We start from the raw sequence: 144,179 nt of genomic DNA on the forward strand, positions 1-144,179 counted from the left end.
AAAGAACATAAAAATCATTAGTCATAAAAGAAAGAAAAGGTGATAGATTGGACTTCAAAAAAATTAAACACTTTTATTCTTCAAAAGAAACTGTCTTTTAAAGGGGTGATGGAAATGTTCATTATCTTAATTGTGATTATCGTTTCAGGGTGATGGATATGTTCATTACCTTAATTGTGATTGTGGTTTCAGGGTGATGGAAATATTCATTATCTTAATTGTGATTGTGGTTTCAGTAGTGTACATATATCAAAACTCATCAAATTGGACACTTTAAATATATGCAGTTTATTTTATGTAATTGATACCTCAATAAAGTTGTAGTGAAAAAGAACTGGAAATAAAGGTACTATGTCACTAAATAAAACTTTAAAAAATATAAACAAAACAATACAAGGCAAAGAAAATAAAAAGACGGGCCATATATCAGAAGAAGTTTTTTTGAATAAATGTATCTCACAAAGGACTTTTACCTAAAATATAAAAAGAACCCCTAATACTCAATAATCAGACAAACAACACAATTTAAAAAGTGGATTAGAAACTAAAAAAAAATCAAAACAGAAATTTCCCCCAAAAAGACATACCAATGACCAATAATAACATAAAAAGATGTTCAACACATCATCAATCCTCAGGGAAATGAAAATTAAAACCACAAAGAAATAACACACACACCACTAGAAAAGCTAAAAAATTCTTCTATACTGTTGGTGGGAGGATAACATGATACAAACACTTTGGAAAAGAGTTTGTCACCTTCTTACAAAGTTAAGCACACATTTAACAAATGACCTAGCAAATCTTCTCCTAGATTTTTATAAAGGAGAAATGAAAACACGTGTCCACAAAAATTGTACATGAATATTCATAGTAGTGTTATTCATAACACCCCAAAAGTAGAAACAGCTCAAACATCTATCAATGAGCAAACGGATAAACAAATTGTGGTCTGTTCACATATTAAAATGTACTCAACAATAAAAAGGAATTTACTAATGATGCATACAACCACATACAACCTCAAAAACATGAGGTTGAGCAAAAGAAACCAGATTAAAAAGATTACCTTTATGTAATTAAGATTCTACCTATGGGAAGTTATAGTTCATGGAAATCAGATCTAAAGATAAAAGTTAAAAAAAAATCAGATTGCTGGTTGCTTTTGGTTGGGGAAAGGGGAGACGAGTTGCAAAGGGGCAGTGTTCTGGATTAATGAAAATATTCTGTACCTTGATTGTGTTATAGTGTTATGTGGATTTATACGTTTGTCAACAGTCCTCAAACTGTTAAATGCATGCATTTCATGCAGGGCTATTCCAGGTAAATATTTAAGGAAGTCTTCATAAAAATAGGCTGTCACATAACTAGGGTAGAGTTTTCAGGTTTGGAGTTGAATCTTCCGTTGACTTTCTAACTTCCTCTGTTGGTTTTTACTAAGTAGAGCCATCAGGTTAGCAGGAGCTGGAGAGGGAAATACCTGAGAAGAATCTCAGCTTATCCTTCAGAAACACTAGTGAGGAAGGTCTATTAATTTGTTTCTTTCCACTTCCATATTTCTGAGTGAAGAGTGAGATGCCTAGATATATTCTTACCAGGCTGTACAAAGTGACGCCCCCAGTGTCGCGTGGAAGGATTGTGGCAGTGAGAGGGGGCAAGGGCAAAGAATAGGAAACCAGAATGAGTTTCCAAATCTGCTCGATACAAGTACACACAAAAAGTATTTTAGAATCTATTACAAAGTGATTTGGATTAAAAGCATCATTGTCCTGATGCATCAAAATAGACAACTAGAAACTGATGTAGGCTTTATTGCAAATGAGTTGCAACTAAGGAATATAACACAAGTTTATCTTTAAGCCAGAATATTATTTGGCTTGAAACCCTTTAAAAATAGCTCCTTATAAGATTTCTGAAAAAGTTACCTTTGGTGCTGAAATTTCTCATATTTGGTCTCAGTCCAAAAGTGATTTCCCCCCGCGTGCCTTAATAATAAGGCATTCAGTCATCTAGGGGCTGCCTGCCTGTGGAAAAGCACCTCCTTTCTGCAGGGTGCTCTCTGCCCCCCGACATTCTTCACATTGCACTGTCACAGCCCTGTCTGTACTAATCCCCGAGGAGCTCGCCCCACCAGCACTGCTGGACGGAGAGTGCCTGGAGGAGGGCCGGTGGCTGACTTAGCCTTGTGTGCCATGAAAAAAGAGACTCGCTTACTACCCTAAATAAACAGAAGGAAGGTTTATTTATGGAGAGAAAGAGAGAGAGAGAGGGTGGGACCGGGGAGGGAGGAGGGGAGGAAAGGGGAGTCGAGATGAGACTGAGCCATGAAATCTAAGGGAGCAGAAGCCGAGAGGTTCGTTCATGAGCTCCTGCTTTAGTAGGAAAACAACATGACCTTCCGAGGCCCTTTTGGGGGACACAAAGGAAGTCTTACAGGAGGATGCAATCTCCAAATCCCATGTTCTCAAACATCACTGACCCCTGGCCTCCTTGAAGTATGACCCTAGAATTCTCTTTTCCACTCCCCTTTATTTGGGGACACAATGGGGGAAAGGGCTACACAAAGACTCCAGAGAGAAAGAGGTGAAACCTCTGGCTGTCTTTGGGACCCAGGGCAGGAGAGGGAAGACTGAAATCATCCAGGTTTAGGCTCAAAGGCTACCTCTTTAGAACGGCTTTCTCTGAACATCCAATCTAAGCTACACACCACCTCTCTCTCATCCTGGCCTATTTTAATGTTGTTTTCATAGCACATGGAGGAATCTGAAGTTATCTTGTATATTTATTTACTTACTTCTTGCCACTGCCAGTAGGCTGGGATCTCTCAGAGGGTAGGGCCATGTTTTGTTAAATACTATTCTATACTGAAGCTAATAGTCTGGCCTAGAGGAGGTATTCAGTAGATACTTGGTGAATGAATAAATGAATGATCAAATGAATGAATGGATGCACTAAAGACATGGGTCAGGACATTTTATTGTGGGCATAGAATAGAACAGGAAGGGAAAGGAAAAAAAAAGAAAAGGAGATCACCTCCTTGCCAGCCCCACACTGCACCATCCTCTGATCGGGTTTAAATCCAAAAATCTGTTTTGTAAGATATTAAGGGGTAGTTTGTTCAAGGGCACAGGGAGTCAGTGGTTTGCTTATACCAAATGATGATTTTTTTTTTATTCAGAAGGGCTGAGGATGACTACATTCAGACTTTGGGATCCAATTGTAAAGTGGACCAGAAATTCTGGGAGGAAAGACAAGTGAAGCAGGGTGCAGAGTTTAACATGGCCCAGATTTTGTTTTATTTGTCTCTGGATTTTTAACTGTTATTATCAGAGGTTTAGGTTCCAAGAGGCTGAAAGGTGATCTAAACAATGTGATCAGACAAGATTTACAGGAAATCTTAATAAGAGGGGAGAGTCTAAGATGAATCTAAGACTTGGAGCGTTAATACACAGGAATGCAGTGGTTTTTACGAACCATTGTGGGGAACAGAGGACAAGGGAATTTGGGGGAATGAAGTTATATATAATTTTGAGCTTGCTGAGCTTCAGATGACAGCAAGATACCCTGCAGAAGGACAACACAAACAGCCTGCGAACATACCTCTGGAGCTCAGAGGAAAGGTGTAAAAGTTGGAGACACACACACACTTATACAAAATATGAATTAGCCACCTTGTCTGTAGTGAGCGCATGTACATCACTCAAAGTTGCTAAAATTCTTAGATTTGGCAGCGGGGGGGTGGTGGAGGTTGAGTTTTAGAAACCCAGCTCCAAATGGAAAGATTGAATTTTGCATTTTATGTTATTTCTTACTATTCTAAGCAATTAGCTGACAATAGTGAAGGGATTCTGAATGTCAGAGTAAGTAATGAATTTGCTTAAATTTTGTCCACGAATCGTCATGTAGAATGACCAACCTCCTATGCAACACTGCTTTAAAGATAATCACCCTAACTGAAGAGGAAAAAACAATATAGGAAATGACTGGCTCTGAGAAGATTTAGGAAAATGACATCTCTGCTCAATTCTTGACTTCATTACCTTAACTCTAAGATGCCACTGATTGTTTAAGATGATGAGTTAATAGACTTTTTTGGAGGGGGAAGGAAAGTAACACCCCCACATTAAATGTAGATTATCTATCATGAAGCACCACCTCATTTCAGAAATAACACGTAAAAAAAATAAAACGCATCTTACATTTGAGGACCTATGGTAATTAAGTAGGAATTAAGACCATCTTTGCTTTCCTTCATCTTTCCAATGACTTGCCCTAAACATGGTGAATGTAATCACCACAGTGTATTTAGATAGTACAAGGGCCTATTTAATGCCACAGTAAGCATTCTAAAAATAATAATTAAAAAAAGCTTAACTTTCGATGGTAAGTGAAATTTGGGAGAGAATGTTTCACTAACCACACATTAATATATTATATACTGGCAGAAACCACACATATGGAGGAAATGCCGAAGAACAAGATGCTATCATCCAAGTGATGAGTTTTTTTTTTTCTTAATGGACATGGAAATAGGGGACAAAAAGTGGGTACTGCCAACGGTTCTAGAATACACATAGAGCATTTCACACAGAGTCTGGTGGCAGGGTAGAATAGAAACAGACCCATTCTGGGGAGCAAGATCATGGAATGGGAGCTGCCCTATTCCCAAAGCAACAAGGGGATGGATAGTGGGTCTTGTCAGTAGCTGCCTGCTATATTGGGGTGCTGGATGACTATATAATTTCCTATCTGCCCTCCTGATGGCAGGCCCAAGGGAGGCAGTAGCTACAGAATCCATATTTTTCCTCTCTGTGAATTTTAAATGCCCTCCTTACAAGTAAGTCAATTTTATGCCTTTCAGATATTCAAATTTCCTTGAGTGATCTAGAGGAAATTAGTGAACTGCTCAATGCTACTGTTAAGAGTAGATTGCTAATCCCAATTTTCATAGAGACCAAGATACAATTGACAAAAATGCTACAACCAAATCATGCAGTCCTTAGTCAAATGTAAGCAGTCCATAGCTAAGTGGTACCTTAACATGGCTTTTACTGAGGCAAGATTCACACTCCAAAGAAGTCCACCTGTTCACATATTAAGAAACAAACCTGTCCACATATTAAGAAAGGGGAGTGATGTAAAATTATGCCTTGTTTTAGGTGACCCAGCTCTGTACCACAATAAATGCCTTATAAATCCTTCTGGAAATCAGAACACGAGTAGGTGTCAAGTGAAGGGGCTGAATATATTTATATACTGTGTAATCAAATCTGGTTAATACTGGCAATGGACGTTCCCTGTTAGACTCTTAAGTCACTATGTAAATATTAATTGTCCATCAAAATTCTAGTAACTCAGCAGGCTACGTTTGCTTTGAGTCATTGTTGAAGAACAAGCTTTGGGACTGAAAAGTGGTAAAACAGAACTCAGGTTACTCAGTCTCATCTGTTCTCAAATTAATAACCATTAATAAAACGAGCATGCTGTACAGGATTTATATTGCACTTCTATTTTAGGTGATCTACAGTATAGTTTGGAAATTGTTACTAAAACAATCATTCCCTTATTACTCTTTCAGCTATTTCTCTGAAACATTCTAGGAGACAATAAATGTAACTTCTGTCACAAATTTGTAACAGGAACTGTCAAGGTGATGCCTAATTCTGTGTATCCAATGACTTAAATTGAAGAAGCCTGCAAAGCAATGTATATCACTTTGATGATTAAAAGCCAAGTTTGGTGAGTGGAACAGTTCCACTCACCTGTTAGCACCCATCTTCAGATACTTTTCTGGAAAGCTCAAGACAAGCAGGTCCATTCAATGAGCTCTTCTCAACTGCCTCTCCAGATTACCAAACCAATCCTTTGATAATCAAGGATGTGCCGACTATTTTAGGGGATGATTTATATGGCAAGCAAGGCTTCGTCTAGTCTCATAATAGTGTGTTTGTTTTTCTTCCAAGAGAAAATGCAAAGATGAACAAACTCCCTCTTCAAGATGAGCTGCTTGCATTAAGAAAAAAAGAGAAAAAAGAAACCCCACATATATGGCAGTTCTTTCCTGCAGCATAAACAGTAAATATTTTCTATGTGACACAGGGATGAATTAAATCCTTCTGACTACCTTAAGAGCTTTCGACTGTGTTGACAGCAGGGACTGGACGACCAGGAAACCATGTGCTTGCTAATTGGCTGCCTCATCCCCTTTTCCTTTTCTGTGTCTGCCAGGTGGAACCCTGACTTCCAGAGTGAGCTGGCTCTTGGTTGCATCCTGCCCGTTATCTCTGTCTGGCCAACAATCACTCTGGGCTTCCAGAACTTCAGAGCCTTTGAGAGCACTGATAAGTTATTCTCAGTCTGCCCTGCCAAAAAGGGTTTTGGGCCAAGAGACTGAGGAAGACTATTGTTGTCGCTTGCTGTTATCTCTCGCTCCGAGTCCACTTGGCAGATGTGCAAGTCCATCTCGCGGGTATAGAAACAAGGCACTGGATCCTAGATGAGTCAACATGGTAATAAACAAGAGCCACGGAGGAAATAGCAGCCAGTCTTGAAAACAAAAAAAGAAATATTTTGAAGTTTATTGGATGCCGAGATGTTTGTCCTCCGTAGCAAAAACTGCTTTATCTCACTCCACAGCCTTCCTAGCAAAGAAATGGGGAAGTTAATAGCTTATCAAACGTTAATCGGCTGTAATGTTTATGTATTACTTACATAGCATGGAAAGTATTTTTTGGTGCTGGGGGTACTGCTTCCTTTAACTGCAAATTTATATCTTCATCATTCGTCTTCCTTTTTGACAGACTCCATATTCGAGGAAGGCCCCAGTCTGCCAAGACATTTATTGTCTCCTGAACTCACCCCCGTGCTATCAGGGAAACCACCCTGTGTGGCCTCGGCAATGCCTGCAAGAAGATGAAAAGTGCAGGCTTTCTCCGAAAGTAGCCAGGGAAGCATTCTAGAGACCTTGCCTGGAGAAGGTTCTCTGCCTGCAGCAGAAGCAGAGGCAGTGTGAGAGTGGGTTGGAGCATCACAGAGAGCCCAGCAGGATGGAGCAACAGCCCCAGCATTTCAGCATCTGCACGGGTCTCTCTGATGCCCACATGTGGGTCAAACCCTGGGCTTTCTGATACAGCAGGAACCTAGGAGGCCCAGGTGAGATGAGATCAGAAATGCTGAGACTGCAATGGCACAGTTAGGATTCCTGGGGAGATGCAGGATGAGGACACCTGCTGCAGGCCCAGCCCCAACCTTCCTCCCAGAGATCTAGAATAGACAAGAGTAGCACTATGTGATTTGATCAGTGAGTGGAAAAGTATCTGCAAAGCCCCCTTCAGGGAGTGGTGAGAACAGGGAGAAATTCAACTTCCCCAAGTTGAATTCTTGATATTTTCAAGAGCAGTGTGGACAACCAAAGCTATAGGCTGAGCCCCCAGTCTTGGGGTTTGTTCATATGAAACTTAACCCCACAAAGGATAGGTCAAGTCTACTTAAAATTTAGGCCTAAGAGTCACCCCCAAGAGAGCCTCTTTTGTTGCTCAGATGTGGCCTCTCTCTCCAGCCAACACAACGAGCAGTCTCACTACCCTACCCCTGTCTACGTGGGACATGACTCCCAGGGGTGTGGACCTTCTGGCAATGTGGGACAGAGATCTTGGAATGAATGGAGACTCAGCATCAAGGGATTGAGAAAAACCCTAGAATGAGCTGAGACTTAGCATCAAGTGATTGAGAAAACCTTCTCGACCAAAAGGGGGAAGAGTGAAATGAGACAAAGTGTCAATGGCTGAGAGATTCCAAACAGAGTCGAGAGGTTATCCTGGAGGTTATTCTTATGCATCAAGTAGATATCATCTTGTTATTCAAGATGTAATGGAGAGGCTGGAGGGAACTGCCTGAAAATGGAGTTGTGTTCCAGTAGCCATGTTTCTTGAGGATGATTGAATAATGATACAGCTGTCACAATGTGACTGTGTGATTGTGAAAAACTTGTGTCTGATGCTTCTTTTATCTACCTTGTCAACAAAGGAGTAGAACATATGGAATAAAAATAAATAATAGGGGGAACAGATGCTAAAATAAATTTAGTTTGAAATGCTAGTGATCAATGAAAGCGAGGGGTAAGGGGTATGGTAGGTATAATCTTTTTTTTCTTTCTTGTGTTCGTTTTATTTCTTTTTCTGAATTAATGAAATGTTCTAAGAAATGATGAATATGCAACTAAGTGATGATATTGTGAATTAATGATTATGTATGTTGTTTTATTTTGTTTATTTTTTAATTAATAAATAAATTTTAAAAAAAAGAGTAGCACTGTGTATGCTAGACTCCTGAAGGACACTTAGGATTGGGATCCCAGGAGAGGTGGGACTTTCGAGGGTGACTCAGCAACATCTTATAATAATCCTCTGGTGACAGAATAATAATCAGAGGGTGGCTGTGCCAGTTTGTAACTATGATGCACCACAGTAAAGCCATGTTTTAATCTTGATCCAGTCTTGTGGAGGCAGCTGTTTCTTTTAATCCTGATTCAACACTGTAGAGTGGTAACTTTTGATTAGATTATCTCTACATAGATGTGGTGTGCTGATTGTGGGGGTGTGACCTTTTGATTGGATGAAGATGTGACTCCACCCATTCAAGGTGGGTCTTGATTAGTTTACTAGACTCCTTTAAAAGGGGAAACATTTTGAAGGAACCTCAGATACAGATGCTTGAAGAAAACTTGCTTCAGAGCTGGTAGAGATGCTTGGAGATGCTTGGAGAGTCCCCTAGAGAGAGCAGATGCATAGACAGGGACATTTGGAGCCCAGCAGACATTGCCACGCGCCTTCCCATGAGATACTAAGCAAGCCAGAACTCAGAGTTGTGTCCCAGAGGAGCTAAGTGAAGGCCCACAGACACTTAGAGAGGAAACCATTGGCATTAGAACCTGGAAGCCATAGAACTGGGAACGGGGACTAACAGATGCCAGCCATGTGCCTTCCCAGCTGACAGAGGTGTTCCAGATGGCATCAGCCTTTATAGAGTGAAAGTAACCTCTTGTTGGTGCCTTAATTGGGACATTTTCATGGCCTTACCACTGTAAACCTGCGATGTAATGAATTCTATTTTTAGAGGGCATTCCATTTCTGGATGCTGCATTCTGGCAGCTTTAGCTAACTAATACAGTGGCCATATCTCTCAGCTTTCTCCAGAAAATCCTGGCTTTGTCATGGCCTTTATGTTAATAGTTCTCTTTCATGTTCCAAAGCGTCTCTGCCTGGTTGATGCATTAAATGGCCCCTCTCATTCATCCAAACCTTAACGGACTTGAAGGTAATGTTGGGGAATGTCAGAACTGTGCTATTAGTGCCACTCACTACCTGGGCTTTTTATTTAACTTGATTCCAGAAAACAGCTGTTAAGCACCTGTGGCATATCAGCTACTGTGCTGGCCAAAGGGGACAAAGCATGGATACAATGGCTCCTATCTTAGTTTCCTGTGACTGCTATAACAAAGTACAGCAAGCCAGGTGGCTGATAATAACAGAAATATATTTTCTCTCAGTCTGGAGGCTTGAACTCTGAGATAAAGATGTTGGCAGGGCATGCTTCCTTTAAAGTCTGTAGCAAAAAATCTGTTCCATGCCTCTCCTAGTGTCTGGCATCCCTTGGCTTGTGGCAGCATTACTGCCTCCCTGACTCTGTCACATGGCTGCCTTTGTTCTGTGCCTCTCGCTGACTGCACCCAAACTTCCTCTACTTATAAGGACACCAGTCATAATGAATTAGGACACACCTTAGTCTAATCCAGTTTGGCCTTGTCTTAATTAATCACATCTTCAAAGACCGTATTTCCAAATAAGGTTACAGTTCTGAGAATGGGAGTTAAGATTTGAACATCTTTTTTTTGGGGGGTGGGGGACACAATTCAACCCACAGCAGGGCCTCATCACAGGATTCTCTGTCCAGTCAGGCAGACAGACACATGCACAGACATCTACATGGCCCTATGTGGCATGTGATGGCAGAGGTGTGCACAAAATAGGACCTCAGCACTTCCTCTTAACGTCAGGTCAGTGAAAGAACTGCCCACTCAGAGAATTATCTAGGGCATGTTCTAGCTTGTAGGTGAGGGTAGCAGCGGTGTCATCAGCAGTGTGTGGAGACAGAGAACCATAAAACATGGAGGACGCAAGTTTCCTGCTTTCTTCAGGAAGCGTTATCAGAGTCTGGATGGCAGAGCGTAAACGCTGAGCTAAGGAGCACATGCTTTTCCCTAAAGATATGTACAATTAAAAAAAAAACTATTTCTATTAGTGCCTGGCTATTACTGAATATATAAAACAAATCCACTCTAGAGAAGCTACGATCAAAGCCTACAGTGTAGGATTAACAGGAAAAATGTCTCTCCAGATTCTATTTTACTTATGCCTTCTGGTTGCAGACCATTCTACCTTTAGTCTTTTTAGCGGCTTTCATTTTCAGTACTATCTCAAAGAAAATTTAATAGGCTTTGGGGTTTTTTTGTTGTTTTTTTTTTGTCATGGGCAGGCTCTAGGAATCAAACCTGGATCTCCGGCATGGCAGGTGAGAATTCTGCCACTGAGCCACCATTGCACCCCCCTAAACATTGGTTTTTGTGACAGTGTGACTCTGTTGTGTACCCCAGAAAAGCCATGTCTTTTAATCCTTATTCAATACTGCTGAGTGGGAGCTTTTTGATTGTTTCCATGGAGCTGTGACCCACCCAACTGTGGGTGGTAACTTTTGATTAGATGGTTTCCATGGATATGTATCTCCATCCATTCAAGGTGGGGTTCCTTACTGGAGCCCATTAAGAGGGAACCATTTTGGAAAAAGCGTTAGAGCCAAGACAGCCACCAGAATCAACAGAGCCCACACAGCCAGAGACCTTTGGAGATGAAGAAGGAAAATGCCCCCGGGTGGCAGGGAGAGGCTTCATGAAACAAGAAGCCAGGAGGGAAAGCTAGCAGACTTCACCATTTGCCCTTCCAGTTGAGAAACCTCAAATTTCATCAGATTTTCTTGAGTGAAGGTAACCTCCTGTTGGTACTTTAATTTGGACATTTTCATGGCCTTAGAACTGTAAACTTGCAACTTAATGAATTCCCCTTTTAAAAAGTCATTCTGTTTCTGGTACATCATATTCTGGCAGCTTACTAACTAAAACAGTTTTCCTCCTTATTATCCATTCAGTGACTTAGTGAACATGTCCATGCTTTTAAAATTCCATGTCTTTGTTCTTGTACTTTCTGCCTAGAACATCCCTGCTCCTCCTTTTCCTTTGTTGAAACCCTGATCATACCTTAAAATCCAGTGTTGCAACTTCTTAAGAGAAACTATTCCTGACCCTAGGAGGCAGGACTGTTCCTAATCTTATTCTGTATATTGATCCTTATAGACACTTAGCACATTATGTTATAGCAATTTGCCTATAAGTCCTTGTCTACTGCTAGACTCTGAATTCCTAGAAGCCAGACCCTGTTGCTGATTCACCTTTCCAATTCAACAATTAGCACAGAGCTGAGTGAATGTCAGCAAATACTTGTTTGAATAAATGTAAACAAAGGCTACCTTTTTTAAAAAAGTGTACTATCAATAAATTATCAATATTTTATGCAGAGATTACATCTGTATAACCATGAGCTACCAAAATCCCCATCTTGAGCCCCCTTCCAATTACTGTCTTCTTCTACCTTTCACCAGATACTAGTTTTAATTGTTTTGAACATTATATGAATGGAGCCATGTAATATATATAATTTTTTTATCTAGATTCTTTTTCAATATTATGTTTCTGAGATACATCTATGGTATTGTAAGTAGTTGAATTAGTTCTTTTCTTGGCTGTATAATATTCCATTATGTGAATATAATATACTATATCCATTCTATGGCTGATGGATATTTGGGTTATTTCCATTTGGGGGTTCTTACAAATTATGCTTTCTATATAAAGATTCTTGCATGAGTCCTGAGGTTGCATATGGGCACACATTTCTGTAGGGACTGCACTTGTTGGGTCTTTGGGTAGACTTCTACATTCAGCTTTAGTAGATAATGCCAAACTTTTCCAAAAAAGTTGTGCAGTTTATATTCCCACACGCACTACATGAGTTTCCATTGCCTCACATCTGGAAAAACACATGGTCTTTTTAACCTTATTGTGGGTATAAACATGGTGAGGGGGAGTATTACATTGTGGTTTTTTAATCTGCATTTCTCTGTGACTAATGAGAATGAGCATCCTTTCATATATTTACTGACCACTTGGCTGTTTTCTTTTATGAGCTGTCATTTCAATTATGTTGATCATCTTTTCTACTGGGCTACATGAGCTTTTCTTATTAATTCAATTGGCCACACACCCTTCTTTAGTTATAGATATGTTCTCCCACATATGGCTTGCCTTTTCCCTTTCTTAGTGGTGATGCTTGATAACAAACAATCCCAAATTTTAAGGAAGACCAATTTATCAGTCTTTTCATTTATGGCTAAAGCTTTTAGTGTCTTGGTAAGACATTATCTCCTTTTCAAAGCTCATGAAATACTCTCCTGAATTATCTTCTAGAAGTTTTATTATTTTACCTCTTATATTAAATCTACAGTCCACAAAGAATTAATTCTGTGATAGAAGGAAAGGGAAAATTTATTTATTTTTTTCAATACAGATAGTCAATTCACTCAGAACCAATTATTTAAAGACTACCTTGCCCTCTGCTCTGTGATCACCCTGTTCATTAATCAATTGCCCATATACATATGGGTCTATTTCTGCTATCCCTATTCTGTTAGAGTAATCTATTTGTCTAGTTTTGTAAAAATACCACACTGTCTTAACTGTTATACCTTTATAATGGATCATGATAGCTGAAGAGTCAGTCGTTTCTCTTTGTTCTTTTCAAGATTGACTTGGTTCTTCTTGGCCCTTTGCATTTCCATGTAAACAATCAATGTGTCAGTTTCTATGAAAAATACAGAGATTATGACTGGGATTGCCTTGAAAACATAGGTCAACTGAAGAAAACATGTTTATTGAAAATTATATAGTTCTCCATTTATTTAGGGTCTTCTTTAATTTATTTCAACAATGTTTTAAAGAGTTTTGTGCAGTAGTCCTGCACATTTTTTTAAATCAATTTATTCCTGGGTGTTTGATATTTCTGATGCTATTTATATGGCATCTTTGTTTTTTCATTCTGCAAAATTTATTAAAATAAGAACAAGTATCAGTTTTACATAGAAATAATCATTTGCACTATGTTGTACTAGAGCAGAAGAGCAATTTAAAATATATTTTTAAAATCACAGACTATACTGGTGAAGGCACTAAATCCGCCTCCTGTTTTCAATAAATACACTGTTTTGGAGTTGTATGACAGTGGCTCAATGGCAGAGTTCTCGCCTGCTATGCTGGAGACCCGGGTTCGATTCCTGGTGACTGCCCATGTTAAAAAAATACACTGTTTTGTGAAAAGATGGCAGTGAGTGCCCTGATTAAGTGGTATTACACTAATAAAGACAAACACTTTGCTGTCGCCATTGTATGTAATTTATTCTCAAAAGAATTTTCATTATCTAATATTAGCTTTTTTTTAAAGCTGAAAATATGAAAAAAATCAGTTTTCTTTTCCCTGTTTAGGTCTCTTCCAGAGTGACCTATGGATGAAAGGTGCTGTAATATAATATATTCCATGGCAGCAATGAACTATGTATAAGATACAAAAGACTGCCTCTCAGGAAATAAAGCCATCAGAGGTGGAATGTCTCAGAGCAGATTTGGAGAAGTATTTTTTTTTCCAATTTTTATTCATAAAATTATTCATCAAAACTACAAAAGAAGATTTCTGCAGGCACATATTAATAACAAAACAAGATGGAAATGAAACGTTCCAGAGACATCTTGAAAGTTCCAAAGGAACACAATGCTAGGCTACAATATTCAGTTAAACCATGGTTGTACAATAGGATACATTCATTCCTGCATTTTCCCAATAAGTTCTTCCTCATATTTACCTCTCTCTTTTCCAACCTGTCAAGACTGGGCTTTACATTCAATAATTTTTTTCCAATCCTTGTCCAGTTTTAGCCTAGTAATAGCCACTTTGCTTGGGTGAATGCCCACGTGGACAGTTTTGTCATTAGGCTTCTCATGTTGCACCCTCTTGATGTAGATGACATACTTCTTTTTGTACACCTGAACTTACTTGCCGATTTGCTGACATTTAGTGTCCTTGAATCTACCCAGGCTCATCATCCTTGCAGATGGGCATTGAGCAGATATTGTATTTCTGCCACAGCTCCTTGGAGAGTGGGGACGACATGATCGTCCTATACACTTCCTACGCATTGAAGTGGTTTTGCGGTTCTTGCCATGGTCCAGGGTCACAAAGGGGTTGAACTTCATAGCGATGGTCTACCTGGTGCCAGGCGAGCTCTGGAAAAGTATTTTTTTTAACCGCAATAAAATCAGCTGGGTTTAGAAAACTCTGAACCTTTGATATCCAAGAAGGCTGCTTTGTTATATGGAATCTTTTTGATACCATATGATCAGAGTTTACAATATGAATTATTGTGTTATCAAAAGCTAATATGAATAATTTAATTTCTAAATGCAAGGGGCCTCCGGATACTTTAATTCCATTTACATCCCACCTGATTGTTAAGATAAAAGAAAATCTTTCTATATATTTTTAAACCCCAAAAGACAACATTATCATCATTTTATTAAAAACACCATTCATTTGGATTTATTCATTTATCTACTTCATTTCTAAGTTTTTCATTTCTTTTTTTGCACCTCTGAACAACTGGGATTATTTTTCTTTTGCTTGAAGAACATCCTTTAGAGTTTCCTTGATTTCAGATCTTTCTGTGATTAATTCTCTCTATTGCTATTTGTCTGAAAATGTCTTTATTTCATAATCATTTTTGAAGGTTATTTTTTTGCTGGGGATAGAAATCTGAATTTTAAATATTCCACTCTTCACTATTATACTATTTGTGTAAGAAAATCAGCTATTAGTGTCATTATAGGTCATTTTTTAGGATAATCTGGTTTTTTCCTCTCTAGCTGTTCTAAAGACTTTTCTCTTTGCCTTTCTTTCCCTTTTAGAAAATTACTATAATTTTTGTTTTCTTTATGTTTATTTTTCTTGAGGTTCATAAGGATTCTTGACTCTATGGTGTTTTTGTTCCTTAATGCTGCCAGAAATGCAATATACCAGAATGAGTTGGCTTTTATAAAGTGAATTTATTAAGTTACAAGTTTATAGTTCTAAGAGCATAAAAAATGTCTAAACTAAGGCATCCAGACAAAGATTCCTTGATTTTGGAAAGGGCCAATGATGTTAGGAGTCTGTCAGCTGGGAAAACACATGGCAATGTCTGCTAGCTTTTATCTCCTGGCTTCTCATTTCAAATGGTTTCCCCAGAGGCATTTTCTTTCTGCATCCCTGAGTTCCTCTGTCTGTTTCAGCTCTGAAGCTTTTTCCAAAATGGTTCCCTCTTCAAGGACTCCAATAAGAGGCCCACCTTGAATTGGTGAAGGTGCATCTCCATGGAGACTACCTTATCAAAAAATCCCATGCAACAATATTGAATCAGGATTAAAGAACATGGCTTTCTGGGGTACACAACAGTTTCAAACTGGCACATACAGCTTTATGCCATTCATCAGTTTTTAAATGTTCTTAGCCATTATCTTCTCAAATATTGCTTCTTTCTCATTTTCTGTCTGCTTTCCTTCCAGGACTCCAAGTACATATATGTTACATTTTTCTCACTGCATCTCCTATCTTTTCTGCATTTTCTAAACTTTTATTTCTCTATGCTTCATTCTGGATATTTTCTTAAGACTTTTCATTCACACCACCAGTTCTCTCTTCAGCTGTATCTAATATGCTATAAACCCTATTCACTAAGTTCTTAATTTTAGTTATTGCATTTTTTAGTTATAGAATTTTCATCTTTTGCTTTCATAAAGTTTCCAATTTTTGCTTAAATCTTCAATCTTATCTTTTTCAATCTTATCTTAAATGTATTTATCAGCGTCATTTTAAAGTTTGTGTAAGATAATGAAGGCCATTATTTGGATGCATTCTGAGTCCATTTCTATTATTTATTCTTTCCCTTAGTGGTCTTAACCCTTCATGTGCCTGATTATGTTTGACTGGTTCTGTACATTGTATATGAAAAAAATTGTAGAGAGAACTGAAGGCCAGGGATGGTGTTATATTCCTCCAAAGAGGAATATAAGTTTGCTCTCAATAGAAATATAGGTACACTAGCAATCGCAATTATTTTAATCTAAGCAGGGATCAAGGTGATTTACAGTTAAACTGCAGTGTGTGTGAGGGATAGTCTATTTCATAAAAGTACACTTACTTTTATGGTATAGTTTTCAATGTTCCGATCCAAAGTTTTGGAGGTTTACCTACCTGCAGCCTATGTTAGGCTCAAATTTTGGTTCCCTAGTCCTGTGAGTTTGTCAGAAACTCTGCTCAGCTCAGTCTCTCAGTAATCTCGTACAGGACAGGCAGAGGCCTCTAGGGAAAAAGTGAGCCCAAATGTTCACCTTCAGATCTGGGAACTATTATTCACAAACTTGTTAGCACTCCAGTATATCCAACCAATATTTTTAAAGCCGTTCTCTGAGGAGAGTTGGTCTGAATTAACTAGTCTTCTATTAACAGAAGCAAAAATCTCACTTGTTTTATTACCATCATATATTGAATACCCATCTGTTCTAGTTTGTGAGCTGCCAGAATGCAACATACCATTAACAGAATGGCTTTTAAAAAGGGAAATTTAATAAGTTGCTACTTTACAGTTCTAAGGCTGAGAAAATGTTCCAATTAAAACAAGTCTATAGAAATGTCCAATCTAAGGCATCCAGGGAAAGATACCTTGGTTCAAGAAGACCAGTGAAGTTCAGGGTTTCTCTCTCAAGTGGTAGGGCACATAGTGAACACAGTCAGGGCTTCTCTCTCAGCTGGAAGGGCACATGGTGAACATGGCGTCATCTGCTAGCTTTCTCTCCTGGCTTCCAGTTTCTTGAAGTTCCCCAGGAGGCATTTTCCTTCTTCATCTCCAAAGGTCATTGGCTGGTGGACTCTCTGCTTCTCATGGTTTTGTCGTTGCGCTCTGCTCTCTCTGAATCTCTTTCATTTTCCAAAATGTTTCCTCTTTTATAGGACAGAACATGAGGAAAAGTTGAAGTTAGCATGTCAAAACATCTTCAAGCATAAAGTGATGGTCTTCGTTTTATTATCTACAAAAGGAAAGACCTCACCCTTCAGCTTACAGAGGAATGTCATGCACCTGCCCCTAATAGTGGTAAACCTGAGCAGGAGTATCAGAAGGCAGGCAACTGACTGTGCCATGCCTCTGTCAGTACAGTGGTAAAAAATGACAACAACAACAACAAGAAAAAAACAAGGCAAGGTGAGAAGGAATGGCTAAGAAAGGATGACAGCAATCAGAATAAGTGCAAATAAAAGTAAAGATCTTGTGAAAAATGGGGGTTATATTTTGGACCATAGACTATATACTGTAAGCACAAAATATCATTCATTTTGTGGAAATCTCAAACTAGTCAAAGGTGAGATTGCAGTGTTTTATATTAATTGGGGCATACATTCAAAACATTAATACTTGTATTGTGTTTCCCAACAACATATCTGTTAATATACATACCTGTGAGGGTGCTAGGTGCCTTAATGACAGACTTCTTCAATATCACATTATGAGTACCACTTCTGAACCACATTAATTTCTCCATTCACATACTGAATCACTCATTCCAGAAGGATTTATTAAAATTTATGCTGGGAACTAAGGGAACACATAAAAAACACAGTCCCTGCTGTGAAGAAGACGCTTGGCTTTCTGGTGGAATTTCCCAGTATTTCAATCTGCTCTTGGCCATGCAAATATTAGATTTAAAAATTTTTATTCAAGGTTATACCAGTTAAGAGAAAGAGGTCTCACTAATGTTGCTCACTAAGTTTGCTACTGGGGTATCAGAAATAGCAAGATCTGAATAGCAACTCTAGCCTTTGCATACTGAAAAGGCTGTATAACTCTTCATAAAACTGTGTGAAAACAGCAAAAAGTATGGCTTTTAGGGATCTGAATGACAACAAAGAGAGCCAACATTGCATCCAGGAAGGAAGAAAATGGCCATGTCACTGATGAATGTCTGCTGGGGTGCATCTCCTGCTGCTAAAGTCAAAACTGGTCAGGGACGTAAGAAATGCCAACTCTAATGGCATTTTTTAAAAAAAGTTAATTAAAATTAAGTAAATTACATCCCAGAGTAATTTGGGCAGAGAATAAAAAAGCATTCTCAAAGTCCTCTTGGGGGACTGGGGAGAAAGGAGGAAATATTAAACTTTCCCATCTGGGGAATTTCTGATATTCTCACAAGCAGTGGGGATAACCAATTCAACAGGCTGAGCCCTCAGTCTTGGGGTTTGCCCCAAGAAACTTCTTCCTGCAAAGGAGAAGATCAACTTACTTATCATTGTACCTAAGAGTGACCCCAGAGAACCTCTTTTGTTGCTCAGATGTGGCCTCTCTCTCTATGCCAATTCTGCAGGTGAACTCACTGCCTTCCTACTTTTTTAAATCAAATGTTATTAAAATGCAGAACTTTGTTTTACCTTTTTTTTTTTTCTTAAGCTATGCTGTTAGCATACAGAACACTTCATTGCTGTTTTGAGGGGAAGGTACCAATGTCATGAGTAGAGTATCTCTGAAGCTGGATTGATAAGGGAGAGCAGCAAGTCCTTGCTTAGACTGTGGATCTTCAAACTGGCAATTCTGCCATTTTCATTTCCTGAAAGTCAGGGTTGGTTTGTGAACAATTGTCAAAAAAACACACTGCATGTGAAATGTCAACCCTCACTCTAAGCCTTCCCTGTTCAGAGCATCAAATGAAGATTCCATTGGATTTTAGAGTGGCATTCTGATTTTGGTAGTCCATTGATGAAGGGAGTTTGAGGGTTGTTAAATACTGCCCATGTCCTGCCTGGAATACCATGACTGTTTATGAAAAGATTTTTCTATTAAAGATTTAATAGAGCTGGATACAGTTTGGCTTGGAAAAAAAATCTAACAGGAGATCCCTATCTGAGCTACTTGATGCATTATTTCTTGGGTCACATGGAGTACCCAGGTCTATAACAAAGTCCAAACTATAACTGGGATACATGAGATGGGTAAGTGCTAGTTTCTTTTCTGTCTTCTGTCTACCCACTGGCAGGGGAAGTCATTACTAGCTGGAGCCAAAGAAGGAAAGATAAAGAGGAAAAAAGAATGAATTATTTCCTGAATATCTATTTAGTCTCTCAATAATCTAGGATGTGTTGTTTATATGAGATTGCCAGCTCAACAGGAGAAGAACTGAAGCCCATGGCTTCCCTTGGAATGTTCTTTTCTGGGAATGGCAGAGGTAGAACAGCAGCAGGAGGGCTGATCTGCCAAAACACTTAGCTCTGAACTAAAGTGGCCACCATTCTGGGTGCAAAAAAGAAGAGTTATGAGCACTGCTGCACTGGTAAGTCTGGAATCCTTCTCTTGGCCTTGGGTAATACAAATGATTCAGAGGAAGTACTGTCAATTCTTCAAAGCAGCCCTAGCTAATTGTGTAATGTTATTCTGAGGCACTAGGGGAAGCCAAAAAAAGAGGGGAGGATGGGGAGACATTCCTTCCTTTGCAGATCGGCTTACATCCTGCACCATCAGATTTAACTGTCCTTATCTTTTCTTGCATAACTACAAATGTTATGACTGGCCATGAGTGACCAGACTTTCAAAAAAAATCCAGCCACACTGTTTGACTCTCTGACTGCCTGTGGTGGTAAATTCCTCAGACTAGCCACATGCTGCGTGAAAAGCTATTTCATTTAATTTATTCCTTCACCAGTTCTTAATGCCATCAAGTGTCCCCTTGTTCTGACGTTAGAGAATGAGGCAAAAAGAAGAGTCTGTACATTTTACAACTTCCCCTTTTACTTATGCAATTTAATCTAAATATCCTCTAACCTCATTTTCCCATGTTGCATAGTAATTTTAAAAAATTAACTAGCTTAAAAAAAACTGAATTAGCAATACAAGGACCTGATTTAAAATATCCAGATACTATAATAATAGTAAAAGTAAGTATCCCCTCCACTGGAGACTCTTGGCTCCCCAGTGAATAGCACTGACCCAATCATTATTACCAGCTGCTGGTTGGCGTATACTTCAGAAATAACTAAAAACACCTGTGTGTATACATGTCTCCTTTTAAAATGCATCTTGCTTTTTTTCACATAACAATATATCTTGGAGATCAATCCACATTGTTATCTGAAGAGCTACTTCATCCTTTTTCGTAGCTGCATGGTCTTTCAGTTTACATACACCACAATTTATTTAACCAGTTCCATATTGACAGACATTTAGGTAGTTTCCAAAATTTTGCTCATACATGAAAATCTCCAGTAAAGATCTTTGTACAGATGTCTCTACATACAAATGCAAGTATGCACATTTTAAGTGATGGTAGATATTTCTGAATAGCCCTTTAAAGAGGTTACATTGGTTTAAACTCCTGCCAGCAATATATGAATCCTTATTCCCCACTTCTCTGAACACAGGATATTATAATACTATTTTGCAATCTTCCATTATATGCCAGTTCTGCTTGAAGAACCACAAGTCTCATGGACCTCCAAATAAACACTGGGTCTTGTCACTGAGCCTCCACCCAGTCTCTTGTGAGACTAACTATCTATATAAGCCATAAAACCAGATAGAGCAAAACAAACAATGAAAAAACCAAACAGCTTATGTGAACAAACCAACCAGAGCCACCTAAAAGTCCATGGACTTTGGTACTACCAAATTTGTGAACTACCCACTTTGCACCCATGGTTGTATGTATATGTGCTTTTTATGGGGTGGGGGAGAGAAATCCATAGTTTCTCATAATGGTCTGTGACTTCTCCTGCAGAAAAAGCTACAACTCTAGATGATAACAATAATGATGATAATAATAATAAACAAAATTGGAACTGTGTAAAAATCCAATACCTTGTTTTATGGCTCAATGGAATTATACTAAATAACACTACAAATTGAACTATTAATAAGTAAAATGAAATCACACTCAAGCAATGATTTGCAGATTTTGGACTAGGAAAATACCTAAAACAAAATGTGTGGTTTTGCCAAAGTTTGATTGTATTAAGTAGTGATCTTAACAAAAACCACAACTATCATGGTGGTTCTATCACCATCATTTCATAAGAACCAAAAAAGCAGGAAAGATACAATCTTAGAGTAAAAGGGAGACTTTAGGTTGGAGAAATTTAACTCTACTTAAAACTGACACCACCAATCCTCACTTTTTCATTTCACAGTCTTGCCAGAGAAATTTGAATGATTCAAGCAACAAAACAATGTCATGTACCTGTTGTCTGTGGACTGGCATTTGGAAACTACTGCTATTTGGAATAATTCTCTTGAATTCATAAAATTCAGGGTTCCTTGCTGTCATCTGGTTTTTTGATGCCTACAGTTGGGAAATCTAGAGAACAGAGCACCAGACCTTGAGTCATGGATTTGCCATTAATAAACTTTAGTGAAGTTATTTAACCCCCCATTTGAACTTGAGTTTTTTTAATGTCAGATCAGAACATTAATAGATTCCCTGCCTATGTCACAGACTGACAGGATCAAAACAAGTAGGGGACAAAGTGTTTTGTGAATATAGTGAGTAATATAACTATTAAGAACTGACTAACATTTACTGAGAATTTCTAAAGTACCAGATTCTGTTCTAAGTACATTCACGATACTGTGTCACCCAACCCTCTTAGCAACCAAATGAGGAAACTGAGCTTGAAAGGGGCTAAAGTAACTTGCCAAGTTTATAGTTCTGGTAAGGAAGAGGGTAAGGACTAGAATACAGGACTGCTGATTCCAGAGTTCATATTCTTACCCCTTATTATTTACTGCTTCCTAATTAATGCTATAACTGTTACTATAATTTTGCACTTCTTGTATTGCATTCAAACTGGACAGATGTTACTTAGCAAAGATGTATTAAAAGTGAAAAGAAATTGGATATAAACTTAGAAATATCAAATCTTTTGAGAAGTATCATCATTTCACTAAATCTTTGGTAAGTTATATTTATGACATGGAACAGCAATGAGGCTCACTGAAGCCAAAAATTATACTTCAAGAGGCTCTAATGAGATACTATATCTTTCTCATATATTTTGTTTTGTGATTCAGTTAGAATAACACATTTGTGACTTAAAGAAAAATAAAGACAATCATTTTTAGTTACTCTAAAAGTTGGCTGCAGTGTTAATATGTTTAAGGGCTACAGTGGAGAAATGATTTCTGGCATGGGTGGTATGAGTGAGAGTCTGGCATTAGTAACGGGGGTGGGTATCCTGGCAGGGAGGGCAGCACCCAGGGTCCAGCAGGTAGAGGCAGGGGATTTCAACAAGGATTGGCCACTTGCTGCCCATGGTTCTTGTTCCTCCTTTCCTATATATATCCCATACAGGAATATATAGGATATATCCTATATTCCCAAACTATCTGGAATATAGCTATCAATATATCCTATATTCTGATTTTTATTGCTTAAAAATCACATTTTGCAGAGGGCAGAACACACTTGTAACTTCATAATGGAAAAATTGGGAATATTCACTTAGTGTAAACCAACTTTACAGAAAATGTCGCCGAGGTGCATTTTTGTTTTTTTAATATTTGTTCTCTTCATCTTTCTTACTAACAGAACCCACCTTTCTAGTAAGAGACAATGTGCTCTGCTGTATTAGCTATCTTCTACTGTGTAACAAACTGCCCTAAAATTTAACAGCTTAAAATAACCTACATTTATTATCTCATTGTTTCTTTGGGTCAGAAACCCAGGCACAGCTTAGATTCAACTGGGTTCTCAGCTTCAGAGCTTCTAATAGGGCTGCAATCAAAGTATTGGCTAGAGCTGGGATCTCATCTATCTTATCTGGGGAAGGACCCACTTCTAAGCTCACTTTCATGGTTGTTGGCAGGATTAGTCTCTCAAGGACCGTGGACTGAGGGCCTCAGTTCCCCCTTGGCTGTGGATCCCTCACTTCCTTGCCACGTGGGCTTCTCTAACATGACAGTTTGCTTCATTGTTGTATAAAATGAGAAGGCAACAGAGTCTGCTAGCAATACAGAGACACAATCATTTGTAATGTCCCTCAACATTGCCATAGTCTGTTGGTTTAAAAGCAAGTTACACCATACAGCATACAAAAAAAAAAAAAAGCAAATTACAAGTCATAAGGGAGGTGAAGATCACCAGTGGCTTAGAAGCTGACCACCCATACCTGCTAAAATAATTTTTCTAACCTCTCTTGCTTCTGCCCATCCCCTTCTTCGCACCTGAAAGCTATCTCAAAATTGAGCATGCACAAAAGTCAAGAAAATCATATAGCCCTGAACCATACAGAAAACATGAATGCTGTCTTCCAACAGCCTCTCTGCAGAAAACCACCTTCCCCTGTGAGTCCTTGGGGTGTCATCACCTCAACAAAGATGAACAATGATATATCAGAGCCAGCTGCCAGTCAGCCTAAATGTTAATTTGGATATCTTATCTCAATTGAAGCTCATGTGACTAAATGAGAGTTTCATCATCCCATCCCCCTTCAAACTGTCTTATCTGTTCAACCACCCCATTTTCCCAGCCCTTTAGGTCAGAAGACTTGATTTCATCCTTCACTATTTTCTGTTTGTTTTTTGTTTTTCTTGCATGGGCAGGCACCAGGAATCCAATCCAGGTCTCCGACATGGAAGGCGAGAGAACTCTGCCTGCTAAGCCACTGTGGTCCACCCATCCTTCACTACTTTTTTATCTTCTATTCTATGGTCTAGTTTGTGAATAATCTTGTTTTTTTTTATAATTACTCCAATGCGTGTCCTTTGCTTTGATTTTCCAATATTATCCCAAGTGCAGGAACAAATTACCTCATACTTCAAATACCACAGCAACTTCCCAAATGGGCCTGCAGCATGTCCCCACCTTTATCTCATAGACTGCTTTCATCATGTCACCCCCTTACTCATGGACCAGCAGCCATTCCCAGTCCCTATGACATCTAGTCTGAGGTCCGCTGCCTAACTTCTGTGGCCCTGAATAGCTTGCTTCCATCTGATTAACCAATCATCTTGCTGTTATTTCACCAACTCTACTTCAGACATGAAGGCGACTTAACTTTTCTTTAGCAGGTAAAATGCTCACTCTTATTCACCTGCTGGGAATTTTCTGCCTGCTTCATCTGCAGGATCATAATAAAAAAGAATGTAGACTTGGAATCAGACTTAGGTGGGTGTGGCTCTCAGTCAAATTCGATATATAATTTTTTAAAACATGATTGAGTAGTTCTACTATGTCACTGGTAAATTCTTTGTCTCATTAAGTAGTTATTCATCATTCTAGGCTTAAGAGGTAGCTACTCTTTATTTTCTCCATTTTACAGATAAAAAAAAAACTTGAACCACAAAGAAATTAAGCAAAGCCAGTTATTAGAGAAGCAGGGATTCAAACCCACAACTGCTTGGAATTCAGAGCCAACAGTATTAACCATTAGGTATTAGCAACTTGATTGTTATATAAACTTGAGCAATCTATTTAACCTCTCCAATCTTTAATATCTGCATATGTAAACAGGGATATAAATGCATACTCTGCAAGGTTAGTGAGTGTATATATATATATATATATAAAGCTCCTATCAAGAAGCTTGGCATCCAAAGGAAGATCCATGCATGTTTATAACTCTTTCTTTTTCCGTCCAGTTACATTAGATTCTTCTATTACATCCTGTCTCTTCCATGAAGACTGTTTGAAAGATATATGGAACTATTTCAACCTAGAATGCTTGCTTCCTCCCTCTAAAATCTAAGAGTTCTAAAATTTAGTTTAAAGTGTTTTTGAACAATTTAAATCAGCCTTTGCTTCCTCAACCAAAGATTTTTTTTAGGGTAGTAATCACAGAACCAGCCCCAAAGACTAATTTAACCAATACTTTAACCCAAAACTGCACATGGTCTACCTTCGATCTATCAGTGGTACAGGCCCTAGTTTTGCTTTTAGCTTTTGTCACTGACTCTTCTTAGATGTCCTTAATTTCACCTATTTCCTTTAAGCTGAAACAAATTGACCATTTCCATGACACACTTTCTCCACGTGGGTCTCTTGGCTAGAAAAGGGTCTGTGGGAGTCAAAGGGAGACCATGCAAAAAGGGAAGGAGCTGTCCTATCTGGACACTTCGCCATGAAGACCCAGACTGGGTCCGTCAACCAGGCAAGAGTCAGACAGAATGAAAAGATATCTTATAGGGAGAAAATCTCAATCTACCTACTTCCATTATTTCAGAGAAACCAGTCAATTTCTGATACAATCAGAAATAAGCCATTTAAAATGCAATCTTCCCACCACACTTCCACAAGTTATGCATTTCATTAGAGAAAATATTAAACAAGTTGATTCTGACATATCAGAACGAATAGATATTCAATCAGTGCCTAAGCTTCCAGACAGGGAGAGGATTTAGGAATACCCAAACAGGCCAAACTGAGAAAAGTCTAGCTTCCTGAGAGAAACTCCCAGAGACAGTCTATATAACCTCCCCGAGTAATGTGTTACAGTATCTCAAGTTTCTCTTCATTCTGGTACATTTCACTCCCTGTGACACTTAGACACAACCCATTAAACCTTTTATTCAGTGGGGAGGATGGGTCAACACAAAGTCAAACATTCAGATGATGCTTGTAACAGGCAATCTTCTGGAAGTTTCCAAATATTTTTATATTTGGTATTGCATTGGCTCAATCCAGATGACTGTCACCAATTTTTCTCGAAACATTAAGAAGAAAACTTGCATGTGCACCCCTGATGAAACAACTTACTATACCAGTTTCCTTTCAGATGAAAATTCCAAAAAGCAATGTCTAAACTTTCGGAATCTTCGTTGTTACTTTTTTTGCCTTGACATCATAAGAGCACCTTGGTGGTGCTCACATTGTCAGGGAGCACAAAGAACACAGTTCTTATTAAGAATACGCACCTAGCCCACATTCAAGGTAAAGGAATCACGAGGTGCAAAAGCTCTCACACATACCACTACAAGACACACTGTGCTAAAATAGAAAAAAATGCTTTCTTTCTAGAAAGGGCATTATTTTTCACCTGGAAAGGCTGAAGGAGAAAACTCGTATTCTCCTTAAGAGTAAAAGGAAAACATAATATCATAAAACAAGTACAACTCAAGAAACTGTAGGTAATCACTAGGATGGTACCCAAAAGTTGATAAAAAGGAGCCTGAGGTAAATATCTCAAAAGAGGCTATAATGGCAGTACACAGTCCACAGACTAAAGAGAAGCAGCTCCCCACAGCCAGGTTCCGTTTCAATAAAGACGGCTGGTCAGCAGTGCATTACCTCTGGTTACTGGAGTCCAGTGAAGGAAATTGAAATGTCATACCTTCATTCACAACACCGTCTCACGGAATTATTTTTTCCGGATTCCTTGGGAAGTTAAAGTATTTGAGAAGAATATCAGGAACTGTTGTTTCAGCCTGTTTTGTGAGTAGATAATTGCCGTCCAACTCCATTATTTCAGGAAATGATGTGTGCAGCATTGTTCCTAGATGGGGACAGCAATTTGTTTTAGTAAGAGCCACACATGCATATTAAAGAAGAAAAAAAAAAAAGCAAGAAGTCTCAGTTCGCTGAAATCAGACTTTTTGAATCTGGTCATTAGATAAGAGACTGGCCCCAGACAACCTGCCTACATACCAACGGCATTCTTTTGAAAGGGTGTAAGCAAAACTTGTTTCGAGAAATGAGAAATTTCACCAAAATTACTCAGATGTGGCAATAATTAGCACTTCAGTACACTGAGTGCTATCAAAATGGGTTCAGCAAAGACCTAACTGAAAGGCTAGACTTTTCTCTAATTTGGGACTGAATCAAAGGCCAGCCTGAAAACTAGAAGTAAAGCACATTTCATACTGAGAAGTACCTTTGATTCCATGGAATATATTAGCTGATCTTCCTGAAATGTGACATCATTTGTGGTACCAGCTGTATGGGTGTGCCATGTACGGATTTACAAAACTAGTATTTCTTTGGCTTTAATATGTACTTTAAGACCACAGACATCAGTGTAATCCAACTAAGTGCTCTAAGGGAACTGCTATGGACTTCACTTACGAAGCTTAAACCACTTACAATCTTGACATCATCAACTTTTTATGGATGGATTAACAGAGAGTAAATTCCCAAATAAACACCTACAAACAAAGATGATGATAGCTATAATAATAATAATAATAATAATAATATTATAGATAGCAAACATTAAATATAGCACTTAAATGTTAGCACTTATTTATATATAGACAGTAACTCTTTTAATCCTCAAAAAAGAACCTATGAGGTAAATACCAGTACTGTTATTATTCCTGTTGTACAGATGAGGAGACTGATGCACATGGAAGTTAAGTAAGAAGCAGAACTGGAATTAGAATTCATAGCGAACTTTTACCCCTTCTGCTACTCTGTGGTTCTCAGACATCTTTGTCTGATTCAGATGTGAAACAATGGCCATAGCTTCTCTTAACAGAAGGAACAGTTTAGATATTTGTCAATGAAAGGAGAAAACCGAAGATATTCTAGGTAGAGCCTAAATATTTTTTTAAAAAAACATCATAGGTCTATCATGTTCACATTAATTTCCAATAATTGCTACAGACAGGTTATATTTTTCCCTTGAGCATTCTCTGTTATATAATATCTTTATTGATATTACTTCAATAAAGAAGAAACTGTTCTTATGGAGTATCTGTGCCTACCTCTGTCCTTCAATAATTTAAGGATATATTATTTTTCCATTAACAAATGTAGAGTCAGGCTATTGAGAAATGCCTTAGTTATTTTATACTACACTTTTAAAACTCAGGTATGAAGAAGTCCAGGTGAAAAGAAAAGAATGTTAGCCTACAGCATATTCATTCATTCACCCCTTCCCCGCCCCCTCCCCCATCAATTGATCCACTCATCTATCTAATCAGTATGTTCCATATGCCAGGCATTCAGAATGCAGAATGTATAAGGGAATTGAGGTTCCTGCCCTCATGGTGCTCATATTCTAGAGGGGCAGATATTAAATAAAAAATGTTGGGGGTACTATTTTAGACAGAGTGGTCAAAGAAGGCATCTCAGAGGTTGAGTAGAGCCAAATGAAATGAGAAGAGAATCTTAATAGGATGTGGGAGAAGAACATGCAAGCAGAAGCTCCTAGGTAGAAACGAGCTTGGGTATGTTTGAATATAAGCAAGAAAGCCAGTGTGGTTGGATGAAAAAAGGAAGGTACACAGTGGGGGCAGATGAGATATAGGAAATAGCAGGACCACACAGGCCATGGCAGGGAGCTTGGATTTTATTCTGGATAGGATAGGAAGTTATTAGGGGGCATTACATCAGGACATCATATGGTCTGGTTCATGTTTTTTAAAAGACACATGGCTGCTGCATGGAAAACTGGCTGGGGGTGGCAAGCAGAAGCAAGACAGAAAGTAAAGTGGCTTTGCCTAGAGTTAATTGTAGCAGTAGAGTTGGTATAAATTGGTGGTTAGACTTGGAATGTATTAGGAAGGCAGAGCTATGGATTGGATGTTGGGTGTGAAGGAAAAAAGAATTAAGCAAGAAGCCTGGATTTTTGATCCAAGCAACTGGATAAATGGTGGTGATATGTACTGAGATGGGAAAGATTGGGAGAGGAGTAGGTTTGGGAGGAAGGGGCTTCAAGAGCTGTGCTCAGACCATGGCATCTGAGATGCCTATAGCTGCTGATCAGCAGCTGGTTGTGGGAGGGGAATGTCATGGCTGGAGACATAAATTGAGGCTTGGACAGTTAAAGCTATGGGACTAGCAAGTGCCTGTAGGGAAGAGAATAGTTGAGAAGTCTGACCCTGAGACATATCACTCATTAGAGGATGGAGAGAACAGGAACACCAGAAAGGTACATGCTGACCTGGAATACAGGGCACTCAGAAAGCCAATGAAGGCAGTGTTTGTAGGAGAGAATGATCAATTGGGTCAACTGCTAAGGTAGAATAACATGAAAACTGAGGACCAGTCATTGGATGTGGCTTGCTGGAAGTCACTGGTGACAATGACAAGGGGGTGGGGTGTCAGCAGAGGAGTGGTACTGAAAGCCAGGCTAACGAGGGTTCAGGAGAGAACATGAGGTGTGGTGAGCGGAGACAGCAAATATCAGCAACTCTTTCCAGGCATTTTGCTATAAAGGTGTGCAAATAAATGGAACAATAGCAGGTGAATGAGGAGAGAAGGCAGCGCTTTTTGGGTGAATGATTAGGCATAATCTCTAGATTTTCATCTTCTGAAAAAAATGGAAATAAATAAAATTGACTATAACTTGAATGTTTATAATTTTAGTGGTTTTTTTTTTCAGCTTTGAAGATACAAGTTAGCATACAAATGGTCAACTAGACTGACCCAGCCCATCGGTCAGCCACAGCAACTACGAATATTGCCTCTTACTTTCTAGTTGCCGCAGCTTTGAGTTTTCCTTTCTCTAACACTTAAAAAGGGGACTTGACCTCTTCTCTACTAAAATCACATCTGGACGCTTGTAGGTGGGTAGAAGGGATGAACTCTGCTGGTGGAGAGCGATAACCAGACCTCACAGCCTCAACATCCCCCCTGGCCTCCGAGGCCACTGCCTGCTCTTATTTCCACACACACTCAGCGTTCCTTAATTCTTGCTTCATAGCTGAGATCACACTGCAACATTTAAACAAGCCTTCGCTAAAGACTCGTGGCTTAAAAAAAAATGGAAATAACCTCACAATAAGAGATAACTAGATACGCTGCTTTGCAAAGCATAACTCACTGCTCTTTGGCCCAGGCGCCCGACAAAGGTGACTGACCCCCTGACTAACTCGGCCTGCCTCCATGTGGCAGAGGTGATCTGTCACCCCCATCCACTAGGAACGCCAGCAAGTGTGTCTGCCTTTTCAAAGCCCAGACCTGAGAGAGGCTGGGGGGTGGGGAGGACTCCTCACTCCCACCTGCTCCTCTCAGTGAGCCCACCCCTTTCTCAGGACTCAGGTATGATGGAACTTTGTGGCCTTACATATATGTAAGAATGTTAGACAATCACCCTAATAGCTGTCTAAGACACACACACACACACACACACACACACACACACACACACACACACACATCAGATGCAGGAGAAGAGGGGGTTTTGTTTACTTTCACAATTGTAGACACAGTATGACTTGGGATCCCCTGCAACTCACTCCATGGTGACCCAGGCCTGTCATGGCAGGGCCAGTTGGAATAAGGAAGAAGGGAAGACATGAAAATAAACACATAGGGGCTGCTCTTCACCTTCACTTGTGGCTTCTCCAGCCCCAGTGAAAGCCAGTAGGTGCCAATTTCATGACCAACTTAGTCATCACAAGAACACCCACTCCTAGAGAAGCAAAGGAAACAGTATTGTGCAAACTCAATAGACGCTGGTATCCAGAGCCATCATTTTCACCTGAGTGCACTTAAAAATGTGGTGGAAGTGGGGAGGTGTGCTTTTCTTTCTCCATCAACTTCTCTTTTTTCTCAACAAATCATATAAAAACGTTCAAAATCTCTTCAGCACCAATAAGAGAAACTGAGACTTGAGGTGGAAACGAGATGGAGAACGTGCTGTTTTGAGGCAGTAAGTGTAAATGAGAAGAGAACTAGGCTGGGCACTCGGGCTAGGGACAAAAAAGGATCTACCCTAACCAGTGGAAGCTTCTCTCAGTGACCAGGAACGTGGGAATTCTGCTCCCCTGTTCCTACCTGTCAACATTACTTTCAGAGCTGCAGCAAGAAAGGGAACACTCTGAGTCCCACAGATACAAACTGTCCACATTTCTCTAAAGAAAGAAAAAATCATTAGACAAAGTAGCTGCTTATTAGCTTATAGCATTATATAATTCTACTGGCGCTATAATATTTTGCACCCATTATAGTCATGGCTAGCTAAGAGCCCAGTCACCACATGCACCATTCTTTCTATTGGAAGATTCATTCTGAGTTCCAAACACATGACCTCAATGAAGTTTTATGGAAAAAATCCTGTTTCATGGAAAAAATCCTGTTTCATGAAGCTCGCCGGGAGGCATTTTCCTTCTTCATCTCAAAGGCCACTGGCTGGTAGACTCTTTGCTTCTTGTGGCTATGTCATTTTCTGCTCTCTCAGAAATCTTTCTCCAGAATGTTTCCTCTTTTATAGGATCCCAGTCAACTAATCAAGACCCACCCGAATGGGTGGGGAAACGTTTCTACCTAATCCATTTAAACAACCACTCTTGATCACTCAAGATCACATCAAGATCACATCAAGATCACATCAAGATCACTTCCTAAGTCACATCTCCAGAGAGATGATCTAATTACAATTCCAAATATACAGTACTGAATAGGGATTAGAAGAAACGGTTGCCTTTAGGAAATGGGATTAGGTTTAAAACATGGCTTTTTTTACATACATCCTTTCAAACCAGCACACATGATCTACACATGTTCTAGGCATGGGATATAAAACACCGTTAAACTGTCCTTAAGCCATTCAGCCTCTTGGAAAAGCAATGGCAAATCTTTAAATAGGGGTAGCTGCTAAATTGAAAGTCATAGTGTTTTTCACCAATTATATAAAAGCAAAATATTGATCTAAAAAACATAGCGAAGGACCCCTTAACATCTTTGTTGATTCTTTTGACTTATAGCAATGGTGTTTTCTAAAGCAAAGATTCAGTTACTTGGGCCAACAGTTACAAGTACATTTAAAGAGGAAATAGGGCAAATTATCTAAATCCGAGGCAGTGCTAGCAATTCTCATAAGTAACATAAACAGTGTACAGATGTATTGATAGATATTAAAAGTTCCCATATTCTAAGTTCTCAAACTAAACTCTTCATCTGTATTCTTTCCCTGACTAGACCAAGAATTGCTATTTTCAGCTACAGTCTCAAAAATCCGTGTGTAGGATAGTCATTTCCTCTATCAGTCTTAGGTCTGAGTCCATTAAATAACCTTCCTGTAACACTTCACTCATCTCACTTACTCTGATAGTCTCCTCACCAACAGAATAAATGCAAACTATTAAGTAGGAAAGGATGTGAAAATCATCTAAGTGAGGTATTTAAAGTCCCTCTGTAACAGAAGCAAGATGAAAGCCCAGGTATTTTGAATCTCAAACCAGGGCGATTTCCAATCTTATTTACCACTGTTTTCAACATCAAACAGGTCCACAAATTATTGTTTCAATTTGCCAGAATAAGCAAGGGCAGAAACCAAGCATTATTCACTTTTTCACCCCTGGAGTCTAGGAACACAAAGTACCTTGAACACAATGAGTATTTATATAATGTATACCCTGTAAAAGTACTCATTGAACTAAACCTGAAGTACTTTTTCCATCCTTTTCATGGTCTAAATCCATTGAATTCAAATTTTATCCTTGTTATAAATGATTCTCTGATCACCACAACTCACACAGACAGTTTTCACTTGGAATTCAAGGCAGTTCTTTGAACAACTTATTTTAATCATATATTGCTTGCTTGATGATATTATGGTCTTGGATATATGATGATACTGTAATATTATGGCCTACGTTTTTCTATTTAATTTTTTAAAATTTTTTATTAATATTTTTTATGTTTAACTTTTTAATTATATAGTATAACATATATACAAAGCAAAGAAATAAAAGGGCAATAGTTTTCAAAGCACTCTTCAAAAAGCGGTTACAGGACGGATTCCAGAGTTTGTCATGGGCAATCATACGAGCCTCTCAGATTTTTCCTTTTAGCTGCTCCAGAATATAAGAGACTAGAAGGTGTAAATATTTTTTTATCATGACAATCGATTTTTTTCCCTTCTTTTTTGTGAAAAATAGCATATATACAAAAAAAGGCATACATTTCAAAGCATAGCACCACAATTAGTTGTAGAACATATTTCAGAGTTTGACATGGGTTACAATTCCACAATTTTAGGTTTTTACTTCTATCTGCTCTAAGATACTAGAGACTAAAAGAGATATCAATTTAATGATCCATATTCATTTGTTAAATCCTATCTTCTCTGTATAACTCCACCATCACCTTTGATCTTTCCATCCTTCTCTTAAGGGGTGTTTGGGCTATGGCCATTCTAAATTTTTCATATTAGAAGGGTCTGTCACTAATATGGGGTAGGGAGATGAAAGTATTTGATGTTCTGGAGAGGCTGGGCCCTCTAGGTTTCAGAACTTATCTGGACCAGGGACCCCTCTGGAGGTTGTAGGTTTCTGGAAAGTTCCATGTAGTGCATGGAACCCTTGTGGAGTCTTATATATTGCCCTAGGTGTTCTTTAGTTTCTATTTAATTTTTACATGTGCAAAAAGTGATTATAAATTCCTTTAAGATGAAGCGCTTTTATTGACTATACTTCTCTTAGAACATAAACCTGACACAACACAATGCTGTAATGAATGAATTTTTATCCAATTCTACTTTGACTTCCATACTAGGCGATGGTGGTGGTGGGGATGCCTTAGCATCTAGTGCTTCAATTCCTACTGGTATTTTTCATCTATTTTAGAGATTGTTTAATACCTCTAAATAATATCTTAAAAATTATAACTCAAACTTAATCTGGAGGAAAAGGACCCAAATTATTTCAAAATATAAAAAACATCACTGGGAATTTTCTGTTTCTTGATTATGTATTGGTTACATAAGCTGCACCTTATGATTTGTGCACTTTTTTATACTTCAACAGAAACTCAGAAAAATATTGGGGAGGTTTTACTGTAGTTTTATTGCTAATAAAATTGCCACATAATTACATAATGAAAGAACCTATAGGTTGCTAGACATGAAGAGCATTAGGAAAAAACACAATTCCTACAATTGCTCCCTAAACCTTCAGGGATACTGTACAAGCTTTCCTACTTTTGGCATTTTTGTGTAGCTATGTAATTTAAATTGGTTATCTCTTATACATCTTTGTTCACAGATGGTATGCACCCATATACACAAGACCATTTAACTAGAGGGGAGAAAAAAATCTGTCATCACAGTGACACCTGCTGATATTTTGCTACAAATTTTAGATTCTAAGTGAAGGACAGAATCTCTGGGGTCAAACTTTTCTTAAAAAATTACGTTATTTTTCATTTATTTATTTTTTGGGGCATGGGCAGGCACTGAGAATCGAACCCGGGTCTCCAGCACAGCAGATGAGAACTCTGCCGCTGCACCACCATTGCCTGCCCTAAGTATTAAGTTTTTCCATTTCATTAAACTAAATTTTAAAACAAATTTATTGGTCAGTGGTAGAATGCTCGCCTTCCATGTGGGAGACGCAGGTTCAATTCCCGGACCATGCACCCCCCCCAAAAAAAATAAACAAATTTATCCAACATATAATTGCCACATAAGAAAAGACTTTTATTCAGTACACTTACTGTTTACTGTAATTTAATAAGTTATTTTCTTAAAAAAAGATACATTCCAAAAAAAGCTGCTAAGCAAAGCATTTCAGATTACGTGAAGGTTTTTTTTCTTTTTAAGTGATTTAACTTTGTGCTTTTCCTTTCAAATTCTCAATGCATTTTACTTTAATGGAAAGTATCTTAAATCACTTTCAGGATATTTTCTCTAAAGAATTATAATTTAACAATATGGGGAAGGTCGTGGATCAGATTTATGAAATAGAAAAACATTTAAGCACAATTCTCACAAACCACACACATTGATTTCTCTGATAGCCAAACTTTTCACTCATAAATTTTGGTAATATTTGCTCTAGAGGCTAACTAATTTTTCCATGTCTGCCTGGTCTCAACCAAATGATTTTCTTTAAGTCTGAGAGGGGAAAATAATTACCTCAAGGAATGATGGAAAGCACCTATTCTGCATTCATTTCAATAAAAGTTTATCAAGTACCATTAATAATTCAGAATATTTTAGAAGAGATGAATTTTACATATTGACTTATTAATGTTTGTGGCACATGAAGCTTTCTTTTAAAAAGTAATTGTAATTGTAAAGAGAACTTTTGCTTATATTTGTACAATGGTTTTTCATGATACCACTTACGGAATTAAAAACTGTAAGCATTGTTTAGTATCTTTTTATCTGATATATTGCTGCTAGTTCAATATTAAGTAGGCAAATCACTATATTCCCTGTATTTCTCTATTATTTTGATCTTTTTCTAAAAGAACAAAATGAGTACTTCCTGCTTATAAGGATGAAATAAGATTAAATTACATAAAATGTAGTTAAAAACACTGTAAGCTAAAAGCTGTAATGTGTTATACAAATGTAAGTTTTGTGTTTACTTACCTTTAATCTATTTCATTTGACTATTTCTTCAGAATAATTTGAATCCTTAAGTTTCTGTGGAGACCAAATAATAGTATACTTATTAACTTATTGCCTCACAAAATAAATCACATTTGAAAATTTAAGTGTCTTTTATCTTGCTTATGAAAACTAAATCTGAGAACATCAGAGGAAATACTGCTTTGCTGATGTTAACAGACCTGTTAATAAGAGAGCACTGTTTTTAGCAGTTAAAATTTTTAAAATGAGCAGAACAAGGAAGAGTAAGTATATGACTGATTTAGACCCTCCACTCATAGGGTGGTCTTGGGTTGCACCAAGTCAAAATATATTAATATTCACATTCTATTGGTGTTGAAAAATAATGAAATAATTATAAAACCCTCTGAAGAACTAAGAACAAAGTACTAAATAATTTTTTCTGTAATGGTAGCTTGCAAAGGTTTTGACTGAATTAACGTTTCAGGTATTTTTCCGCTATTTTTCATCCTGATTATAGACTTATAGCTCCAATTGGCAAAAAAGAACCTCTAGGGTACAATTTCAGGAAAAGCAATCACTATGCTAAATTCCAAATTCTAAACTTTCAGTTTGCAATGGCAACCATAACTTAAACATCTAAACACATGTCTATTTAAAAATAGTTCAGAAAGTAAATGGAAATATCTATAGATAGAAAACCTATGCATTACAGGAACAAAGAAGAGGAGGATTCTTTATGTATCTTGGAGGCATCTGTGACTCCTCCAGATGTTTATGGCACTTTGGGTTGAGTACCATAGATACAAGAATCTGTACATATCCAGGGAGATTTTCACAAACCACAATAATGTCCTAAAAAAGAAAAAAAAGAAAAGGGATCCAAAATTAAACCTTCAGTTCAACAGTCAAATTAGCTCATAGATAGTAATAAACAATCAAAGAGAAATTATTATGCACAATAATTAAATGTAAGAAAACGTATCTCTTTTTAACTTAAAAATCAGTTTATCTTAAAAAAATGTGAACCAAAAGAAACTGATCTCACATGAAAATATTTTGAACATTAAAATTATTGGTTCATTATTACCAAAATTCTCTTAATAAACTTATAACCAGATGAAAATACTTATAAAAGTAAGTAGATACCCTGGAAGTAAAAATTTTTCATGTCAATGATTAATTAGTAAACATGAATTCAATCTATATTTGAGGTGTAATTAACATAACACAAAAGGCCAATTTCTAGTTTGTTCAGTACTATTACATGATACAGGAGGTTTCAACTGGACAGTACTTTAAAAGACAAAACTGGGCAATTTGACTTGATATTTGCCTGATTTCATTGTGATTTGAAACAACAAATCTGGGAGATTGTTGTTAAATACTAGAAATAAGTTTCAGTGTTTCAAAAAAATAGTTTTCAACTGAACATCCTGACCAAATAGAAAAACAAACAAAAAACCTTATACAAAGTTTTTGAAAGACATTAAAAACACTTGAAGTAAGCCCACTTTTCAGAACTTTGCAATGTTATAAAAACAATTAAATATACTCACATTTTAAACATAAATTTACAAATTTTACAACACTTACAAACCCTGTACTAAAAGTTATGTTAAAAATAAGCTTTTTAGGGTGCACAGGTGGTTCAGTGGTAGATTACTCGCCTTCCAGGAGGAAGACCAGGGTTTGAATCCTGGGCCATGCAGCACCCCTCAGGCCCCCCAAAAAAAGCTTTTTAAAAGGATAAAATTTAATTAAGCTGCTATTGAAGTATTTCTAAATCAAAATAATAATGTACAATTATCATCTATTGTTACAGTTAGAAAATGCTTAAAAATGAAAATTCCCTACTGTTGGAAGGCAAAATTTGGCCAGAGTTTAATAACTAGGTGAAGTCAGACTTTTACACGCAATTATTTCCTATTTATCATTTACAATTGGAAATATTTCAACAAAACTTATGGAATTGATCAAGCTATTGAATTTAGTTATTTTACTTTATAAATTATTGTTATAGCTATCAAGTTTATGCATACACAAAAGTAATGAAAATTTTCATTATATAACTCAATTCTCTGTGGAGTGGTCAATATAAAATTCTTTTCTAAACCACAATTAGTTAATCAGCTTAATACAGAATAAAATGAGAACTAATGAAATAAGGCAATTCAAGTAATTTCTTATTACTCAGAAGATCATCATAAGATTGGAAAATTCTTTTTTTTTCCTTTTAAACAAAATCCCCTCCTTATCAGGGGTAAAATTACTGTTTGTTTAGAATAGAAAAAGGGGAGAACCACTCATATTAATAACACTTCATTAAAATTAAACATTCTATATGAAAGGCAAAAATTTAATCTTGAAACCCTGGTTTCTTGATTCTTGAATCTGAAAATCAATAAATTGGATCGACAACCAACAATTAGTTATGCCTATAGCAGGGAAAATGTAGGCAGTCACGGTGACATTCCCAATCAGTGTGCCTTAGGTTAACTCTTTACACTTTGTAGCAACCCAAAGTAAACTAAGCTAAAATAAAAACCTTGCCCATTTCATATAAAATTAGAAGCAAATTTAACAAGATAAATAAATATACTAAAATATTTCATTATTTTTAGCTTACATGGCTGAAGTAATGTTTGTGAATACACATAACAGTCAAAGGCCTAATTTATAAAATTAGGTGTTCTGAAATTAAAAGTTCTAGGAAGGAAATTTTCTTCTGCTCTAATCTTGAGAATTTAAATTAAAAATTGCTAATCATTAAGGCATTTGTTTTCAAACGCTATAAATTTCACGGGTCATTTTTCTTTAAGACACTTGTAGGGATCATATGTAGCAGACTATCACAGAAGTCAGAAACAAAGGGGTGAAGCCCTCTTTTGGCTACCCATTAGAAAGTGCTTCCTCATAAAGCAAATACTGCTTAAACTAATATGTCACCCAGTACTTTTCAATTAGCATAGTTTACCAATCTACATGCATGATTACTAGTTAGTTTAATACCAGTAGTCACATAATAGAAGGGCAAATTTAATTTATATTCAACTGTAGCATGTGATAAACAACTTGTCACATACCCCCTGCTTTTTTAATTTTCTGAGGCATGTAAGACTATTCAAAGGGAACTTCTACAATATACAATAAATTGATCACAAAATTACATATAGCTGTGTGTGTGTGTGTGTGTGTGTGTGTGTGCATGTGTGTATAAAAGTTTACAGCAATTTAATGACTTTTAAAACGCCATGGTTTTAATTTTCTATATCTAAGTTTGGGCAGTAGGTTCCTATTTCCCATGTTTTAATGGCCTCTGAGAAGTATGAGCTTGTCAATTTCTTTGTTTATCTATTACAAGGTATGCTAGGTCTATATCTTTGTTCAGAAGGGCAGCTTGAACCAAGACTGTTCTAATAGTTCCAGACCTCTTTCAGTCTAAGATAATGAATTATCATTACAAAAGCCATTTGCTCTCTGCAAAGCAGAGCTAAGGCCTCTGACAGTATTTCAATCTGTATGTATCAGCCAAGCAGCTGTCAACTGAAAAATAGGTAATTAATGTAATTGTCTCATTTGGAAATGTAGAACTAGAATCCCATTGACAAAATGTACTAATAACTGCATCGGACCCTGCCTGAAAATTATTCGGTGTGCTGCTAACATGCTCTTTCACTTGAACTATTTCCTTAAGTTTTTCATCATTCACACATGCACTCACTTCTAAACCTGGGTCTGACACTGTACTTATACAAGGCTTCAGAAGACCAGAAGAATTAACTTTAAGCACCTCTGTTAAGTCTGTCTTCAGGTGTAGATTCATTTTTCTCTGACTGTGGCATTCTGGTTGTAACGTATTTCTTTGGTGGCAAAGGAGGTGGTAGATTTTGGCAAACAAGTTTTGGCAACTGAAAATCATCAGATCTCTGGATTGACTGAATTATACATTCCTGGACAGAGAGTTCTCAGAGTAACACTGCTCCATCATATTTTGATGCTGCATTAGAGAAGCAGTTTCAGGTGTTAACTCAATAACTGTCATGTGTGAAGACTGCAGTAGAGATGGTGAGGCTATTTCATTACTGTTCACTCTTTTTCCAGAAGCAGACTTATCATCAGTGTGAAAAGGCAAATCATAGTTCTCTCAGAATTTTCTCTATTAAGCCACTCAGAAAATTTATATTCACTTGATTTCTCAAATTTCTGTTCACCTGATTGGTGGATATGCTCTTGTCATATGGTCCTTAAGTATTTGGGAACTGGGAGAAGGGAGTAACTTCCCATTGGTTTCATTTGGGTGTAACTTTTTCAGCAGAGGAATTTTTATTTGTAGATGTGATTCTGGGTGGAACTCATAAGATATATAACTTACTTCCAAGTTCTTGAGTTCTTTCCTAAAACCACTTCCTGGCATTGGTACCACCTCAGTCATGCTCTCATCTTTTCTTAGGCTACCACTAGTCATCTAACTAATTTTCTCCCACTGCTCTAAACTCACCTTTCATACTGCCACCAAAAAACCTTTTCTAAAATGCAAAGTGGAGTATGCCATTCTCCTTGTTAAAGTTCTTTGGACTTCTCCATTTCCTACAGGATTCTATATCATTTTTGATATCAGGATATAGGCATGTTCTTTGGGGGGACATTTTAATATAATAAAATCATCTTATACTTGGCTAACATGCCATTTCTGTGCAGAGAAATTTCTCCAGCTACAGAACACCAAAAATGCTAGATAAAATATTTAAAATATGTTTTTAGGCAAGGTGGAGAAAGCAACTGAAGGCAAGCCAGCAGAAATTGAAATTCTACAGAGGTAACTGAGCCCTGGAACTAGTCATTGGCTTACAGGGATCTGCCCACCCCAGCAGCCTAGAACGGCCTTGATGTTAATGACCCACGATGGCAAGGGTGCAGGAATCAAAGCCTAGGGTGGAGGCGGATGTAGGACTGGTCACCCTCATTGGGCGAACTATAAAAAATCTGCCTTTTTTCTTGACTCCAAGTGAATCTCCAAAAGGAAAAATGGTCAGCTCTGGGAATGGCTCATCATGGCCCAACACACCCTTAAGTTTGGGGTTGAAATTCATACTACCTGTGAGTGTGTGTTTGTTATGGGGGAAGAGGGGTTAGAGGTAGGGAACCAAAGTTGAAAACTAACTGTGAAATGGGTCAAGATCAGTAGTGCCACAAGAAACAAACTGGGAGTGCTGGAAAAAGAAAAAAACAATCTTCTCTGTAGGAATTCACCTTAAACAGAAATTTCCCAAAATGAAGTTCAAAGGAATATGAACTCACAAGAGTTACTAAAAGTTGCTAAAACATCTGGAAACAAGTCACCATAAACTTGTTTCTCCCAAAATAACAAACAAGAAACTATACATTCAGATCCACAAAAGGAAAAATATTTGTTAACAGATATAAAATGTAAGTATATTTAATATGTTTAAAGAAAGGAAAAAGGGGAAATAACAGAACTATCCCAATTGACCAGGAAGACTTTTAAGAAAACCAAACAGTTGTGGAAATGAAAAACAAAAAGGAACCTAAAATTAAAAACTCAATAGAGGGGTTAAATAGATTAGCTAGAAAAAGGAAAGAATTAGCGGACTGGACAACAGTTTTAAAGTGTGTGTCCAGAAATCAACACAGAGAGACAAAGAAATAGAAAATATGACACAGAAATTAAGAGTCGTGGAGAAGAGTTGTTGGCAAAACATAAGTCCAATTGGAGTTCTTGAAGAAGAGAACAGAAAAAAGGGAAAAGAAGATATATTCAAAGAAATAATAGAGAAGATTTTCCAGAATTCACAAAGGCATCAATTTTCAGAGTCAGGAAGCTCAATGGATCCCTTCCACAACTAGACATATGACGGCAGATGTACAATGACATTTGATTGTAGTACACCAGAAATAAAGATCTTCAGCATAACCTGAGATAAAATAGTGTAATGACAAAGGAGTAGTGATCAGACTAACACCTGTGATATCAGAAGCAACATTGGAAGAAAACAGTGGAATAATATCCGTAATTACTGAGAGGAAATAACTACCAACAAAGAATTGTATACCCAGTTAACTTTCAAAGGTAACAAAATGGTAACCTTGTAGGTAAATCTAAACATAAATTTGCTGTTTAAAATAACTATTGTGAAGTTAAAATAAACCAAGATAGAACTAAATTTCTAGACAATAATTTTTAAGTTGAGAGGGGGATTAGACTTTGCTCAAGTCTGTATTGTTTAGGAAGAAGGTAAAGATATTAACTTTAGATTTCATTAACTATGCAAGTATAAGCACTAACAGATATGAATTAAGTGTTTATCTTCCAAATTAGTGGAGAAAAAGTAAATGGAAAAACAAAACAACTCGATTAATCTGAAAGAAGGAAAGAAAGCAAGGGGAATGAAGTAAAAAAGAAAAGTGGGATAGGATGCTTAAAACAAGCAGCAGAAATAAATCCTAGTATATCAGTAATATGGATTAAACTCTTGAGTTAAATATAAGTAGATGGAAAGAAAAAGAAATCCAGTTACAGTTTTCAAGAGGCATACCTAACAAATACGGAATCAGAAAGATCCAACAAAAGGATAAAAAAAAATGCCATACAAATACCGACCAGCTTGTGTAGCCTATACAAATATGAAAGAACACACACTTTAAAGCAATAAATAAAAACGTCACCAAAAATAGAGGCCACCAGTCTAAATATAATGTTGAATTCTCCAGGAAGATAATTCTAAACTTGCATGCACCTAATAACAAAGTTTCAAAATACATAAAGCAAAAATTAACAGAATTACACCGAGAAATGAACAAATCCACTGGAGTGGGAAATTTCAACACATCTCAAAATCTGAGAGATCAAGTTAGAAGGGGGTAAAAAAGTGGAACAGACAAGTTGAACAACACATTTTGCAAGTTCTGTCTAGTGGGCACCCAACAACTGAAAAATATGTATGCTTTTTAAACATTCATGAAACACTTACAAAATTGACCATGTTGTAGGTCATAAGGCAAATCTCAACAAATTCCAACTTATCAATCTTATATGGACCTCATTCTTAGACCACAATCCAAATAAAGCAGGTATCAATAATAAGAGCACAAGTTAAAAATATACATGTTTAGAAGTGGCAAAAGAAATCTCACAACAAGTCAAAAAAGAATAATGAAAAAGAGAAAATACAACTTAAAAACACAAAGTATTTCTATAGCACTTTAAAATTACAAAACATCACTCATTTGATCATTACAATCCCATGAGCTACACAGAACCCATACTTTCCCTGCTTAACAGAAGAAATGTTATAAATTATGTAATTATTAGAGTTAATTTTTACATATAAATACATATTAAAAGTAATTTTAATTTTAATTAAAAAATTGGAAACTGGAAAATAGAAGTGAAAGTATCCACCCTGATAAAGAGTCAAAAGGAACACAAATTGACTATTTTAGAAGCTACACTGTAGAGCTAAGAAAGCTACAAAGAAGAAATTTAGTACCTTAATCTTTAAAATCAAAAAGCCCAACAATTCATTTTAGTTTAGGAAGTGCCTTAGATATGCATGTAATATATACAAACTTTTAAGGTAAAATATTTATAATTTGTATGAGATGAACAAAAGCACTTGGAAGAGTTTGCTGCCCACACTGGGCAATTCCAAGGTAGACCATATTCTTGTCCAAGCTCAGCCCTGATTTCTTGGTTCTAGTATCTACTCAGGGCCATGCTAGAAATTAGAGCATTTCAAATACTGCCTGTGATACAAAGGGAATTTTCATTTAAGGTTCCCCTCCCTTTTCACGTGTGGGATATTTTTGGAAGTTTTTTTTTTCCCCTTCCATCTACTGAAAGAGAATTAAGAAAATTCCAACATGCTTTAGTGTCAGCAAGTGCTTTTTCAGTCCAGGTACCCAGAGGATGATTGATGAACCTGTCAAGCTTACAGTAGCAGACAGAGAAAGTTGGCAGAAATTCAGTGTTATTGAAAGAAATCTCAAATACTTATTTCATCTCGTCTATTAACTTTAATCACATTTTCAACATGCAGCCAAGAATGAAGCTTTGACAGTAAGCCATAAATTTGCACAGGCAAGCATTGTCAATTTTATGCAGTCACAACACTGAGATAACTCGAGAGAGTTGGATATTTTCTTTCTTGTCTCTTTCTTTACTGCAAAGCAATAAAAAATATTTGAAAGATTTATCCATACCTCAAATTCATTTGTGATAAACCTCTTGAAAGTATTGCATTTAATTCTGTTTGGTTTTTGGCAAATAAAAAACTCAACTAATTTCTTCAATTATATTATTAAATGTAGATTTTTAAAGATCACAGTGATGACAGAATTGGTACATGTTTCACCATAATACACCTGCTTATGAGAATAGACATTAATACTGAAAAGGATTTACACTTAACATGGACAATTTGCCACGTGGGTAAACACTTCTGTTTCATTCAGAGCCAGATTTTTTTATATAGTTCCAGAGGGATTACTTGGCAGATTTTGCTGATTACTCATTCAACAGTTGAAACATATATAGACATTATTTATCCTATAAAACTTACCCATAGCAAAACAGACACAAACATGAGACAAAAACTATGGGCAAGATTATGGTTCCTGGAAAAGCTAAAAGTAGAAACATATTTTTGGTAAGCTTTTCCTATTAAGCATATTTTAAAAGCTGAAAATATTAACTGTTGGAAGGCCACAAAAATTAAGCATGTCTTGTCATCCAAGTGAAATGCATGGCATTATGCTGTACTGCAAAATTTGCAACATTTTCCAATAGGCAGTTCAAAGCCCAACACAGACATTTCTGCCACAGGTGAGATAATGTTTTGACTCTTGCTTTCTCTTAAATGTATTCTGTGCTCCCAGGACAGTCATTTTTGCCTACATTTTTGTGGAATAACACTTTATATATTCTTCCCATAGCCTAAGAAGCTAATGGCTGGTAGCTATTATCCTGCTTTTTAAGCCACAATAACAAACTAGTACTAACCCTGCACAGGAATTAATTATTTTGCAGTATGTCTATACTTAGAGTTCTCAGAGTGAGCTAACTGATAGTAAAGAAGACCAATTCTAATTAGCAAAGTGTAAATTTATCCCATTTTTCTTCCTTTTCCTCCCCAACCAAATAATCACAGATAGATAGGCACTTAAGAACTAGAAAGATATAGCACTTTTCTTCTATTAAACTTTTAATCAGGATTTCAGCAGAAGTTTATTTCTTCTGATGTAAAAGTGTCATTGAATATATTGCTAAGCTTGAAGCAGAGGCTAAATAGTCTGGTGGTATATTCTTTTCGGGGGGGTGGGGTAGGATGTTAATGTTTTCCCATTTGTTTGTTATTGTTGTGGTTCAAGTTCTTAAAAGGTTGAAAATTTCGCTAGGTCCTTTTCCATTTCGGCATATTGATCTTTAAGCCTCTCCATGGCTCTTTTGTGCTCTTCGTCCACTTCAGCCCGTTTGTTGTGTTGCTCTTTCATGAAATCTTCCAACTGCGTTGCCTGATGTCTTTCACTAGCTATTAAATGCTCACTATAAATCTGAGAAAAGAAAATTTGAAAGTCACATGACATTTTCCAGACACTTATTTTATATGCATATCTCTCAATATTTGGTGACCACTGCAATCAACTTGTAAGTTACACTGATAAACTTATATTACAGTTTTATTGTTCAACAAGAACATGTTTCATTAAAAACAACAAAGGATTCTCTGACTATAAATGAACATGGGTATTCACATTTCTGAATTTTCAAACATGGCTAGCAGCTTTAAATGACAAAATCAAACACAATCCAGGCAATTTTTCTCTCTCTCCTCAAATTCCATTTAATTGCATATAACTCTTTATCAAGTTTAAAGAAAATAGGCTAAAAGTTTCATTATTATAAGAAATTAAAATGCATGTCTTCTATATAAGTTTTTTTTTATAATTTATTAAAAGGAACTATAGTTATTAATTACAGGAAGAGAACTCAAGAAATTTCCTCTTAGTTCTTTCCTTAAAGCAAATAAACACCAAAAACGTCTGTATCAAATAGTTAGATTCTTCTTGAGCTGTTCCTTAATAGTCCTATAAGGATGAAAAGATTTTTCTTCTATTGAGCACCACAACAATAAAGAAGAAACATTATCTAAATAAAAAGCTATAAATTGTTTTCTTTCCCATGCCCCCCAAAAAGAGTAATTTCAATAATTTTCTTTAACTATGAACAATACAGAGTTATACAATAAAGCAGAATATGAAGAAATAACTTTGTATCTCAGCTTCAAATATTTTATATATACATCCATAAAAGCTAAGTTCTGATACAAACTGTGACAGATGCAAACCACAGAAACCTACAAAGCACCTGCAGCCATCACTCATCCATCACTCCGAGGAAGATGGGATACCATCACTCCGAGGAAGATGTACTCAGGTACTGGGAAATTCTGATTCAGTCACTAGAAAAACAGCTAGTAGGAAAAAGATGCAATCAGTGTTCCCACAAAGTCCCTAATGCCCTGGCTGTTCTACTTTTTCTCTCATCTGGGTGACAATGAGAAGCAGGACGAAGCGCTGGCTAAGAGTATGTTTTGAGGACCCACAAAAGGCAGCTCTCTGCTAGTCGCTCAGCCTAACTCAAGTTATTCAATTCTGAAAATCCCTCTTATGAAATTGCATTATTCTCATTTTATAAATGGAAGAAATTAAGGCTCCCAGACACCGAACTTACTTCTCCAAGATCATTCAGCTATCAGGTACAGACCCAAACCTAGGTCTGAATGAAACTCGAATCTATGCCTTTCTTGCCACAATTGCTACAAACCGTATCTTTCCAGAGGAAGTTTTGCATACGTAGCTACAAGTCTTCATCATCAGACAAAAAGTTTTTGCAAGAGTTTTTACTGCCAAGCTGCTCTGTCATCCTTCAGCATCAAGACTTTTCGAATGAGAGGATGTTGAAGTCAGCCCGAAGCCAGCCTGAAGCCAGCCCTACAGCCAAGCATTCCCCTAACATGTGTTCTATGGAATGATGGGCTCTGAATAGGCAGAACGGTGGTGGGGAGAGGGGCTCAGGAAAAGGTTGGCCGACCAAACAGATTTGGAAAATAGGTTAAACTAAATTCAACACATGCCTTTTCAACTTCTCAGCATTATGCATTGTAACTCTTCAAAAGATGAAAAAGTGGCCAGAGTTTATTTAACTTTTGGAAACTTTTGCAAACATTGTTGCAGTCTAAGAGAAAAGCTATAGTCCGACCAAAATGAGAAGGAAAATGCAAATAAATTTCATTGAAAGGCTATCTGGCTTTAGTGCAAATTAATTTTTTTTATAACTACAGAGAACACTATACACAGATGTTCAGATATTCTTTAATAAGTCATTCTCTTCTAACTGAAAAACCAAACTTGGCTCAGTTGATACTGCCTGTGATGCGGACCACATGGCAAGGGTTCTACTTCCCACCAGGAAGCATTTCATCTAAAACAGCTCAGTAGAGAAAGGTGTGGATCTGAAAGGCATTTCAACCCATAACAAGCTAAAATTTCTTGAACTTTAAAATGAGGAAAAGGTATTTTACATCCACAAGCAATATTTATGAAGACTAGAGGTAATGCTTGTCAAAATCCTAGCTCAGGGCCTGAGGTGCTTAATAAAAATACTACACAAATTACAGTCAAGCATCTAGAAGGAAGACAAAACCATTTTTATTCCCTCCATTTAAGCTTTACTCTCTTAATTTTACTATTTAAATTTTAGCAATCAGGGATGAATCCAGACCTGGCACTGTGGGATCAACAATTACATCTGACCAAAAGGGGGAAAAGAAGTATAATTAATAAAGTATCAGTGGCAGAGAGAGTTCAAATAGAGTCAAGAGGCTACTCTGGAGGTTGCTCTTACTGCAAGCTTCAAGTGGACCTTGCTACCTATTATAACTTGCCAACCCCAAACCAGGACCATCCCACGCAATCCTAAAGAACACTTAGGGCAATATATAAGATTCCACAAGGGTTCTAGGCACTAGAGTAACTTTCATGAAACCTACAACCTCCAGATGTGTTGTCCAGATAAGTCCTGAAACCTAGCCCAGCCTCTCCAGAATATCTGATAGTTCCATCTCCCTGCCCCACATTAGTTACAGACCATTTCAATATCAAAAATTTAGTATTGCCATAGCCCAAACAACCCCAAAGAAAGGTATGGAAAGATCAAAGGTGATGGTGGAGTTATACAGAGAAGACAGGATTTAACAAATGAATATGAATGCTGAATCATTAAACTGGTATCTCTTTTAGCCTCTAGTATTTTAACGCAGCTAGAAGTAAAAACCTAAAATTGTGAAATGGTAACCCATGTCAAAGTCTGAAATATGTTCTACAACTAACTGTGTGGTGCTGTGCTTTCAAATTTATAGCTTTTTTGTATATATGTTATTTTTCACAAAAAAAGAAGGAAAAAAGTCAATTGTGATGATAAAAAAATATTTGCACCTTCTAGTCTCCTATATTCTGGAGGAGCTAGAAGGAAAAATATGAGAGGATCGCATGGTAGCCCATGACAAACTCTGGGGTCTGTTCTGTAACCACTTTTTGAAGAGTGCCTTGAAAGCTATTGCTTTTTTATTTCCTTACTTTGGATATATGTTATAATATACAATAAAAAAAGTTAAAAAAAAATTTAGCAGTCGATTCTTGTAATCATCCAAATAATAAAGACAGCTCAAATATAATTAATAGACTTTCCCTTTCACTCAAGTATCAATTCATTCTCTTTGATAAATCCAGCATTAAACATTTGGCCATAAGAAAAGACTTTAGTTAAGATACTGCCAAAGATCAGTATTTCTATTTTGTAGTTTCAGAATATTATTACTAAATATACATACATCCAAGCAAATTTTTCACATCAGGCATACCACTTCTTGGTATCAAAATCCAGGGAAAAATAAGTTGAATGCTGAGAACTCCCCAACATAATTAAAAATCTACTGTTGCTTTCTTTGAAGAACTTCTTAAAATCATTAACCCTTACCAATCTTTTCTTATCTCCCACCTTTAATAAAAATAATTGCTATGCATTCTTCACAACATAATGAGGGGGCAGTCTATACATCCATGCATTGACAATACTACAGTCCTCACCTATAAATAAAACTCAGCTATTGGAAATATCTATCTGAAACAGAGTTGAGGCCTTTAGTCATTCAAAAACAATACCACAAAGTCCATTTACAAATACTGCAGCACCCATGAAAAAATTTTTTGATTCTGAACCTACTTTACAAACAATTCCAACCAGGTTGGTTAAACAGTTATAAATAACACTTTTTTTTTTTTTTAAACATAATAACATACAAACATAAACATTCTTACCATATGATCATTCCATTCTTGGTATATAATCAATAACTCACAATATCATCACATAGTTGTATATTCATCGTTATGATAATTTATTAGAACATTTGCATCAATTCAGAAAAAGAAATAAAAAGAAAAAAATTCATAAATACTATACCCCTTGCCCCTCCCTTTCACTGATCACTAGCATTTCAAACTACTAAATTTATTTTAACACTTGTTCCCCTATTATTTATTTATTTTTATTCCGTATGTTTACTCATCTGTCCACAAGGTAGATAAAAGAGGCATCAGACACAAGGTTTTTACAATCACACAGTCGCATTGCGAAAGCTATATCATTATACAATCATCTTCAAGAAACATGGCTACTGGAACACAGCTCTACATTTTCAGGCACTTCCCTCTGGCCTCTCCATTATACCTTAATTAAAAAGGTGATATCTATATAATGCGTAAAAATAACCTCCAGGATAACCTCTCAATTCTGTTTGAAATCTCTCAGCCATTGACACTTTATTTTGTCTCATTTCTCTCTTCCCCTTTTGTTTGAGAAGGTTTTCTCAATTCCTTGATGCTGAGTCCCAGCTCATTCTAGGATTTCTGTCCCATGTTGCCAGGAAGGAATAATGCTATTTTAAAAGTTACAAATTAGAAAAAGAAAAGGCTGTTAAAGGAGATAGGAAGAAATGATAAGCATTAATCAACCTCAGAGCAAATGAAGAGCCAGAAACAGGAACCTAAGAGGCAGAGCAGAGCATGTGAGGGCATTTGTTGTAAAAACACACACACATACACACACACAAATCCCTGAAGACATTTATATTCTCAATCATTTCTAATTATTAAAAAAAATAACTTGCAACGTTTAATAAAATTTTTAAAATCCTGAAAAGTATGGAATATATATTTTCTTCAAATATCCACCCAACATAAAGTCATAAAAAATGCTGTGCTTAAAAAAGACGAAAACCTCAGTATTGTGGTAAATGTATATAGAACAATTCATTTCCCAAGACTTCTAGCTATTTGAGATTTTATTGAATAGAATAGCAGAACAATATCCCCAGAATTAGCTGTACCTGGAATATCACCTAGGAGGAAATGCAGTGTGCCTGGCTATAACCTTGGATAGAATGACAAAGAGCTGAAATGTTTCTTATTCTGGAGCAGCAATGATTCCATTTTCCAAAGGAGAGCTACAATACTTTCCCATTTCCACTGAAACTATTCTAATGATTAGCCTGCATCCCAACTCATAAATGAGGATAATAGGAAATCCACAGATCTAGTATAATATGTCAGCGAATCTGTGTACAATCAAAAGGAGCACTCAGAAATAAGGAAAGACATGTATAAACACTGAGCTAAGGTAGACCACCGTCACTCTTCCACACTACTACTTCAATGAAGTAATTCCACTTTTATGCTCAATAAGTGGATTCCCCCTAAAATTTTGCCTCAAATAGGAATTCCTTTAACTAAAGTGACTTTGAAAAACAATGATCAAATTTTACTATACTTACATCCACTGTTGGATTCACACAAGTCTAAAAGAATTAAAACCACATAGTAATGGAACTATTTATCATTTAGAGCTTAAAATGACCTATTATCAGTGTTAGCAGTTAAGTTTCTAGTAGCCACAAAAAATGCATATTAAAATAATATTTAAAAGTTAATATTAATTTTGTGGGAGAAAAACAGCATTTTTGGTGAGTAATTTACAAAAATCTAATTAACAAAAAGTACAAATATCTTATTGCTCATCAATTCTGTAATACTTAGCATTTGACCTGTGAGCTAGTTTGAAATTATTATTTGCCCCAGAAAGAGCCATGTTCTTCTAATCCAATCTTGTGGGGACAGACCTATTACTGGGTGGGACCTTTTGATTAGGTTGTTTCCCCAGAGATGTGGCCCCATTCATTTAAGGTAGATCTTAATCTGCTTACTGGAATTCTCTATGAAGAGAATAAAAGGCAGAAAACATACAGCTCAGAGCTGACACAGAGAGTAGAGAGACGAAACCAAGTAACAAAGACATTTGGAGATGCTAAACTAAGAGATGAAATCCAGAGTTTGCCCTGAAGAAGCTAAGTGAGGACCCACAGATGCTCACAGAGAAAGCCACTGGAATCAGAAGCTGAAAGCAATGAACCAGGAGCAAGGACCAGTAGACACCAGCTATGTGCCTTCCCAACTGACAGAGGTGGTCCAAACGCTGGCAGCCTTTCTTCAAAGTCAAGGTATCTTTACCTGGATGCCTTAATTTGGACATTTTCATGGCCTTAGACCTGTGAATTTGTAATGTAGTAAATTCCCTTTGTAAAAGCCATCCCATTTCTGGTATATTGCATTCTAGCAGCTTTAGCATATTAAACAACCTTACTTTTATTAAAGAAGGAATACATGATCTTTGAAAGAAATTCAAACGATATAAAAATTTAAAGTAATGGTTCCCCTACCACTTCCACTACCACCAAATCCCTTATCTGAGAGAATACCGTCAATAATTTGATGGAGATCCTTACTAGTTCTTCCCTGTGTTTATACAAACACATTTCTTTCTGTAATAATATTACAAAATACATGTCATATTGCATATGGTTTTCATTTCCTGGCTGCTAAATCAAATACCATGCAATGGAGTGGCTTAAACAATGGGAATTTACTGGCTCATGGTTTTGAGGGTAGGGAAAGCCCAAAGCCAAGGCATCATCAAGGTGATGCTCTCTCCTAGAAGACTGTGGCTTTCTGGGGCTGGCTGCTGGTGATCCTTGGTCCTTGGCTTTTCCATCACATGACAATGAACATGGTAGCCTCTCCTGGCTTCTCCTTTCTCTTCCAGGTTCCTTTGAGTTCCAACCTCTGGCTGTTCCTCATGTGGCTTTCTCTTTATGTGTCTGAATTTCATTCTGCTTATAAAGGACTCAAGTAACAAGGATAAAGACCTATTCTGATTCAGTTGGACCACACCTTAACTGAAGTTCCCTCATCAAAAGGTCCAATTAACCCTGAGTTTACACTCATAGGAACGGTCTATAACTCTCTCTTTCCAATAAGGATATAACATTTACTGGTGGCCCACTATGGGTAGGAGGGTGGGAGCACTCTGCTCCAGGTCCAGACAATAAGGGGGTGCACTGTATGCACAGAATTTAAAACCAGTAATGCAATCTGCTAAAAAATAATTTCATTATCACCATGCGCTGGCGATACTAAACAATGTCACTGAGACAATACCACCCTGTACTCCAGCCCCTTCCAAAAAAAATCTAAATAATTACTGAGGTTACTGTTGAATTTTAATAATATATGCATAAGTTTCAAATTAACATATGTTTATTGCTTTTTTTTAAAATAAAGGTTGTATTCTACATGGAAGAGTTTACCTATGTTTATTTACCTATGTTCATTTGAGAGTAAATTACCAACAGTTTGGAAACTTTTGAGCTCCTTTTAGATGAAAATTTTGTCTCCAAACCCTGGGTTAAGATATTTTACACATTCTTGTGTTTAAACACAGGTATTTTAAGTAACAAAACCTGAGTTAATTTAAAACTGTTGCTCTACATGATAATTTGGAATATTTATCTGTGATTAAATTTATACTGCGGAGACAGTATACTGCTAGAATGGTTTCCAAAGAAATAAAGACAGTATTGCAATTTTTGGAACGTATTGTGAAGGGGGATTTTTATGAGTTTCTTTCAGACTTATTCTTATGTTTAATACTTTTCTTAATTATGTCTATTCCTTCATGTAAAATAAATTTTTCAAAATTAAAATTAATAAAAAGCATTCTTTGATCAACTACAAAAAGGATCAATAAATATGGTCATACTCTGTATTGATCTGGAAACTGTTATGTACCCCCAGAGAAGGCATGTTCTTCTAATTCATTCCTCTGGGGGCAGACCTGCTGTGAGTGGGACCTTTAGATTCTGTTGTTTTCCTGGAGATGTGACTCCCTCCCATTCAAAGTGGGTCTTAATCTGCTTGCTGGAGTCCTTTTAGAGAGAGACATTTTGGAGAGAGCTCAGAGACAGAAATGCCCTGGAAGGAACAAGCAAGAACACACAGAAGTCCAAAGACATTTTGGAGAGAAGGGCCAGCAGACATCGCCATGTGCCTTCCTATGAAGAGAGGAACCCGGGATGCTACCTGCCTTTCTTCAGAGTCAAGGTATCATTCTCTGGATACCTTAATCTGGACATTTCCATGACCTTAGAACAGTAAATTCGTAACCTAATAAATTCTCTTTGTAAAACCCAATCCATTTCTGGTATATTGCTTTCCAGCAGCTTTAACAAACTAAAACACAAAGTTAGTGACAAATTTGCTTAAGTAAGGAACTGTAAACAAACTTTAATATTATTAGTCACTACTGTGACAGGCCAATATGTAGGTAATAGGCTTTTCCCTTTTTCAAAAAAAATATATTTATGTTCTTAAAAAGTCCTAGTCTATACATAGGGAGTTCAAGGAAAAATTTTCACTATCTGCTTTTTTCTTCACCATTATTGCTAACTTCATGACTATTACAAGTAAGTTTGCCCTATTGGGGAGTATTAGAAATGACCTGATCCTGGTATCAAATATCTTGGGTATACCACTGTGATGGACTTCCTTCCAAGGTCACATAGCTAGAAAGGGTTAGAATCAAGAATAGAAATCTAGTTTTCTGCTATATAATGTTGTTTGAACCATCTCTTCCAAGATTGGAATGTTTAAAAAATGGAAAAAACTAACAAGAATTTCACATTCTAATTTCAAAAGTCATTAAGAGCTTTAAAAATCTGTCTATGTCTGACTAGGCAGAAAAAAATCTAAAAGCATATACTGTGAACCACTTAGGGATGTATGTATGGAGCTTACGCTTTGAGAAACAAAAATACACCTCACCTTGCCTAGATTTTCTTGTTTCTTCTAGCAAGTGATCATATAAAAGCATGTGGTATTAAAAACCAAGTTTCAGAGGGTTCTTAAATGAAATCAATTTCACTCAAATAAGTATATACCATTATTTTCTTTTTAAGGATAAAATTTTAAAATGTCAACTTGAAAAGAAAATGAAGGGAAAGTTTATTAAAGAGTATAATTATGCACCAAAAGTAATTAACGGTAATGGTTTTGTCTCTTTCTACTTAGTAAAATGTATAAATTAAGTTACAACAGAGAATGGAATAGTAATAAACAGGATTTATACAAACACACAAACACACACACACACATACACACACACACACAATTGGAGAAAAACTAAATAGAAACCAATTCTGAAATCAAACTATGTCCGGGGACCAGAAATACAAATGAACTCTGGGGTATCCGGTAAAAACACGGTTTTTTTTTGCATATATTAACCTAAGTCAATGGTCCTCAACTGGGGGGCAATTTTGCCTCTCTCCAACACCAGGAAACATTTTTGGTAGTCACAGCTGGTAGGGTGCAGGGAGAAGGTGCTACTAACAAGGATGTTGCTAAACATCCTATAATGAATAGGACAGCCTCCCATCCAGTCCAAAATGCCAACACTGCAGAGGCTGAGAAACCCTGGTATAAACTCTGAATAAGCCCAGTAAAGTCCCAAAGGACTTATTGAACAGTTGTTTATAATAGAGGTACCATTAGGTTTATATATGCTTTACAAAGACATATGAAAAACTATTTACTTCAGTTTAAGAAGTGTCATTATAACAACTATGGATAATGATTTAAAATAAAATATTAATTCTGATATATTACTCTGCAGTTTTAAGTCCTATCGACAATAATGTATAAGCCATACTATCTTATTACTCTCATGGTAAAAAAATTATACAGGGGTATAACAATAATAAAACTAGCGGATAAGTTGAATCAAAGCACAAAATTCAATAATTATCTCTAGTCTAGCTGAAAAGGGGCTTCAAAAGTTGATACTTATGCATGAACTTAAGTTTAAATTATGAACAGATAATATTAACCACTTCATCTCCCTTAGAGAATGGCGATTTTTTAAGGACCAGTGAGTTTCACAAGCCAACTGTATTTTCATTTGGGCACTATTCTGATTGTTAGTACCTCAAAATGCAAGTTTTAGTGATAGTTTTCTATTAGTGGTAGCTTTCAAGGCATATGTCAAATAACTGGGGAATGTGCATTTATTGTTCTTCTGAATGTTCTTTTAGATCTCAATTGTGGGAAATATGATTTGGATGAATGACGTTTATCTAATTTACTTCCTACCGAATTCCACAAATTGTCTTGACATAAAAGAATTACTGCTTAATGGTAATAGCCTTATTTTATTCCATTACTACTCCCATCTTTCTTTGTTCTAAGAACCACACAATATACAAAATGTAGCCAACAGTATAACCAAGGGAAACCAACATTAGACTGTAAAATAGAAATGGAGGTAAAGGCCTATTTTGCTTTGAACGTATTCACTAGATGAGAAATTAAATTTGCCTCCATGTCATCTCCCTCTGTCTAAATAAACATGAAACAGATAAGGCAGTAAAAAATCTTTAAGATCCATATTTTAAATGTTCTGCTAATTAGATAAGCAATAAGAAAAAAGAAATAAAGACTTCGGACTAAAAGTTCATTGTTCAAGTAAGAATACTTTCTACTTTTCTCCAAGCACTATATGAAAAACATATCTTTGTGTGGCTTTCAGTGGGTTAATTTTATCAAATGATCTCAAGAAAAGAAAACAGTCAGGTGGCTGCTTAAGAATATAGGTTTCATACACTCCATACACCAACTCTCAATGAAAAATAAAACATTTTAGTACATTTTAAAATACTAATTATTAATATGGAGTCCATAAAAATTAGTACAATAACATTCTCCAATATAATAAGAATTACAGGAAATATATTTATAACTAAAATATTCCAAGGGCTGTACTATTTCTTGAGGCCATTTTTTTAAAACCACAGGACTATAATTTTTAATTCTTAAAAATCATGCCTGGTTAAGAGACTCAGAAACTTTACCAGCTCTAATAAACTACAACTGGGCTCTGATCCAGAGTGACTGTCTGCATCATAAACAAATTAGTGAGCTGGCAGAAGAAATACTATCTTAGATTTGTATAGTGATTTGCAGTTTGCAGAGCATTTTCACATAAATCATGTAATACAACTGACCATGTCAAACCATCAGGTAAGCAGAGCAAGTACCTTTGCAGCTGAGAAGTCTGAAGCTCAGGGACTTGCCTTAAATCAAGCCAACGAAGGGAACCCCTAGATATAAAAACAGGTACTTATCCTCTGATTTGCTTATTTTCCAACTCTGTGATTCAGATGCCACATAGGAAAATAGTTCAAAGTGTCAAGAGGAACTATTCCAATTATGAATTGAATTTTAGGTGAATTCTGCTCAAGAATGACAAGACTGCCATTTTATCAGAATTATAACTGCTTTGACTATGTGAGTGTACACTCACCTGAATCTGCTTCAATCACACAGAAATGTGTCAAAGAGGCATGGAATAACTCTTTAATTTTAATTTGAAAGCTAAGAAAACAGCATATATTAAAATGTACAGGCAATGTGCAATCAGATAAAGTCATTCCCCTTCTCAAAACCAGGAAATGCTCCTGGTTCCCTCAACAGCAAATTGCTTAATATACCATTCAAGAACCTCCACAATCATCTCCAGAAATAGCCATTAGATTCTCTATATATAAGTTGCATAAGACTATTAACTTCTTATATCTTTTGTCTTTGCTTAACACTAAATTCTAAACCTACAATATCTTTCTTCCCGTCTTCTACCAAGTGAACTCTTACTCACCCATCAAGGTCTGGCTTGAATGCCAACACCTTCTAATAAATAAATCACTCCTTTTGCCAAGATCCCACAAAGTTTTTGTAACTTTATCACAGATCTTACTTTATCCTACATTATGTTAATGTTAGTCATTTAAGATTCTCTTCTGGATTTTCGGTTCCTTATATGTAGGAATCACCTTCAAATCATTCATTCTCAGTAGCGCCCAGCATAGGGGAGAAAAATGTCTGGTCTTTACAGCACTCCTGGACACGGCAAGCACCACCCCCTGATACAGATTCCCTATCTATGGCTTTGCTTTGCCATTTTTTCAATGTGCTCATCAATGGCCCTGCTTCCTGACCCAGACTGCTAGGACCCTACTACCCTTGGGCAGCCATCCTATGTAGCTTAAATGTGAAGTCCTTTCAGTGAGGGTTGATTCATCAAATTGCTGTATTTTCAAACTTTATATCAACATCTAGAGTTAAGGAAAGTGTAGAAGCTTAAACCCTGGCAAGGTTCATTCTGTTATATTTTTGTACATTGCCAGATCAGAACTTTCACTGTGGACTGACCATAACACATTCTAGAAAAATGGAGATTGTAACATTTGCTGATACACATATGTGGAAAAAGGCATTATTTTCAGAGTGACTTAGTATTTTCAACATTTACTGAGTGTAAAGATACATCTTTACTAATTTAGGGCAATGGGTAAGTTACAAAAATACTTTATGAAAACTGGAAGTGAAAACATCAAATTATCACAGGAATTTAAATTCTAATGCTGTTTTTCCACATCTGAATTTAGTTAAGATATAATTCAAATAAGCAAAGCACTGCCCAGCAAGCGATTCACATACTCCTGTGACTATTCATTAAATAACCCATCCACACCAGCATGAAATGCTTCCTTTTCTAGAAGACACATACATAATATACTCAATGTTTCAGGCTCGAAGGAAAGATTTATATTTCCAATCTTGTAGGTATATTTTGTTCCATGTGAAATTATTTTCTCTCTCCATAAGACAAATAACGCTTTCAGGGGAAAATGGAAATGTTGAAAAGGAGAGTAAAACGGTCAGCGATTGTAGAAAAATGTTGATTGTACAATCTTGTGACCCTCTTCAACACATCTTCAATGAATTAGCTATTTTTAAATCTTTAAAATTCACTACATAAAAGATAATTTATTCATAGATCTTTTGTTTTTAATCAAAAGCATCTGGTAATAACATGATGAGAGTAAAAGTCCAGGAAGTAGGTACTCCATTATCCAAATTGTATATTTTTACCTTTTTTTGTTCCTGCTCCCTCTGATGAAGTCTATAGACGGAGTCATTAGCTGCTTGCACTAAAATAAAACAGATAATATGTTTTCAATCAGCACCCCTTGTTTAAAAAGACACTTACCTGGAAAAAAAAATAGGTGGACTGTTTCAGATTTCAAAGGTATACAAAAAAATTGCAATTACTGTGGTAGGAGGGTCAGACTGGCAATGCATTCAGGATGTCATAATTAGACCCTTCAGTCTTGAGCTTTGAACTGCAAGCCAAAAGGGTACCCAAGTACTAACTCCAAAGACAAGGTGTCAACAATGACCCCAAATTCTCTAAAAACATAAAATCCCTGATGAATTTTATCACTACATTTGGGTCAGTTATGCCTTAAAATTGTGTCTGATTCCTTCTCTTTTCTCATTCATGCAACTCTAACCATGTACTTGGTATTTAGATGGCGTCAACAAATTTCTACCAATCTTCTTGCCTCTTTTCTCCTCTTTCAATTCGTCCTGGCTATAACTGCCAGAGTCAACTTCTCTAGACCATTTTCACCAAGTCATTTCCCCTTCTTAAGAACCAAAACTCAAGTAATAATTATCATAGCTATCATTTATTGAGTGTTTACTATGTGCTAAGACCTGAGTTAAGTACCTTACACTCACTCTTACAACCACTTACCTATTAGGAGAGGATCAGATGACAAAACTGAGGCACAAGGTATGTGGCACCTGAGGAAGTCACACAACTAATAAGTGCAGGAAACAGGATTTAAAATCAGATCTGACTCTAAAATCTTGGTTTTTAACCTCAACATTCTATCACCTCCTTTAAAATTTCAACAGTGAAAAGTGTTTTAATTCTTCAGTTTTTCAAATCTCTTCATCTTCTGGATCCATTTTATTTCCATCCACAAATATTTTCACTTCACTGAACTAGAGATACTTAGTGTGCAGGCTAGAGCACAGGCTCAAGAGTCAGATGGGGTTCAAATCTAGGCTTCAGCACTCCCCATGTGCTCTTACATTCACTATGCTTCAAATATCTACAGAGCATTTATTGGGTGCCAAGCTCTGTTCCTGATGCTGCACCTAATCTCTGAGTGTGTTAGTTTCTTGTTTGTAAAATGAGCATAACAACTAGAACTAGGAACAGGGCTTCAGAGTAGACATGGGAAATTAAATAAGACAATATATAGTAGATATTTAGCTTAAAAATTAATCATTTAAATGTTAATATTAAATACTTCACACACAGTCAACAGCCAAGAAATGTTACTGTTAGCATTATTCAAAGTGCTGTACCATCCCTACTGAAAATGCTTTCTTACTCTTTTCCTCTAATTAAATGGTTTACATGTTTCAGAATTCCAGGTTAAGGCTTCTGCCTTCATAAAACCCTCCCAGATCAATCCTTTCCCTATAAGAATTTTCCCCTTATTCGAAATTCCTTCATCAGGCATGTGTGCATTCTGCCATTTTAGTTGGCATTTGCTTCCACTATCTAGTTTTACAACTATGCCTTCCTATACTACCCTCAATTCCACTCCAACTAGGTCATAAGTTCCTTAACAGGGCTGAGACTGTGATTTCTTTTTTCAAAAAATTGTTAAGCAGTTCCCTGTGAGAATATGATAAAAAGGGTAAGGATTCATGTTTTTAACAGGAGTCATTAACCTAGTTAAGCAAAGATAATAAGAACTGAAAATCAGGTTCCCAATCACAGAAAAGGTGAAAACAAAATAAAAAATAACAGTGATCAGATCTGCCTTCTTATAACATAATAATATTATATCAACTTTCCCAAGCAGTGGCTCTTATCATTTCCTGGGTTTTGATTTTTTGTTTTTTTTTCTGACTCTGAACATGACTTAAATCCATTTTGCCATCTGCAAATGCTTCACAATTTTCAGATCATTCTTGGCTTAATTTGAAAGAGCTACAGGTCTATGATACTTATTTTATCATGTGTTACCTCCTCTTAAAATTTAATTACAACTTCTCTTACGGGGACATACTTTTCTTCCTCATCAGGACTGTCTTCGTGTTTAGATAAAATATCCATTTTTAGAAATTTCAGTCCCTTTGAAGTAATTCCCTTTTTAACTGCTTAGTTCACCATAAAAAAAAAAAAAGTTTTATTTTTTGAATTTTATGATATCTACTTTCCTAAAATCGAAGGAAATCATCTGACTCCACCAAGCATTTTCTTCCTTAACTAGGAGTGACTCCAAGAGGGAAAGGCCCTTTGCTCTGGACTTGAGAACACTTCTATTTCCTGTATCGGTTACTTAATTCAGTCTGAAGCAATTTCCCCTGTTGTTTTAATGCTTTAAAAGATTATACCGACTTTACAAAAAGCCAAGAATTTATCAAATGTTTTACTCTTAACCAAAAAATTATTCACAGTTAACAATGTCCTGACTTTCCTCACATAAAAGAGAAACAAAGCCATTGCAGGGTGATGTGTTGGTGTACATAAAAATAAGAATATGGACTTGGTGTTAGGAGCAGATGTTGGTTGAATTCTCATTCACTCACTTCAGTGAACAAATAATTATCTAGGCTCTGTTGAAGGCCAGAGATACTGGAGTGAACATAACAGAGTCCCTGACCTCACGGAGCTTATATTTTAGTTTGGGAGACAGACACTACACAATCAAACATTTAGTGTGTCAGGTGGTGATGCTTGCTACGGAGAAAAACAAAGCAAGGTAGTGAGGCCAAGGAAGAAGGAGAGAGCAGGTGAATTTTACAGCATGGTCAAGGGAAGTCTCACTGTTGACATTTGAGCAGAGACCTAAAGGAAATGAGTATACTGATATCTGAGAAAAGAGTGTTCCTGAAAGATCAGCAAGCACAAAGACCCTGAAGTGGGAGTGTGCTTAGCATGTTAGGAGAGTAAGGTGGACAGCGTAGCTAGAATGAAGTGAAGGAAAAGGAAAATGGTTGGAAATAAATGTCAGAGTAGGCCCTCACAGGACCTTGTAGGCCAATGTGAAGTCTTTGACTTTTATTCCAGGCAAGATGAGAAAATTCTACATATAATAATAACAAGAGCCAAGTCATATTCTAAAGGAATCACACAGGCCCCTATGTAGAGATGAGTTATGGGTCTACCAGACCCATCGATTGTACCAGAACAATCCTGGTAAAAGATATGCTGGCTTAGATGGGATGGTAGCAGTTGATGAGGTGGTGAGAGTGGTCAGATTATGGCCATATTTGCAAAGTTAAGCCAAAAGTATTTTTGCAGAAGACAAATGTGAGGGGAGGGAGGAGGAGAAGGGGGGACTTGGAAAGGGAGAGGGAAGAAAGATGGGAAAGAAGAAGGAAGGAAGGAGGAGAAGGAAAAGGAGAGAAGGCACAAAGGGAGAGAGGGGGGAAAACAGAGGGAAGGAGAAAGGAAAGGGCAGGGAGAAAAAGGAGTCCAAGTTTTATAGCGTGGGCAACTAGGTGAATGGTGATGTCATTAACGAAAAGGGACAGAATGAAATAAAAGCTAAATGAAGAAGAGAATTCAAGTTTGGTTTTAGACATGTTATACTGAGATGCTTATTTAAGTGCCCTAGGCAGTTGGATGTAAAAGTCTGAAATTCAGGAGAGTGATCTGGACTGGAAATATAAATGTGGAATTAACACTGACATACAGATAATATTTAAAGCTGTTATTCAGTTGAAGACCACCAAACAAGTGACTGCACACAGAAGCAGCCCTGGTACAGCCCAATGTGTAAAACTTAAGTAAGTGGGAACGAAGAAAAGAGTTGAGGAAGAGGGGCCAGCGTTATCAAAAGAAGAAATTCACAGAAAAAGGCATTCCTTCCTACCTTTCAAAGAGGTAAAGAAGTAACAACTTAACACTGAAAGAACCTAAGCTTTGGGTGTCTGAAGAACTAGGTTCGTGTGATAGTACCTTCAATTATTACTGGAGAACCATGGGCATTCAACCACAATAAATTTCAGTTTCCTCAACTATAAAGTAGGGAGGATGATATGTTTTTTACAGAGTTTATAAATCAAATGAAATAAAACCTAATAAAATTCTCCATAGGTGCTTTGTAATACAAAGTAACAGTATGAATTTAAGAAGAGCTCAAACATGTGATGATAAAATACAGAATGAATTGTAAAAAGAAGGCTGTAGGGTTAAAAAAAAAAAACTAAGAACTACAACAACATCATTAAAGATCTAATAAATCAGAAACAGAAAGTACCTGAAGCATCTAAAACTAAACAATTGGCAGAATCCTAACAGAAAACAAATACTGTAAATTCAAAAAAAGTTAAAATTCATAGAAGAGTTGTTGGGAAAGGTGTAAAGGTCCTACCCCTTCAATTCTCCCTAGGATTTCTGTCACTTTAAGTCACCAAATTGGTGGTTAATTGATTATGGTAGCTCTAGGAAACAAATACAACCAAATAAACAAAAACAATAAGACTCCAACCTCTTAATGTTTTCTGTTGTTGTTCTTAACAATTACTTTTCTTAGAATGATTTTAATAACTAATATTAAAATTAGTTTTTAATTTTAATTAAAATTAAAAATTTTAATTAAATATTAATTTAATTAATATTAAAATTACTACAACTGTGTGAGTAATTCTAAATGAGGAATAACCTAGAGGTTTTCTGTCCTACTTACTCTATAAAATCAAGGTCTTACACTCGATACTAAGGCAAGATCTCCCGACATCATGCTTGGTGAAATTTATAAGTACATCACATAATAAGTAGATAGAGAACTTATTCTAGTGTCTTCAGGACGAGAAAAACATAAGTGATGTATATTGATGACAAGTTTCTTTATAAGTTGCTTTTCGGTACTGTCCTAGGGCTCTCATTTACTTTTAATGGTTTTTAAGGAACCAAAAGTGAGCTTTGATTACAAAGCCTCTGCTTGCCCAGTTAGAGGACACGACACAAAGCTGGTGGGTACACAGACAAAGCATGAGCAGTTCTGAGTTCAGGATTCTGTAACAACTCTCCATTCTAATAACTCCAGATTCTCTCATCTTACTTCTTTCCAGTTACTCAGCTTTGTGCGTAAAGCAAGACCAATAACTTAGGATCCACCCTCTGTAGAGCTCTGGGACGCACAGAGGCGCTGCAATTTCAGAACGGGACCTAAGAACGTATGTGAAGTGAAAAGAAAAATGCAGCAGTTCTATAACAGGGACAGTACAAAACTCAACCCATTACTACTCATATAAGGTACTACTTAGAATACAATATATAAATGTGCTTGCATCATTTTGTACAACTCCCTGATCAATTAATAGTGAAAATAAAGATGCCAACACTATGACTTACAATGTCAAGTTTTCAAATACAAAATTACCAAGAATGACAGTTAGGCCCAGCCTAATTTTTAAAACTACAAGAGCTTCAGAGACAGATAATAATCTTCACTGTGCCTGTGATGCTCATGATGATAAGAACAAGAAAAAATGTATTCAAGAGCCAACTGCTTCCAGAAGGAAAACAGCTAACAAAACATTTGCCCTGGTTCTAAAGCTAACAATGTACTCCACAACGTTAAAACTTTAATTACTAGTTTTGTATTTTAATTCTTTCTTTCAAGAAAACCCATATACAATCTGGATTCCGCATTATCAGAAATACTTTTTTTTTCACATGGGCAGGCACCGGGAATCGAACCCGGGTCTCCGGCATGGCAGGTGAGAACCCTGCCACTGAGCCACCATTGCCCGCCCTATCAGTAATACTATTCTATTTTGCTGCGAAGACTATACATGTAAAAGCTAGTCTTCACGTCAGAAATAACTTTAGTCCAAAGACGAAACAATAACCTTTCATAATTTTTTACCAAGTCATACACAATTTACTTTTATAGACTCAAAGTGTGGAAAAGGACAGTTACATAGCACACCCCAAATGCATACACACGCATTCTTAATAATAATTTGAGTTTTATTTTCTTAATAATATCTAGGATATGTGTCAGGGTTAAGGATATGGTAGAATGAACAAACAAGGATATGCTTGTAGCAAAACGCAAACACGTAAAATCAACTTCAGAATTTCTGCTATTTCACTCAAAGAAATCACATGCAATCTAGGCAGATACACCAGTGTACACAAGACTATTAACAAGGACTTGCACACTGACTTATTTAGCTCATTTATTAATCAAGATGTCTCTGCTGCTTTTCTTCCCAGGCCATTCTATTACAGGTCAGTTTTGTTTTCTTTGATTTTAACCCCAGAAAGATATTTTTCCATTTGCCCTTTAGTAATCCATCATTATTTAACACCATCATTTATCCTCGCATAAGCTGAATAGTGTAAATATTGATCAAGGGAGAAGCTTTGAGTTTTTGGTATACTTCTCATTCACAAATCAGTTACTAATAGAGCTTCTTTTATTTTATGTTATGATTTGATATGTTTAATAAATATTCTTCTTAGCCACCTGTATCTCCACATTAAAATATTCTGCATAATGAAAAATTGATAAAAAAGTGACAAACATTTATGAAATAATTTTTTGGAAAAAACTATAAAACTCTAGCAGCTTGTTTGAAAAAGCAGCTTTATTTCATATCTTCTTAATGCCTGGTCATCAACTTTTTGATGATGCAATCTGCTGGGCAAAATAAACGTGAATGAATAATTTGAGGAAGGAGTCTCAGAATGTCTGTTTATCTATTTATAAATTAAATTACATGTACAGCAGAACAAAATTACCAGGTGCCTGAAATATATATATATATCATGCATAAGCTACAAAAAAAAAAATGCATTTTTTTTTCCATTTTCTCACATCCCAAAGGAGTATTTTGTGAATACATTTCACTTTGAAGATCAATTCTCTTAACATCAATCTCAACACATATTAATCACTAGACAATCACTTACCCTGGTACAAGGCTCCCTCCCTTAGATGTCATAGTGAAGAATTCTCTCCACCTCCCAAACTTAAGGAAATACACATAGGTATAACATTCACCTAATATGAAACAAAAAGCAATATATATCTTTAAAAATCACTGGCTTACATCTCTGGAGAACTTGGTTTAAGTTGTCCTGCACTGTCTTTCCACATTTGGGAAGAGTCTGTTCATTTGTTTTGTGGATCATATTCTTCAAATTTTCAAGAACTCTCATTTCTCGAAGGCCACGCTTTTCCTATTAAAAAAATAAATACATAAATGACTATTACATGTTGTGTTCTAAATCCTAATAATTACTTTTAGGAATTCCACTTCAATTTTTTTATTATGTTATTACTCATTACTGAAAAATATACAGTTGTCTTCTAATTATCTGGGAGTAAATGAGAGTATAACATGGAAGCATTTTTTATTATGAAATTCTACAAAAGTTGCAGTATGAGTAATATTTTTATAGCAATGTTCAAAAATGAGCAAAAGAAATGCTAAAGGATTGAAATAAGAGGCCTAGATTGGCACACATTTTGTTCTGTACAGAAAAAAAAAAAATTAGATGCCCTTCATCTGATTTTACATTTCATTTTGTAGTTCTTACCATCAGATAGCTTCTATTATTTTACTTTTTTCTTATCAGTTTCCATTTTTCTTGAAATAAAACAAGTGGTAAAAATAATAATATTTAGACAATTCCCTGTGTAGAAGAGTTAACAGAGCAGGCCTCAAAACTTGCTCTCCTTAGAATGGCTTGCATTCAAGGTTGGCCCTTGGCTGACATCTGGGAACTTGCCCAGTAAACTGTCCTCTAGCCTAACATACAACTTTTCCTAAATGATGAGAGTGGCTCACTATGCCTAAGCTGTTTGTAGAAACAATGTAGTATATGCTGAACATCTGCTTTTTTTCTGGGAGTCCGGAATTTTGTTACGTGTTAGGCAGAGGGTGCCTACACCACCAGCCTCCAATAAAAACTCAGGACTCCCAGACGTCCGTGAGCTGCCCTAGTAGACAATGTGTGACACACGTTTCCATAACTCATTGCTTGGAGAATTAAGTGCTTCCTATGTGACTCCATGGGACAGAAGTCTTAGAAGCTTGCACCTGGTTTCCTCCAGAACTTACTCTACACACCTTTTCCTTTTGCTGATTTGTTTTCTATCCTTTTGCTGTGATAAATCTTAGCTTTGTGTTCTAGGGCATCACTGAACCCAGGGTTGGGGACCATCAACACACACCCCGCTCCAGAATATGAAGCTAATCCACCCCCACTTGAAAGTGGACAAAACTTAGTGACTTGCTTCCAAAGAACTAAGGAGGGGAAAATATTAACTTTACCAAGGCGATAGCAAACACTGCCCAACCAATGAAGAAGGTTAACATCTGCAGTGATGGTATGCTGACAGCACATCCCCCCATGTGACGTGACAAAAAAGGCACTTCACCTCTGTAGTATTCTGCCCTGTCTTATCACGAGAAAAACACCAGACAAAACCCAGATTGGGGGATTTTCTACAGGATACCTATGACTGTCAAGGTCAAAAACAAAAAACAAGGAAAGACTGAGAACCTGTCATAGACCAAAGATGACTAGGGAGACAAGGCAATTAAATGCATTACAGTATTCTGGGTTAGATGCTGGAAGAGAAAATTTACAGTAATGGAAAAAATTGTAAAATCCAAATAAAGTCTAGAGTTTCATTAACAGTAATGTACCAACACAAGTTTTTAGATTTTTACAAATGCAACACGGTAATAATAGGAGAAATTGAGTGAAGGGTATTCTTTCTACTCTTTCTGCAACTTCTTTGGAAGTCTAAAATTATTACAAAATAAAAAGATTATTTTTAAAAATGGGTGGAAAAATTTATTGTAATAAAATAATTATTCAGTTATGTTATTGGGGTTTTTGTTTTATTTCGAGCCATTCCTTATGAAGCAGCTGAGGCCAGTTACTTACTTTTTAAAATTTTTCCATAATAAAAAAAAACTTTTATAAAACTTAAATCACAAGAGAACAATGCAATGAACCATAATGTACCCACCACAAAGTTTCAACAATTCTCAACCCATTGCTGATTTTGTTTCCTCTGTAACACCCCATATTTCCCTCTACTTCCAAACACAGATTATTCTGAAGCAAATCCCAGATGTAAAATCATTTCAACTGTACATATTTTAGTATGTATCTTAAAAAGATAAAGACTCGCTTTTACAAAAAGAAATAATTAGACTATCACATACAATCAACAAGTCTTTAATATCATTAAATATCAAACTAGTGTTACCATTACTTTAAATGTCTTTATATTTTTTATCCCTCAGTTTGAATCAAAATATAAGTAAGATGCACTCATTAAAACTGGTTAATGTTTCTTAGTCTTTTTTCATCTACAGATTTCCCTTCTGTCACTTTTCTTCCTTGCAATTTGTTGAAAAGTGAATCATTTTTTACAAAGTTTCTCACAATCTGTGTTTTGCTGAATGAATCCTTGTAGTATCATTTAACATATTGCTATGTGTGCTGGTTTGAAAGGAAGTATGCCCCCTAAGAAAAGCCATGTTTTAATATAAATCCCATTTCATAAAGGTAGAATAATCTCTATTCAATACTGTATGTTTGAAACTGTAATCAGATCATCTCCCTGGATGATGTGATTTAGTCAAGAGTGGTTGTTAAAGTGGATTAAGGGACGACATGTCTCCACCCATCTGGGTGGATCTTGATTGGTTTATTGGAGTTCTGTAAAAGAGGAAATATTTTGGAGAATAAGAGATTCAGAGAGACAGCAGAGCAGAACGACATAGCCACGAGAAGCCGAAGTCCACCAGCCAGCGAACTTTGGAGATGAAGAAGGAAAACGCCTCCCAGGGAGCTTCATGAAACCAGAAGCCAGGAGAGAAAGCTACCAGATGACGACACCATGTTCGCCATGTGCCCTTCCAGTTGAGAGAGACACCCTGACTGTGTTCGCCACATGCCTTCTCACTTGAGAGAGAAGCCCTGAACTTCATCAGCCTTCTTGAACCAAGGTATCTTTCACTGGATGCCTGTGACTGGACATTTCTATAGACTTGTTGTAATTGGGACATTTTCTCAGCCTTAGAACTGTAAACTAGAACTTATTAAATTCCCCCTTTTTAAAAGCCATTCCGTTTCTGGTATATTGCATTCCAGCAGCTAGCAAATTAGAACACTATGTCTTCTGTGTTTCCTGTAAATTGGTTGTTAAAACTAGAGGCTTGATCAAATTCAGGTGTTTTTTTTTTTTTTTTTTTGCAAGAGTATCTCAGAGGTGAGTTGTATATTTCCAACAAGATGTCAGAGGCATTCATTATTCCTTCATTATAGGGAATACCTCTATAAAGAGAAATTTCCCCTCATCAACTGTTTGGTTACTCTGAGGATAGATTATACAGGAAAAGACAGAATAAAATGCTTAATTATTTTCCAGTTTTAAAAATGAGTTGATTCCCCCCACCTACAAAAAAAAAAATGGAGTTGGTTTCCTGCTATTCTCTAAAGGTGATCTGAAAGGGGTTTGAAGTTTTCCAATACACCAGTTATTAATTGCCCTGTCTTTGTCCAGTGGGACCTATTGAAGTTGGTTCCAGAATGCTTTGGGCAAAACAGTCTAATATTCTTTAATAGCTTCTTTGCATTTTAATATGAACTTACATTCCAGGTTCATCTTGTACATTTCCTGCTCCAGACTGGGAATCAGAAGGTCTCTAAATATTGTTAGTATATAGAAATACTATTTAGAAACAGAGTACTAAGCGTGGTCATTGCTACTGGTTTGGTACTTGTTTCCAGATCTTTTGAGAAGATAAAGCTAGGAAATACATATTTTTCAAAAAGAAAGGTACTTCTTGAATTCATACTCATAGTCAAAACAGGACTACAGAATTTTTAAGTCTCATTTGTTTCTTTCTAGCTCTCAAAATACCAATATAATTACTCATTCACCTTACCACCAATTTAATCAAATAAAACCAGTACTACTGGTTTAGGTAGCTATGACTCCCTAAAACAGGTTAGGGTTATTTTTTAAAGCTTTTTGTCCTGCATGATATCTCAATAGGCATAAATAATCAAATGACTGTGTATTTGGTTACTTGGAAGAGCTTTTCTCTGAGTAGTAATTCTACCATCCAGTAACATACATTTAGCTATATTTTTAGAGATAGCTTTTTAAAATTTAATTTTGTTTTAAATTACGTAAAATATTTACATGACTCCAAAAGCTATAAAATGAAATTTATTCAAAGAAGTCTAGCTTCTATCCCTATTCTTTGCACTCTATTCCTTCCATCATTTCCTCTCTAGGTGACTATTTTTTTTAAACTTTATCATGCCATTGTTTTAAGTATAAGAACATATCCACACACATAATCATATACATGTATATATAGGTTTACATATTTTTTCCAATCTTTTCCTTCTTAAACAGAAAAATGATATACTGACTTTTCTTTGTTCACTCCATGAGTCAAATTACATCCAAAATGCATATAATGTTTCCCTGTATGGTCTATTAGCTTTTGGGGGGGCATATCTCTCAGTATTTGGAGTTGTTGGTGCTTTTGTTCTCCTGGCTGTAAAGTACTAATACTTTATATAACATCCTTGGTTTCTACTTTTTTTTGGCTATTGTCTGTTGGTTCGCAATTATAACCAATATTAACCTCCTCTTTCCCTAGTCATTCCCTCTCCCTAAGGAGCCAATCTGAAATAGTACCCTTTTACTTCCAATTAATATTTATAAAGCAACCACAGGACATTCTACTTTTCAAACACTCTCCCCCTCTCCTTCCATTTTCTAATTGTTATGCTCTATCTAAAGTGTCAGAACACACAGCCACTGGATTTTATATTATCTCCCCTAAATCCATCAATAAATCTTAGTCTTATAGGTAAATCTGTACTTAACATTTACCAAGTGCTGTAGGTTGAAGTCTCTCCAATCATTTTAGTTGCCTGAAACTCATTCTAACGAAAGGCCCACTTGAACAATATTCCCAGAGTTTCTGTATGACCCTAACAGTGGATATGTGATCCCAATATCTGGGGGTCAGTTTGGCTAGATACAAAATCCCTCACTCATCTTTTCTTAACCTTAAGCATCTTATACATGATACTCTACCTTTTTTTGTTATAAGAGATAAATCTATTAACAATCTGATTTTCTTCCCCTTTTATAAATAACTTAATCATTTTGTCTGGTGGCCCAAAGATTTTTTTTTCTATAAAATCCAATAAATTTATTAGAAAATGTCTCCAAGCTGACTGTTCTGGGTTAATTCCCCCTGATATGCAGAAAATTCTTTCAATATATAACATCAACATTATAGGGAAGTTTTCGTGAATTCTAATTTTTATTTCAATTATATGGTTTTGATTTTCTTCTCCAGAAACTGATATCATACATACATTGGATCTTCTGTACCTATCTTCAACAACTATTCCTTTCTCTTGAATCCTTTTTTATCTCCCTAGCCATTTTTCTCTACTTTAAACCTTTCCATTTTCAGTTTCACTTAAGGAACTGTGTTTATTCATTCTTGTGCGCCTTCTAGTTTAGTTTTCATTACTAAAGATTTTTTTTAAATGTCTAACTTTTTCCTGAGTTCTTTTACCTCTTTTAAATACTTTTCTATTTTCTCTAATTATCTCATTTCTGAATTTTTTTGTGTATGCTGTATGATGCGGGGTCACATTTCATTCTTTTTCCCTGTGAGTATCCCATTATTGCAGCACCATTTGTTGAATTTTTGTTTGTTTGGTTTTTTGTTTGTTTGTTTGGGGAAGTGCATGGTTAGGGAATTGAACCTGGGTCTCCCGCATGACAGGTGAGAATTCTACCACTGAACTACCCTTGCACCCCCCAACTTTTGAGTTTTTCTGTGTTTTTCCTTAGTGTCTATCATTTTATTACATTCTTTAAGCTCATTTAAAAATACTAGGTTATAGTTTCTTATTTTGTATGTGTGTGGTTATATCTCATACTGCCTTGAGGGACACTGTTCTGCTCTTTGTCATCTAAAAAATTTGCAGGGGACTTGACTCCTGCTCACTTTTAAGTGAAATTAGTTCTCCTCTACTTTTATAAGGAAGGGTGGTCAGGATAATTTTTCTAACTTCAAGGTTCAAGAACTTCCTCTTTTGCTGTTTCACAAAGTATTCAATTTCCTATGGTGTTTTGGTTTGTAAGTTTTAAGAGTTAAGATGACCTAGGTCCCCACACTGCTTCAGCACCATCAGACTTTCCCTTGCATTCATTTGGAAACTGGAGCCAGTGAAATCCCCTCCCAGTTTTTGCTGCTTTTTTCAGATAGCCCATCAAGCCTTCCAAGGACATCTGAGGGCAATCTTCTAGGTTTTCTAGTACTCAAAGCTTTTGTATGTCCCTCTGCCTTCCCTCCACTTCCTCCTGCAGTTTGACACCACAAAGCTCTTTTAGATGCTATCATTTGGTATTTTGGGGATACCTTATCACCTGGTTTTATCATAGATATTTGACTATTTGGTTTTGCTACCCTAGTTGCTTTGTATTTACAGATGGATTTGAGGAGAAAAAAAACCAACATACCATGCCACTGCTGCTGTCATCTTCTTCAGAAGGCACTGGAATTTGGATGAATTAAGAGGAAGAGGAAACTATTTTATTTCTTAACGTGAATTAATTTCTTTATTAAGATGCAAAAGAATAGTCTCTCCAGTCAAATATGCAGATAACTAAGAACAGAGAAGAGATCTCCAGCTCCATTTAGAGGGCAGGTTCTTACATTGGAGATGGATGGGCTTTGCAGTTCCATGACCCTCTTGAAGTTGTAGTCAAACTGAATAGACATGCATCTCTGCATTTTTCTGGGAGGGAAGTCCTCAAAAAGCCCATGACCTACTAAAGTTAAGAACCACTATTTAAAGGATATTCACGGTAGCAGGCAAATTGGTCAGCACACATTGTAGTAGATGAATTAGGAGCCACACCTTTCTGATGCCCCAGTAATGACAATTAATTAATTTAAACATTAGGTCCTATGATAGTGTTACACATGATAGGATGTTAGAATCAAACTCTATCCTTAAACATACCATCTAGATACACGTGTTTTGATGTAGCTTTTTCTGGCGATGTGGTAATGGTGCCACTATTACAAAAGGAAGAATATAAACTGATTTTTGTTCATTTGTGTGTGTGTGTATATATATATATATATATTATTTCTGGGATGAATTTCTGAGAACAAAGTTCTCAGTACCAATGAAATTTGTTACAGATGTGTAACACTCCATAAAGTTATAGATATAATTAATTTCTCTCGAGTTGAAATTAGTAACAAGTGATCATGTAATGTGCATAAAATAGTACCTGGCACAAAGTTCTTCATAAATGTTAGCAATTATTAATACTAATAGTATTTCTAAAGTTACTAAAATATTTATATTAAAAATGTAATCTGAAAGTATTAGAGAGGAAATGAGAAAGCAATAAAATAAAATGACGTTTTCTTTTAATTACAAAACTAGCCAGTCCCACAAGATTTAACACCTTATTGTGTGAACATATCTACTATGTGCTAAATGACACATCAACTCTAAAAATCTGATACACTATGGTGATATTTAATAATCTGACAGTTACTCTAATAATCTAACTAAAAATGAGAGATCAGGATATTAAGTGAAACTCCAGTTCCTCCTTTCTTCTAAGGAATTTTCTCTTGATCAACTCAACCCACATTGCAACTCATCAAGAAAACCTCTCCCAATTCCTGTAATTACTGTACTTATTTGAACATCATTTTTTGTGCCTAATTTTAACCGATATTCCATTTTTTCCATCTAGCATCTATTTTTCTTTCTTAGCTCTAACATGACCCCATCTAAGAAAATTCTCCTCCCTGCTCTGTTGGAGTTGGTTTCTGGAAAAGCTGCTTTCTTCTCTGAGCTCTCAAGTACTGTGGATATTGTACTATCACAGTCACACCATTACAATTCTTTGTTTATATGTTTTTCTTCTCCCTAGTAAGTAAACTTTCTGAAGGTAAAACAGTTTCTTATTTATTTTTACATATCTGCTGTAACAGATACTTCTGGATCCATTCCCCTCTTCTTTTCTACTATCAACACCCAAATTTTATTTGGCATGGTACTATGCCTGAAATAGATACTGCTAGCTATTTCCTAATGAATACTATTTCCTTTCTTAGTAAACAGAACCCCTGAATTTTTACTGAGCACATGACAGGGACCTCTCTCCAGCTCCCAAGGGAAAAAAAGAAGAGAAAAAAGAAAAACAAAACAAAACAAAACAAAAACCTGTATTTCCTAGCCTCCTTTGCAGCCAGAGAGATCCTTGCAACCAAATTCTGGCCAATATGATATGAGGCAACGTGATTGATACAGCATCTAGACATATTTCCCTTCCCATTTTCCCTCTTCTCAGGCTGGAATGTGGATCCAGAAGATGTAATGGTGAGCTATTTTCATCCATGTTGAGGAGTGCAAAATTTCAGGGTATAGCAAAGCATCAAGCCAGAAAGAGCCTGTATACAGTTGCTATATTAGCTCTGGACTCCTTTCTCTGAAATTGTTATGTGAGAGAGAAATAGTCTGTATTGTTGAAGCCACTCCAATTTCTGGGCTGTTATAGAAGCCTTACCTTTACCCTACCAGGCCAGGGTGATATCATGGAAATTCCTAGGTAAGACATCCAGGACACTCAAGTAGGCTGACTCAGCTGGTGCGCACCCCTTTTTTCCAACCCCCACCTTCCTTTTTGCTTAATGGAATGCAGCTGTAATAGCTGGACTTCCAAAAGCCATCTTGCAAGCATAAGGGTAAGAGCAGTACCATGGGGAGGTAAAAGGAAAAGTTGAAAGAAACAGCTGACATCATAGAACCAGCATGCCAGCCCTAGGCTGTCTACATCTGGAGTTTAGGTATTGTGAGACGAAAACAAGTACTTGATATAGTCACTATTTTTCAGGTATTTGCCACTTGTAACTAACCACATTTCTTACTGATATATGTAATTGTTCAGTAACTATTCAACAAAGCATTGAGTAAACCGATTAAGTTTGTTAAAAGCTAAATAAGAAACATGTACAGTACTATACAGCTTATAAACACTCTATGAATACTTCCCAACTAACAACAGGTTTCCCGTCTGCTCCACATGAGAAAGGCTGTGACTTATCCTCTAAGGCTGGAAAGATGGCACAGAGGACAATGCCTTTATCCACTGATGCTACTAGATGACCACTTGATAGCACTGCCCCAGTGGAAAAGATAATTCCTGATCTCTGTTCAAACTTTTCATTGGAATTAAGGGAATAAAAAAATTTTATAAAGCCAAGAAGGACAGTCAACTATGAAATACTAAGGAACACGAAAAGAGAGTGTAACAATACTTCAATAATTTAAGTAATGCTGCCACCATGTGGTACTTATCCTCTTCCTTCAGAAATAAAATTTTATAAAGAAAAAGGTAATTATCCTGCCATAATGCATTTATCTTTCACATATATCAACTATGAACAACTTTAATTTTAAATGGGAGCCAGCTTTTCTTAAAGTGAATCACATTCGTATAAGAAAGAAGAAACCTCTCAGCAGTACTGATATCTGTGCTTCACACTCCTCTCTGCCCAACCATGCAATTCTGGGTAAAGACCATTTTTATTAAATGCAGGATATTATTGTTTGGGCCAAGCTAAAAAAAGAAATATAGTCAAATCTAGTCTCTAAAATGATTTCCGTTCTGATACACAAAAAAATCTCTGTGCTACACCTAACTCTCATGAAGACCAACTGAGGAAATCACCATGCTAAAAGACTGGGTCAACTGCTTTTCAAGAAAAGGAGTTATATTACACTTAATTGAAGAGGATAACTCAAACTTAGCTGAAAAAATATCTTCTGCTCCTTTCAGAGATCGTTCTTCAATGACGGCAAGGCTGTGTTTTTCTCATTCACCAGTACGTCATTCCTGACGCTACACAAAACGAGTGCGAAGACATTTTGTTTGAGTTAATAATATATAATAAGCTTGTACCCATCATATTCAGTGCGAGAACTTCATTCTTTAGTAAACCTTTTCTTAAGAAAATAATCATGCCATTTGCTTAGACAATCCTTATTTTCTCTAAAGTTATTAAAAACTGAACCCAAACCAGGTCAGAATGAAGCAAATTCTGAAATATATCTTTATCCAGTTATATGTGGTACCATCTTTCTCTTAATAACAGTGACAAAACATTTGTCTAACACCTACTACCAGGGATTTTTAAAATGCTCATTCAATCCTCACAAAAACTCAAAAGACAATGTATTAATGTTCCCATTTTAAAGATGAGGAAACTAAGCCTAAGTAAAGCAAGTTAACAAAGCTAATAAGACAGGTGCCAGAACTTGAACCTAGGCAAGTCCCAAGCCCCAGGTTCTTTCCACCCCTCATCTCGAAAAAAATCATCTCCCGAAGATCTTGGATCTTTGACCATGCTGAATGCAAGTAATTCCTTTCCTCTCAGACACACATCCATCTTCTCTTGGCAACTATCTTCCATCCCAGTTCAAAGAGGTGTGTGCTTCAGTAGGAAGCAATTTTGAGTATAAGATACACAAAATTAAAAGTAGCCCTTCATTCATCATCTATTTGAGACCCAGTTTCATTTATAGAGCTTTTCCACAGAAACCATCTACATTATTTAAAGAACACCAAGGTACGCACTACGATGCTTGGATACTGTGCCGGTTTGAATCTGTGGTGAACCCCAGAAAAGCCATGTCCTTTAACCCTCATTCAATATTGCTAGGTGGGAGCATTTTGATTGCTCCCATGGAGATGTGACCCACCCAATTGTGGGTGGTAACTTTTGATCAGATGATTTCCGGGGAGGTGTCTCCACCCACTGAAGGTGGAGTTGCTTACTGGAATCCTTTAAAAGAGGAAACATTTTGGAGAGAGTTCCTTTTCGGTAGAGCCACGAGAAAGCCAGCAGAAGCTGCCATGTTCGCCACGTGCCCTTCCAGCTGAGAGAGAAACGCTGAATGTCATCGACCTCCTTGAACCAAGAAGGGTATCTTTCCCCGGATGCCTTACTGGATGTTTCTACAAGACTTGTTTTAATTGGGACATTTTCTCAGTCTTAGAACTGTAAACTAGCAACTTATCAAATTCCCCCTTTTAAAAGACATTTTGTTTCTGGTAGATTGCATTCCAGCAGGCAGAAAGCTAGAACAGATACTAGAGATAACTCAACAACTAATTCACTTATGACTTTTCACTTACTGCTTTCCATCTCTAGGCTCAGTTTCTACAAAGTGAAGAGGCTTGTTCTTAATTCCAAAATTCCATGCTTCTTTCAATATAAGATATACATAAATATGTATAAATATCTTTAAAAAAACAATTCAGTATCTCAAATTAGCCAGATTCATTCTTTTAACTTTTTTTTTTTACTGTATAATATATATACAAAGCAAAGAAAGAAAAAATCAATAATTTTCACAGCACTCTTCAACAAACAGTTACAGGACAGATCCCAGAGTTTGTCATGGACTATGATACCATCCTCTCAGATTTTTCTTCTAGTTGCTCCAGAACATAGGATAGCCAGATTCATTTTTAATTTTTTTTTCTTTTTTATTTTGTTTTTGAAGCCATATGGTTCACCTGGGACAGATTCACTTCTAAAAAGATGATTTATTAAAAAGGGCACCAAAAGTCAGAAACCCGTTTTAGCCCACACTTTGCCACTTATTCTTTTGAAAAATATTAAATGCTTACACTGCACCAGACACTGTGTTAGGCATTTTGAACACAACAGGGAATAAGAAAGATAAGTCCCTGCACTCACTGTGCCTATAGTTTAATGAAAGAAAGAAGGCAATAAACAATAAATAACAAGAAGAATGTCAGGTAGCCTAGGTGCTTATGGTAGGGAGAATTCCAAGAGAGCCCCCAAGATCCCCATCCCCTGGGGTACACACACCTCTCACTGGTCTAGGTGGGGCTGTCCAGGGATTCTACAGTTACAAGAATCCCCAATCAGCTGGTTTTAAGAAAGGGAGATTAGGGCGGGCCGCGGTGGCTCAGCGGGCAAAGTGCTTGCCTGCTATGCCGGAGGACCTCGGTTCGATTCCCGGCCCCAGCCCATGTAACAAAAACGGAGAAACAGAATACAATAAAACAAGAAAATGTTTAAAAATGTTTCCCTTTCTTCCTTCCTTCCTTCCTTCTATCCTTCCTTCCTTCTCTCTGTCTTTCCTTTAAAAAAAAAAAAAAAAAAAAAAAAAAAAAAAAGAAAGGGAGATTATCTTCAAGGAGTGTGGCGTAAATCAAGTGATTCCTTATAAGGTGTGGTAGTTAGATTTAGTTGTCAACTTGGCCAGGTGAAGGCACCTAGTTCTGTTGCTGTGGACATGAGCCAATGGTATGTGAACCTCATCTGTTGCTCATTACATCTGCAGTCGGCTAAGAGGCATGCCTGCTGTAATGAATGATGTTTGATTTAATTGGCTGGTGCTTAAATGAGACAGTTCAATGTAGCACAGCCCAAGCAGCTCAGATACCTCGTTTCAGCACTTGCAGCTCAGCCCAGGCCTTTGGAGACGCAGAAAGAAATCACCCCTGGGAAAGTTGTTGGAACCCAGAGGTCTGGAGAGAAGGCCAGCAGAGATCACCCTGTGCCTTCCCACATAAGAAAGAACCTCAGTTAAAAGTTAGCTGCCTTTTCTCTGAAGAACAAACAAAATAAATCTCCTCTTATTAAAAGCCAATCTGTCTCTGGTGTGTTGCATTCCGGCAGCTAGCAAACTAGAACAAAAGGGATTTGGTTTTTCTCAAGTAGGAGAGATGTGAAGTATGAAGGAGATTCTCCGTTGCTGGCTTTGAAGATGGGAGGCCATCTTCATATGACCAGATGGCCTCTAGTTGCTGAGGGCAACCACTGGCTGACAGCCAATAAGGACATGGGAACTTCATCCTACAACAGCAAGGAACTGACTCTTGTTACAACAATGTGAGTTTGGAAGAGGACCCTGAGCTCACAGCCTCGCCAACACCTTGACTGTAGCCTTGTGAGACCCTGAGCAGAGAACCCATCCATGCTCAACATCGGAAAATGAATATGGTGTTAGAGGTAAATAAATTAGAGTGTGACTATCATGATAGAGTGACAGGATGGGTACTATGGACTAAGGGAAATGATATTTAGCCTGCATTCTAAACACAGAAAGAGTGAGACATGCAAAAAATGGGGAGAAGGAATATTCCCAGAAGGTGGAATCACTGATACAAAGGTACAAAGGCAGGAATAATCTTGGTGTGCTTAAGAAAAAGAAAGAAGAAAGTGAGGTTAGAGCATGAAGAGAAGAGTTGTATTCATAAAGTCTACAAGATAAGTAGGAGTTGGAGATCTCCTGGGATATTTTAAGTATAGGTAAGGAGTTGGATTATACTGGAACTGTGAAAAGTGGGAACAGGGAGGGCATATGGGGGTAAGGGCCGTGTTTAAGCAAAGGTGTAGTATGACCTGATTTACAAGACATTTTGGCTACTCTGTGGAGAAAATTACTCCACTGAGTTAAGACTAGAAGCAAGGAAACCAGACAGGTGCCTGCTGTAATAGTCTCAAGTGAGGGATGATGGTGGACTGGATTAGGGTGGGTATAGTGGCAAAAGGGATAACTAGAAAGATTTAAGATATGTTTTGGAGGTAGACTTGGTGACAGTCTGATTGTGTTGGAATGAGGGAAAAAGAGTAATTGAATAGAATTCCCATATTTCTGACTTAAGCAAGCAGGTAGAGAGTGGTGCCATTTGGTACATTGACAAGGAACAGGTTTAGAGCAGCCGTGGCGGGCGTGGAATCACGAGTTCTCTTTTAGTCATGTTAATTTGCAATATCTGTGAGATACTTGAGAGATCAGGTCAAGAGTGCAGTTGGATATACAAGTCTCACAATCCAGAAAGAGGTGAGGGATAGAATATATATTTAGATGTCATCAGCACTGTCTGACTTGATATGTAGCATTGGTTAAGTTAATGCTATATTTTTATCTGCCCATTTGTTAGGATATATTTATCTTAACACACAAGACTGCCAAGATAATTAGATATTTAAAAACATGGAAAGTAAAAAGATAACCTAGAAAGAGAGAAAATAGTTGCAAGTCATATATCTGATAAAGGTTTAAAATCCAGAATAGATAAAGAATTCCTACAACTCAACAACAAAAACACAAACATCCCAGTTTAAAAAATAGACAAAGGACTTAGATATACATTCCTCCAAAGAAGATATACAAATGGCCAATAAGCACATGAAAAGAGGTTCAACATCACTTACCCATTAGGGAAATATAAATTAGGGACATGTGTCGACTTGGCCAAGTTGTGGTAGCTGTTTATCTGATTGGGCAAGTACTGGCCTGTCTGTTGCAATGAGGACATTTCATAGGATTAGGTCATGATCACAGCTGCATCCACAGCTGATTCCATTTGTAATCAGCCAAAGAGGAGTGTCTTCACAATTAGTGATGCTAAATCTAATCACGGGAAGCCTTTTAAGGAGGACTCGGAGGAGACAGGCCCCATTCCTGCTTCGGCTGGTGAGCCTCTCCTGCGGGTTTCATCCAGACCCTCCATCGGAGTGGTCGGCTTCACAGCCTACCCTGTGGATTTGGACTCTGCGTTCCTGCAGTCATGTGAGACACTTTTATAAATTTTGTATTTGCAAGTGTTCCCTGTTGATTCTGTTTCTCTAGAGAACCCTAACTAATACAATAAATCAAAACCACAATGAGGGCGGGCCGCGGTGGCTCAGCGGGCAAGAGTGCTTGCCTGCCATGCCGGAGGACCTCGGTTCGATTCCCGGCCCCAGCCCATGCAAAAAACAAACAAACAAACAAAATATAATAAAACAAGAAAATGTTTAAAGATGTTTCCCTTTCTTCCTCCCTTCCTTCCTTCCATCCTTCCTTCCTTCTCTGTCTTTCCTTCCTTTAAAAAAAAAAAAAAAAAAAAAAACCACAATGAAATATCACTTGTTTTGGTTTGCTAAAGCTGCCGAAAACCAATATACAAGAAAAGGACTGGCTTTTACTAAAGGGATTTATTAGGTTACAAATTTATAGTTCTAAAGTCATGGAAATGTCCAAATTAAGGCACCCAGAGAAGACACTTTGACTCTGAGAAAAGGCCAACGGCATACAGGGTTCCTTTGGTTCATGGGAAGGCACATGGCAACATCTGTTGGTCCTTTTCCTCTGTGGGTTCTAGTTTCAATAGCTCTCTCCAATAATCTCTGGCAACATGGGACAGAAATCCTAGAATGAGCTGAGACTCAGCATCAAGGGATTGAGAAAACCTTCTCAACCAAAAAGGAGAAGAGAGAAATGAGACAAAATAAAGTGTCACTGGCTAAGAGATTTCAACCAGAGTCGAAAGGTTCTCCTGGAGATTACTCTTATGCATTATACAGATATCACCTTTTTAGTTAAGGTATATTGAATAGGCTGGAGGGAAGTGCCTGAAAATGTACAGCTGTGTTCCAGTAGCCATGTTTCTTGAAGATAATTGTATAATGATATAGCTTTCGCAATGTGACTGTGTGATTGTGAAAACCTTGTGTCTGATGCTCCTTTTATCTATGGTATGGACAGATGAGTAAAACATATGGATTAAAAATAAATGAGCCAATGGTACATGAACCTCATCTGTTGCTGATTACATCTTCAGTCGGCTAGGAGGCATGCCTGCCGCAATGAATGACGTTGGACTTAATCAGCTGGTGCTTAAATAGCACAAAGTAGCACAGCTCAAGCAGCTTGGCATACCTCATATCAGTATTCGCTGCTCAGCCCAGGCCTTTGGAGATGAAGAAAGGAATCACCCTGGGGAAAGTTGTTGGAACCCAGAGGCCTGGAGAGAAGGTCAGCAGAGACTACCTTGAGCCTTCCCACATAAGAAAAACCTCAGATGAAAGTTAGTTGCCTTTCCTCTGAAGAACTAATGCAATAAATCCCCTTTTATTAAAAGCCAATCCATCTCTGGTGTGTTGCATTCCAGTAGCTAGCAAACTAGAATGGGGTATAGAAAAAAAATAGGGGAAAGAAAGGCTAAAATATATTGGGTAGATGGAAATACTAGCAGTCAATGAGAGGGAGGGGTAAGGGGTATCATATGTACAAGTTTTTTCTTTTTTCTTTTTATTTCTTTTTCTGAATTGATGCAAATGTTCTAAGAAATGCTCATGGTGATGAATATACAACTATGTGATATTGTGAGTTACTGATTATATAAAAGAATGGAATGTTCATATGTTAAGAATATTCATGATTGTATGATGTTATGTTTAAAATTAAAAAAAAAAAATCTCTGGGAGTTTTCTCTCTATGCTGCTGTGGGTCCTTGACTCTCTCCCAGGGAGTTTCTATTTCAGCTTCTTCTCATAAAGGGCCCCAGGAAAGGATTAAGACAACCTTGAATTGGGTGGGCCACATCTCCATGGAAACAACCTAATCAAAGTTCCTACCCACAATAAGTCTGTACTTACAAGGTTGGATTAAAAGAGCATGGCTTAAAAAAAAAAAAGAGCATGGCTTTTCTGGGGTATATAATAGTTTCAAACCAGCATATTCTACCATCTAGACCCCCCAAAAGACATATTCTTTCCAAACGCAAAATACATGCATTCCATCACAATATCACAAATGCCTTAAATCATTTCAGTAACAAAACAAATACAATACGAAGTCAAAAAACAGTACAAAATCTCATCAGTATCAGTTATGGGCATGGTCAGTCTTAAGGCAAATTTCTTCTCTGGCTATGGACCTGTGAAACTCAGAAAAAGTTATATGCTTTCAATATACAAAGGAGAGACAGTCATAGGATAAAGGTTCCCATGTCCAAAGAGAGAAATTGGAAGGAAAACAGAGGTCAGAGGTCCCAAACAGTTCTCAAAACCTGCAGGACAAGCTCCATTAGATTTTAAAGTCTGAGAGCCATTTATTTAGAATGATGTTTTACCCTGAGGGTTTGAGACAATGGCAGTCCAACCCTCTCTAAGGGCTTACGCAGCAGCCCTGCCCTCTTCAAACCCTGGTGTGAACACTGCAACATCGGGGAGCACTGAAGAGACCACCTTGTCCTTGGCCCCACCCTCTCCTGTGTGGCATCCAGACTCTCTGCCATCTCCAGGGCACCTGCTCAAGAAGGATTAAGACCCACCTTGAATTGGGTAGGTCACATCTATGTGGAACAATCTAATAAAAAAAATTCCATCCACAATAGGTCTGCACCCATAACGTTAGAGTAAAAGGACATATTGGGGTATATGACAGTTTCAAACCAGCACATCACTTCTTACCCATTAGGATGGCTATTATTTTATGAAGGGAAAATAACAAGTGCTGTTGAGGATGCAGAGAGACTGGAACTCTTATGCACTGCCAATGGGAATGTAAAATGGTGCAGCTGCTGTGGAAAACAGTTTGACAATTCCTCAGAAAGTTAAACTTAGAAATACCAGATGACCTGCCAACTTTACTCCTAGGTATATACCAAAGTCTTGAAAGCAGGGACTCAAACAGATACTTGTATTCCAATATTCATAACAGCATTACTCATAATAGCTAAAAGTTAGAAACAACCCAGATGTCCAAAAACAGATGAAAGAATAAACAAAATGTGGTGTATACATTACAATTGAATATTATTCAGCCATAAAAATGAAGTTTTGAAACATGCTGCAACATGGCTAAAACCTGAAAACACTACACTGATTAAAATAAATGATTGTGCTTATATAAAGTATCTAGAGTAAGCAAATTCACAGAGACAGAAAGTAAATTAGAGATTACTAGGGGTGAGGGGAATGAGGAGTTACTGCCTAATGGGTACAGAGTCTCTGCTTTGGATGATGGAAAAGGTCTGGTAATGGATGGTGGTAATAGCAGCATGCCATTGTAAATGTAATTAATGCTACTGAATTGTACACTTATAAATGGTTAAAGTGACAAATTTCATGTTATATATGTCACCACAATTAAAGTAGATTAAAGAAAATATGGGCTTCTATTGAAAAATGGAAAAATGAAAACTTCTACAACATATTAAAACTTATGTTACAACAGTATGAATACACACATATGTACACATATACATTTATAAAAAAACTGTTACAGCTTTTAGTTCTTGTTTCTCAAAGCAAGCTCAAGTGTGTGTATGTATACATTTGCAAAACACACATATACTTCACAACAAACTTGAACAGTGAAGAAGAGGAAAGAGGTAGAGGATTTATGAGTATCTATTTACTAAGTTTCAGGCAATGTACTAAGTACTTTATGTACATTAACTAACAATCCTAACAAATCACTTTGAGATAAGTCACATTATATCAAAATTACAATGATGATCAGAGAGGCTAATTAATCTGTCAAAGTAGCACAGATAAAAAGCTGAAGAGCCAAGATTTAAACACAGCTCAAGAACAATCAGTTCAAAAGCTTTTATTAACTACTTATTATGGGCTAGAAATACAAAGATGAATTAAATATAATCTCTGCTTTCAAAGAACTCACAAACTCATAGAGAGGACAGACGTAAATCTTTTCAAATCAAAATAAAAGAAACTAAATGAAAACACATAAGTAATTCAGAAGGAGCAAAGAGGAGAAAAGGGAGAGGGAGAGTGGGATGGTAATGTCAGAGGATCTTCAGAAAGCCAGATCTTGATGGATAGGTATGCAATAGTCAGATATAACAAAATGAAAAAACCATTCCAGACATAACATGTAGTATGTCGAGACATATATTATAAACTCAAATAAGAATATCTCCTCCCTTCCACTTCCAGAAAAAAACCAAAAACTTCTCCCTCAGCAAACAGAGCTGCCTAATATTAGGCTCTTACAGTTCTCATATTCTGGAGCATTCATAGAAACAATTTCATCAATGCTGGATTTAAACTCATATAGAGGTCATGTGACAGAACAGGTTAAACCTAAAAAAGTTAATAACTTAATATGAAGTCAGTAATTATTTCCAGAGGTATGAGCCCTCACTTGAAAATGTTATATGTAAAACTTTTAAAGTTTGCTGTGTTAAAAAACATTATAGTAAGTTTATATTGTATAAATTGCAAAAGTGCATGTATAATATACATAAAACAAAAACTGTCCTAATGTTGGCCAAATATACTTACGGCTTGGAAAAGCTTTCTAGTAACAGCGTTATACACAAATTCAGAAAGTGTTAGGCCTTAATACCTCAAGATAAGTGATGTGGAAAACTCTATTAGATGATTCAAAAAGTTGTTCTAGCAATAAAGATATAGGTGTCAAAGATAAAAGACAAGTTAAAAAATTATTTTATGAAATACAGAAAGGAAAAAGCATTATTTCTAAATTAATGTATTTTTACATCAATAACTTTCTAAAATAATGTATTTTACATTAATTAATTTTTACATTAATTGTGATAAGAATTCTGACAATAAATACATATGATTTAAATTATATGAGAATAAATCAATCGTATGTTTAAATGGTCATAAAATTTAAATCTATTTTGTTGGGAAAATGGAGGACTGCCTTACATTTTAGCAGATACAGTAAGTAACATTAAAGCAGAATTCTGGAAGAGGAGCTCTTTAGATAGTTTTACCTGCTTTGAATACCAATATTGATCTAATAATCGGAAGGATTGTTCTCAAATCCTTGGCTTTTCTTGAGTAATGGTAACCTCTTGTTGGTTCCTTAATCTGGACACTTTCACTTCCTTAGAACTGTGAACTTGTAGCTTATTAAATTCCCCTTTTTAAAAGCCATTCCAGTTCTGGTATATTGCATTCTGGGAGCTTACAAACTAACACGTTTTATCTATTTTTTTCTTGGTTGGGGCATCAACACCTACCCACATACTCAAGTTAAAATTTGAGAATCAGCTTTGGCCATTCCTACCCCATTAGGGCTCATCTTCAGTGACCAACTGTATTTTACTTCCTGAAGCCCCATCCTTTCTGACTGGTGTGCCTGCTTTCTCATTGCATAAAGGTCTAAATCAGACCTTTATGAAGATGATCAAATGATTTGTTTCTGAGAATGACTCAACCCACATTTTACATAAAACACTCAATACTATTTTTAAACACATTTATACAACACACAGTAAAAGACTTGTAGTAATATACATTTCCACTTTACTCTCACTATGGTGGTGTCAAGCAGTTCTTGAGAAAAGGAGTCTATTAAACCTAAAAATGGTTGTTTAATGCTACAGCTCTCTCCCTCTATCTTGGGTGCTCTGTATCTGCAGACTTTCAGTTGTTATAACAGGTTTTCTAAAAGGTTCCCTCTTTTTGGCAGTTTTAGACTTCCTGGAATCTCATTTGAAAGCAGAATGCAAATTTACACAGAATCATGAAACTGTGTAACACTATATGCCATCTATCCAACAGTAGTAGCTTAAGATGTTATCCTTTTTTTTCTTTTGTATGCTGCATGGCAGGGGTCACATTTCATTCCTTTTCCCTGTAAGTATTCCATTATTGCAGTATCATTTGTTGAATTTTTTTCTTTCTTTGTCTGCCTGTTTGTTTTGGGAAGTGCATGGGTTGGGAATTGAACCCGGGTCTCCCACACAGCAGGCGAGAATTCTACCACTGAATTAACTACCCTTGCACTCCCTAGGATGTTATTTTTCACATCACAATTGACCAATTAAACATGGGCAAAACTGGTACTAGGAAAACAGGATTGCATGTTGCTGAATCAGGACTGTGGGAACATAGCATGCAAGATAAGAAATGGTCAGTGCTAAAGCTAGAAAGGAGGGGCCAGGTCATAGGAGGAGGCTTGGACTTTAACCTGCAGACAATGAATGTTATTAAAGGCTTTTAAAGAGTGAAGTAATTCATTAGAGCACTCTGGCAACAGGGTGAAGACTGGATTTGACTGTGATGAGAAAGCAGGCACACCAGTCAGAAAGGATGGGGCTTCAGGAAGTAAAATACAGTTGGTCACTGAAAATGAGCCCTAATGGGGTAGGAATGGCCAAAGCTGATTCTCAAATTTTAACTTGAGTATGTGGGTAGGTGTTGATGCCCCAACCAAGAAAAAAATACATAAAACGTGTTAGTTTGTAAGCTCCCGATGCAATATACCAGAACTAGAATGGCTTTTAAAAAGGGAATTTAATAAGTTACAAGTTCACAGTTCTAAGGACGTCAAAGTGTCCAGATTAAGGAATCAACAAGAGGTTACCATTACTCAAGAAAAGCCAATTGGTCTGGAACACCTCTGTCAGCTGGGGAGTCATGTGGCTGGCATCTGCTGTCCCTTTTCCCTGGGCTCCATTGCTTTCAGTCTCTGTTCCTGTGGGGGTTCCCCACTTTGCTTCTCTGGGACTGGCTTTCATCTCTTGGCTTCCCTTGGCTCTCTCCAGGTTCTGGCTTGCTGAACATCTCATGGTGATGTCTGCGGGGCTCCAAGCATCTCTAAACATCATGTCTCTGTTGCCTGAACCAACTATTCTCCAAACGTCTATACCTGCTCTGTTGGCTCTGAAGCATCTGTTGTTTCTGTAGACTCTGTCTTTTAAAGACTCTAGTAATCTAATCAAGACCCAACTACAATGGGTGGAGTCACATCTCCATCTAACCAAAAGATCACACTCACAATTGGGTGCGCCACATCTCTACAGAGATAATCTAATAAAAAATTCCAACCTACAGTATTGAATTAGGATTAAAAGAAATGGCTGTTCCCACAAGAATGGATCAGGATTAAAACATGGCCTTTTTGGGTTACATAATACTTTCAAACTGGCACAACATGAGTCCAGAAAACTCAGATCCATCAGTCTCTCAAATCTGTATCTTTCACTATTTCTAATTTTATACACAAAAAACCGAGATTGAAACATATAAAATACACTGGAGTAGGCACTAGAACAGGATTGATGTCTCCTGTGGCCTACTCTTCTACTCATTTTATTTTCATTAAAAGACAATGCCTCTTAAAATCTGTGGGACATTCTGTGGTGTAAAATAAGCCAAAAACAAAAGAGCAAATACTGTATGGTCTCATTTAGAAAATATTTATAAGGAAATTGGGGCCTGATATGTAAGCTTTTATAGCAGTCACATTTAGTCTATCGCAATAATTGCTATTTCTAGATTTTGAGAGGCTGTGCTATATATGTATAACCTGGTATTTTCCTGAAACTTTGGGTACCTGTGTGACACCTAAGACTCAGAGTTGGAGTTCTGCAGCTCTGAAGGTCAGCATTGTCACATATAACTGTTAAAGAAACTGAAAAAGAGATCAGGCTTCAATCAGAGATAGGAATGAAGCCGATCACATTGGGATTAAGGTAATCCAGAATACAGGGGTAAGGAAGACATTGTTTGTATTTTAGAATTTCACCTACTCTCTAAGACCAAAGAGAAAAAGGGTTATTTCAATAGTCCATAACTTACATTTTCAGTAGCACATAATCTAACACAACCTGACTGGATATATCATTTAAACAACCCAAAACACAGGGAGCCCAGATTCAGAATGAGGGCCTATCCTGTATAGTTTAATGTAATGCCCAGATACATCCCAGAGCATGTTAAGCAGATAATCAAAAAGTAATAGCAAAGTCCCTTGAAGGATAGGAGAAAAAATATGGAGCTATTAAATTTTACCACTGAAGAAACCCCAAAACTGTCTCAAACATTAAGGTCTCCCAAGGCAATAGGCCAAGCCCTTAATCTTTTTTTTTTTTTTTTTATTAATTAAAAAAAGAATTAACAAAACAATTAGAAATCATTCCAATCTACATGTACAATCAGTAATTCTTAATAACATCACATAGTTGCATATTCATCATTTCTTAGTACATTTGCATCGATTTAGAAAAAGAAATAAAAAGACAACAGAATAAGAATTAAAACAATAATAGAAAGAAAAAAAACAAAAAAAAACAAAAACAAAAAAACCTATACCTCACATGCAGCTTCATTCAGTGTTTTAACATAATTGCATTACAATTGGGTAGTATTGTGCTGTCCATTTCTGAGTTTTTATATCCAGTCCCGTTGTACAGTCTGTATCCCTTCATCTCCAATTATCCCTTCTCTCTCTTTTTTTTTTTTAATTAACGGAAAAAAAGAAATTAACCCAACATTTAGAGATCATACCATTCTACACATGCAATCATTAATTCTTTTTTTTTTTTCAAGCCCTTAATCTTGACACTTGCTCTTGGGAAGCTTATTTATATAGTGGAGAAGCTTAACCTACCTATAGTTATGCCTAAGAGTTATTTCCAGAAAACCTCTTTTGTTGCTCAGCTGTGGCCTCTCTCTCTCTCTCTCTCTAAGCCCAACTCTGCAAGTGAAATCATTACCCTTCCCCACTACGTGGGAGATGAAACTCAGGTGTGAAAGTCTCCCTGGCACTGTGGGATTGACAATGCCATCCTGACCCTTTTGGTGAAACAAAGTATCAGTGACTGAGAGAGTTCACATAGAGTTGAGAGGCTACTCTTATACAAGCTTCTGTTAGACATTGCTACCTATTATGGTTTGCCAAACCCCAACCAAAACCATTCCTGCCAACCCTAAAAAACACCTAAGGCTTTATCTGAGACTCTAAAAAGGTTCCCTGCACTATGATCACTTGCCACAAACCTACAACCTCCAGATGGGTTCCTGGACCAGATAAGCCCTGAAACACAGAGGGGCCAGCCTTTCCAGAACATCAACTAGTTCCAGCCCCTATCCCATCTTATCGACAGCCCCTTCCAACATGAAAACGTTAGAATAGGCATAGCCCAAACACCCCTAAAGATGGGAGAAACATCAAAGGTGATGATGGAATATGCAGAGAAGGTAGGGTTTAACAAATAAGTACGAATGCTGAACCATTATATTGATATTTTTTTAGTCTCCAGTGTCTTGGAGCAGCTAGAAGTAAAAACATGAAGTTGTGAAAATCTAACCCATACCAAATTCTGAAATCTGTTCTACAACTAATTATTGCAGTGTGCTTTGAAATTTTTTGCTTTTTTGTATAGATGTCATTTTTCATAATTAAAAAAAGTTGAAAAGAAATATAATGCCTCTTTATAAATTGTTCCTTGTATATTTTATGAACAGATGAACTGATATCAGAAATTTTAAAACTTTGGAATGCCCGTTTTTTATATTAACACTTTAACAATTATGACAGTATTTTTACAAAACAAGTTTTAAATACTTACTTCAAATTCTTTCACAAAATAACGGGTTTCACCTTGAATAACTGGTCTATGATCTAGAAGTCTTGAATGAATTTCTCCAAGATCTATAAAGACAGAACGAAATTCAGGGTTAATCCATGCTAAGTGGCATAATCCTAGCTAGTTTATTCTTCTCCCTTCCATGGATATATGAAGGTCAAAACCCAGGTTACACTGTGGATTAAGGGGAAACCTCACCAACTCCCAGAGGGCATGTAAATATGTACAACTACTTTTGAGAGCAATTTGGCAAACTTCCAGCAAAGTTGAAGATATTTATACCTAGGAATTTGATGCCTAACCTAGATACATAACCTAGAGAAACTGTTGTACAAATAAATGAGACATTTCTAAATGTTTATTACAGCATAGATATAACATCAAAAAAGAAAAAAGGAAACAGTCTAAATGTACTCATACAATGAAATAAACATCAGGGAGTGAAAATGAATACACTAGCACTACAATTATCAATATGGATAAATCCCACAAATATAATGATAAGCAAAAAGGCAAGTTTCAGAAAGTTATAGTATATAGATATATAGTTATATAGATGCCATTTATATAAACTTTAAAAATAAGTACATGATACTTCCTTTTGGGATGCATACAAAGGTAATGAAATTATAAAGAAATGCACGAGACTGGTAAACACCAAATCTAAGATAGTGGTTATCTTTGGAGAGAAGGGCAGAGATGCAATCAAAGCAAGGTAGACAGGGAACTTTTCATGATTTGTGTCTTACGGTGGATGGTGGAATGTTATTAATTAATAAGTCTCTAGACTTTGATATTTCTAAATAGTCATAATTAAGAGAAAGTAGTGCTAAATTTTAACTGGTTTTGGTGGGCCAATCTATTGATTCTACTTAGAATCAACTACATAGCTTATGAGGTAAACCTTGAAATCCCTGGAAAATCCAAATAAGGACCATTCATGCTCATTCACAGGCAACCTGTTCCTCCATTTTTGCAGAAGGGGCACATTTCAATTCTCTATTTGAGTGCACTTCATTAGAAAAAAATCTTAGGAAGTCGGCTAGGTAGAAAAAATATATAAATAGAGGCACCTTTTTCACTTAAATTCTATTAACATCTCAACGCTCATCCCTGTCTTTGAAGTTCATCAGGTAAAGTCTAAGTTTCCCAGAAGCCCACGAAGGCCCTCTATGATCGTGCTCACCTCATTTCACACGTCTGCAATCTGGAAATATGTGCAGTTTCCCAAGCATGCCATTCGGTCTCATGTATCCTTCCCATATAGATTTTATACTGTTTCACCGCCTGGAAACTTTCCCCAACTTTCGTAACTTGCCCCTTTGCCTAATTCCTACTCTTCATTTAAAACCACCTAGAAATCACTTTTCCTTGAAATTTTCACTCATTTCATCCCCTCTCCCCCTAGGCTTACTAAGTGTCTCAATTTTATGCTTGCAAAGCACCTGAGGCATATGCTGCTGTTACACCACTTACCATATTGTGCTGAAACACACTCTCTCCTCCTGTATCTCAAAGACCAAGTTATGTATGTTATTTACAGAGGATATATGATGTATTTTTCTACATGATTGAGAATCACAACAGTTTGCTGATTCTCAGAAATCTTCTTTTGAGGTCTCATATAATGGAGATTTACTCAGGCTTTGGAGAGATAACTCAATCCTGTTTACAAGTGGAGAATGGTCACTTCTAAAACTTGGACTGTGCTCCAAAGTATATGATACAAAAAAGATTTTGAAATACACATTTTCAAAGAAATTAAGCCACTAACTGCTTCAGTGTAACATTATGATGGCAAAGCATGCACCTTATAACAAATCTGCATTTGTTGGAGTCCCAAGGATTACAAATAAATTTTCATAGCTTAATAATGTAAGTGTAAACTACAGATTTTCACAAAAGTCCAACCCTATTATATGCAAAGCATTCTTTTGTTGTTTGATATTTAAGTTAACTAAGAAACAATATTTTACCCTCCAAAAATTCATAATCTAATGTGGGAGTCCCTCACGCAAAAGACAATGATTAATATTTGAATGGGAGATTAATATGCAATGGGGTTGCAAGAAAAAGGAGAAACAATAAATTGCAGATTGCTCATTAGCTAATAAAAGAAAGGAGTAGTTTTCTCTGGCCCTGAATGTGGAGGTCTTAAATGTAATGTGTGGATCTTTGCTTATCAAGAACAAGTTCACTGCATAGCAACTTTTTTCTGATAATACCCACATAATAGATGCTATTCTTTAAATCTGAATCTCTTTCAAATATTTCTGATTAAATGCTAGAATTGCTCATAACTTATCACTATGAGCCCTATCATTACTTTACTCCCTCAATACTTCCCTTGTTTCCATCCCTGGTCTTCTCACTTGGACTATTACAACAGAAATACACACACGGCTAGCTAAGCCACTCCATACATGTGCTCTATTAAAAATGCCAATCTAACCACATGACTCTCATACTTAATATTGTTGGACAGCTTCCTGTCCCCATTCAAGACAAAATCCAAATGCTTTACAAAATCCTCTATGGTCTGATTCTGGCCAGACCCAGCTCTCCCAGAGTCACAAGTAGTAATATATTATCATCCCCAACATGCCCTGGCTCATGCCCTCTTTACCTGCTAACGCTTATTCTTCAAGACTCACATTCTCCTAAAAGCCTGCCTTGTCTCCCACTACCCTTCCCCCTCAAAACTGCCTCTGGTGCCAGAAACCCTCAAAGACCCAGGACACAAATATTGAAATCAGCTATTTACATGTTTCCCTTTCACTGGATACCGGCAGCAAACTCAACATATCTGTTTATAATTGATGATTTTCAAGTAAAATGGACTAAAAACAGATCGGCATTTTCTAAATGAAAAGTTGAATGGTTCCACAAAAGGGAAGTTCAAGACACACCTCCAGCTTAATTTAGTAATTTAGTTGTACATAAAACTTGAAAAACTTGCCTGAAATTACCTTTAAAAAAAGTAGTATTTCACTAAAACTGCATATATAAAAATTATAAGTTAGCCCTAACTTCCATGTGCCATGCCGGCACTTCTACTTTGAATAGAATTTAGAGACAACCAGAAAAGTAAAGCCTCAAAGCAGCTAGAGTCAGCTGAGAAAGGGCTGCCTACAAATATGAAACAGGCATTGGCCAAACAGAGCATAAGACTCTGGAGTCTTATAAGGATTTGGATACTGACAGGTGGTGGGGCCCACAGCATAAGCACAGAGGACCAGAAAGTGCTGTATCGTATCTCGCAAAGCACTGCACACAGGAAGCAGAGCCGTGGCAGGCTTGGACAAGCAAACGGAATTCAGATTCTGTAAGAATCTAGTTACACCCACTCCTTCTCCAGCTCAAAGTTGTCCTGGTGTACAGCGTTTTACAGCGTAGTAAGACGCTTTCATAAACGTTATCGCATTTACTCCTCGCATGACCCACATTTTACAGAGGGGCAAACAGGCTCGGAGGAGGGGTGAAGCGAATGACCCCAAGTCACACAACTCCCAAGCGACGCTGCCCGGGGTGGGACCTCCCCGACCCCCCACGTTCGGTGCTCGGAGCACCACAGGGTGATTGACAAGCTGCGTCCAGGGAAGCCCCGCGCCCAGTGGGGGTGAGGAGGGGGCTGAAGCTGGGCCTGACAGCTCACGTCTGCTGCTGGGGAAGCCAGGAGGCAAGAGCAGTTTGGCTGGTTTGTTGTTACTGGACAGCACCTAGCGGAAAAAGGCGACGACGACCGGCCCGGACTGTCGCACACACTCCTGCACTCGCGGCCCGGGAGCGGGGGTCTGCCCAGGACGGCCAGGATCGAGGGGCGCTGCCCGGGACAGGGACTGCTGGGGTCCAGGGCCGAGAGCCCTTCACTCCGTACCCTTGATAATGAGGTGCGCCGGCGAACCCGCGGTCCCCAACGAGTCCTTCTTCTTGCTGCCGCCGCCCGGGGCGGCCTCGCAACCCCCTGGGGTCTCTGTCGCTCCGCCACTCATCCCGACGGGCTCCGCCCACCCGTGCTGCGCCTGCGCAAAAGCCTGAGCTGCCCGCCTTTGAGTCGCGAGTTTTGGGCGTCATCACAGGGCGTCCGGCAAGGGTGAGTCTACCCAGCGGGTGATTTCGGAAAGATCCCTGTAAAGTGGCCAGGTCTGTGACTTGAAGAAGCCATTGCCGCCATGCTGGATTAGGGCAGGTGCTGCGGGAATAGGAAGGTGCCTGAAAGTTTAAGCTCAAACTCTGGCAGAGGGTTTATTACGTCCATACTGTGTGGCTTAGAGAGACGGGAGGATGTCAGGGGATACCGTCGCAAAATAATATTAATAGCAGTAATATAAATATATTTTCTATATTATTACTTTATAAAGCATTTTCACATGCATAGTCATATTCGCTCATCGCAGCAACCTGGGGGACAGTTTTACCATTTATTTTAAACAAAGGAAGAAGTTGGGTTATAGGTTAAGTAACTTGCTTGGATCACTTATCAGAGTCACTCATGCCCATGTGGGAGAAAAGGAAAAAACAAACAAGTTCTTCTTTACAAAATTTCAAACGTTTGTTGTATGGGCTAAAATAAAACAAACAGCATTATGGAAGGGACCGGTTTGTTAGGTTGCTTTGAATTTTTAGTCATAAGGAGATAAGCACAAGACTGCCTTGTACGTAACTGCTGCACTTGGGTAAACGCCATAAAATTCATCTTCTGTTCTCAACAGGTCTTCCTGCCTTTGCAAAATAGGGGCAGTGCAACTTTTCAGCTGCTTCTCCCCTCCGACATTTATGCAGTGGTTCCAAGAATCATCTCTTTAATCTCTCTGTTGCTCCCTCCTCTCCAGGGTCTGGCAGTCTAGTACTGAAGAAGGCACATAAGCCAACATTTACAACATAGGGCTATCAGTGATAGGACGGAGGAAGATATCTGTGGGACACTTGCAGAGGGGCGGGGGTTGGGTGGGGGTAGGGTTGTCAGGAAAGGTTCCAAGAGTTGGAAAATGTCCTCAGACCTGAAGTGAAATGCTAGCTGGGTCGAGTGCTCATGAAGAATGAGATAGGGATGTTCCAGCAGAGGAAATAAACTCCAAGGCAAAGCAGCATAAAATAGATAAAGTAATAAATAAAATGTAAACTTGGTAATTTCAAGTCGTTGGTCTGGCTTCTGTCTTTTTTAGTCTTATTCTCATTTCCCTAGTTTAAGCATCAAACTCTGTAAACATCTTTATTTTAAAAGTCCCTTGTGATTCCCCCCACTGCTAAGCACTGTTCCCCATTCAAGCCTTTCTTCTACCCTGCAAGGATACATTTCCTCTCACTCTCTCTTCTTCATGTCTTTGAATGCCAGAAAAACCTGAGAAGGCTCTTATCATATAATGGGGTCGAATGCTTCTCCCACATTAATGTGACTGTTAAAAATTCCAATTCTGGATCCCACCTCCCTAAATTCTGTTTCAGGAGTCCTGGGATAGCCTGTACTCCCAACCAAACGCCTACTGTGATATAAATGATAAAAGAAACTGGCTGCAGTAGTTAAGACATTGGCACCAGACAGAATTGGATTCAATTTCTAGCTTTGCCACTTGTGAACAGTTCCCTTTTTGTAAAATGGAAAGAAAATACCCATCCTGTATGTGGTTATGTGTGATTCAAGAAGATAATACTTGTAAAGCAATTACTGCAGTGCCTGGCACATAGTAAATGCCCAATAAATGTTATTATTACAATAATTTCCTCTATCTGCTTTTAAATCCCTGTTTTATGGATTGAATTGTGCCCCCCCCCCCCATGAAGACACATTGAAGTACTACTCCCCGGTACCACAGAATGTGAACTTAGTTGGAAGTAGGGGTGTTGCAGATGAATATTACACAAGTTAAAGTCATACTGGAGTAAGGTGGGCCCTTAATCCAATATGATAGGGCCAGCAGCCCTATCTAACCTGCTCCCTGTGGCAACCCAAGGATCAGGATCCCCTCCCTCAGGGGAAAATGCAAAAAAAAAAAAGAGCGTTAAGCATGTCGCAGCCTATATAACCAGCCCTGAAACTTCTTTGAATGCTTATCTACCCTGTATTCCCTATAATGTATCAATACTGAATCTGTATTCTCTATGTTTCAGGTAACCTTGAAATGTTACTATTCAAGAAAATAGTTAACTTTATTAGCAATATGTGCATGCACTCTCTTGACTCTGTGCCTCCTTTGTCTGTACCCACTATAAAATCCTGCACCCCAAAGTCCCTTAAGGGATGGGAGAAAAAATAGAGAACTATTAAACTTTACCTCCAGGGAAACCCCAGATACTGTGTGAAACTTTAAGGACACCCAAATCAATAGTCAAGCCCTTGGATCTTGAGGCTTGCTTTTGTGAAGTTTATGGATGTTGCGGATAAGCTTAGCCTACCTATAGGTATGCCTGAGAGTCACCACGGGAGGATCTCTTTTGTTGCTCAGATGTAGCTTCTCTCTCTCTCTAAGCCCAACTCTGCAAGTGAAATCATTGCCCTCCCCCACTATGTGGGACTTAACATCCAGGGGTGAAAGTCTCCATGGCAGCATGGAAGATGACTCGCAGGGATAAGTCTGGCCCTGGCACCATGGGATCAACAATGCCATCCTGCCCAAAAGGAGGAAAAGAAGTACAACGAATAAGGTATCAGTGGCTGCCAGAGTTCAAATAGAGTTGAGTGTCTACTCTGGAGGTCACTCTTACACATGCTTCAGTTAGACATTACTACCTATCATAACTTGCCAACCCCCAACCAAAACCATTCCAGCCAATCCTAGAGAACACCTAGGGCAATATATAAGATTCTACAAAGGTTCCATGAATGAGGGTAACTTTCCAGAAATTTACAACTTCCTATGGGTTCCTGGATAAGGGAAGTCCTGAAACCTAGTGGGGCCAGCCTCTCCAGAATATCATAGTTCCGTAGAACATCATAGTTTCATCTTCCTACCCCATATTATTGACAGACCCTTCCAACATGAAAACGTTAGAATGGACTAAAGAGTGGGAGAAAGATCAAAGGTGATGATGGAGTTATATACAGAGAAAGTAGGGTTTAACAAACAAGTGTGATTCCTGAATCATTAAATTGATATTTCTTTTAGTCTCCAGTATCTTAGAGCAGCTAAAAGCAAAAACCTAAAATTGTGGAATTGTAACCTATACCAAATTCTGAAATCTGTTCTACAACTAATTGTTGCACTGTGCTTTGAAATTTCTTGCCTTGAACATATGTTATTTTTCATAAAAAAGAAAAAAACGTTGATTGTGATGATAAAGAAAAATATTTATTCTTTCTAGCCTCCAATGTTCTGGAGCAGCTAGAAGGAAAAATCTGAAATGATGGTATGGTAGTCTGGTATGACAAACTTTGGGATCTGCCTAAAACTACTTGTTGAAGAGTGCTTTGAAATCTGTTGCCCTTTTCTTTCTTTGCTTTGCATATATGTTACATTGTACAATAGAAAAAAAGTTAAAAAAAAAACTAACACCCCCCCCCCCCCCCAACAATGCAGAGCACTGACTTCCATTTGTAAGAGTGCTGACTTCCATTTCCCAACCAGTCACCACTGGGAAGTATCTTCTCCTATGTGTAAATCCCTATTTAAAGCTCATGAGTAACTTTCTTCCTGGTGTGTTCTTTAGTCTTGGGCTGTGCTGGGTTGGAGAATTTGTTGAGCCAGCTAGGAGGCCAAGAGGCTGCCATCTGTAGACAGCATGAGTCTTAGGAAAGGAGACTCTGCAGGAGTAATGGTGGCGTGGCCTGCTTCCGTAGTGTGGGGAGGGGTCACCCATTTCCTTGACTGCGTTGCAGTCAGCTGACTATTCTTGTTTGTGGCACAAGCAGGTACAGCAGACCATCTCAGAAAAGACAGAGAAGTCCATGGGTTAAAGGAAGAAGAAAATGTAGGACAAAATGTGAATATAGAAAGTTGCAGAAGACTTGCGAAAAAGGAAATTTATTTCTTGTGGCCAAAGCTGGGTAAGAGTTAATGTTCTCTATCAATAAAATTTTTTTAATGTTACCATTAAATAATATACTGATGCAGGGCTAAACTTTGGTTTTCTCTCTATTAGAGTAATGAGGTTTTCTTGGATTGTTGGTCTGTTTTTAGTAAGAGGTTATAAAAGTTTTTTTTTATGAATAATCAGTGTAAAAATCAGAAAAGTCTTGTACTTTGCTTTAATTTTATCATGTCCTTAGTTGTTTGTTCTAGGTAAATCTTTTCCTCAATTTTAATTAAATAAGAAACCCAATATTATTTTAAACCTGACGACTTTTGCAAACCCCAAAGAATATCTCTTTTTTTAATTGCAAACAGTTGCAAAGCATGTATTATTTCACCATGTGAAATATATGAAGTGCTAAAAAATAGATTCATTTGATATGTTACAGGTTGCATAAAGAAATGTTTATAACATATCATAGAAATTAAAAGGAAAAACATGAGAATAGGATGTTCCACAGTGGGCTACTTTTGATAAAAGAAAAATGGCATATTATAACACAGACTCAACCTTTAATGTGAGTGGACTCAGATGTACCATGCAAATAAGACATGGCCACTACCAATATTGGCTTTGGGCAGGGTTTTTGGTAAAGGCAATAAGCAAAATGAGTTCCTATTAGCTTTTGGTCCCAGATCTGGAAAGGAGCTGAATTGTGGTATAGTCCCTTAGAAAAGCAACTATGTGCTGCCTATAATGCCTTATTACAAATTGGAAGCCTAACCCAGATGGGGATTATTCTGTGATTTAAAAATGACATTTTTATTGAGAAACTGTAGATTTGCAGTCAGTTGTAAAAAATAGTACAGAATTCCTTGGGTACATTGACTATTTTCCCCCAATGAGAATATTTTGCAAATATCACAACCAGAATACTAACACTGATAAAATTCACCAATTTAATTCAAATTTCTCCAGTTTCCCTTGTCCACATTTCTGTGTCTGTGTACAAGTAATACTATATAATTTTATCTCCTATGAGGTTTGTGTAGGATCCCTTGTGATGCTTTTATTTTTTAACATTTTTATTGTGAAATATAACATATTTAAAAAAGCAATAAATTTCAATGTACATTTTAACAAGTAGTTTAGAAAAAATTTCAAAATATGGTATGGGTTATAGTTCTACAATTTCAGGTATTTCCTTTACCTGCTCTAAGACACTGGAGACTAAAAAGAAATATCAATATAATGATTCAGTAGTCATACTCATTTGTTAAATCCTATCTTCTCTGTTACCACTCCTCCTTCTCCTTTGATCCTTCTCCCAATCTTTAGGGATATTTGGGCAATGACCATTCTAACTTTTTCATGTTGAAAAGGAGTGTTGACTTATGGGGTAGAGGGTTGCAACTTGTTGATGTCTTGTAGAGACTAGTAACTCTGGGTTTCAAGGCTTATCTGGCCTAGGAATCATCTGGAGGTTTTAGGTTTCTGAAAAATAAACAGTGAGTGAAAGTTCTATACAGTGTCAGATAGAGCCCTGGGTATTCTTTAGGGTTCATAGGAATCTGTTGGTTGAGGCTTGGCATAGCACAGCAATTAGCAATATCTAGCTGAAGCTTGCATAAGAGTAACCTCCAGAACAGATTCTTGACTCTATTTGAAATCTCTTAGCCACTGATACCTTATTCTGTGACATTTCTTTTCCACCTTTTGGTTAGATAGTCATTGTTGATCCCACATTGCCAGGGCCAGGCTCATCCCTGGGAGTCATGTGTCACAGTGCCAGGGAGACTTTTATACCCCTGGACATCATGTCCCATGTAGGACAAGGATAATGATTTCTCTTGCAGAATTGGGCTTAAAGAGAGAGGGGCCATATCTGAACAACGAAAGAGGTTTCTTTTTAGAAGTAACTCATAGACATAACTATAAGTAGGCTTAGCTTCTCTGCTACAGAATTAAGCTTCATAAAAGCAAGCCTCAAGATCAAGGGCTTGGCTTATTAACTTGGGAGTCCCTAAAGAGTATCAGCAGTTTCCCAAGTAGGAAAGATGAACAGTTCCATATTTTTTTTCCAGTCCCTCAAAGGACTTTTACAATACTTTTTAATTATCTGTCCAACATACTCTGGAATGTATCTGAGTATTACATTAAGCTACAATGAATTGCAAGATCATGTTCCCAATTCTAGGCTCCTTGTGTTTAGGTTATTTAACTGAACTTGCTAGACAGATTAAATGAGGTTGTGTGCTACAGAAAATTTAGGTTTTGTACAAAATAAACGTTTATTCCTTTTGTCTCATGTAGGAGGTGAAGTTCTAAAATACAGACAATATCATCCATTTCCCTGTATTCTGATTTACCTTAGAACCAACCAGATCAGCTTCATCCTTATCTCTAATTGAAGGCTGATCTTGTTTTCAGCTTCTTTAATAGCTGTTGTATGTAGCAATGCTGACCTTCAGAGCTGCAGAACTCCAACTCTGAGTCTTAGGTATCACACAAGTACCCAGAGTTCCAGGAAAATATCTGGTTTTCAGCATTTAGAAATTTTTAGCCACCTCCATCCATTGTGTATCATGAATAATGTCACCATAAACATCAGTGTGCAAATGTCTATTTGAATCTCTGCTTTCAGTTCTTTCAAGTATATTCCCAGTAACAGGATTGCCTACTCATATGCTGACCCTATATTTAGCCTCCTGTGAATCCACTACATTATTCTCTGGAGGGGCTGCCCCATTCTGCTGCCCTACCAACATTGACGAGGGCATCGAATAGGTATTTTCTCCAGCACTTGAATATTTCTATTTACTTATTTTGAATCTTCAGATTTTCTTGAGATATATTCATATAGCATATATTCTATCCAAAATAAAGTTTCACAATTTCCACACTTAGTTGTACAATCATCATCACTCTCAATTTTAGACAATTTTCAATGTTCCAAAGAGAAAAATAAGAGACACATTCACACCAAAGAGAAAATCCCCTTAACTCTCATCCCCCTCCCCCACTCATTTACACCTATTATTGCTGTGGTACTAGTGATGTGTTTCTGTTAAATATAGACCATAGCATGCAATAAGTAGTTTTTCCAATATACCCCTTCTATTATTAACTCATAGACATAACTATAAGTTATTTACACCACAGCAATAATAGGTGTAAATAAGTGGGGGAGGGGGACAAGAGTTAAGGGGATTTTCTCTTTGGTGTGACTGTGTCTATCTCTTATTTTTCTCTTTGGAACATTGAAAATTGTCTAAAATTGAGAGTGATGATGATTGTACAACTAAGTGTGGAAACTGTGAAACTTTACTTTGGATAGAATATATGCTATATGAATATATCTCAAGAAAATCTGAAGATTCAAAATTAAAAAGTATGTACAAGTGTCATACTTTTGAAGTAGTTCATGCAAGAACTTATTTTTATTTGTAGTGCTAATCGGTGAGGTACACGGCTCTAAACAACCCCTTTCAATCATATCCACCTTCAGTATGGCGCAATTACTTATAAACCCACTAATGAACTATCACTTCTATCCATTCTCATACTTTTAAATTCAATCTTGTTAATTAGTCCGTACATATTAGGTAACCATTTCCTTTTCTCTAGCTCTTGTCTATATCTGGGTCCCCTATATTCTACATTTTAATAGAATTGACATTTTCAAGGGGGGTTGTATTAATGAAATCATATAGTATCTATCTTTTTGTGTTGGCTTATTTCACTCAGCATTATGTCTTGAAGATTAATGCATGTTGTCACATGCTTCAGAACCTTATGTCTTCTTATTGCTACTAATATTCTGTTGTATGTATATACCACATTTTGTTTATCTACTTGCCTGTTGATGGATACTTGGGTTGTTTCCATCTTTTGGCAGTTGTGAATAATGCTGCTATGAACATAGGTGTGTGAATGTCTGTTTGTAACACTGCTTTCAGCTCTTTATACTGAACAGTGGCATTGCTGGGTCATCAGGCAACTATATTCAGTTTTCTGAGGAACAGCCAAACTGTCTTCCTCAGTGGCTGTACCATTATATATTCCAACCAGCAGTGAATAAGTGTTCCAATTTCTCCACATCCTCACCAACATTTGTAGTTTCCCGTTTGTTTATTGACAGGCATTCTGTCAATAGGTGTGAGATGATGTTGTGGTTTTGATTTGCATTTCCCTTATAGCTAATGGAAGACAAACATCTTTTCATGTGCTTTTTAACCATTTGTATTTTCTCTTCAGAAAAATGTCTTTTCACATCTTTTGTCCATTTTATAATTGGGTTGTTTGTTCTTACTTTGTTGAGTTGTACAATTTCTTTCTCTGTATTGGATATCAAACCCTTACCAGGTATATGGTTTCCAAATATTTTCTCCCATTGAGTTGGCTGGCTCTTCACCTTTTCGGCAAACTCCTTTGAGGCAGAGAAGCATTTGATTTTGAGGAGTTCCCATTTATCTACTTTTTCTTTCATTGCTTGTGCTTTGGGTGTAAGGTTTAAGAAGCTTCCTCCTATTGCTAGGTCTTGAAGATGTTTCCCCATAAAAACTCTAGAAGTTTTATGGTTCTAGCTCTTATATTTAAGTCTTTGATCCATTTTGAATTAATTTTTGTATAGGGTGTGAGGTAGGGGTTCTCTTTCATTCTTTTGGCTATGGATATCCAGGTCTCCCAGCCCCATTTATTGAAAAGACTATTCTGTCCCAGTTCAGTGAATCTGGGGGCCTTGTCAAAGATCAACTGTCCATTTCCTAACTCTCAATTCAATTCCATTGATCAATATGTATACCTTTGTGCCAATACATGTTGTTTCAGCCAATGAGGCTTTATAAAATGCTTTAAATTCAGGAAGTGTAAGTACTCCCACTTCATTCTTCTTTTTTAGTATGTTTTTGACTATTCAGGGCCCCTTCCCCTTCCAAATAAATTTGATAAGTAGCTTTTCCAAGTCTTCAAAGTAGGTTGTTGAAATTTTAGTTGATATTGTATTGAATCTGTGGATCAATTTGGGTAGAATTGACATCTTAATGACATTCAGCCTTCCTATCCATGAACACGGAATGCCTTTCCACCTCTTTAGATCTTCTTTGATTTCCCTTATCAATGTTCTGTTTTGCAGTTTTTTGTGTACAGGTCCTTTACATGCCTGGTTAAGTCTGTTCCTAGCTACTTGACTCATTTAGTTGCTATCGTGAATGGAATTTTTTTCTTGTCTCCTCACTTACATCATTACTTGTGTATAGAAATGTTATTGATTTTTGCACATTAATATTTTATCCCACCACTTTGCTGAACTTGTTTATTACCTCAAGTAGCTTTGTTGTAGATTTTCAGGATTTTCCAGGTATAGAAGCATGTCATCTGTAAATAATAAAAGTTTTACTACTGCTTTCTGATTTGGATGACTTCTATTTCTTTTTCTTGTCTTATTGCTCTAGCTAAAACTTCTAGCACAATATTGAATAATAATGGTGACAGTGGGTGTTCTATTTTGTAGCTCCCAGAATGCAACACACCAGAGATGGATTGGCTTTCAATAAAAAGGGATTTATTTAGTTAATGTATAGTTCTTCAGAGGAAAGGCAGCTAACTTTCAACTGAGGTTCTTTCTTACATGGGAAGGCACAGGACGATCTCTGTTGGCCTTCTCTCCAGGCCTTTCGGTTCCAACAATTTTCCCTGGGGTGATTCCTTTCTGCATCTCCAAAGGCCTGGGCTGAGCTGCGAGTGCTGAGTTGAGGTATGCTGAGCTGCTTTTGCTGTGCTACCTTGAGCTCTCTCATTTAAGCACCAGCCAATTAAATCAAACATGATTTCATTGCAGCATGCATGTCTTCTAGCCAATTGCAAATGTAATCAGCAACAGATGAGGCTCACATGCCATTGGCTCATGAATAAAACTAGGCACCTTTACCTGGCCAAGTTGACACCTGAACCTAACTACCACAGTGGGCATCCTTGTCTCATTCCTGATCTCAGGGGAAAGGCTTTCATTCTCGCACCATTGAGGATGGTGCTGGCTATGGGTTTTTCATGTATGCCCTTTATCATATTAAGGAAGTTTCCTTCAATCCTTACCTTTTGAAATGTTATTAGAAAAGGATGTTGAATTTTGTTGAATGCTTTTTCACTATCCATTGAGATTATCATGTGATTTTTTTTTTTTGCTTTTGACTTGTCAATATATTGTATTACATTGATTGTTTTGAAACACCCTTGTATGCCTAGAATAAATCCCACTTGGTCAGTATATAATTCTTTTAATGCACTGTTGGATTTGATTTTCAAGTATTTTGTTGAGAATTTTTGCATCTATATTCGTTATATTCATTAAGGAGATTGGCCTGTGGTTTTCCTTTCTTGTAGTAGCTTTTCCCAGTCTTGGTATTAGAGTAATGTTAGCTTCATAAAATGAGTTATGTTTCTTTTTCCTTAATTGTTTTTCAAGAGTTTGAACAGGATGGTTTTAGTTCTTTTTGGAGTGTTTGGTAAAACTCCCCTGTGAAGCCATCTGGTCCTGGGCTTTTCTTTGTAGGAAGATTTTTGACGATTGATCGAATCTCTTTACTTTAATTGGTTTGTTGAGGTCTTCTGTTTCTTCTTGAGTCAGTGTAAGTTGTCCGTGTCATTCTAGGAATTTGTCCATTTAATCTGAGCTTTTCAGTTTGTTGGCATATAGTTGTTCATAATATCCTCTTAGGACCTCCCCCCCCCCGCCCATTTCTGATTTTATTTGTATTCTCTCTCCTTTTTTTCTTTGTCAGCCTAGTGAAGGGTCCATCAGTTTTATTGATTTTCTCAAAGAACCAACTCTTGGTTTAACTGATTCTTTCTATTTTTTGTTTGCTTGTTTGCTCTCCAATTAATTTATTTCTGCTTTAATCTTTGTTATTTCTCTTCTTCTATTTGCTTTGGGGTTAGTTTGCTGTTTTTTTCCCTAGATCCTCCAAGTGAGCAGTTAAGTCCTTGATTTTTGCTTTTTCTTCTTTTTAAATATAAGCATTTAAGGCAATAAATTTCCCACTCAGCACTGCCTTTGCCACATCCCATAAGTTCTGATATGCAATATTCTCATTTTCATTCATCTCCAAATACTTATCAGTGTCTCTTGCAATTTCTTCTTTGACCCACTGCTTGTTTAAGAGTGTGAAATTTAATCTCCATATATTTGTGAACATTCTGGTTCTTTAGTGGTTATTGATTTACAACTTCATTTCCTTATGGTCATAAAGTGCTTTGAATAATTTCAATATTTTTAAACTTAAGACTTGTTTTGTGCCCCAGAATATGATCTTTCCTAGAGAATGTACCAGGAGCACTAGAGAAGAATGTATATTCTGTGTTTTGGGGTGTAATGATCCAAATATGTCTGTTAAGTCTAATTCATTTATCATATTGTTCAGGTTCTCTATTCCCTTATTGATCCTCTCTTTGGTTGTTCCATCTATACAAGAGAGTGCTGTATTGAAGTCTCCACTATTTTTTGAACCTATTATTGAAACTCCACTATTATTGGAACATCTATTGGTCCCATCAGTTTTGCCAATGTTTGCCTCATGTACTTTGGGGCTCCTTGTTTGGGAGCATAAACATTTATGATTGTTATTTCTTCCTGGTGTATTGTCCCTTTTATTGATATGTATTGTCCTTCCTTGTCTCTTATGACTTCCTTGCATTTAAAGTCTATTTTATCTGATATTATTATAGCTATTCCTGCTTTCTTTTGGTTACAGCTTGCATAAAATATCTTTTTCCATCCTTTCACTTTCAATCTATTTATATTCTTGGGTCTAAGATGAGTCTTTTGTAAACAGCATATAGATGGGTCATATTTTAAAGTCTATTCTGCCAATCTGTATCTTTTAATTGGTGAATTTAGCCCATTAATATTCAAAGTTATTATTGTAAAGGAAGTTCTTGAATCTCCCATTTTATCCTTTGGTTTTTATTTGTCAGATCTATATATTTTTCCCTTTCTCTCTTTTTTTATCCTTTGAGTTATCCTTACTAACTCTTCAGTTCTGTGCCCTCCTCCAGACCTCTCTCTCTCTCTCGTCACTTTTTTTTTTTTTTTTAGCCAACAGAAATCCCTTTAGTATTTCTTGCAGGACATATCTCTTGTTAAATATTCTCTCAGCTTTTGTTTGTGTGAAAATTTTAATCTCTCCCTCAGTTTTGAAGAATAGTTCCAAAGAATTCTTGGCTGCACATTTTTCTCTTCCAGAATCTTAAATATATCATACCACTGCCTTCTCACCTCCATGGTGCCTGTTGAGTAGTGTGAACTTAGTCTTATGTAACTTCCCTTGTATGTAGTGAATTGCTTTTCTCTTGCTGCTTTCATAACTTTCTGCTTCTCTTTAGCATTTGACAGTCTGATTAGTATGTGTCTTGGAGTGGGTCTATATGGATTTATTCTATTTGGAGTTCATTAGGCTTCTTTGATTTGCATATTAATGTCTTTTATAAGGTTAGAAAGTTTTCCCCAATTATCTCCACAACTAATCTTCCTAGCCCTTTACTCTTCTCTTTGCCTTCTGAGACACCAGTGATTTTTATATTTCTGCAATTTGTGTTGTCCATCATTTCCCTCAAAATTTTCCATCTTTTTCACCATTTGTTCTTTTGCATGTTTAAATTCAGTTTTCCTGTCCTCTAGTGTGCTATCTTCTGCCTCTTTAAATATGCTGTTTTGTGTTTCTAGTATATTTTTAATTTAAGCTATAGTATCTTTCATTTCCATAAGATCTGTATGTTTCTATTTATTCTTCAAATTCTTCTTTATGCTTGTCTAGTGTCTTCTCGATATCCTTTATGTCTTTAGCGAACCCACGAAACTTATTTAAGAGGTTTGTATGATATTTTTGATAAGTTGTTCCAAATTCTATGTCTCCTCTAGTATTTTAATTTGGTTATTTGGCTGGCCCATATTTTCTTGCAATTTCATGTGCTTTGTGATTTTATGCTGCCTTAGAGGCATTTGATTATCTTGATATGGTTATCTTGAAAGACAATTTCCCTTGCTCATCTAAGATTTTGTATTTGCTTGAGTTAGCAGTGAAGTTCTCCTTTTGCACTTGGTTTGTCAGTAATTCCCCACCAAACCAAGGTTGGGACCTCATATATCTGTTAAAAGCTAGGCAGAAAGGCAGTTTGCCAGACTGCACTTTGCACGTCTTCCTAGCAGATGGTATTCTTGGGCCACCTCTTCACTCCAACCTGACTTTCCCTGATTAGGGCAACCAGCTGGGCTGGGACCTAACCAGGTGAAAATCTAGGCAAGGCCACAGGTCTCTGTGCATGCTTAAAGCTGCCAATCCTGGAGCTGGGGGTGGGTGTGTAGTGTGCACCTCAGTGGAGAGTCTGCTTGTGGGCACAAGGGGTCCAGTTGTCCCCAGACTCCCACGTCGAATGACATTGGGCTGTAGGACTGAGTATTTCTGCTACCCCACCCACAGCCAGAGTGTCTGGCATGCGTTGCAGCTCACTCCCTCATGCCCATTTCTCCACCTGAGCACACTGTGAGCACTCCAGGCCTCCATGGAGAAAGGACAGAAGCAGCGGGACCTGGGGAGTCTCTTTCACTGGCCACTTGTCAGCTCAGCTCAGTGTCCTCCCCTCCTCCCAAGGGTAGAGATCTCAGTCCTAGCCAAAGCCAGGCATCCACAGCAGCCTGCTTCAGGGATGGGGGCAAGCACTCTGCTCCAGCAGCAAGGTCTCTGTGTATAGGAAAACCAAGTCTACTGACTTCCAAATTCTCCATGGGAGCTCCCAGCTGTGGGAGCTGAGAGGGAAGATCTCTCAAGCTGATATGGAGTTGGGCGTGTGGGAACATGTGGCTCCTTTTTCACCTGCTCCAGCTTGCACATTGCAGCCTACTCCAAGTGTGGATAAATTCACCCTGTCCTCTCAATTGTAATTTCTCCACTTTTTCATCCAGGTCCTCCCTATATAGTGTAGAAGTCCCTTTCTGGTCACTCATACCCTGGAATTTGTCTCAGTCATTTTTCTGAGAACTTGCTGAGGGCAAAGGGAATATGAAATACATAGTGGAAGTAGTTATAAATAGGAGATACAACCATGTGATTAGTTACAAAACTGAGCACTGTTACGGTTATGAATACTTCTTCCTTGTATTGCTATGAATATATTTGTATATATACATAAAGCAAATATTTTGTTTTATGCCCTATTTTATCCTCTTATCATATAAGTTGCATTAACTTTGTGTTACAGTATTTAAATTACAGGGTATCAAGTTTAAGAGTGAATATTACCCAAGGACTTGCATCCTTTTCTGGGGAAAGGGTCAGTGCCTTTTTGGTTGTATACAAAACAGGTGAATTATTTTAGGTGAAAGTATAACTGCTATTAGTTTTTATTTAGAGATTAAGTATGGTTTAAGGAGATGTGTATGGGTGCCAAGTTGACAAGGTGTGGACTGTGATGGTCAAGTTTTTTTGTTAACTTTGTTAGGTTATGGTGTCCAGTACTTTGGTTAAGCAAGCATAGGCTGGGTTGTTACTATAAGGATATTTCTTGGATTTAAATCATTTGTTAGTTGATGGCATCTATGGCTGATTATATCTACAATCAACAAAGGAGATTGCTTTCAGCTCAGCAATGAGAAGCATCTCATCCAAGCAATTGAAGGCCTAGAGAATTGATGATATCTGCAGTCAGAAAGCAAACTTTCTATCTCTACTTCAGCCAGCTAGCTTCTCCTGGGGAATTCATACATATGTAAATATTATGTGTCCTGTCAGTTCTGTTTCTCTGAAGAACTGGAATAAACATAAGTGGAAATGAATGGGTGCTTTTAAATTTATTTTGCTTTTTATCAGATCCCCTTTGTGAGAATGCCCTGGACTATTTTCTATTGATATGACTGTTTATCCTCTTTTGTCTAACTTATTTTCAAGCAGGATTTAAAGAAAAAGTGGAAGAAACTGATGAAGGCAGGGAAGAGAAAAGATTATAGGGTAATTTGGGGTAAGATGCCAAAAATTACTGTGTATAATCTCATAGTTATGGAAACACATATGGTACATAAGAAAACTGTCTTAGTTTGCCAGGGCTGCTATAACAAAATACCACTCACCAGTAGGCTTAAACAGTAGGAATTTATTGACTTATAGTTCAAAGGTTAGAAAGCCAAAATCAAGGAATTGACAGGCCATGCTTTCTCTGAAATCTGTAGCATTCTGGTGGTGGTTTCCCGGAAATCAATCTGTTTCCATCATATTGTGATCCGTCTCTTTCTGTCTCCTCTTGTGGCTTCTGTTCCTGTGCCCACATTTTCTTTGCTTATTAAAACTCCACTTGCGAAGGTTGAAGGCCCATGCGGATTCAGTCTGGCTTCATCTTAATAGGACCTTCTAAGATCCTACTTACAAAATAGTCCACACCCACAGGACCAGGGGTTAGGACTTGAACATGTCTTTGTGGGAGAACATGATTCAGCCTACCACAGCATCCAATTTAGTTTGGTGGAAGGTAGCACTGTGTGTTTGCATATTCAGTCTTCTAGATGACAGCAACTTTACATACAGCTCTGTCCTGATCCTTCCTGTACTGAATCCTGCTGCATTTCCTGGAGATGGTCCTGCTGTAGGTGCACCATTTGGAGAACATACAGTGCTTTACTGTGAGAACGACTGGGAAAGAAACTGCATTACTACCACAGGGCCAGCCAATCTGAACTCAGAATTCCTCCATCACACTCTTTTCACCCCAAGGAAACTTGCATTAGCAAATGCAGAAAGACAAAAGCTTGAGTTGTCTATGCATGCCACCTAGGCTTTGGATGGTGCTGTACAGTGATTCTCAGAGTGCGGTCACTTTTCAACAGCATGAGAGCCACTCCGGAACTTGCTAGAAATAGTCTCAGGATTCATCCCAGACCTACTGAATCAGGAACTCAAGTGGGGCCCTGCCATCTGTGTTTTGACAAGTGCCAGGTGTTTCCCACACATGCTGTAGCCTGTGAATCACTTTCTTAGTGTAATCTCTAGCCCCTGTTCCCCAAACTCTGGCAATGGTAGCTCTAGAGTTCTTGTATCCAAGTGACAAATGCTGTAAACAGGAACTGTCAACCTGGTGAGGCCAACCTGAAGGCTAAATACCCAAGGGACCTGAAGACAAGGGTGTGTGTGCAAGTGTGTATAGGTCAAGAAAAATGGGGCAATGTAAGAAGGATGATAACCTACTTTATATGAATAAACTAGTTCATGGTTTATGCCAAAGAAACTTTGGAATGTAATCAGATGGCTGGAAGTTTGTGGTCTTGGTCAAAGCAAGCCTGCAGCCTTACTGTTTAGAGCTATTTCTTGTCACATTAGTTGTGTGGCTACTGTATTTCAAGCTTAACTTGGACAGACAGGCCCGCCAGGCACAAATTTCTCAAGCAGATGATGTTAGGGAGGACAAATATTATCCACTGCAATACTGTGAGAGCAGATGACACTTAGCAGGAATGGCATGCCAGGTCTGTGGGATCCACAATACAATTGGCAAGCCCTGGGGACCCAGCCTCTTTGAAGTGGAAGAGACATCATAAATGAGCCATCAGATTAACTCACCAGGCTGGAAAAGATGTAAAGCTCCCATCCTCCCCACTAAGAAACAAGTTTAAAAGATTAAAATATTCCTAAAGAAATCCCAGCAATGGAAGCTGAACTCCTTGAGTGATAATGCAAAAGTGGCCGACATCTCAAATTCTCGAGACTTCCTGTCTACCTTCTTTTGGTCTCTCTCCCGTAAGTGAAAGATGAGCTTTGCTAGTTTAGGTAGCAATTGAAATTAGTTTTATTCACCAGCAGTATTGGGAATAAAGGCAGAGCCTGCAGGAATGTGAGCTCAGCAACAAGTAATCATTATTGCAAAATCAAATTGCCCATCTCATCTCTGATATGCCTGTATGTAAGCCTAGAGCTGGACTGCAAGGTGTTATAAATCCAGCATATGAGACACGGAGCAGTGGGACATGGAGCCCCTTGTGTATCTAAAAGCTCTGCCCGGCAAGAGAGATATATGATGGTAACATTCTCCCCATTGCTTTTGCAATAAAATTCAGCCAGAGCTCCAGGAAGAGTTAGGAATGTAATTCAGCTTCAATAAATCAAGACTAAAATTAAGATGGCCAGATATGTAGCAGCCTGTTCAGGTGTATGGAGGATTTGAAATTTAATGCTCTAGTAATGGGTAGCAGCATGTTATCTCATTATGAAGAGAAAGAAGAAATATTACTCTCTGGGGTAAAAAGTTAAATGCTCTAATCCATTAAACCACCACATCTCTGCTGCAGCTAGATTAATATTAAAGTTCGTGTAACATCTTTTTTTTTTTTTTTAAGGAACGAAGTTGAATGTCAGAAAAAAAAATTTAAGTGAAGAAGCTATTCTTCACAATAATTCTAATTTGACTCGCCGAATAATTGTGTATTTTATCTTTTAGCGTGATGTATATGTACCTGATAATAGAGTTCTATTCTTTCCTAACAATATATCTGTTTACATTTGTATCATCATATCTCGAAGCTATTCTGGATGGATTTCCAGCAGGGCCCTCATGAACTGGATATGTTTTTGTTAAGGTGCATTAGGGATATGAGGCACCGGCTAGTGGGTGAGCCTTCCCATTCTGTTCCTACCTTCTGGCCTTCGTCCTATAGGAAATCTAATGTGCCATTACTGACTCTGGATAACCATGGCTTCAGGTATAAATGGGTGGAATCTGTGGCAGATCAGTTTAAGAGAGTAAAAGTGAGAAATCCCTCCTAACTTTTTTTTTTTTTTTTAACATGGGCAGGCACCAGGAACTGGACCTGGGTCTCCGGCATCGCAGGTGAGAATTCTGCCACTGAGCCACAGTGGCCCAACCCCGCATAACTTTTAAAAGCCTCAGTGAGTTCATCTTATTACTGAATCTGGATGTGGAGGGGGTGGAGTTCAACTGGGAAGTGGGGTCACGGATGTGATTACTGCATTCTTGAAGTTAGGCCATTTTGTTTACCATGTGGTGATCACAGTCACTTGAAAGAAATCTACAACCATGGACCTCCACACAATACTTCACGAGATTTGAATGCTTTGAGTGTACCTGTGCCTAAGGACAAATGGCCTTTGATATTGCCTCTAGTTCTATCATCTGTATTTGTTTTAAAACTAGTATTTATTGCAATTGATGAAAAATTCATGGATCTTTGACTGAAGAATGATCCTTCCTTACGGGGAATATGTGATCTGTCCTTGAAGGTTGCACATGGAATAGGAGAAAAGGGGTATGTGGCTGGCTGGTCAGGGCAATTGAATACTATGGTGAACAGATTATGTCTTCTAACTCCAAAATCATAAAATTCCCACATATCCCAACCATGGTCTAATTCAGGTGTTGGGTAGTATGTGGGCTGGTCTCTGTCACTTCTCTAGCTCTTAAATAATCATGAGTATGTTGATGTTGTGAAGTGTCCAGTACAGACCCCAGAATACAGTAGGCATACAGTAAACTGTTTATTTTTTATTTACTTTTAAAGAATGCTGAGGGGCTGGCAGCCTTTCAAAGAATTCTTTACAGTCCTGGTTTAGGGATTTGTTCAGACCATTGGATTATAAATTCTATGAAGGCAGGGATATAATTGTGCCATCCTCAGGGTCTAGCAGTGTCTGGTACATATTAGATGCTAAATAAATACTTGGGACATGAATGAATGGTCAGTGGTGCTAGCTTCTAGGAATTACAGAAGGATAATGGTTGGAAGGGGACATTCAGTTTTCAGAGGGAACAGCATGTACAAATATAAAGCCTCATTTGTCTTTTAGGAAAAAAAACAGTAAAAAAAAAAAAGTGTGGTTCCTTTTTTTCAACATCTTGAAAGATGTGAGGACTAGAGATTTTTAAATTGATAACAGGATGAATTTATTTTTTGCCAAAATTATGAAATGGCTCTGCCACCAGTAATGTAATCTCACATAGTTTTCACATGTTCCACAGGTTGGAAGCTCAGGAATAGCAGGTGAGAAAGGACTTATGAATGTGACTTTATAAAATTGTGGATCCACAGCAGTTTGCAAAAGTCTTTACTGATCACTTTCTTTTTGCCAAACACCATGCTAGGTGATTTTTGTATGTTATCTCTGCAAATTAAACAACAAGATCAATAATCTTTCCCCTTTACTCCGAACTCATATGAGGAACTATATGTACTGTGACATAACCAACATCTTATAACATATGGTAAGGCTGGTGTGTATGACTCCACTTTTTAAAACTTTGCTTCATTGAGAAATAATTCACATACTACAAAATTCACCCATTTAAACTGTCCAAGTCAATAGTTTTCAGTGTCCACTGAGTTATACAACCATCTCCACTTATTCCAGAAATTATCTACACACTTGTTTTATCTAGTGTTTAAGGAAGCTTTTTTCCTAAGGTCAGTAAAAACTGATTTCACAAGTTAGTTAATTGAACGTCACTGGTGAACTTATAAAGTGATTTATAGCTTAGGTTTGTGCCAGACACTTGAGTTTGAATCCTAGTTCCTTGATAACTGGTTGTGTCACTTTAGCAAGTTCTTAAACTCTCTGTGCCTCAGTCTCTTTGTTTGCAAAAAGGCATTAAGGAGAGCATTCACTTAAAGCACTCAGAATGGTACCTGATACAAGTACATAAAGAATGTTAGCTATTATTGTTATTGTTAGTGCAGTACCAGACCCTCATACTGATAAATGAATACCGTAAGACCCTGAAATAGCTTCTGAATCATGAAAAGTTCGATTGTGTTCAATGAAGTTATTCATTATATTCTAATTCTTTGCAAACTGATGATGCATGGGATATCAACAATTCACAAGTTTTTTTTTTTTTACAACTTGATTTGGCAATCAGAAGGTATTTTCCCATTTAAACACTATGTATTGTGGTAGAAGCAGCTTGTTGCCTACCTAGTATCCCTTTTTCTCCTTCTTCTTCATTAGAGCCCAGATTCTATTCAATGAGCTGTGGCTAAAGGATTACATCTTTGGCCTCCCTCCCAGCTAGGGTGACCAAAGAGAAGTATTGGGCTTCCAGGAAAGGTCCTTTCAGTAGCCTCATTCAGTTGGGAGAGGAACTTCTTTGCCTTTTCCTCTCTTTCTTCAGATCTTAATCTTAGACTTGGTGTCTGGAACTCCAATAGCCATCCTGGACCATGAGTTGGACTCCAGGATGGAAGCCACTTGTTCAGTGTGGAGAAGCAGAGAGACAGGAGACTGATACAGTGTGATGCCGTGTGGGTACCAGACTAGACATGGACTACCTCCCAACTTCTTTTACATGAGAGAAAAACAACCCTCTTGAATGTTATTTGGTTTTTCTGTTATCTACAACAGTACTTAATCCTAATTCATACTGACACTTTTCCTAGTCAGCCCACAAATGGACTTAAAAAATAGTATTATTTCAACAAAAAAATATTGAGTATCTACTATTGTTTGCCAGTCATTGTTTGGAGGGCTGGATGTGCAAGGTAAAGAAGAGCCTCTGTTGTTAAAGGCTAGAGGGAGAACGGTTGGTCAGGATAGATGTGGTTTCCAGGGGGACATGACAAGGTCGCGTACTGAAGAAGTTATCAGTGAGAAGGAAAGGACATTTCAGGTGAAGAAGTAACCAACAGAAATGACTCATGGTATATGGCAGCATTTCTGTGAGGGAAGGAATTGTTTCAATTTGGATCCTGAGAACATTAGCTAATCCTTGGCTGTGAGAGCCAGGTCTTTATCTTCCTATCATTCCTTCACCTTCCAAGATCTAAGTGGGTGGTGGGAAGTCCTGGCACACAGTACTACCTAGCAATGGCTGTTGAATTAATATTGTACACTTCAATAAATAATTGACTAGCAGGTGTCAACCAGTTAAGACTCATAAGGTAGAAATGGGAAGAGAGGTCATTTGTCAAAAAGGTGGTTTGCCTCTCTGTCCTCCAACTCTTTCATCATAACTGACCTAAACCAAAGAAAAAGAATGAAATACTTGGGGATGAAAGGCCCTGTAGTCTGTCTGTGTTTGTCCTGCTTAACCCCTCCTGCTGCCCAGGATGAGAAGAGAGGTTTTAGGGGAAGGGATCATTTGCAGCAGTGAATGCAAAGGGATCATTTGCAGAATGTGGAATGCTTAACGACAAACTCAGCTGAGACAGTGGTTTGCACTCAGGCTGCCTCTTTGGCATAATTACTCCCAAGATGAACCTGAGCCTTTAATCTCTGAACAAATTGCAAATACAAGTTTACAATTCCTAATTTAAAGGCCATTTTATAAAATTGAAATGTCCCCAAGGGTGATGAATTGTGAAATCCTGTAAAAACTGTATTGATCCATACAATATACTCACACTCTTGGTCCATTAAATCTCTTGAAGCAATAACATAAGGGACAAAGCCTGTGTGTGCATGTGGACTCTTACAACCCTCACTTCCTCATAAAACAAACAAGCAAAGAGAAATCCTGATTTACCTGGAGAAGAGAAAGGATACCAACCTTTACTGATAGCTATGGGCTATGTTAGGCTTAATCACATATATTGTCTCCTCTAATTCTCAGAACTTAGTTATCGTTTTTAAAATTTTCACAGAGGAAGAAAATAAGGTGAACTGATGAGCTTAAGGTCACATAGCTAGTAAGAAAAACATGATTCAAACAAAGGGCTGTATATTTACCAGGTCCCTGGGCTTTCCACTTGAACTTTGAATTGCCTATGAATTAGATTCAGCATCAGCACTGAAACATGAAATAGCATTAAACAGTAAAGCACCCAAAACCTCTACTTTTCTTATTGTTTGGAAAGATAAACTTTGTAGCTTTTAGTAACTGAATGCTTATTGAGCTGAATTTTATAATTTATTGAATTATAAAACACATGGATCTGCTAAAAAGTGTCTCTGTTCTTCATATAGTGCTTCAACTGCAGCCTTTCTGTGAGATTTCGTTTTCAGTTTAGGAAAATTTACTAATTATTAAAGTCCAAAATTAGTAAGATAGCTGGAATTTCCCAATTCTTCTCAGCTACTGCATATTCCATAAAGTTCAACACCCAAAAAGAACCATTAATTCAAGCGAATGTATCTTATTCCAGTTTCCCCTAGGGCAGTTCAGTAGCTGGTTTCACCCCAATGAATACTGACTACAGGAAAGAAAGAAACAAAAAAGATTTTTTTCAACCACATTTACTAGCTCACATAAATATTTGAAAACAAATTCATCTCTCCTTCCCGAATCCTTGGCACAATTTATTAAACTTCTTAATAAACAAACTAGTGTAAATATCCATGGGGGGAATGAATTTTAAAATATGAAATAGCTCAGTAAATAGCCAAATATGGCAACCACTGAAAGGAGCATCTAGTTTTTTCTTTAAGATTAAGCCAGTGATTTGCAACTTTTATTAAAATAAATTTCATCTGTAAAACAAGGTAATTTACAACTTGATCTCAACTCAAGTTTCTTTGACAGCTGAATTTTACATAAAAAATTGCAAAACTTCAACTAAAGGACAAAGAAGACATTCAGACAAAGTTTACATTTTAAAAACTATAGCCTCTACTTCCACAAATAAAGAATAACTGCTCATTAGTTTACATTAATCTTGTGGTCCAGAGTACATTTTCCATTTAAAACATTTTTAATCATTCTTCTGCATGGCATGAATAACTTCTAATGGGAATTGGTATACAGTCTATTCTTGATGAAGACAACACTAGACAAATGTTGCCTGATGCCTGGATAATGCTGAATGTGACAAAACCAGCGAGACACATTAAGATATTTCTCCTTTTCTTGAACTGTCAGGTCAACCTAAGTAGAGATTAAAAACACACACAACACAGACATTACATAAGCACAACTATTAATCTCGTTGGAGTAGGAGATAGAATTGCAAGGGAAAAAAGCCAAATAGTTCTCAGAAGCCAACATATTCAGATAGAAGCAAAACTTCTGGCCATATGGAAGAGCTCTGTGTTTGTTTAATGCTTTTATGTTCAGTTCAAAACCAGATGTGTTTTCTAGGGCAATCTCCAGTTTTCAACAGTGGCAAAATTTACATTAAGCCAGGATACGGAAGCCCAAAGAGTTTATCTACTTTATTGGAAAAGAAGGTGGGAAAAAGGAAAAGAATTTCCAAAACACTAAGATGGTTCCTTCCTCAATACATTTTGGCAATCCTAAAAAAAAAGAAAGGTTTATTTGCATTTAGAATGCTTAACAAGGGAATACTTACTGAGGGAATACTATGTAAAACTTAAAAAATATTTATCTATCTATCTATCTCTCTCTCTCTCTCTCTCTATATATATATATAGAGAGAGAGAGAGAGGGAAGGAGGGATGGAGACAGATACCTTATATATTTATACAGTGCTTTCTACTTCCTACTAGACAGTAGTAGTAGCAGTAGTAGAAGCACCTTTCTACTTTCTATGACTGCTTTTCTACTCAACTGTGGGGAAAACATCTCTCAAGAAAACAATAACTCATGTAATTTCAAGTGATTAGAGTTCAACACAAGAAGGAAGGGCTATTTCCAATGACACAGGGCTCAGCAGAAGGAGGCTAAGTAACTAACACAACTACCACAGACCATCTAATTTCTTTTTGAAAATAAAGCCGAATTCAATCTTAAGTGGATATAGCAATTAGTATAATTCATTATCACATTACAAGAATGCCAGAGATTTGGTTAGGAAAAGATGAACTAAAGACTGTAGATGCCTGTTCTTTCACTGGGCTTAAATTCCAAGTTAGGTGGCTCTAAGGCTTTTTTTTTCTTTAAGATGAATCTTGACTTGGAATGATTGAGATTACGGAATAAAGAGAAAGCAGGCAGGTAGGGCAGTAAAACTCGCTGGCATGACCCATGTATAAGCCACGTGGGTCTTTCTTTCATTGTTAATTCAACTTTTATTTAATAGATACTGTAAATCTCCATGAAACTGATGGGAATACATTAACAGAGGAAAAAAAAAATCTGTTATCCCACATGGGCTCAAACCTGCCATTAGTCTTGCTAGGGAGGACTTTTAAAGAGATAGAAGCCAACTGGTCTTCAGAATGAAAAATATGCTTGTACAGGGAAATGTTCTGCTAAGTCACCACATCAACAAAACCAAAGAACAATAACTCCAGGTAGGATGCATAATTATTGCAGAATACAGAATAATAACAATTAAATTTACAAGTAGGCACTCAATATTTTCTCAACAGATGTTCAACTGATTTCATATTCCATTTCATGTTAAGTATAAGGCAACTTAAAACATAATGAATTGATAATGTCATCCTGCCCTCCCTTTAGCCTTTATCACATCAGGATTCTACTGTATCGGAATCTGACCTTTAAGCACAATCTTGAATGTTTGGTAGTCTTGAATGTTTATCATTAATCTCAAATGTTTACTTAAATTATTGGTAGTGAAAACCTCACTGCTTCTATTATATAAAATTTTAAGTTTCAGATTTCAGTGACAAACTTAAGTCCTATGCACAAGCTGCTATTGGAAATTATAAAAAAAATATATCCCTCTTGCTTAAGGGGGTATAAGTTTGGGTCTAGTTATCACAAAGGGTGTTACCATAACCTAAATAGAGTCAGCCCATGGTATAGAGATTTAAAGAAAAATAAAAAAACCTACCACATTAGTCAAGAAAATTGGGTAAAGAATGTCTTTTTAATACAAAAGTTAATTTTTTAAACATATTTTTAAGAAAAACAATATACTTAGAACCACCAACAATGGATATCTTCAGTTCATAAACCAATTTAAAATTAGGGCAACAAGCTTTAGAATTGTAAATTTGTAACCTAATAAATCCCCTTTGTAAAAGCCAACCCATTTCTGGTATACTGCATTCTGGTAGCTTTAGCAAACCAAAAGAATTTCCCTGGTGTGTTGTACCTAAGAAGTACTTAAAAAAAATCGCTTGTGGAATGATTTCAAAATACATTTCGTAAAAGAGCTAACTTTTTGTTCTTTTCTACATCTTTAAAACATGGGAACTTCATTAATGACTTCAAAAGAAAATGTAGGATTAAAAAAAAACTCAACCCCTAGTGAAACAGAGTTGAAAATCTAATAGGAAATAGGGGTGAGTTTCTGACCCCTTTACCCCCAAAATTCAAATCAACTTCAGCAAACTCTTTACCAATTAGTTAAAGCAAACAAAAATAACAACAAATTGCACTTAGACTTGATTTTGTGCCAGCTGCTGAAATAGTCTTTTCAGAGCTCTTTCATTTAAAAAAAAATCTCTGCTCATTAGCCATTTGTTACATGCTATTTTTCAGAATGAACTAAAATACACTGGGAGTAAAAGCATTTTTTAGCAATAAAGTACTAAGGCTTGTTTGATCAAATCATCCACCCAGATTTGGAACCAGGGTAAAAAGGCTGATGTATGTTTAATATTTATACTTCACAACAGCAGTTGCTATTCCAGAGGTCTAACATATACTCAGTACCAGGCTGAAATTTAAAAATAATAAAAACAGTAAAAACAACAAAATACAACATAACAGCAAAACGGATAATCTTCAAATTAAAAATTTCAGTCTTTTGTGTAAGGATTATGCACAAAACTACAGTACAAAATAATTTTTATGCCAAGAGCTCCTAAAGCTGCCTCTCACTGTTCTTAATTTATTCCAACAATTTTGAACTAGATGAATTAAAAAAAATTTTTTTTAGGTGATTTATTTTAAAGAACATAAATTTGTCTATTTTCCTCAGAAAATCTTGCCAGTTATACACTGGGTTTTCCAAAAGGACCAGGTTACCACACTGAACTCCTTCTACAGTTTGAACTTTGGAGCCTGACTCTGAGAAAATTTTGATTGACCTCCAGTTGCACTTCTGCTACTTTTTTGGTAGACATTCCATATATGAAGCTTAGCGTCTGCAAAAACAACAGAACCCCTTTCCCCCCATCAAATTTAACAGGGTTTTATAATTTTTTTGATGGGATCCCCTGGGCTATTTCACTAATAACCTTGGTTTTTCATTATCCCTCTCTAGTCGGCTGATGTTTTTTTACTTTCTTACAACAGGAAACACAATGCAATTGTCCTAGTGACCATTTCCTGCTTCTTACTGGCCTCCATGCTACCGTGTCTGTACTGATGCCTGGCTCTTTCACCCAATCATTTCTTTTTATTTATATTGGCACTCTATAATTAGTTTGAACTTTAAAGCCAAACAGATAATATTCTTAGTCATTAATTTTCCATGAAAGCATTGGACAAAAACGCTGTGACCCATTCGAGACCAGGGTGAAAAGCACATTTGCTACCTCTCCAATTGGCACAATGCTGCCTTTTGGATGTTCTTATGGATACTGTTACTGGATTGTTTTGCAGCAGTTTCTTTTACTTTTCCTTCCCTTCTAAAAGAACTGTGTATCTTCATTTGCTCTCCAAACTTAAAAACAAATGCATTTCAGTGAATAATAATCTTATAGTCAAGTAGCGCATAAAATTACAAAGGATTCTGATAATCTGGAGTAACAGTCTGCTCCCAGGGGTCGCTTATCTACTAGTGAAATCACTTCAAAAAAGCAACGAGTCCTAGGTTTTATAATAAACAGCCGCACTTGAAGTGGGGTGGGAGGGATGCTTTGGTTACGGACTCATGGTTTGACTCCAAAGGTATGGTCAGCAGAGTGATTTATGTATTACTGTACTCCATTTTGTTTTGAAAAAGATAAGGACAATATTTCCAAAGTAGGAAATATGTAAATAGGTACAAATTGTTAAATATTCCTAATGTAACCTTCATTTTATCAAGTAGAACTGAATAAAATACTTATAAATTGCCTGAAAACCAAACACCCTCTAGGGCATCTAGACTCATATGATTAAATAACTTTGCAGCTGGTGCTATTTTTGCCTATGGAATTATGACTTGTTCCCTCGGTCAGCAAAAAAATTCACATAAGATCCCTCCTTCTCGAACTATTTCTTTTCCCTACTACATGACCTGCACACACCAGAAGAGAAAAAAGTATAAATATACACTTGGTTTGCAAGGGTTATATTTCACTATCATCTTTTCTTTAATTACATGGAAGAGATTTTCTCCTTCTTAATGGCAGCTTGATGCCACAAAAAGCCAGAACCTGTGATAACCTCAACTTTCATTCACTAGCCCATTGGCAGTCATTGTGCACAGGAGTAGAGATGACATTTCTTCTAATATTAAGCTTAAAAAAATGTCATGCCATAATATGTTACATTTAAATATGTGTTTTAAAAATGTCAACAATTGTTGTTTTTAGAGATAAGCTATTCTTGTACCTCTCTATAAGATAAGCAGTACGCAGTCTCACTCAAAATCAAGTGATGGAGCCCCCCAATTTGAAAGACTATAGGTCTGCCACCAGGAGAAAGATGCTTAAATACATTAACTGCAAACCCCCTTTACCGTGGAGGCCTTTTTTTTTTTTCATTTTGAAATGAGGAAAGCTGCGTCACAGCTCATCATTCTAAATGCAAAAAGCTACAAAAATATAATGAACTTAGAATGGAATAAAAAGAGGGCAGTATAATGTATTTCAGCTTCACTAAACTTTCTTCAAATAATGATATTGAAGTTTAAAGCTAAAGATTACACTTCCAGTATAAAGATATAAACCTAAAATAGGAAACATAAATAGGAACTGTCAAAAATATTGTTTTGGATGAGATGTCATATGTTATTTTACTTATAAGCAATATTTATAATCAAACTTTTCATGTTTCTAAAATAATGAAAATTCTCTTGGATAGCCAAGGCCATCCAAATTCTGCAGCTACTTTTCTGGGCTTTTCATGATTCTACATACTACTTTTTTCTACCTGCTTCATGAATTGATCAAATGACATTCCGACTCTAGCACTGGAGGATATTTTCTCTCATTCACTAATTGTGTTCAACAGTCTTATTTCTCCAATGAGATTAACAGTTCCTTTCAAGTAGATGTGGTAGATTTTTATGTACCCCAGGAAAAAGCAAAACAAAACATGTTCTTAATCCATTCTTGTGGGTGTGAACCTATTGTAGATGGGACCTTGTGAAGATGTTGTTACTTAAGGTATGACCCAACTGAATGAAAAGTGGACCCTAATCCTATTTCTGGAGGCTTTATGAAGAGAAAGCCATGTGGAGAAGCAGAAGCCAGAAGCCACCAGAACAAAGAAGAAAGGAAAGGTTATCGCTGTGTGGCACGAAAGCCAAGGAACCTCAAAGATGGCCCAGCCAGCCAGAAGGCTGTTGACCCTGGGCAGAAGCAGCCTTCTAGCCTTTGAAACCATGAGTCAATTAACTCCTGTTGTTTAAGCCTATTTTAGTATTTGCCACAGCAGCTAGGAAGCTGAGACAGGAGAGTCTGAATCTTACACTTCATTTGTATCCCTCAAGTATAGTATAGTATAAGCAGGCACACATAGTAGGTTCTCAATAAATATTTGTAAAGTTACAATAACAGAAAGAATATCACCCTGAATTAAAGATCCTGCTAGCCCATTACAGTAATAATGTTGTGGAACTCAACGGAATCACTTAAGTATCTTAGAGGAATAATCCTTAATAAAGTCAAGTAAATTCAAATTGAGGAATCACAGCTTGAGTGGGGCACTAAGATTAAATACATCGTACACGATTGTGTACAAAGAGCTTTCCATACATTATGATGCTTGAGTCAGAAGACCTAGCTTGTCTAGGCCCTCCCAAAAACTGAGCTCTGTGTTTTTGCATAAATCACTGCATTTCTTAGCATTAGTTTCCTTCTCTGTAAAAAGAAGATAATGCTAGTTCTTTCTCCTTCATAGTTATGAGGTATGAAGAGAAAATATATATAAAAGCACTTTGAAGATTATAAAGAAATATGTTACAGAATTTATTCAATGTTCATGGATGGCTAACTGTATGTATGCCAGGACCATCATGACAACTGCGTCAAAAATATGAACTGTTATCTAAAATTGAGAATGTTGATGGACTGTGTGGACTTTGGGTCTTCTACATGATGCCCAATGAAGGCAGGTGGCTGAAGGACGCACTGACTGAGAAGCAGATTGGCGAATGACGCTGTATACTTATGAAAGAAGGTGAGGCATGGAACGATGTGAATGAATGTGTGGGACATTTGGATAGGCAAAATAAGCCAGAAACAAAAGAACAACAATGGAATGGCCACACTTAGAAAATGCTTATAAGAAAATGGGGCCTTAGATTGTAAGCTTTTAGAGCAGACACATTAAGTCCGGAGTGGTAATTATTATTTCTGGATTTTGAGAGGACTCCCAGGGATGAATATTATTTCTGGATTTTGAGAGGATTCCCAGGGATGAATCTGGCCCTGGCACCATGGGATCAACAATTCCATCCTGACCAAAAAGGGGAAAAGAAGTGTAACTAATAAAGTAGCAGTGGCAGAAAGTTCAGAGTCGAGAGTTTCTTTTAGATCTTACTACCTATCATAACCTGCCAAACCCCAACAAGGACCATTCCAGCCAATCTTAAAGAACACCTAGGGCAATATATAAGATTCCACAAGGGTTCCATGCACTAGAGTAACTTTCCAGAAACCTACAACCTCCAGGTGGGGCCCCGGTCCAGAGAAATCCTGAAACCTAGAGGGTTGAACCTCTCTAGAATATCAGATAGTTCCATCTCTCTACCCCATATTAGTGACAGACCTTTCCAATACGAAAAATTTAGAATGGCCACAACCCAAACACCCCTAAAGAGAGGGATGGAAAGATCAAAGGTGATGATGGAGTGAAGATAGAATTTAACAAATGAATATGAATGCTGAATCATTAAATTGATATCTCTTTTAGTCTCCAGCATCTTACAGCAGCTAGAAGTAAAAACCTAAAATTGAAGAACTGTAACCCATGTCAAACTCTGAAATATGTTCTACAACTAATTATGGTGCTGTGCTTTGAAATGTATTGCTTTTCTGTATATGTGTTATTTTTCACAAAAAAGGGAAAAAAAGTCGATTGGGGCAGATATTTAAGCCTTCCAGCCTCCTATATTCTGGAGGAGCTAGAAGGAAAAATCTGAGAGGACCGTATGGTAGCCCATGACAAACTCTGGGATCTGTCCTGTAACTACTTGTTGAAGAGTGCTTTGAAAACTATTGCTCATTTACTTCTTTGCTTTGTATACATGTTATACTGTACAATAAAACAGTTTAAAAAAAATACGAACTGTTGCAATCTGTGGCTATAGCAGTTCAGTTTAGAAGAGGAAGATATTTATAAAGAGGAATTATAGTAAAGTGAAACAAGCTACAAACTGGCGTAATCCATGAGGTGCACACAGGAAGAGCGGAAGGAACTCTCAATATGCTTTAGGAAGTCTGATGGGGCTTCAACAAAGGAACTAGTGCTCAAACTGAGCAGACACTTGATGAAATGTAAATCAATTTGGGAGGAAGATAAGTACTGGGCCCAGGGACCAAAAGAGCAATGCAAGCATACTCAGCAGAAACAGCAGAGTGTTTAGGAGGCTACAGGGGGGCTATTCTGGCTGAAATCGAGGTGTCCAAAGGAGAATCATAAGAATGAGCCTAGCAAGGGAGGCAGGGGTCCAATGATAAAGGGTCTCACATGCTATAAAATTTTATTCTGTAGGGATAGGGGCCTATTTAATTATTTCGAGAAAGGAAAGGACACGTTACCACATAGAAAGATCACTGCAGCAGCAATAAAAAAAGACAGATTAGAAGAGATAAGACTGGTGGCAGGAGGCTATTTCAATAGCCCAGACAAAAGATAATGAATCCTGGGACTAGAGCGATGTCGGGAAGAATTAAAAGGAAGAAACACAGCTACATGAGAGGCATCCAGAAGGCGGAAATGACAGGGCCAGCTTGATCAGCTGTATGAAGTGCAGATATAGAAAAACAAATGGGCTCTTTTTTCCACAGAGGGAAGGACATAGCTGTTGGAGTGATAGGATGTCATGGATTTTGAAGACGGAGAGACAGATACTAAGAAGTATACACTCTAGAGTCAGAAACTGATTTCAAGACCTGATTTGGCCACTAACTACTTGAGTGACCTTAAAAGATACTTGATCCCTCTCGGACTCAGTCATCTGATCTGAAAAATGAGGACAATAATAGTAGTACCTACTTCATAAGGCTGCTATAAGGATTGAATGAGTTAACATAAATAAAGCACACAGAACAGTGCCTAGAAAACAGTGAGTGGCACAGAACTGTTCCTAAATTCATTTAAATTAAAATAAGGGATTAACCAGATAGATAAGAGGGGAAAGGAAATAAAATGTTAGACAACAGATAAAATGGGGGCAGGAAGTAGAGGCAGAGTTAAGAGGCCAGATGAATGGATTAGTCAAGGATAAAAGCAACACAATCCTTTCTGAAACCAGAGAAAGGAGATGGAATGGATGAAGATGTGGAACTAGGCATTCTGGAAGATGAGGAGATTTGATGTTCCAGCCTCCATTTTTTAGCTGAACTAGCGAGGAAAGAGAGCTGATGATGAACTCAAGGCTGGGGCTTGAGGAAAGTGGTAAAGGTATGGAAATGTCCCAGAGAAGACTGAAAGAGCTGATCAGTACAAAAGCCCAGCTGAAATTCAGTATTATAAATTTACAGCGGCACCAATCTGTGGGTTATGATATCTCTAACAGGGCAACAATCTGGATACAGAAATGAGGGCTTTACCTGGACTATGAAGAGCTGGGAATTTATAAGGAAAGGGTGAAAAGCAAAAAAGCTGAAGATGCTAAGAAGAAGGTGTAGCTGAGTTATGCAAAAGGAAGTCTAGGCTGGATGGTAAAGAAAGTGCATAGATTTGGAAAAAAGGGAAGAATCAAACTATTTCAGATAACAGTGGGATTAGGGAGTACGAAAATGAAAGAGCTAGGATAGAGGTTGTGTGGGGAATGAAGATGTAGAGGTGGAGCAGAGAAAGTTGGCTAGAAGAAAAGTTGCTGAAGTATGGAAGCAAAGGTCAAGAATTAACCAAGTCAAGGAATAGAGAGCTATGTTAGATAGATACATGGATGAAATTTTTAAATAAAGTATCTTGTGTAAAAATAATTCCTTTCATTTTTATTGTGTAAGCTGAAAAATGCAAATTTGATTTAAATTCCAATTTCAAATACCATATAACCCCCCCAAACAAAAATAAAACAGAAAAAAAAGAGTCATTCTGAATCTTAGGGGAAAAAGATAATAACTATTCAAATACTCACTATGAAGCGATGAAGTCCATAGTATAGTAGGATATCTGCTAAGGTAAAGTTATAACCTGTAAGGTAGACTTTATCTTCAAGATATGAATTAAGATCCTAGAAAAAACAAATTAAGATATTATTAATTTAAAAACAGTAATGGTAAAGTCACATTCATATGACTTAAAACATTTAGAAATCTTAGAAAACAAATGACTGACATTAATCTTTAACATTAATAGATGCAAATCTATTTAAAATCACAAACCATATGCCCATTATCTTACCTTTTAAACAAGATAAATATTAATGTAATACAGTCTTACTTTAAACAAATAAGAAAGCATTTCCTACTCAAATCATGGAAGCTGTGATTTTAAAAAGACTGTCATTAAAGATAATATGGGGATTTTCCAAGCAAACTTACAGTCACCTTACATAGAAGTATCCTTCCCAAAGGCAGATTGTGTGTCAGATACCCCATCAGTGAATGCTGTAAATTTTGCAGATGTATGCTGTTAGATTTATTCTTATCTTGCCATATACTCATCTTTGTCAAATATATATGTATTTTTAATTATAGCTGTATTTTTTAAAAAAATTTTTATTGTGAATAAAATGTTCACAATATATACAAAAAAGGAATAAACTTCAAAGTACATTATAACAAATAGTGGTTATAGAACAGATTTCAGAGTTTGGTATGGGTTAGAGTTCCACAATTTCAGGTTTTTCCAAGACACTGGAGACCAAAAGAAATATCAATACAATGACTCAGTAGTTATACTCATTTGTTAAGTCCTATCTTCTGTTATGACTACTACTTCTCCTTTGATCCTTCTCTCAACCTTCAGAGGTATTTGGGCTATGCCCATCCTAACTTTTCATGTTGGAAAGGGCTGTCGATAATATGGAATAGGGGGATAGAACTAGGTGATGTTCTTGGAGAGGATGGCCCCTCTGGGTTTCAGGACTTATCTGGCCTAGGATTCATCTAGAGGTTGTAGGTTTGTGGGAAGTAATCTTAGTGTGTGAAACTTCTGGAGAATCTCAGTTAGAGCCCTAGGTGTTCTTTAGGGTCAACAGGAATGGTTCTGGTTGGGGTTTGGCAAACCATGGTAATTAGCAATATCTAGCTGTAGTTTGCGTAAGAGTAGCCTCCAGAATAGCCTCTAGACTGAACTCTCTTAGCCACTGATAGCTCATTTTGTTACACTTCTTTTCTCCCTTTTAGTCAGGAAGGCATTGTCAATTCCATGGTGCCAGGGGAGCTCATCCTTGGGAGTCATGTCCCACGTTGCCAGGGAGACTTTCACCCCTGGATGTCATGTCCCCTGTAGAGGGGAGGGTAATGATTTTCCTAGCAGAGTTGGACTTAGAGAGAGGCCACATCTGAGCAACAAAAGACACTTTCTGGAAGTAACTCTTAGGCATAACTACAGGTAGACTTAGCTTCTCCACTACAGAATTAAGTTTCATTAGAACAAGCTTCAAGATCAAGGGCTTGACCTATTGACTTGGAAGGCCATAATGATTGAGACAGTATTAGGGATTTCCCAGGTAATAAAATTTACTAGTTCTCTATTTTTCCTCCCATCCCTTGAGGGACCTTGCCTATACTTTTTAATTATCTGTACAACATACTCTGGAATGTATCTGGGTATTACATTAAGCTATAAAGAATTACAAGCCCTTATTCCCATTCTGGGCTCCATGTGTTTGGGTTGTTATTAAATGAGCTATCCAGACAGGACGAGTTAGATTATGAGCTACAGAAAATTTGGGTTTTGGACAAAATAAACCTCTCTTCCTTTGGTCTCACACAGTAGGTGAAGTTCTAAAATATAGACAATGTCATCTTTACCCCTGTATTCTGAGTCACCTTCGTCCTGACCTGACTGGCTTCATTCTTAACTCTTGAAGCCTGATCTTCCTTTCAGTTTCTTTTAACAGTTTTTGTATGTTGCAAGGCTGACTTTCAGACCTGCGGAACTTTGGTCTTAGGTGTCACACAGGTAGCCAAAGTTCCACGGAGATAACAGCTTATACATAGGTAGCACAGTATCTCAAAATCTAGAAATAACATTTACAGATTTAGACTAAATGTGACTCCTATAAGAGCTTATAATCTAGGCCCCAGTTTTCTTATAAACATTTTCTAAAGAGATCATACAATATTTGCTCTTTTGTTTTTGGCTTATTTTGCACCACATAATGTCCCCAAAGTTCAGTCACGTCGTCACATGCCTCACAATTTTGTTCCTTTCCATCATATGTACACACCACAGGTCACCATATTACTTCTCAGTCAATGTATCCTTCAGCCACTTCCATCCATTGGGCATCATGGATAGTATCCAAAGGAAACAATCCACGCCTCCATTATCCTCACTTAGTTGTACAATCATCAACTCTCTCAATTTTAAACAATTTTCATTGCTCCAAAGAGAAAAATAACCAATAAACACATCCTCACCAAACTGAAAATACAAACCGCCCCTTAATTCTTATTCTCCTGACCCCCTGCCAAGTATTTACCCCTGGTATTGCTGTGGTTCTGTTGATGTCTTCCTGTTAACTACAGACCATAGCATGCAAGAGTACTTATCCCCCATGGCCTATGTTTTTTAATGATCCAGTGCCCAATGGCAGATGTAAAAGTACTAACCGTAATGCTTTCAAAGACTACACAGTTTTAAACACCATTTAAAGCTATATAAAATTCTCTTGTCATTTGTTCTTCAGATGATGCAAACATATGCTAATTTAAGTATGTCAAAAGAAGAGAATTTATTTTAAATCATGAAAAAAAAAAATACTAGGAAGCACTGAACTTCCTAAGTATCTAACAGGTACTTTGAAGGAAAAAAATTTTGTGATGCGCATGTTAAAAATTAAGATAAAAATCTTAAATCATTTTAATCTATTATAATATCTGAAAGACCAACATGAAAATCTCATTTAGCTTCTTCTAAAAAAATTAGATAAAAATACTATATGAATACTTTTGGCCCTCTCAAAATTAATATGTAATTGAACAGAACAGTAATTTACATTAAATCACACTCAACTTTACATTCAACTAAAATGAAGAAAAAGACTCAAAAACCTTTAGAGAGTTTTCATAAATAGGTTATATGAATTATTATTAGATATTCTCAGAGGCTCCTCTATAAATTAGTATAAAACATTACCCTGTGGTCAACAGTATTTATTCCTAAAGAATTCCTTAAACTGTAGAAAGAGCATTTTGTTTTGATTCTCAAATCACACCCCAAAGTGTCTGGCACATAGTGGTTCAGTATTCAGGAAATGTTTGCTGAACTGAACAGCATCTCTTCAGATTTGTCCAAGTTTTCACTGAAAAATGGTGATTTTCGAAAAGGTATATGAATATGGGACTATTAGGGATGGTACAGATGAGGACATAAAACGATGTGGACAGAAGCGAAGACATAGCTTGTAGAAGAACCAAAATAGAATTTTAGTAGGAAGGTAGAATATTTTGGTAATTTAGGGGTGACCACTTAAATGCTATGGTTATTTGTTGAATGGAGGTGGTCTCTCCATATGTCTTCAAAGGAATCAGCTTTGATTAAGTATACAAAATAAATCTGTCTTCATTTAATTTTAGGAACTATTTTAAAAGGTCTGAAACAATAACTTATCACTGCCTTGTATATTGTGTATATCTATTTAAAAAGTAGAAAGTATATCTATGTTTAAGGAAATTCCCCAAAATATAGTTTTTATAAACCATTATTAGGCAATATTTTCCTGATTAGTTATATAAATTAATTTTTTCCCACCAAAAAACAGAATTTCACATGCTCAAAATATTCACAGAACCTAACTATTGTCTGATGTTCATTTCCTTACTTTATATATCTTTTGATGCCACTGTCAAATCTTTTTAAATGCTATTTCCTATGGAGTTTTGCCCTACTTCATTTTTTCTCAACGATTCCTTCCTCAAGTTTCTAATAATATAGAAAAGTTGAAAAATTAGTACAATGAAAACCTTATACTCTCCATCTAGAGCCAAATACCAGTGTTTTGCAACATCTGCTTTTTAAAATTACATAGTACCTTAATTATGAGGCATTTAAACTTAGAATCGTGGCTTTAGCACTGAAATGAAACTTTAGTAAGAATTAATATAATATCCTAATAGCAAGAGTTATAAAAAACAAATAAGTAAATAAATATATAACCAATGGGACAAACATAAGAAAATTTTAAAAATTTAAAATAAAAAAAAAACTAAAAGGGCTAATCAGCATTACAAAAAAGGGCCACTTCATTAATGTTAAGAAATAGCAAAGGGAGTAGAAGGGGGAACAGGGTGCCTTAAGGTGGGTTTCTGGGATGCCAGCAAAATTCGATTTACAAAAAAAAGATAAAGAAAAAGCACAAGACAAGAAAAACTGCTTTTGTTATTTTGTTTGGGCAACAAAATTGGGGTGGTGAAGAAGAAAAAGTTTAATAAACATGTTAGCAAGGGTTTTGTGGGAAAAACACTTCTATAAACTGCTCTACTTTAACAGCGAACTTTTGTGGAGAGCAAATGATCAACATAGCCTTAAACAGGAATATAGCTTTGGGCCTAACAATTTCCCTTGCAGGAATTTAGATTAAAGAAACAAATGGGAATGTATTCAAATATTTAGAAACAACCTAATAACTGCGTGGGGACAGACAATTTAAATTGTGGTACGACTATATGATGGTATACTAATAGGTTATCAAAAATAATCATGTAAGAGAATATCGACATGAAGAGATGTTCACAATACACTGTCAGTGAAAAACAGGCTACACTGTCCAGTTTAAAAATAACATATGCACATATAAAGAAAAAAAAGCATGGAACACAAAAGGGGCTGTTAAAGCTGAACCTATAAATACAACTTTTGAATCTACCGACCCAATTTCAATCAAACTTTGTTTTAATCTTTCAGAATTTTTCCTTTGGCTTACTTTATTTGCCTTAAATCTTACATTCAGTTTGAGGGTGGGCACTCCTGTTTCCCTCTAGAAATGTTCCTCAGCATGGCAGGGGGCAGAGAGGGAAGGTCTCTGTGAGTGATCAGTTTGGATATTAATGGAGAGTTGGTCACCACAGACTGATGAAGGAACAAGAATTATTTTCTGCCAGTGTTCTCAAGGCATCTATGAAGAATTCCCTCTTGCCTCTGAGTAAGTTCCTTATCCCTTAGGAAGACAGGCATAATAGGGGAAACAGTAAGCCACTGCCCTACAAAGAAAAAAGAAAGAAAGAAAGAAGGAAAGAAAGAAAGTACTCAGCCCTATATTTACCATGAGTGTATGGAGGAAAATATAGGGTGCTGTGACAGCAGAGAAACTTGAAACCTCATCTGGTTTGGGAGGGAGTTGGACAAGGATGATTCTGAGGAAGGAGCATCTCAGCTGAAATCTAAAGGAAATTCTGAAATCAGAAGAGGGAGGGAGGGGAGACAGAAAGAAGTGTGTGCCGGGCAGAGGTAATGACTAGGGGTAAACCATCCTGAGGCAGAAAAGAATAGGCAGGGAGAGCCAAAGTGGCTTCAGCACAGTGAGGAACCTCAAATAAAGCTCAGACCGGAAGGGATGAGAGGCAGGGCTGCCGTGGGTGGGACAACACAGATGAAGAAGCTTTGGTAGTGTAAAAGAAAACCAAAGGAAAAGGTTTTCTTTCCAAATCTGTTCCTCCTTCGTAGAACATGAGGAGCTGTTAGACAGGAAACTTTGACTTCTTAGCAGAATAACGAAGGCAGTGACTTATAATCTGCAGTGACACATCACCACTAAGAACTGACAGAAGCGGTTTTGACAATTGGTAGTTGTCCAAGAGAAACATGAAAAATTGGGATCCTTTAAACAGAAGTTAAAAACAACTGGGCTCTCAGATCTTTCTTCTTTATTGTTTCAATGTCAAATGTCTTCTCTCTAAAGCTGTCACCCCTGAGCTCTGTTAAATTGTGTGTACCATCTCTCCCTTTCAATGGAGAGCAATTAATAAGCTTTTATTGGGTCGAGTTCATGGAGAATTCCTGATCTTAGTGTTAAAAGGAATTCCCATATGGTTTTATCAAGCCTCATATTTGATGAAGGGGACTAGCTGATGGGTTAGAATTGAAGAGCCAAGCAACAAGGACAACAGTGAGGATGGCCAACATGTATGTGTGCTTACTGTTTTAAGCACTTTATCAAATGATTTAATTCTTACATTTATTTCTACCCATGAGGTAGTTGCTATCATAATCCTTATTTTAACATAGAGAACCTGAGGCATAAAGAGGTTCAGTAACATGCCTGGGGCCACATATCTAGGATGCAATGCAAACACAGGCAGTCTGGACTTCGCATCTGTGCCCTGAGCTAGGATGCTGAACTGATGCAAATAAAGAATAAATAAGGATCTACTTAGAAAGAATATGCTCTAAACTGTTAACTATACTTACTTGAGGAATAGAATTTTTTTTTCCCCGCATGGGCAGGCATCGGGAATTGAACCCCGGTCTCCGGCAAGGCAGGCCAGAACTCTGCCACTGCGCCACCACTGCCCGCCCCAGGATTCCTTTTAAGTAGGGTATGACTCATCCTTTAATGTTTTACTACAAACATAAGTATTTTCAAAAACTGAGCACCCATATCAATATCAAGGACCTATAAAGAAGCCCTATAAAGAAGTAATTATAAAGCTAACAATGAACCAGGAAAATAAAGAATAGCAACGTAACATGAGTTGTAAGGAAAAACAAATGAGTACTTTCTGAAGAGATCACAAACAATTGGTATAAAGATCTCTAAATGCAAACATTCTGTCTCTTTTTCAATGTATTTGTGGCAGTCAAAAGTCTTGGGTTTAAATGTTTTTATTACATCTAACAAATAATAAAATGACTTCTTATTAACTATGTTTGGGAATATGTTTCAAGATTAAAAAAAAAGGAATATGCAGCGTGTGGTGTGTATACAGGATTATCTATCCATTTCCAAAGTCAAATCAAATCCTAGACAGATACATAATATCTGAGAGATTCCTGCCAAATAGTAATAGTTCATGCAATTCAGGCAATAGAGAAGTCATGATACCTTTAACAGAGTGCGGATATCATCATTATTGGAGTGTCCATCTACTTGAGTTACCCTGTATTCTAACCACTGTTGCACTATTGCTTTTTCTTCTGCAGTACTCCCAAGCAAATACTCTTTGTTGGCTTGCCTGACGAGATGAGCTGCTATTGTAGTCAATCCTGTTAGACTGGGACCACTGTTTGTCTGAAGAACTGGAATCTTAAAAAGAAAACAAAAAGGCCTTGAGATAAATTTTAAAAACAAACACCATCCTGACTGTAAGTTCTACGAAATGGCTAAATCTCCAACTATTTCTTTCAAATACTACAGTATTTTACGGTAAGATGCCAAATAATTTACAAATGTTTAAGTCAGGAAAACTAAAAACTGCTATTTTTATGTATGACATTAAAATGTCATACATAATTTGATGACGGAACTGGTAATAACATTGCAAAAATCAGAAAACTAATGTTTCTACATAAACAATATACCATAAGAACATGTTATTTATAACTTTGTCTATACAAGAAGATAAATTGGAAATCCTAATAATACCACAATAATTTTGATCAAGAGTACCTATATCCTAACTTAGCAAGGTAAACATATATAAACCTGACTTCTGTAATAAAGATAAGAAACAATTTTAGTAATACTGACTTCACAATGATATAGTTAGAATCATCAAATTAAATCTATATTAGTTTTAATAATATGTGATCTAATACAATTAGCTATCTCATTAACTAGGTGGGGACTGCAATGTGACTTTGTTGCCACGGACTGCATATGCATCACTTTTGTAGGCATGTAGTGATGGTCGTTGTCAGTCACTATTTTATATTTAAAAACTATCTCAAAATATAATTTGAAGACCATGGAACCCTAAGATGGGGCCACTGATAATAAAGTCTGGGCTGAAAAAATAATTCTGCTTTTTATGATTCCCCAATTACAACAGCAATACAAAGGGTAAGATTTGCTTATGACTTGCTTATGATAAACTGCCAGTTAAAAATCTAAATTTTCTTTCTGCACAATTATACAAAGCATTATAAGAAATTAAAATGAAAATGGAAAGTGTCATTCAATGGAAGACTGACCAAGCACAAAGAACAAGTAAATAAATCTAAACAACATCCATTTAATAGCTAAGCAAACCAACAAAGACCATTTGCTTGGGAAGACTACTTCTCTTTTCAGCCACAAAATAGTACTTCTGAAAGGTAAAGGTATCTTGTACTTCCTGAAAGGTAAAGAAGGTAACCTCTTTCCGTTTTCCACTTCCCACTTACTATTTAGCTCCTTGCATACTCCTTTTTGCCTTCATAGTCAAATGAAAAAAAATAAAACCATTGCTTCTAAGATCATCAATAACTTCCTGTAAAAAAAATGTATGAAAAGAAAACATGAAATCCTCTGGGGATGCTGGAAATGTTCTATTTCTTGGGTGTGCTCACTTTGTAAAAACTCATCCAGCTATAAACATTTGTACTTTTAAAAATATATATTACATTTAAAAGGTGGGGGGAGGGAGTAACTCACAATTGCTGAACATAGAGGAAAAAAGACAATTGACTCTAAAAGGAATTATTTGTAAAAATAAATAATCCACAACCCCAACATGCAAATAAAAAAATTCCCAGTCATCTTCTAATCTCACTACAGCATCCTCTAAGATAGGGACCTAATTTCATCCTCATTTTAAAGATTAAAAACCAAGGTCATCAGTATGTAATGGCAGAAGTGGGGTTTGTATAAAGTACTATCTTGCTTGCAACTCCTTTTCCTTTCTTTACACAGCCCAAACTATACAACTCTTACGTGGCTGAAATCATGGCACACACATTATTTTTACATTCACCTTAGGATTCCATGGTCTTCAAAGTTATCACATTAATGGCTGCATAAATATTTCAATGTGCTGACATACCATAATTTAACGAACCATTCTCCTAGAGCTGGATCTCTGGACTATTTTCAATTCTTAATTATTACCGATAATGTTACAGAAAGCACTTTATTGCTGGCTTCCTGCTGCCAGCTGTCTTCCAAAAAATGGCTGAATCTTAAACATATCCCCACCCCTCTCCCAAAACACATAAACAGCAACTTCCAATTTCATTACCCAAAAATGTTTTAATTAAAATAAAATGTGATAAATCAACAACAACAAAAAACCATCCCACTAAATTTCAAAGTTTGGGCCTCAACCTATAATTCTGCCTTTACCTTGCACTTTGTCACTCTTCACATTGGTCTACTTGTCCCAAACTTCTCAAACTTTCAAAATTTATTGGTCTCATATATTGGTCTCCAAAACCTAATCCCTTAAACACTATCTTTTCTGTAAAGTTTTTTATAAATTCATTCTTTTAGTCAGAATGAACGCCCCCCTCCACATTCCTCCATAGTGTTTTCCTCTACTACATTACATATTTTGTTCTACTTTGAATTAACTGCAAATACCACTTTCTTATAGTAGATACGAAACATACTCAGGTCAGGACTCACATCTTGCAATGTTCCCTAAAAAATAAAAGCCAAACTACTGGATAATGATTGAAGGAAAGGAATCAGCATGGGGACAGAGGGAAAAAGTAAATCCGGTCACTGTGTCTCCAACTCTGGCATTTGAGCGATCTTAGGAAGTCGTTTACGCCTTCTAAACTTATTCTTAAATAAGTGTCAATAATACCTCTACTTAGGAGACAAGATTTTAACGTGGCCCAAATGAAAGAACAGAAAAAGTAAGGACAAAATATAAAACATCTAGAAAAAAATTTCAAAGGAACAAAAAATATGTATACCCCAAACTGCCTGTCTATATGCATTCTCCCCCTAATAATAATTTTAAAAATGATCTTTTTTAAAAAAACAGCTCAATGTCCTGAGATCTGGCTTTGAACTCACCAAACAGCCCGTTTTACTTGCCTCCCATCCTCTGCATGTCACACACTGAACTTGGTATCAGAAGGGCTCAAACGCCTTCTCCGAATCCCCATTAAAGGTTCTCTCCTCCATGTACCCTTCAGTGAAACACTTTTCACCTCTGTAACTTAAATAACTACCCTGCTTGTCTACCCGGCTGAATTAAAAAGAAGCAAGCTCTATGAAGGTAGGAAGGGGGCCTATCTGACTTAATCGCTGCTGTATTCCCCCTCGCTCAGCACAGTACTGCTCGACACCCACTCAGCCCTCACGGTGTAGTCTCAAAAGTGAATGAAAGATGTCACTTCAGCAAATGCTGTCCTCGGGCGCTTCACTGCAGCAAATGCTGTCCTTGGAAGCAAGTGCAGGCCTCCAGGCTGGGCTAGCTAAGGGCTCAGTGAAGGCCCTTCCGCATCTGGAGTCGTTTTCCCAGAAACGGGTGGTGACAATTTCCCAAGAGGAAAGTGCAGGTCGAGCCCCGCAGGGAGCAGGTTTCCTCGTCTCCCCTCGGATGCTGGGGCAGCGAGGGAAGCCAAGAAGGCGCCAGATGGCCGCGGGCGCAGACACGTGGGGAGCCGCATCCTCAGTCAGCCTCCCTCCTCCAGCCAAGAGCCGCGACTTCCCAGTCTTGCCCGGGCTCAACGAGCCCGAGTCCCCTCCTCCTCTGGTCGTCGGCGCCGCCTCCGCTCCTCACCTGGCGCTCGCCCTGCGCGCTGTATTTATTCCCTTTACTCAGCCCCAGCGACTTTTCCAGCAGCGTCAACTCCGCGGCCGCCGCCATCTTCCGGCCCAAGTTCCTGACGGGGGCGGGGCGCTGACAACAAGGATGCTTTGTATTGGCGGAGGGGGGAATCCCCGCCCCCTCAAACGTCGCCGGCAGTTGGCTGAACGGAAGGGGGCGTGAAGGGCGCGCCTGCGCGCCGGAGGCGGGGTAGGGGAGGGGCGGGGCTAGGGAGGGATGTGGGACACAGGTGGAGGGTTGTGGAACAGGTGAAGAGAGGTGGTGGCAGAGCGTGAACTTGCGGGGGTCTGGCGGCTGCTGAGGACGTCCAGGTAGAGCGATCGGCAGAGCCCTGCTTTGGTTGCTGCAGAGCGCTGCATCTGCCAGCTATTAAATGGCAGGCTGTTGGAAGCCCTAAAAAACTTTTTAATACCTAACGGGAACCGAAATTCTTGAGTTTGGCTCCGGAATCTGTGCATTTGAATAATTCGATTGAACAACAAAGAGTTCGCGATCGAATGAAGTGGGTTTTTTGTTTGTTTTTGTAAACAAATAACGTTCATGAGAATTTTAATTGTGTTGTATTGGTGAACTGGGGAAAACCAACCATTCTATTCTCAGCCTGCAGTTCAATCATAATAGGGCAATTATAAATTCAAAAAGCATTCCTAGACCGTTGAGTATGTTACATATCAGACAAGTAATTACCACAGTCCACAAGCATTAACGCTTTTAATGACCTTTATTTTCAAGACCAGAAAGAGAAAGTAGTAGAATAATTTATGTAGCTGTAAATATTTAAACAATGCACATAATTTTTAAGTTAAAAAGGGTGTAAACATAAGTCTTCTTATTTCTAAGTTGCTATCTTATATATTCTAATTAGAAATGGGTGGTAATTGTTGAGGCCTTGAGACTTTCCAAAAGCTTTCCAAAAATAAAAAGATATTTTCCAAATTGAAGAATGAATTAACAAAGTGAGTACTTACCTGAGAGAAATAGGATAGAAATAGTACAAGGTAGTTCCTACTGAAGCAGAGGTGTAGAAGCTCAGTAGGAAATACCTTCACTGTGGAAGGCTTTTCCTGCTCCAATATATTTAATGAGTTCACTCAAGCAATAGAAGTCAACTTAAGGAAAAGAAAACTAAGCCAAATCGACACAACCCAAGTACCACAGACATCCCAATGTAAATGGATTGCTATGCATGAATAATGTTTTACTTTCCACTCCGCTCGGTATTGAATGAATATTTATTTCATTACCTCTGAAAAGACCAGTCCTGCGAAAAGAATTCAGAGAACTATCTATTTTCAATGTTTTGGTACTCTTTTTACTTGTAGTAAAATATGTATTTCTTTATTTCTCAGTTGTCTAATTGCAGTGGGTGGAATATTTAAATTAAGGCTTGACCTCAAGTAGAGCTGAGATTTGAGTTCAAGTATAAAATGTATGGACGGATATTCACCCATTTGCTGAAGTGATAACTTTGAGGGAGTGAGATTGGGTAAATAAGTGGAATATCACTTTTTAATTTATGCATTTTATTTGAAGTTTTGTAGATAGCTTTTTAATTAAAATGAAAGTGCTTTTTTTTTTTAAATGTAGTTGTGAACTTCTTTCTTCCTTCAGAATCCTAAAGGTTTCCAATCCTGATTTTCCTTTTCTTCCCTTATTTGCCCTTTTCTTCCCTTATTTGCCCTTTTGCTGTGATGTGCATGTCTGGAGAAGAAAAGTTGTGGATCTTTTCTTCTGAGATATGAGGTAAAAGATATGATACCACGTAAAAAGAGTGCAGTTAAACAGGATATCAGGAATCAGAGGTCTGAGTCTCAGCACTAACTAGTTGTGTGACTCTAGGCAAGGTCTCAGTTTCCCCATGTATACTACCAAAGGCTTGGATTAGATATTCTCTCTTGTCACTTTTGCTGTTAACACTCTATCCTTCTGCACTCATTCTTTAAGGTGAACGTGTGTTTTTGGACTACTAAAGGGTTGTCTGGAAGGATGAAGGATTCATGGGCTTCTTTCTTGTTGCGGCCATCTGCCATGTATAAATGTAACAACTTGATTGTTTTGAGCAGAATTTAGGAGTGGGTCTAAAGAGAGGGACCCAGGTGTTCCTGTCGTACTCCTTACTCTTAGTATCAGCAGATTAGAAAGAGGATTAGAAGTGATTAGAAGTGATTCATGCCGACAGAACCAGCTTCATGGGCATATGACTTGGACAGTCACATAAGACCCTGGATTTGGTTTAATGCTCTGCCATCACTGACTTGAAATTCTTAATAATTTAAAAATAAGGGCCCCCCCATTTTCATTTTGCACTGAGGTGCATAATTTATATGGTCAGTCCTGCATTTAAAGCTTATCTTACTCTCTGAGTTTTATAGACTAAAAAGATTTCAGGAAGCATCTCTAGAGGATGCTTCTTAAATATATCCTTTATGATGGCAGATCTATTTCAAAAGCTTCAGCCTTATCTAGGTTGGCTGCCTCTGTAAATTTATCCACTTCCTCAAGGAACCCAGAAGGAAACTCCTACTTGTTAAGTACTGTGGTGTGTCAGGTGCTTATACACAGGACTATATCGTTCATTCTTCACAACCAAAATGCCAGCTGTGGGGCCTCCAGGCATCAGTCAGGTTTATAGATGTAAATGACAAAATCTACTCTGATTATTTTAAGTAAAAGAGGACTATATTAAGACACCAGGAAGTTCATAATAAAGTTAAGAAGGGTGGAAAAACAGTCTTAAAGCAAAGGGTCCATGAAAATACCCAAAACCAAGCCACAGAATTAGCTGGATTGGGATCCTCTGCCACTGATGTCACTGCTGCATAGTACAAATGCCAGAAATTAGACTGTTCTGCAACCAGTGCTGCTACCAGCACCAATGCCACTTTTGCATCAGGAACATGACTTTATCATCATGGGGAAATTGCCACACTTTCACTATTGTCTCTGGAAACTGGATGGCCAGACCAACACCTATTCCAGCAAAAATGGCGCCATGAGGAAAGCGGCCACCAAGAAAGACTGAGACTGCTTGCTGTCATTGCTCAATTCTGAATCAAAATCTGCCACAAGGGTGTATCTGGCAGAACCAACCTAGTCATGTGCCTGTGTCCTAGATGTAAGTCAGGTTGGAAATTGAGTTTTGACTTCTATGTTAGAGAGGCATTCAATGTATCTTCTAATACCATGACTAAATGATTGACAGAGATTCACATGATGCAGTGGTTATAGGCTAAATGTTGTACATATAGTACAGCTGTCAAATATGGGGAACTAAGGGGAAGAGACCACAGACATGGGAATAAACTTACTGATTTCCTATTAGATACTGGAGGAGAAAAAAAATTAGAAGAACTTTTTTCCTGAGATTACTAACTAATCTAGGTAAGAAGATAAGAGTGCTAGCTACTTTCAGTATTGTTCATAATAGATAACTGTTTTCGTTTCCTAGCTGCTAAAACAAATACCACACAGTGGGTTGGATTAACAATGGAATTTATTGGCTTACAGTTTTGAGGCCAAGAGAAGTCCAAAATCCAGGCATCAGCAGGGCAGTGCTAGCTGCCTGAGATCCCTGGTCCTTCACTTTTCTGTCACATGGCAAAGCAACTGGCAGTTGTCTTCTCCTTTCTGTTCCTGGTTCTGTTGGCCTCAAATTCTTTCCCTGTGGCTTTTTCACTGTGGCCTTATCTATAAGGCTCCAGCAATAGGATTAAGTTCCATCCCGATTCACTTCTCTACATCTTAATTAAAAATAACATCTTCAAAAGGGCCTATTTACAATGTGTTTACACCCACAGAAATGGATTAAATTAAGAACATGCTTTCTGGAGCACTGTATATAACTCCAAGCCACCAAAGTAACTGATAGGAAGTATCTAAAAGGAAGAGGAGACTAAGGTAATTATATAAAGTTTCTTTAGTAAAACATAACCTTTGATGGCTAGGTTCTGGTGTCAACTTGGCCAAGTGATGATGCCCAGTTGTCCAGTCAGGCCAGCACTGGCCTGAACTTTGCTGCAAGGCTATTTTGTGGCTGGTTGATAAGCCAGAGGCTGGTGTATTAAATCATCAGTGAGTTGATCCTGTGGTTGATTACAACTGCAATCAACTAAGGCATGTTTCCTACCAATGAATAATCCAATCAGTTGAATGCTTTTTAGAAGGAGGGGAGACTTTTTTCACTGACTTTTCAGCCTACAGGTCTCCTGTAGGAGACCCTTCATCAGAGCTGCCAGCTTCAGAGCCTGCCCCATGGACTCTTCCATTCCCGTGGTTGTGTGAGACACCTTTATATATCTCATATTTACAGATATCTCCTGTGGATTCTGTTTCTCTAGAGTAATCCATAACCTTAGCTAATCCATAACCTTAGAATGAAAATACAAACTAAATGCCAAAAGAGAGAAAGAGCACAAGTAAATAAAACAAATCACATAAATAGAAGACTATTTATGTATGTATGTGTGTGTAATATATATATATAGTATAAGTCAAATGACAGAACTGGGGCCAAACATACAGAGTATATTAATAAATAGATATGGCCTGAACTATAGAAAGAAAAAGAACTTTTGAATTGGTTGACAAAGAAAATCTAAACTATAGACTGATCATAAGGACACACCCAAAATAATACAGAGGACACTTTCTAATGTTAAAATTTACAATTTGGAATAAAGGTAAAACAGTTCTTAATATTTATATGCCCAATAACATGACAACATTTTTATTAAAGCAGACACTAAGAGTCTTTAACACACTTCTTGCAATCTGAGACTGAGCAAGTGGACAAAAAATCAGGAAAAAATAGGAAATCCAAACAATCTAATCAATAAAATAAATTAAAGATAGGTAGGTACGTAGGTAGGTGGGTAGATAAATAGGTAGATATCGCTATAGACCTCTGAAACCAGACAGTAGGGAAAAACCTCCTGAATGAGTTTCCCATGGTGGTTCTAGTAAAGGACCACAAACTGAATGCTTTAAAATAGCAGAAATGAATTCTCACACAGTTCTGGAGGCCAGAAGGAGGAAATCAGTTCCACTGGGTGAGTATCAAGGTGTCATCAGGGCCACATCTCTGCAAGGCAGCATCTTCACATCTCTCTCTGCTCCCTCCACATTACCTTCTCGTATGTGGATCAACTCCTTTTCTGCCTCTCTCTAAGGACACTTGTGATTGCACTGAGGGCTCACCCAGATAATCTAGGATAATCTCCCACCTCAAATTTGGTAATTTACTCATATCTGTGAAAATCCTGTTTTCTCATAAGGTGATGTTTATAGGTTCCGGGAATTAGGACCTGGTATCTTTGGGAGCCTGTTTTAGTTTGCTAAAACTGCCAGAATACAACACACCAGAGATGGATCAGCTTTTCATAAAGGGATTTATTTAGTTAAAAAATGTATAGTTCTTCAGAGGAAAGACAAGCTTTCATCTGAGTTTGTCTGTCACAGGGGAAGGCACACAGCGACCTCTGCTGGCCTTCTCTCCTGGCTTCTGGGTTCCAACGGCTTTCCTTGGGGCAATTCCTTTCTGCATCTCCAAACGTCTGGGTTGAGCTGTGAGTACTGAGATGAGGTCTGCTGGCCTGCTGAGCTCACTTCTGACCTCTTTCTCTTAAGCCTCTTGCTAACTAAATTAAACCTCACTCATGTGGAAGGCACTCCCCTTAGCCATCCACAAATGTAATCAGCCATAGATGAACTTCACGTACTGGTAATTTAAGTCCACAGAAACAGAACAAAGGGGCATCATCATCTGGCCAAGTTGACAGCTGAACCTAACTACCACAGGACTGTTATCAGCCTTCCACATTGTCATGTCAAATGTACATGAAACTTGATTGTATCATGAGATGCAAAAGAAAATGCCAATGAATTCTAAAGAATAAAAATAATAAAAACACGATTCTTGACCACAGCGCAATGAAATCAGAAACTAATGACCAAATAAAAATTTTAAAGCTTTTTTTAAAAATACAGAACTATAATAATATCTTAATAAACAATTATTGGTTTAAAGAGGAAATATAAGTGGACATTGCAGAATTTCTTAAATCTATGGGATATAGTAATGAGAGAAAATTTATACATGAAATATTTATATGAAGAAAAATGAAAAATACATTTCAAAAATTAAAATCAAGATAAAATAGTTAAAAAATAAGCTGAGTGCAGTATATGATCTATCCTGGAGAATGTTCCATCTGTGCTAGAGAAGAATATATATCCTGGTGTTTTGGGATGCAATGACCTATAAATGTCTATTAGATCTAATTCATTTATCCTGTTGTTTAGGTTCTCAATTTCCTTGTTGATCCTCTGTGTGGTTGTTCTATCCATAGTTGAGAGTGGTGTATTAAAGTCTTCCACTATTACTGTTGATATGTCTGCAGCTCCCTTCAGTTTTTCCATTGATAGTTAATCAAATGGTATTTAAGATAATGTTCAATATTAAGAATTTAAGAAACTCTGATATCGGTAGCTATAAATTTTTTTTCTTCCTTGCTTTGATTTTAAATGGTTAATGAAACATATTGAACAAATAGGCTTTATGATGATTACTTAGATTTAAAAAAAAATATGCCTATGGTCCATTTTAGGTGAAGATTTTCATATGTTAATTATAAAAATATTTGTATCTTCATATTTTCCTGAAATCAGGAAAATATTTAGTAAAATATGTCCTCACCATAGCAGATACTTGTAAGAACTTTCTACTTGATATTTTGAGACTATTCACAGTTTTGACAGCTGATTAAATGGTACCTAAGTTGGTGTTTAATAATTAGAATTTAAGAACTTTGCTATCTGAATTTGTAGATTTTTTTCCTTGTTGCCTTAAGTTTAAATTGGTTTATGAAACTTACTGCACAAACACAGGTTTTATAATGATTATATGGATACTTTATTTAAATATGCCTATAGTTAAGCTAACTAAGATATCCATTTTTGGTAGTTCTAAGTGCACTATTTGTTTTCTTAAATAATAAAAAAATTTGCCAAGTGCAGAAGAAAATAATTAATAAAGAAAAAAGAAATGTGTAAGAAAATGACAACAAAACAGTAAAACTTAGAAATAAATTCAAAGTACAAGAATTGAAGAAATTAGCAAAATAAACTACTAGCTAATGGAATTAAATAAGAAAGGGAGAAGACATAAATACACAAAATTCGAAATGACAAGAGAGACACACCTGTCAAAATGGAGAAAATTTAAGAAACCATAAGAGACCTACTTTGTGGATGCCTATGCAAGTAAATGGGTAAACTTAGATGGAGTTTTCTAGAGAAAAATAGAGTAATTTCCCAGAAAAATATAACACAGTAAAAATACTCCACTGGGACAGAAGTTCTAAATAAATTACTTACTATGGAAGAAACAGAAGAAGTAAAAGAGCCTCCCTTTACCCCTCCACCCCCCAAAAAAATCAAGTGCAGATTTTTTCACAGGTGGGAGTCTGTTAAGCTCTTAAAGATCAAATCATTTCAATTCTTATAAAGCTATTCCAAACTGTAGAAGAAGGCAAAAAACAAACAAAAGAACCAACACAACCCAACTTCAAAATCTGTTTTATGAAGAGAGTAAAATAAGAAAACTTGACAGAGATTTCACCAAACAAAAAAGCTGCAAAAAATCTGTTATGAATATAAATGCAAAAATTATAAACAAAATATTCACAATAGAATCCAAAAAAACATATTAAAAAATAATACATCATGACAAAGTGGGATTTATGCCAAGAATCCAAGGGTGGTGCAACATTAGGAGAGCTATTATTATAATCCATCATATTAATAGAGCTAAGGAGAAAAATCATAAAATTATCTCTATAGGCTCAGAAAAACCATTTGATATTATTCAATACTCATTCATGTTAAAATGTTCAGTGGAACATAAAAGCAATTAACACATATATTTATGTATGTATTTGTGTGTGTGAGAGAGATCCTGTAACCTCAAAGTTAACATTTCATTTTTTATTTAATGGAAGAACATTAGAGGTTTTCTTGCTAAAGTCAGGAAGAAGGCAAGGATGCTTGCCCCTAGCACTGTTTTTTTAGCACTGTATTAGATATTTTAACAAATGCACTTAAATAAGAGAAAGTAATTAAAAATATAAAAAGTGAAA

The 144,179-nt window shown here is 37.1% G+C and overlaps 2 protein-coding genes and 1 long non-coding RNA gene across 10 annotated transcripts; all 3 read right to left on the bottom strand.

Annotated features, from left to right (window-relative positions):
* Window positions 1–424: 424 nt before the first annotated feature.
* Window positions 425–36,375, bottom strand: LOC143669122 (uncharacterized). 7 transcript variants are annotated; one of them, XR_013168729.1, is made up of 8 exons: window positions 36,176–36,375; window positions 35,484–35,537; window positions 30,941–31,017; window positions 26,550–26,711; window positions 21,464–21,580; window positions 17,701–18,844; window positions 16,911–17,189; window positions 425–6,546 (listed from the first exon to the last, which is right to left on the bottom strand). It is a non-coding gene; the product is annotated as an uncharacterized LOC143669122 (long non-coding RNA). The 7 variants fall into 7 exon arrangements; XR_013168728.1 differs by having other exon boundaries at window positions 425–6,641; XR_013168734.1 differs by having other exon boundaries at window positions 425–6,641; window positions 16,911–17,275.
* An 8,293-nt stretch (window positions 36,376–44,668) lies between these two features.
* Window positions 44,669–93,138, bottom strand: BLOC1S5 (biogenesis of lysosomal organelles complex 1 subunit 5). Its single transcript, XM_077143533.1, has 5 exons — window positions 92,985–93,138; window positions 89,090–89,172; window positions 64,929–65,058; window positions 57,921–57,979; window positions 44,669–45,035 (listed from the first exon to the last, which is right to left on the bottom strand). Exons 1-5 carry the CDS (start codon window positions 93,097–93,099, stop codon window positions 44,856–44,858), a joined length of 567 nt encoding a protein of 188 aa, XP_076999648.1. The 5' UTR covers window positions 93,100–93,138; the 3' UTR covers window positions 44,669–44,855.
* Window positions 93,139–115,462: 22,324 nt separating this feature from the next.
* On the bottom strand, window positions 115,463–136,129 carry EEF1E1 (eukaryotic translation elongation factor 1 epsilon 1). 2 transcript variants are annotated; one of them, XM_077143534.1, is made up of 4 exons: window positions 135,997–136,128; window positions 132,387–132,587; window positions 125,310–125,405; window positions 115,463–115,897 (listed from the first exon to the last, which is right to left on the bottom strand). In XM_077143534.1, exons 1-4 carry the CDS (start codon window positions 136,081–136,083, stop codon window positions 115,757–115,759), a joined length of 525 nt encoding a protein of 174 aa, XP_076999649.1. In that variant the 5' UTR covers window positions 136,084–136,128; the 3' UTR covers window positions 115,463–115,756. The 2 variants fall into 2 exon arrangements, with proteins under 2 accessions (XP_076999649.1, XP_076999650.1); XM_077143535.1 differs by lacking the exon at window positions 115,463–115,897 and adding an exon at window positions 115,949–116,265 and having other exon boundaries at window positions 135,997–136,129.
* Window positions 136,130–144,179: the final 8,050 nt, after the last annotated feature.

The sequence above is a fragment of the Tamandua tetradactyla genome, chromosome 25 (assembly GCF_023851605.1).
Source record: "Tamandua tetradactyla isolate mTamTet1 chromosome 25, mTamTet1.pri, whole genome shotgun sequence".
Classification (NCBI taxonomy): Eukaryota; Metazoa; Chordata; class Mammalia; order Pilosa; family Myrmecophagidae; genus Tamandua; species Tamandua tetradactyla.

Excerpts from the sequence above, each read along its gene's own strand:
- BLOC1S5 (XM_077143533.1), bottom strand. The coding sequence starts at position 93,099 with ATGAGTGGCGGAGCGACAGAGACCCCAGGGGGTTGCGAGGCCGCCCCG. Across the intron at positions 65,059-89,089 it reads ATTTTGTGAAAGAATTTGAA|GAAAAGCGTGGCCTTCGAGA; the intron begins GTAAGTATTTAA and ends TTTTTTTAATAG. Across the intron at positions 45,036-57,920 it reads GGGAGCAGGAACAAAAAAAG|ATTTATAGTGAGCATTTAAT; the intron begins GTAAAAATATAC and ends TTCTTTTCTCAG.
- EEF1E1 (XM_077143534.1), bottom strand. The coding sequence starts at position 136,083 with ATGGCGGCGGCCGCGGAGTTGACGCTGCTGGAAAAGTCGCTGGGGCTG. Across the intron at positions 125,406-132,386 it reads ATATCCGCACTCTGTTAAAG|GATCTTAATTCATATCTTGA; the intron begins GTATCATGACTT and ends TGTTTTTTCTAG. Across the intron at positions 115,898-125,309 it reads ATGGACTTCATCGCTTCATA|GTTGACCTGACAGTTCAAGA; the intron begins GTGAGTATTTGA and ends ATCTCTACTTAG.